The 144,179-nt window shown below is 33.6% G+C and overlaps 6 protein-coding genes and 1 non-coding gene across 7 annotated transcripts; 1 reads left to right on the plus strand and 6 right to left on the minus strand.

Moving 5' to 3' along the window:
- Positions 1–283: 283 nt before the first annotated feature.
- Positions 284–32,294, minus strand: LOC149908241 (chymotrypsin-like elastase family member 2A). Its single transcript, XM_090101675.1, has 6 exons — positions 31,949–32,294; positions 13,497–13,606; positions 13,109–13,215; positions 4,163–4,302; positions 3,130–3,839; positions 284–1,713 (listed from the first exon to the last, which is right to left on the minus strand). Exons 1-6 carry the CDS (start codon positions 32,043–32,045, stop codon positions 1,549–1,551), a joined length of 1,329 nt encoding a protein of 442 aa, XP_089957801.1. The 5' UTR covers positions 32,046–32,294; the 3' UTR covers positions 284–1,548.
- On the minus strand, positions 10,062–12,628 carry LOC149908242 (uncharacterized). Its single transcript, XM_090102167.1, has one exon. It carries the CDS (start codon positions 12,399–12,401, stop codon positions 10,062–10,064), a length of 2,340 nt encoding a protein of 779 aa, XP_089958293.1. The 5' UTR covers positions 12,402–12,628.
- A 1,796-nt stretch (positions 32,295–34,090) lies between the features above and the next one.
- On the plus strand, positions 34,091–82,898 carry Cad87A (cadherin 87A). Its single transcript, XM_090101676.1, has 36 exons — positions 34,091–34,422; positions 49,411–49,475; positions 50,679–50,797; positions 53,440–53,526; positions 54,189–54,320; positions 54,571–54,696; positions 55,185–55,319; positions 55,620–55,812; positions 56,446–56,558; positions 56,828–57,025; positions 57,670–57,822; positions 58,590–58,777; positions 60,658–60,820; positions 61,452–61,601; positions 63,494–63,652; positions 64,294–64,417; positions 64,897–65,088; positions 65,799–66,028; positions 66,526–66,679; positions 67,082–67,279; positions 67,662–67,901; positions 68,762–68,946; positions 69,323–69,509; positions 70,158–70,372; positions 71,196–71,393; positions 71,750–71,909; positions 72,245–72,380; positions 72,605–72,795; positions 73,668–73,844; positions 76,877–76,989; positions 77,386–77,546; positions 77,803–77,960; positions 78,720–78,825; positions 80,485–80,665; positions 81,216–81,326; positions 81,868–82,898. Exons 2-36 carry the CDS (start codon positions 49,421–49,423, stop codon positions 81,940–81,942), a joined length of 5,463 nt encoding a protein of 1,820 aa, XP_089957802.1. The 5' UTR covers positions 34,091–34,422; positions 49,411–49,420; the 3' UTR covers positions 81,943–82,898.
- A 614-nt stretch (positions 82,899–83,512) lies between these two features.
- On the minus strand, positions 83,513–86,221 carry LOC149908244 (uncharacterized). The gene is made up of 5 exons (XM_090102181.1): positions 86,140–86,221; positions 85,525–85,731; positions 84,434–84,574; positions 83,979–84,077; positions 83,513–83,755 (listed from the first exon to the last, which is right to left on the minus strand). The coding sequence occupies exons 1-5, from the start codon at positions 86,188–86,190 to the stop codon at positions 83,513–83,515; spliced, it is 741 nt and encodes a 246-aa protein (XP_089958307.1). The 5' UTR covers positions 86,191–86,221.
- A 4,348-nt stretch (positions 86,222–90,569) lies between these two features.
- Positions 90,570–118,321, minus strand: LOC149908245 (uncharacterized). Its single transcript, XM_090102240.1, has 5 exons — positions 118,238–118,321; positions 104,286–104,510; positions 92,513–92,653; positions 92,157–92,216; positions 90,570–91,105 (listed from the first exon to the last, which is right to left on the minus strand). The coding sequence occupies exons 1-5, from the start codon at positions 118,295–118,297 to the stop codon at positions 90,905–90,907; spliced, it is 687 nt and encodes a 228-aa protein (XP_089958366.1). The 5' UTR covers positions 118,298–118,321; the 3' UTR covers positions 90,570–90,904.
- LOC149908246 (U5 spliceosomal RNA) lies at positions 97,684–97,801 on the minus strand. Its single transcript, XR_016456774.1, has one exon. It is a non-coding gene; the product is annotated as a U5 spliceosomal RNA (small nuclear RNA).
- Positions 118,322–122,881: 4,560 nt separating the features above from the next.
- Positions 122,882–124,531, minus strand: LOC149908247 (uncharacterized). Its single transcript, XM_090101638.1, has 4 exons — positions 124,415–124,531; positions 124,031–124,152; positions 123,599–123,727; positions 122,882–123,094 (listed from the first exon to the last, which is right to left on the minus strand). Exons 1-4 carry the CDS (start codon positions 124,529–124,531, stop codon positions 122,899–122,901), a joined length of 564 nt encoding a protein of 187 aa, XP_089957764.1. The 3' UTR covers positions 122,882–122,898.
- Positions 124,532–144,179: the final 19,648 nt, after the last annotated feature.

The raw sequence follows: 144,179 nt of genomic DNA on the forward strand, positions 1-144,179 counted from the left end.
ATTTATATTAGTATAGTTATAAGTTGTACATATAGACTGAAGGATAAATAAAACATAATTATAAAAATATGCCTTTTATTTCACTTGAGTAACATTTAAGACTAGACATTATATTTACAAATGGTAATCAAACGTCAACTTACGCTAAAATAAATATGTAAAAAGTAATCAGTAAAAAAAAGTTTTACACTTCGATCTAGTTACGTAAATTAAGAATATGACAAACTAATTGAAAATAAAATATCTAAGGCTTTTCATATCCTGTATTTAATGATTATAAAAGTTACCATATTTCTTAAAAATATGATGTAGTTATTGCAACATAAAACATATTTTACCCTATATAATTTCTGTAATCAAGCTAATTTAATCAAGTAGAGTTTAATTTGTCTAGAAGCCTTAAAAAATCAGTAATATTACATTGTTCCACCAGTTTTGATAGAAAATAAATTAAAAATAAATACACCTTATTATTATGATTTCTATCGTAACCCACTTTAAATCCTACAGTAAATAAAAACCTAAAATAAATACCAAATTTAATAATACTAAAGGTATTTTAAACTAACGTGACTATGAATTATCAAAATCACTGGCACGGTGGTGAATATACACTAATAATAATTTTATTGAACTAAGTAAATAACTTATATATTAAATAAAATATTTAAATAATATTAGTCAACATAATATTAATTATTAAGGTATCTCATTCGGTAATGGGCCCTGTATGGGGCCTTTATTAATATAATAAATTCTCTATAAAATATTACAGAATTTGCTTACAAAAAATAAATTCTATTACAACATCAATATATGTACATCACATTACACAGGAGCAAAATGAATTATTTCCATTTTTCACAATGATATTTTAAGTAAAAGGGTGTAGAAAGTTACCAACACAACATTCACAGAGACGAAATGAAAATGACTCTGAATGAAACTGAAATAAAATGTGCCATAATATTTCTACTACACCTTTTTATATATAATATCATTGATTGTACAACAGTATTACTTCTATCATGCGCATTAATGCAATCGAACTGTGTTGTCTTTTCACAAAATATATCAAATCTATCACTGTTTTCTTTCATAATTTTTTTCACACAAACAGAATACCTGCTTAATCGACGTTATTTTTTTGTCCATTGTCTAATTTTTTCGCATTAGATGTTTAGGCAAAATTCTGTTAAATACGTATGCCATTAACGGTCTTTTCTAAATTTCATCGTACCATGGCTGTACTCCGACAGGCAAAAAACAAATTAGTGATATTTTATTGTAGTGAAAACTTCTTTAGCGGCGTTGAGCACTTTTTCTGTAATGGGTATAAAATCTTAAACTCGCGTCAGGACACGTGACCTGATCGAAAAAGCGTAAGACGGATACCATTCCAAAATATCAAACATGCTCAACGTTAATAATCAAGTTTTCACTTCTGCCGGCACTCCCGGAGTGCAACCCGTCTTTTTTTTTACTTTCTTTTTCTTTCTATACACAATCTGGCACGCTCTAGTCTTCCACTATTTTTATTGTTCTTCCCTAACTAGCATACACATGCGCATAAATCCACGGCACATAGTGTTCCACGTTAGTGTACACATCGGGCACTCCGCGTCGGGCGCAGCCCGAGCCGAAGGACGTGAGGCCCCGGAGCTCCCAGCGCCCGCGGGTGCTCCGGCACTGGAGCGGGCCTCCGCTGTCGCCCTGAAATTATTATTTTATTTAAATTGATGTGTATGTTATGTAAGAGTTCTTACAGACGAACGGCAACAAACGGCAACGGAAGGGCAGAGGCTACAGGCGACGGCTGAAGTAACCTCTGCCGTTCATAACTTGCCGTTTGTCTGTTAGTGCGTGTATTTATAAATTTAGAAATACTTTTTTACTGGTTGAGTACCATCGGTAACTAGTAACTACATTTGTTCGTTCGAAATTTCAACATAATATAATATAATAAATATCTTGCACATTCTAGATATGGTTTTTCTGTCTCTGCTTATATTCACATACTAGGAAATTATATTAGAAACTGTTAGATATTTTAACAAATTGTTATCTAGTTCTATTATAGCCAACTTATGCCAAATGCAAAAAAAAAGTTAAAAAAAGTTAAAAAGTTAAAAAGTTGTCCGACTTTTTCTATTAAAAAAGTCGGACATAAATATTTGCTCATATATTATTATTGTTTCATAATGACTAGCTGAAAATTATCTGTATAGTGCAAAAAATAATTATTTTTATTGTTTTAAATATCTAATTCTTTTTGCGATGTCATAGTCAGGCTCCACAGTTTAAATTATTATGATTCCAACTAACACACAAGTGAATTTAACCATCGCTAGAAATATCAAGTGAATTAAAATCGACCGCGCGATTTACAAAAATCCATTTATCAATCGCGATCAAATGATTGAAACACAAGCTATTGACAAGCGCGTGATTCAGATAAGATACATTCCGACTGTAGAAAGTCTTTTTGATATTTGGGAATCAATTAGGGGTCATGTAATTGCTAGATACATAGGTATGCAGTACCTATGTATCTAGCAATTACATGACCATTACAGACATTACAGACACATTCATTTGTATTTTATAGAAGTTGGGGAAGTTTTGTTGTATTTTATTTTTGCTTTCAGAAAATTTTGGATATGAATAAAAAGCATTTTTAATTTTACACATTTGATAAAGTTTTGTATCAATTCCTGCGATTAAGAAAATAATTTGCTTCAAAGCAAATGACATATGTATAAAAAATATAATAGAAGGGCTACTAAAAATTAAATTGGTCTATGTGTAAAATACATATTATAATTTAACTAGACAGTATCTCATTCGTGTATTGAGAATTTTACAATACCTAGCAAATATATACTTTTTATCAACTTTATTTCCGATTTAATTATCACATTTAAGATTATTATTAACAAATATAAAATGCCAATTACCAGTTACTTTGATAGATGTAAAATTAATAATTAAATATTTACACGGAATTTAAACGCGATTAAGTCCTTTTCGCACACTTAACAGCGAGCGTGGTCACGCGGGGGCTTATAAAATATATTAAATGCTTGCGTAAAATCAAACACAAGAAAATATAATGTAAAATGAACTCACCACACACGCTCCAGTAGTACCATCAGTGCTGCCAGCACAAAGATGTCCCTCATTGAGCGGCAAAGTCAATGAATATTTATCTCTACATAATGTTAAGGGCAATATTGGTACTTCTGCCTCTAAAAGAACATCAGTTAGAGTCCCGTTTGTCTGTTCCCTTCCCCACCCTGTTGTATAACATTCTTCTTTTTCATCTATTCCATTGTTATCATCTATAAATGGATCTATTTCTTCACCAAACATTAGTTTCTTATCACTTCGATCTATACTTCTTTCACTTGTTGCTATTTCATCATTTTCTTCGTTTTTTCCATTTCTGTAATTAGGCTCTCTATCGTCTATTTTAGCTTTAATTAGTTTTATCACACTATCTAACGTGGCACTGTCGTAAATGATATCTCTATTATCATCGCTTCGCTGTTCATCTGTCTTCCTTTCTGTTTGTTCGTTTGCGACTCTAACGTTGTATTTCATGTTTTTGTGTTTTTTGGAAAATGCGGAGAACACGTTTTTGGTTAAATTGTTGAGTTTTTCTAGGTATTTGTTTGCTGTATCAGGGTTGGGTCTGGGTTTAGGTTTTCGTTTCTCTGGCTTAGTGTAGCTTCGTTCCGTGTTGTGGTTGGTAACTGTGGGTTCGAAGGGAGGGAGGCAGATGGTGCGGATTCGACTCCCGGGACTGACATCTGCTGGTCTTGTTAGCTTCATTAATGCTGAAATGAGTTAAATTCAATTTACAAAAGAGACTTTGCTTAAAAATTTTACATGAAAAAATACTCTATTACTTGATAGAGTATTTAAGAAAATAAATTCATTGTTGTTCTTACTGATTTCTTTTTTCTTAAATTAAAATATAAATTCGATTATACTAGAGATAGTTAAGTTCATTGATCATGATTTTATAGCAATCTAAATTAGTTTGCTTGATAAATAAGAAGGTCCTTTAAAAAACTATAATAAAAACCAAGAGACCACTAACTTAATTAGAAGCAAGAAAACCTCCCTACGACACAATAACAAACAACTAAATCCTCACCAATATCATGCTGATAGTTATGAAAGCGGTGATGCAGCACGATCCTCTCGACAGGGAGGTAGGCTCCTCTCTGCTCAGCGCGGTCCCATTCCCCCAGCACTGCTGTCCAGAGCGCTGGCACTGGGAGGTTGAAGAGCTCGCTGAAATGGGAGTTTTTAATTTTTACACGCTTTATATTAGCTTCTTCTGTATTTTTTTTTTTTTTTATTTTTTTTTTTTTTTAATATACTTCGTTCCATTGAACGTTGGCATGTGGTAATTTTGTTAGAAGCAAAGACATAAGAAATAAAACTAAACTAACAGATGCTCTCCGCCAAGCTCTACATCTCAAATGGCAATGGGCGGGTCACATATCGAGATATACAGATAACAGATGGACATTACTGACAACTAAATGGGCAGGACCAACAGGAAAAAGGAAAAAAGGTAAACCAAGAAAGCGATGGGCTGATGATTTAATAGAAACGGTGGGCAAAAACTGGATGAAAATTTCACAGGATAGGATTACATGGAAGAGGAGAGAGGAGGCTTTTACCCAATAAGGGGTCCGTGGAAATAAGAAAAATAAAACTAACATTAGATACTAAAATAGATTAAGTTAAACTAACAACTAACAAAACATTTGAAATGTAAATTTTGATTTTTTCACGGAATAAATGAGCTTTATTATTATTATGTTTCTCATTTCCATAATACTCGGGTACCACCAGAAGGACAGTACCCGGATCTTTGGAAGGCTTACGTGGGGACACGGATCCAACACGCAGAGGCCCTTTCGAGAATTTTAATGTGTTGTGGGACACCAGCCGCAGCCTGCCCATGACTGCACTATAGAGATACAGCCCTGGGCAGTCCGCGGCCAATGTAGGACTATTGCAGAGTATGGAAATTTAATGATTGGGCTATGGCTTGGGATGCTAAATGGACTGGTACTGAGGACTATGGGAAACTATGGCACCTGCCTTTCTACTAAAAGAAAGTAAAAATATGTTGGCAGGTGGTGACTCGCCCTCGCACTGTATGGGCCCCCGAAATAAGTCGCTGCAATAGTGCGACAAGGGGGCAACATATTGTGAGCAGCTAAGGGTGGAGAGGCGTCCCTGGACTTTAAACTACGATCACGCGCTCCCTGAGGGTCCAGCATCACGTGCCCACTCGCCACTTACGCTTCGCATCCACCCTTCGAGCTAAAAGCTCTCGCGACTCCACTCTGACCGGCCGGTTAAGGCAAGCCAGAGGTGGGGGTCCTGTCCTCGTCAGGCTTCACTCCAACCGGCCGGTGAAGGCGAGCCGGAGATGAAGACAGGGGCCTCCCCCGGGAGCACTCGGTTCCCGCGGGGTCGCTACTCCCCGACACCCCGCCACAAGGTGTCCTGCGGGTTGACTGATTGCACGGGTGGAATATCTATTGTCAAGTAAACAATAGATATTCCAACCGTGGGCGATGGGGTCGTCACATTCCTACGCCCTTATTATTATTTTTATTTGCGTATTTATATCTCAGCATAAATGCTGGTAGCAGCCACATTTACGGGCGGAAACCAAGTAAATGCAGCATTTGTAATTTATGTATGTGTCTGTCTGTCAAGTATTGTCATTTTCTTCTATTTGGAGGAATCTCCTTACTATTCTGCATGTGTTAAGTATTACTGCTTTTTGTAGTTGAATAAATACGGTTTCTTCTAGATGAATTTGTTTTAGACTTTGTTTTAAATGTTTGGGAATAACACCGGTAGTAGAAAGAACTATTGGTACAATGTAAACTTTATCTTGTCTCCAAATTCGTACAACTTCTTCTTTTAGATCATTATATTTATTAATTTTTTCAGATATTGTTTTTTGTATATTATGCGTATTTGGAACTGCTATATCGATGAGGTAAGTTGTTTTATTTCTTTTGTCTTGTAAAGTTATATCCGGTCTGTTAAAATGAATTGTCCTATCTGTAAGTATGGCGCGGTCGTAATATAGTTTATAATGATCGTTTTCTAGGACAGTTTCTGGTGTGTATTTGTAGTATGGTGTGTTTGTGTTGTGTATGAGTTTGTATTTGATTGCAAGTTTTTGATGAATGATATTGCTTACCTGATTATGTCTGTGAGTGTAGTCTGTTTGTGTTAGTGTTGTGCATGCTCCCGTAATGTGCTGTATGGTTTCTGATTGAGTGTTGCATTTGCGGCATTTATCATTTGCTATTGTAGGGTCTTTGATGATATATTTTCGGTAATTTCTTGTGTTGATTATCTGGTCCTGAATTGCTATCATGAATCCTTCGGTTTCCGGGAAAAGATTACCTATTTTAAGCCATTTATTTGATGCTATTGTATCTATGTGTGGTTGTGCCAGGTCATGAGGGTGTCGCCCATGTAAGACTTTTTTTCGCCAATCTTCGATTTTTCGTTTAGTAGGATCTGCATCTATATTTGGTATATCTGTGTTTTCAATTAAGTTAAGTGGTGTGTATTTATGATCGTGTTGGAGAATGGTCTGGTGTATAATACTGGTGCGGGATTTAGATTGGAAAAATATTTTTAGTTTGGATATTTGTTTCTTCCAGAGATGTCGGATATCTATTAAGCCCCTGCCTCCATATTCTCTTTTGATAGTAAGCCTTTCTATTGCAGATTTAGGATGTAAGTTGTTATATTTTGTAAGTATCGTTCGCGTATTACGTTCTATTGTTTCTATATTAGTTTTACTCCACTTAATTATTCCAAATGAATATGTCAATATCGGTATTGCGTACGTGTTAATGGATTTTATTAAAGCCTTGCCTGAAAGTTGTGTTTTACACAGTAAACTTAATCTCTTTTTATATTCTGTAATTAAAGTCTTTTTAATAGTTGAGTGGTCTAGTCCTTTTAATTGCTTATATCCTAAATATTTATAGAGGTCAGTGGGTTCAATTGCTGCTATTGTTTCTCCGTTTTCAATTTCATAGTCTCCAGGGCGGACTTTACCTTTTATTATATGTAATGTCTTACACTTATCTAAACCGAATTCCATTTTAATATCTTTACTAAATCGAGCCGTAATATCTACAAGTTTTTTCATATCTCTGTCGGATTTTGCATAAAGTTTAATGTCGTCCATGTATATAAGATGCGATATAACAGTTTCTTCTACGTTTCGTTTGAAGTAATAACCAGCTTTAGAATTTTGTAGTAGATGTGATAACGGATTTAACCCTTAAAGTCGCAAGGTATATGATGTGAATAAAAACAAAAAATATGAGTTTAATTTGTTTATTACTTATAAAAAAGACATAGTTATGACAATAAAAAAAATTATAATATTGTATTTTTGGAAAAATCATATGTATAGAATACCATACAATGCTACTCCTAGTACAAACTGACTATTTTTGGCAATGTATAGTATACTAGACATTGTGCTTTTTATTGTTTCGAATGATAAGCCAAAAAACAGTTTCTATTTTTAACATAGCACAAATGTACTTTGCATTTTGTGCACATAGTACTGGCTTGACCAGTTTTACAGTATTTACACCGCTGATAACCGGTCAGCTGTGGCCAGTGATCAAATTTGTCATATCGTATTTGGTCACTAGGCCTCTCGGCTACCGGTTTCTTTATTTTATTTTTCTCCGATACAGATTCTACATTTCTTACAGCAACTTCTCTATCTCTCTTCAACAGTCCCATAAAAACTTCATACCTAAATTCTTTCAAATGGTCTTTCTTCCTCATGACATTCCCCATTTTGTCGTGTCTACGACGCAATAACCACCCGTTATTTATGCATATATCTAAAAGTTGGGAAAAGATGTTCATATACCAACGGTGGGATTTGATGCCAGTGCGATAGAGTGCTATCAACATATCCGCTAAATCGACTCCACCCATATGGCGGTTGTAGTGCTTTACTACTTGTGGACAGGTGACATCTACTCGAGTTTTAGACTCTTTACTGAACCTTTTGATTTTTACTAATGGGTGCGCATCTACGTAAGAGCTAACTAAAGTTACTTGTTTATTATCAAACCACTTTACTATACTGAGTTTGTTTTTGTTGCAAACTACTTGGCTGAATGCTCCTCTTCCTTTTTTTTTCAGGGTCTTATCTGTAAGTAATTTGCCAGTAGCATCTTTCAATCTATTCTGTCGTATGGTTCCCAAGCTAAATATTCCATAATTTTCTCTTAGCAAATATACCAACTCTAGTGATGTGAAATAGTTGTCAAAATATACAACACTTGCTTTATTTTTCAACGTTTTACAGAGCGCTACAACTATTTTACTTCCAACTCCTAATGATTCTTCCTCGTCTGTGAATTGTATGCCCCTAAAAGTATCATCCCCTGCATATAACATAAAATCGTATATAATGCCAGACACTCCAGCCCTCACGAGATTTTTGAATCCCCACTTACTGGGTTTGTTGGGATTATATTGCCGTCGACTGCCTGCTTTCTTTCCCTTATAGGGAATCACCATCTCATCAATGCTATATGAGTTCTCCTCTTCAACTGACAAACATTTATTTCTAATACTGTCGATTAAAGGGCGAAGTTTATAATATCTGTCTTGCAAATCAGCACTTGTATTATCAGTAAAATGAATGAACCTCCGTATCTGCTGGTACCGTTTCAGAGACATTACATCGGCAACTTTTGCGTAACGGAATGATGTTTTCCAATAATCTTTGTAGGACGGCATAACAACTATACCCATCATAATATTTATGGCAAAAAAATCCAATATTTCGTCGTTACTAACTTTGATAGATTTTCCTGCTTCTTGGACGCTGTATAAATTAGTATTATCTGTAATAGATGCAATCAGCTCCTTAGGAAAAAAGTTATAAAAATAATCGAGTGGTGACCAGTCGGATGGAACAACTTCCTGAAAAACCGGATTCTGAATTTCGGCAGTATGCTGGAATGGTACGTTTTTCCAGTGGAAAGCTAAATTTATTTTCTTTATAAACCGTTTTTTGGTTTTAAGAGTGATTGTAGGCGCTGCACGCTTTCTTTGTGCTCGAGTGACCAATGGACTGGATGTAGAAGGCAGTGTAGAATTATGCGTAGTTGGTTGAACAGATGGTAAAGATGGTAATGATGAGATAGACGGAAGAGCTTCATAATTACATTGGGAGGGACTTGGAAACACTTCATCAAGGACCGGCGTAAGAGGAGCTTGAAATTGATCTTGAACTAAAACGGAAGATTCTATCTCTCGTTCAATTTCGTTATCGGTAAAGTCTGTGTGATCAGAACTTTCCAAGATGTTGAGCCTCTCAAATGAAGTATCTAATGAAGGCGCAGGTGAGCTTTGCGGAGTTTTACATTCGTCGTCACTACTGGATCCATCGCTAGCATCTGACCCAGCATCTCTTGCGGGGACTAACGCTAAAATTCGTTTGGTCCTTTCATGGGAAGCAGTCTAAAACAAAGCAAAAATAGCAGTCATGCAAACCACAACCATAAACAATAAAACCGATATAAAATAAATAAAATACAGTGCGTATAATTTTTGATTTTACGTATAAATGTTCCTATAAATATAAAATACATTATCGTCTCTTCAGTAGCAATGTATATTATTCTATACATAACAAAAAAGTGTTAGATCAGTGCTATGGTAGCGATGTATAGTATACTATACGTATAAATAAAACGTTAAAAAAAAGTGCATAATACCGTACACAGCCCTTTATTTATGCAATAAACCTTTAGAATAACACTTTGACAAGCCATACTTTTCAACAAACACCCATAAATAGAGTTCAAAACATTTTTAATTTTTAAATCTTACCTTGGAAAAAACTGGCGGACGCATCTTGTCGGTTATTTTTCACCAATTATTCGAAATTGACATTGACAGCCGCAGTTTTTAGTTATTGACAGTTGAAGAAACGTTCAAAAATATCAAATTGCTCAAAAAACAGATTCTACAACCATAAATAAATCTAGTAGAATTTTTGAAAGTATGATGTATAGTATTATATACGAAGTGACTTTAAGGGTTAAGGCTAGGCAGAACCACATGGGACTCAAGGAATCACCTTGGTATATACCTTTTCTAATAAATATTTCTCTAGTGGAAATATTTATGTGATGTGTGTTGAGATGAAGTGTGGTCTTCCATTGTGTCATTATGTTCTGTAAGAAATCTACCAGTTTTGAATTTACTTTATATATTTTTAGTATTTGTATTAACCATGTGTGCGGAATACTGTCAAAAGCTTTTTTATAATCGATATATGTACAGTGTAAGTTTCTATTTTTTGTGGTTGCATGTTTATGAATTGTAGAATCTATAATAAGCTGTTCCTTACATCCCATGTGACCCCGCCTACAGCCCTTCTGCTCTTCTGCTATAATGTTGTAGCGTTCGATATGCGAATTAATTTTTACTGTAATAGCTGATGTCAATATTTTATAAATTGTTGGCAAGCAGGTGATAGGTCTGTACTGAGAAGGTAACGGGGAATATTCTGTTTTCGGGAGCATATATGTTATTCCAGTTGCAATAAATTCGGGTATATTCTGATGTCCTTTTATAATATCACTTAAATTTTTAGCTAATGATTTGTGCAAGACGATAAGTTTTTTATACCAGTAATTATGAATTTTATCTGCACCAGGTGACTTCCAATTGTGTAATCTAGCTGTTATGTTTCTAATTTCGGATTCAGTAATTTCGTCAAACTCCATTTCTTCTATTGAACTCCACTTTTCTGTTTCTTCAGTTATCCAATCAGCTTTGTCATTATGTTCCACTTGCTGCTCCCAAATACCCTCCCAAAAATCTTCTAACTGTTGTACTGTGGGTATATTTTGATTATCTTCTCTGTGTATACCTGTTTTCGGCTTCTGCAAGTTTCTATAAAATTGTTTTTCATTTGTTGCAAACATCTTATTGTCATTCTTTCTCTGTTGTGCTTTTTTATATCTTTTTAATCTATGAACTTTAAGTGCTAGCTTTTGTTTAAGAGTATCTAAGAATTCTTCTGGTTTTTTATTATTGTTTTCATGTCTGGTATGTGTGAGCCTTGTTTTAAATATAGCTTCTACTTTTTTAACTAATTTTTTGGACCTATTATTATTTATATATTGTGTAAGGCGGCCACAATCTGCTCTTAACTTTTCAATATCCTTTTCTAGTCTTATTTCCCAGGGAGGTTTCCTATAATTTTTTGATTTGGGGGCCTGGCGGTTACTGATAATTTTATAGTTTAGTTTCTCTGATATTACTAGAGCTGTACAATATATAATTGTATGGATATCTTTTAGTTGTAACTCATCATTAATGAACTGTCCCAGTATCTGGCTGTTAAATATTTTTACAAGTTGATCAAGTTGAGGACTATATCTTAGTTTAGGCAGTTTTGGTCTTACTGTTGGGTCTATTTCAGAATATTGCATTTGTACTTCTCTAAATTTGTCGTATAAATCTTGAACGAGTTCATTTTCTGTCATATTATTGTTATCTGTTTGAATTACGGTGTCGTTTTCTAATGTAAGTGATGTGCTTTCTGTTTGTGTAAATATATGTGAAGATTGTGTGGGTGATTGAGATAGCGAGTAAGTAGATAATATCATATTGTCCGTCGGGGTATATATTGGTGCGATCGGTTCATTAGTTTCTGTGTTTTGAATTTCTGTTTGTAGTTTTTCTTGTACTTCTTCTTTTAATCGGTTCAGCGTCTCTTGGTCCAGTAGTTTATTTCTTACTATAGTTCTCCTTTGATCAGAAATTCTTTGCTCTGACACGTTTATTTCTGGGTATTCTTGTGTGAAAAGTTCATGAAGTTGTTTCCTATATATAGTAAAATCTGTTTCTAATTTAGTTATATAGTAGTAAGTGCGCATGATAAATATGTTTACATCTTTGCTCCATCGCATGCGCACTCTTGGTTTTCCAGCTTTGGTGGACGCAGGTAAGAAGGCGTTAGCCTCCCGCGCAACATCCAAAGTCGGTGTGGGGGAACACGGATTTAAACTAGTAGTAGATGGCGACGACGATGCGGAAGGTGTGTATGATATTGTGCTTGGGCTATATGGTTCTTCTGGGGTATTCGTTCTGTCAGTCGGTGCGTCATTTTCGTCGTAGTGTTCGGCTGTAGTATTTTTATCGGTAGAAGCCCGCCTGCTCAGCTCCTCACCGCTGACGGTTCGCATGCTGAAACACCCAGCGTCAGCTCCAGGTGTGCCCCGGCGATCGCCCCCGGGCAGCGACCCTATACGTTTTCTTTTAGATAATCTAGTCTCCATATTAAATTCAAAAATCTCAAATGTTAAATGGGTAGTTGGGACCGTTGGTTGAGAAGGGTAATGCCGAGATGTTGTGGCTATTTTGAGTCTCACCTGTTTTTTTTTTTTTTTTTTTCTTTTCACAGGGTATAGTCAAGTTGGCAGTGACTATCAATTTAATGATCATGCCTTCCCGTAAGCCCCCCCACCACGACAAGGTGGTCCCGTGGGGGGGTTATTATTATTATTATTATATTAGCTTCACCTGTATGTTTGTAACCGACTTCTTTGGGCGCGATTTTGACCCACTTTAAACGGCCAGATTTCGTTCAAACTTTGTAGATTTATTGAGGACCGATGACAATACACTAATTTGATAAAATTTTCTATTTTTTAGTTCGGTTTTCTACAAAAAGCGTGTTTTTTACTTTTTTTAAACTATTATTATTAGATTTTAACCTTAAAATTAGAAGTTTATATCATAACCCTGAGAAATGTTATAGCCTCAGCTGTAACATTCATGCCGAGTCAGTAATCCCTTTCCCTGAGGTGATACAGATATAATATAATATTATTCGTCTTCACATATTGTTTTACCCAGTTATACCTCGCTTTTTAAGTTATAAGTATTTTCTGTTATTTAATGTACTGTATCATTTTTTGTAATATTTTATTATTTATTTATTTATTAGCAAAATTGGATATAAATAGAAATAATATTTAGTTACTTGTGAATGCAGTGTGCGGTAGTTAGCAGCCACAGAGGATGTATGAGCACTCCACCGCACCAGTGGCCGATCAGACCGTAGTTTGGGTGAAGCAGTTGGAGAGATACCTGGAATATCATATTTTAACTAAACCATATTTTAATTATTTATTGAGACGATTTTCATACTTGAATATATATTGTAATAGATAAGCAAATAGGTACTTAAGCATAAAGTTTTTCATCTAGGTATAGAAGCTTTATATAGAACGACCATTTCGCCATAATTGCTAACAATTACATAACACAAGCTCTATCTAAATAGAAAAACTTTGATATATTATGAATTAAATTCCAAGAAAATTGAATAGTCAATGATTTACAAAATAGGTAGGGTACAGAATACTGACCTGCCACGGCCATGCTCCTCTCTTGGATTCTCTTCCCTTAATGATCCTCAGCTGTCCTGCTGATCTCTCGCGAGGCTGCCTCGTATGCCTTCGGAGGGGAACGCCACATTCTGGAATTATAATCTTAATTTTAATAAATTATTTAAACCTGACTGTCATATTATTTACCTTCGTCTTTTAATAATATACCTATTTCAAACATTAACATTTTGCTTTTCATTTAAATTATTGTAAAAAGCTCTATTAAGGTAGGAATAGGTACTCAAAAATTCATATGTATTGTATATGCTTTATGGTGAACCGCTTGAATACTTATTGATTATGATCTAGATTTTGGATGTCTGTTTTAAAATAATAGTATTACAGATAATTTTTTGTTGACTTGAAATATGAGCCCTATACGTAGCTGTATCTATACTTAATATTGTAAAGCTGAAGAGTTTGTTTGTTTGAACGCGCTAATCTCAAGAACTACTGGCCCGATTTGTAAAATTCTTACGGTGTTAGAATTTAGATAGCACTAGTTAGATAGATAGGCTATATATCATCTCTAAGACCAACAGGAAAGGAGTACTGCGGGTTAAACCGCGGAGCACAGCTAGTGTATTATAAAGATAATAATCATTGTTAGTTATTACATAACGTAGTTAACAAGTCTAGATTAGCACTATCTGTTAAGCACTAAGACATCCGCAAACGTCACTCACTTTCCCTATGTTTGCATATGCAAGCATACGGAAATAGAGTATGTTCACGCGACGTCACGCTCCGTGATGATAGCTATCTGAGTATTTCCTGTATTATAATCATTTCCACGTGCTTTTCCGACAGTTTTCTTTATGTTTTAGTAGGTGACGCGCGACGGATGTTACGAATAAATTATATATATATATATGTTTTTATAAATAAGGGGACGGAACTACGTTAGTATAAATTATTAAGTACCTAGGTATGCTGTGACGGAAAGGTAACATGCTTGTATTTAAAATAAATAAATGCAATTATTATATAATTTATTAGTTTCATTTATAAATTGTGAGATATTTAAATTCACACCACTAATTACAATCAGTTTACCATAGACATAAAGTATATAATTTACTAGCTTTCCGCCCGCGGCATCGCCCGCTTTGTCTAAAACATAATAAATTATATACTAAAACCTTCCTCTTAAATCACTCTATCTATTAAAAAAAAACCGCATCAAAATCCGTTGCGTAGTTTTAAAGATTTAAGCATACAAAGGGACAGAGAAAGCGACTTTGTTTTATACTATGTATCTATGTATTTTATACTTTTCAAGTTATTTGTCCACTTAGTGAAGAGCTTGAATGAACAAAAGCTTATTAGTTTCTCTCTCTTATCTATTCTCAAAGATAACAAAGTTTTTCATTGCAATAATAAATCACGAAAACAATATTTCCTTTGTCTCATAAACTTCACCACTCTATTTACCTCATAAAAGCCACAATAGTCAACATTCCTTTCCCTGATTTATATAACCGATTGCGCAATTTGTAAGGAACATTTATCATCTAATTGATATTCCGAACGCCCTTAGTAAATAACTGTATAACTGTTACTGGTTTCACTTTTGCGCAAATATTTGCATCTACTCGGAGAATGTTCAATTTTTTATGTAATAGACTGGAGTAGTGCAATCTTATGATAAATATGAAGAGCTTTCAATAAACGAGAGAGGTTTATATACATATTTTTTGGTTGATATAAAAAATATACTACATACTTACATAGCAATATATTAGTAACATTTCTATTAGTGTCATGAATTTATTGAAACTTTTTTTACTACTAGGTTCATACTACATATACATAATACAAGTAAAGATTTAGATCATTACATCAACTAAGATTGTAATTTTATAGCACTGATAAATAATAATTATATGATTAAAATAAAGGATTACTACTACAGAAACTTCTTATTAGATAAAAAGATCGTTCGAAAACATACCTGCAAAACATCTTTTCAGAATCGATCCCATTTCTATACATTTAAGTGAAAACCATAGACATACCAATTACCTAGCTAAGCTAAAAGCTAGGCTAGCTTTTGTTAAAGGTTAAACACAAAGAGGACAAATGTATTAAGTAATAGTGTATTTGAATTATGTATGTGAATATGTTAATGTGTGCGTTGTATAACAACTGATGACATGTAATGAAAGTCAATGGTACAGGAAATAAGTACGCAATAATTGGTATCCGCTTTTCCGGGCTTCATCCGGTTTAACCGGGGCAAAAATAAGTAAAATATAGTCTATATTATTAAGTAATAATGTAGCTTTCTAATGGTGAAGGAATTTTTAATATCGATCGAATGTTTTTTGAGGTACAAACAAAATTATAGACAATAATTGCATGCTCTATACCTACCTACTTATAAGCATAATGATAAACAATTAAAATATTTTGACATGTCTCTGTATCATGTTTTTAGCAAATAAATACCTATTACCTATTTTATTTTATTTATTTTAAAAATAAATCCAATACTTATACATATTATTACTTTAGTTTTAGATGATTGACGTGTTTGTTCATATGACTACTTATTATCTATCAGCAACTGAAAATGTTTTAGCTGTTTATAGTAAACTAGGTTTCCGCCCGCGGCTTCGCCCACGCAGTCAAAGAAAAACCCGCATAGTTCCCGTTCCCGTGGGATTAGCGGGATTGCGTCATTTTCCCGGGATAAAAAGTAGCCTATGTCCTTTCTCGGGTATCAAAATATCTCCATACCAAATTTCATGATAGTTGGTTCAGTAGTTTAGGCGTGATTGAGTAACAGACAGCAGACAGAGTTACTTTCGCATTTATAATATTAGTATGGATACCTTACAATTCAAAATAAAGTTTATACCTATAATTATGCTATTTGCTTTGTAGAGCAGACGTAGGTACCTCTAGATACTTATCTGACTTGTAACAGCGTTAAAATATTGTTTGAGAATGAGGGTTATCGAAAATAATTGATTTCCACGGTACGATACGGCGCGTACGATTTTTGATGCTAAAATCTTGCTAAAATAATATTCATCAAAAACAGCCAAAGTCTCAATGAAATAGAAAACAATCTTGATATTTTTTGTCATTTATGTGAATTACGATAGGCTCTCGTAACTTTCTTCGTCGCAAAAAATATTACGTGATGCTATTGCTTACCGGATGACGGATCCGTCATTGACCACTCAATTTGAATTTTGGTTATTTAATATAGTTACTGCTTTGTGGTTAGAAATTAGTTGTAAATTAGGTGCTTAAAACTTAAAAGTAAGTAATCATTGTGACAGAATTTCCGGCATATACTTAATTATTGTTGTAACTGCGTTAAACTAAGAACTTTTTTTGTATAACTACATATTTATACAAAAAAATTGAATGATAGTATGGGACATGGGTGGATGTGTCCTGTTGTAACTATAGAAAATAAACTATTGAACGAATTTATGAGATATAATCAGACAGACAAAAAAATCATCTACACGAGATTAAGTAAAGGGAGAAAGCTCAGTTAAAATCTTGATTGTCATCGAAATAAGGGATATCTACATAATACGAATTTTATAACAGTCACCAGTAATTAGCCTAGGCAATCAATAACTACTCAACGTCTTTCTTTTGTCGTTCTTTAATTATATAAAAAAAGCTTTGATGTTTACCCAGTCATGTAATATAAGTTTACTTTTAATATACTCTTTTAGTTCTATTGAAATGAAATGAAATGAAATGAAATAATTTATTTGCAGGAATTGTGGTTAATACAAGGTTTTACAATAATATATTACAATAAAGTCCGCACAACTCGCCAGCAAACTGGCATGCAAATATTTATGTGTATTTAACTCACTAAAATACAATATATTTTTAGATTAATTTTAACATTTTACATTACAGTTATTATTATCATCTATCTTTAGTGTTTAAAAGCAAAGAACTCATTTATATTATAAAAGCAATGAGATTGCAGCCACTTTTTTAATTTAAGTTTAAACAATTGCATGGGCAATTCCTTAAATGCCATTGGGATTCCGTTATATATCTTCGCACTCATAACATGGCTGTTTTTGCTACATAAAGCAGTGCGACAAATTGGAAGTTGCAATCTGTGAGGATCCCTGGTTGGGTACTGACTATTTTGACAACTTTTAATGTACATATAGGGATGCTGTTTTACAAATATTCCAACCTCCAAGATGTATAAAGAAGTAAGTGTTAAAAGTCCGAGTCGCTTAAATAAGTCTCGACAACTTTCTAAGGGCCCTACTCCACATATTGCTCTGACACACCTTTTCTGAGCTATAAAGACTTTGTTTACGTTTGTAGAGTTGCCCCATAAAATAAGACCATACCGAAGCAACGATGAAACATAACCATGATATGCAATGATTGCCGCTCTCTCATCAATAATCTGTTTAATTCTTCTGAGGGCAAATACAAACTTATTTACACGGGTACAAACAGAATCCGTGTGAGCTTTCCAATTTAAGTGGTTGTCTAATGTGATACCTAAAAATACCGTTTCAGTAACTTCGTCAATACGTTGTCCATTATAAATTATGTCAAGGTTATGTCTAATGTTATGATAATTACAGAATTGCATTAGTTTTGTCTTTGTAATGTTAGGAGTTAAATTATTATATTTTAGCCATTCTGTTACATTTTTGATAGTCAAATAGATGTCTTCTTTGTAGGTAGTCAATTTGTTACGAGGTATGGTGATGGATACATCATCCGCGAACAGAGTACATTTATGTTCTGTAACGTTAGGAAGATCATTTATGTACAATAAGAACAGGAGAGGCCCGAGGATACTGCCTTGTGGCACTCCGTATTTATTATGTACGTATTGTGATCTTACCGACTTTTTTAACGAATTGTTGTCTATATACGATATCTCTACACATTGCATACGGTTAGTCAAGTATGAGGTCAGCCACTTGTGCGCTGGACCTCTTATTCCGTACAGAAAACATTTTCTGAGTAGAGATTCATGGTCTACACAGTCAAATGCACAGCTCATATCAAAGAAGACTACAGATACCTCATTACGCCTATCAATGTTGTCAATTATATTTTTAGTCAATGTGTGAGTTGCGAGTGTGGTCGATTTACCTTGTTGAAATCCATTCTGCTCTTGTTTAATGATATTAAATTTACTTATAAATCGATTTAACCTGCTATACATAATTTTTTCATAAATCTTTGCTATTATTGGTATAAGGGTAATTGGTCTATAATTGACTAATTCCTGTCGTTTGCCTTTTTTATGTATAGGTCTAATGATTGAATATTTGAGTCTATCAGGGAATATACCTTGTGTAAGAGATAGATTAAGCAGATGGACTAATACAGGACATATTACTTTTATACACATTTTAATAGTACATGTTGGTATATTGTCATATCCTACTGCTGCAGTATTATTCAAGGATTGTACAGCTTTATAGACATCGGATTCTATGCACGGAGATAAGAAAATAGACGATTCGTTAGACACAATACTATACTTAGCAGAACCAGAACCATTAGCGGAGTTATGTCTATTGAAAAACGTATTGAAAAACGTGTTTTTGAAACAATAGGAAAGTAGTATGGTATGGTACCTTTTTCAGGAGGCAACTCTTTTTTTACAGAAAACGTTTTTTGTCTTTTATAATGGCTTTTTTTGAAAGTTAAAAATGTTTTTGTATAGTAATACATGTCAATTTTATAGTTGAGAATTTTACAAAGTTCAAAATAGTACATTTTAGTTGTCCTATAAAAGGGTTTTAGATTTACAAAGTCACAGTTTTTAAAATTATTACATACATAAAATAACATCTCATTTAGCTTTTTTTCGCTTAGGTACAGATTATTAATTACACTTAACAAGATTACTTTTGCATTTTTAACATTTCTTAGGATAACTATGAGTTCTGACATTATTTCGAAGGGATTTTTGTCATGCTCGCCAATACATAAAATTAGGACATTATTGGGAGAATCTGGAAAATTGGAAACATTTTTCGTTATTTCAGGGGTTGAGGCATACGGTTTTGTAAACGAACTTATCGCATATTTTAGGTACTTTGTCTTTTCCCTGCTTTGTATCAATGCGGTTGATAAACCGATACATTGCTGTCCACCTAGGATTAGTATTTTGTTCTCATTTGTCGACTCATTCAGAGGTAAATTAATAATGCTTTTATTATCTGTATTATTTTTTAATTCAGCGCCATCTAGCGAGAGTACTGATGTGGAAGAGTTTGCCTTCGCGCCATCTTGTGTTGGATAGGGTGCTTCATTATTTATGAATTTATCTATCAATGGACACTTTGAATTTGTCGATTTTTCTTGTTGGCCATCTAGTGACGAGGAGCATGCGTTTTTCTTAGATGTTTTATGATTCGATGTTGAGGGTAGCGATATTTTTTCAAGTGAGGCTATGTAATCTTTGTTTTGTTTATAGTTTAAATTCAAGTCTGTGCAGCTATTACTAAGTTGCTCATCAAGAGTAGATTCATTTAAGTATTTACGCCGTTTTCTAACACTTGAAGTTTTTAATATGGTGGGCGTTGTGCAGATAGATTTATATTGTGATATTGTGATTTGTTGTGATGAGGTAAGTTTTTTTAGGGAGTTTATTTCTAAGTTTAACTCGTCAATTTCATTATGTGCAGCTTGTAGTTGATAACTTAATTTTCGGATTTCTTCTTTAAGTTCTTCTCTGTCATTTATTACAGTTGATAAGTCAGGTAGGCTTTTTGGCGAAATAGTGGAATGCAAGGACCTGAATGAAGAGTTTAAGGATGTATTCAGTGTTTGCGATTTATATTTCCGCAGAGTTACGAATTCTTCATCCATATTTAGATTTAGATAGATTTCATGTAATGACTCGTGCTATAATCAGTATTTAGTAGTGATAACCCTTATAGATATATACCAGCTGTTTTAGTATCTAGATGTCTCTGATGTCATGTAGGTAGTAATAACGCTGAGACCGTTATTATCGAGACAAGACTTAATTTAGGTATATATTTTTCCCTCTAGAATTTATTTTCTATGTTGAAAATTTGCATTTTTGTCAATTCCACTAGTTATTTGTTATTCATTTATCCTTGAAAGTTGTAGTTTGAATTTGGAGTTGTTGCTTGATTTCGAGAGTTTTAACAGTTACGGTTAAAGTAAATTTTAATTTGTCTTACTATATGGAATTTTTGCAGTATTTTAGGTAACTTACGGCACTTATTGTGAGCAGTGAAATAAAATCCATTTACACAATTGTTTTTTGTTGAATTCTTCTCAGTTCAAATCACTTTTCTTGAATTTGAGTGACTGACTTTTTGTTCGGTCATTTATTTTATTACTGGAATTTGTTTCACTTGGATAACACTTACACTTCTTTATTGTATCTAACTTAAGAATTTAGACTATATTTTACTTGAGTTTTATCAGTATTTTATTTTTAAATGTAAAAATACTACGGAGCGGATTTTGACGTAACGGTCAACGTCGTTTGTCATCAAATATTTGAATAACTACTTGGCAATTTTGTTTACTGTGTACAATTATGTAATAACTATTGCACAAGACGTAACTTTAAATATTCGTTCCCCATAAAATCTAAACCTAACCACAAAGATTACATCATTTCGACGTGATTTCGACCACACTGAACATTATGACGACCATTACTTCGGGTTATATAATTTTATTGACCATTATTAAGGCCGAATCGATTTGCGAAATTCTATTGTTATGGTTTATTTGAGATATTAAAACATTCAGTCTAATTCGGTTTAATACTAATAACGCGAAAGTTTGTAGGTATGGATGGGTGGATATTACTCTTCTACTTAAAAATTACTGGACGGATTTCGATGAAACTTTACAGGAACATATTTTTACAGTAGCTAAAAAATACTTGATTTGGGGGTTCGTCCGCGGGTAAAACGCGCGGTACAGCTAGTTCTTTATAAATAAATAAACAATTGAAAATAATATTGACTTATTTTACCAAATACCTGGTTTATGCAATTAAATATAATATTAATTGAATGTTATAATGAGTCACACTTTCGTTCCTAGATGCATTGTGCGAGACATATATTTTTCGGACGCTTACAAAAAGTTTTATACCAAGCTTTTCTATTTCAGATTTTTATTCAAGCACTAATTAATAACCTAGATCAGCTGTTTAGATAGTGTTGTACAATGCAAAATTTAATTTCACATTGATTGCTATCAATTCGACATATCATGACATCCAAATTGAGATGCTTGATAAGTAATATCTTGATTGATTGTTGTTTGATTGAGTTTTATCCTGTTCCTATACCTATCTAATACTAGCGGTCCGCCCCGGCTTCGCCCGTGGTACCTACATGTTTAAACTATCCTATCTCTCAAGTTGGATCGAACTGCACATGGTGTGCGAATTTTATTATAATCGGTTAAGTGGTTTAGGAGTCCATCGAGGACAAACATTGTGACACGAGATTTATATATTATGTATATATTAAGAAGATTAGATCCTATACGTATAGCTACATGTGGCTATATAGAGGTGGATTAAATTGTATATGTCGCCGTCTTCAACTTGAATCAGCTATTTGATTGAATGACTAGTGCGTTGCGAATGACTGCGACATACACTTCAATATTGTATAAGTAGGTATGTAAGAAAAATACGTTTTTATTTTGTCATCCTCTCTCTTTTTCCCACTGAAAGAACTCATACCTTCTTCAGGGGTTCAGACCAACATGCAAAATTTAAACTAGGTACTATTTTTTCAATATTTCGTTTCAATTGAGGGAGTTATCCACTGCGAAAAAATAAGATTCCTAATTAATTAGGATAAGTGCGGAAAATACGTTTCTTTCTGTATCTACCTAAGATATATCGAAGCTCATTTCAGTAAAATATTTTCTTATATAATACTAGCGGTCCGCCCCGGCTTCGCCCGTGGTACATATTTACGTTTTCTCTACATAAAAACCATCCTCGTACTTCAAGGAATATAATAAAAAAAGAATTATCGAAATCGGTTCAGCCGTTCTCGAGTTATGCGCTTACCAACACATTTTGCGATTCATTTTTATATATAAGAAGATATAAGAAATGCAATAATCTTTATCGATTCCACACATGTGGTAAACCGTAAAACAGTTTATATAGAGACTACATAATATGAGAATTAACTTCTCCGTCTCCCGTCTTAAATCATAACGCACACTCATAAGCCATAGAAACTTTAATAATAAACCACATGAAGCTTGTGTAACGCACACAAAAACTAATAGCACATAGCATATAATTATTTCCATATGCATTGAACGTTCTCACATCGGCTTGCGGTCACAAACCTCATCAAGATCGCATCAGCCGTTCCTAATGATTTCACTTTCTCTGATCTATTGTGCGGATAAATGGTGTTTTTTTTAGGTATTTATGGCTTTGAAGGACTCGTGGGAAATTGACATTGTCAAGTTGGTATTGTAAACGTAACAAAAGAGCCGTTTAAAGTGTACAAGATTTTGAGTTTTTAAATTATTTACCCATAGTTAATATTTTTTTCTTAGTTTATTTTATACTAGCTTGCTTTTATCCCGCGGTTTCACCCGCGTTGCTCCGCTCATATTGGTCTTAGCGTGATGATAATTAAGTATATAGCCTATAGCCTTCCTCGATAAATGGGCTGTCTTAACACCGAAATATTTTTTTAAATCGGACCAGCAGTTCCTGAGATTAGCGCGTTCAAACATACAAACAAACAAACTCTTCATCTTTATAATATTAGTATAGATAAATGTATTTATATATAGTATAGTACATATAATAGTAAAGTGCTCCGTAAATATTATATCTAGAGATTTTATAGAGCTAACTTATAAACATGAAAATTGACACGGAATTTTCTATCGAGAATGTGCGTAGTTGTACGAAATCATCGGCAAGAATTTAAAATACTTTAAACACAGTAAAATAAAAATATTAATCTCTTACAAGCTTTATCACGAAAGCTCATTACGTTAACCAATAAAAATTTCAAAAACACTTTCATTTTAAAACCTTCGCATATTTGAAAATAAGAGGTTAATAGTTATCCATACTGTCCACCAATAATTTAAAAGTAATAAAATTAAACTTTCATATCCGTACCGATGCAGATGGTATCACATTAATGAGAGCAATTAGCCGCCAGCTTCTGGTCCAGATTGCATCTCGTTATTTGTGCCATCTTTGATCTTATTGTCACTGATATTCGTAGGTAGACAGCTGGCGATAATTTTTGCTGTCTTTTTTGTTTTTGTTTTTGGTTTTAATTAATTTGGAATTGTAGTTTTAAATAATTTGGTTGGATTGTATTATATGAGTTTCTATTATTATTTATTTATGGTGTAATTACTTCAAACACAGATACTTAACATTAATGTAGGTAAGTAAAAATTAAAAGACTCGTTTATTTTTACCCGACTGCCAAAGAAGGAGGGTAATGTTTTTCGAGTGTATGTAAGTATGTATGTATGTCTTTTCCTTTGTGACCACCTGTAGCCTAAACGGCTTGATGGGTTTTGATGTATGAGGTATCGTTAGATTTGTCTTGATTACGGGAGTGTCATAGGATACATTTTATCCTAAAAGTCCCACGGGATAAAGACATAATAATATTTTTTTAGTGTGCAGTCGGGTATTTTGTTTTTTTAATAATAATTGTCTTGTTCATAATATCTACTTTAATTCAATTTTATAAAAATATGTTCGTATAAACTAATGAGATTTTTTATTGTTTTGTAAGTGATAGCTTAATCTAGTAACACAAGCACACACCATGCATTTATGTTATATTTTAATTACTTAATCCATACTTTTCAGGAAAGAAACACCGTAACTCTAAGTTGATTTACAAAATTTTCGAACTTATAAATGTTCATAATTATCAGGATAATTGACAAAAGAAACCACATACTATTCAACTAAGACTATTCATTTGTAGTACATACACAATGTTTCATAGCTGAAGAGCTATAGACATACTTCGGTCATACCGTTTTTCCTCTCATTAAGCCAGAAAGTAAAAGGAACCAAGTCGGAACTGAACGGGAAGTTTTCCAATAACATTACCATTTGTGAGTCATTCACTTGTCATAATTAGTTCTTAATGTGCTTTCCTTGGCGCGTGCGTTGTTAAGAATACATTAGAATTAATGGATATGTAATGCGCTGACGCGGAATGATGTCATAATGTTAACAGAATACTACTAATACTGTGAAAACAGAATTAGGTAATTAGGTATGGATTAGGAATTTTCTATGGGAATTTATCCTATTATAATATTATAAATGTGAAAGTTTGTATGGATGTATGGATGTATGGATGTATGGATGTATGGATGTTTGTTACTCTTTCACGTAAAAACTACTGAACCGATTACAATGAAATTTAGCACACATATAGAGGGTAACTTGGATTAACACATAGGATAGGTTTTATCCCGGAAATCCCACGGGAACGGGAACTATGCGGGTCTATCTTTGAAAATGCGGGCGAAGCCGCGGGCGGAAAGCTAGTTAGTGTTATAAACGGCCCTTTTTTTATACAGTGGTTTCACAAAAGTATGAGAAATTAAAGTCCTATACATGGACTAATAGAATCTATTAGTCCATGGTCCTATATGTATAACATACAACGGATGATGAATATTATTATGGAAATAAAAATAGGTATAATAATTATCTGCACAAATGTATCACCATATCACAAATAATTATATTAAGGTTCTTAAGCTTGAATCAAATAAAAATAGAAAATATTAAGCACATAGAGATGTTAAATTGTTAAATAAACTTTTAACAATTCATAGGAATTCAGTCACAATATATGAATCATCACCATCATCAGCCCATATACATAGGAGTGGGTTCCCACTGCTGGGACACGGGCCTCCTATGAGGGGAGGAATATATTATGTTTCATGAATCTTCATTTCCTTTCCGTATACGCAATAACTTGAATAAATTAACGTAGCGTAACTATTTAGTAATCTGTGATTAGTATCCCATATTACAATGCATCCAAAAGCACTTCACTCGTAAAGCACATCATTAAATTCCATCTTACGAACTGAATTGAGAACTTATTATGTACCAAAATCTATCCACAATCAATCTTCTAATCGTACTTCGTGCTTCATCTTTGCGTAATGTTAAGTCTTTCATAATGCACTTATTACTTCCATTATGGTGTATTGATTATCCCGATTGCATGGGGTCTGTGACGCAATGACGGTATGGTTGTGATGTAATGAACTGGTTGCGTAATGTTGCGGTTGCCTCCTGGACTATAATTGTATGGGAATGTTTGAATAACATTAGGAGTATGTGTTACGATGTAAAATCTTTTTCAGTAAATTCTGAGTAAGCATTATTTTATAATGTTATGTTGGCAATTTAAGATGCTCCAATAGAAACAATAGTTACCAAATACATACCTAAGATAGTAATATTGGTGTAGATGAACCACAAGTTAGCTTATTTGGGACGTAATTTGGCGCCAAAACTGTTATTTTAATTTTTGAAATAATATACCCTCTCTCAGACAATTTAAACAAACTTAACATCATCTGAAGATATAATCCATGCCCTTTACGCAACACAACATAGCTCTTATCATAATCGGATAAACACGTGACAATAGACGCAATCAAAATTATCCCGCACATTGTTCAACAATTGAAATCTGACAAATGAATAATATAATTGAATACAGAAGCTGTACGTTAATTTGCCGCATGGTTGCAACGTCCATCAGCCAGGCATCGAACCCGTGACCCTTGAGAGTGAAAGCTGAGAAACCGCCATCTAGAATTACCCAGTAGGTAATAAAATCGATATATTTCCGTGATTTGATCGCTTGTTATAAAACTATTTTCTAATAATTACGCAGTATTATTGTCTTATCGGTTTTGCATTGGGTAAAGCCCTGACCGGTGTGCACATGAAAGAATTACCTAAAAGAAGAAACTGCTATATACCTAGGTATAAGCTTTTTATTGGTTTCACCCCCGTGGCTACTGGCTCCACTCCTGTTAGTCGTAGCGTGATGATGGCCTATATAGCCTTCCTCGATAAATGGGCTATCTAACACCGAAAGAATTTTTCAAATCGGACCAGTAGTTCCTGAGATTAGCGCGTTCAAACAAACAAACAAACTCTTCAGCTTTATAATATTAGTATAGATAAGGATTTTATTAATTACAATGTAGAGCAAACAGACCAATCTGCCGATGTCGACTCAGCAGAGTCTTAATTAAGTTTTTATAACATATTGTTTACAATTGTTGTGTCTGATTATGGCTAATAAATAAATAAATAAATAATTACAATGTAAACTGATGCGATACTAACACTAGAACTTCGAGAATGTTTGTTTCCAAACTTTTATATACTTAAAACCTTAATAAGTATACAGAAATGTTGTGAAAGCCTTTACAATTGTCGAATAATTAACACTAAGCGGTTTTATCAGCTCGCTCTATGTTTATAGAGATCTATTTAATTCTCTTGTATAGGTACAAGAAACAAACCATGATGCATATTCCCATTGAGTTATGCCCCTTTTATCAATTACTTGTATTTCTTTGATCGCTTTTACTAGTCATTTGTTTTTAGTTTGATTAAATTAAGAAATACAATTACAAATTTTCAACATTTCCTTCCTTCACTATATCAATCATTTGGGTAGATAATGTTTTTTCATTACATTTTACCGATCTGCCAATTCAAGGAAATAACTTTTTTTATTTGAAAAATGTTTTTTGTTCATTATGACGTAAGGTAGTTAAAATCATTTTAAATCACCTCTTGGACTTTAATATTATTTCCGTTCGTCTTCACAAAACTAGAGGATATATACGTATACACTATACAGAGGATATATGTATAGCGGATACATCATTTTATTAGCTGTACCACAAAATAATAATAGAAACTATCGTTAGCTGTACTCAAAATGTCGATCATCGAAAAAAGGAAAAATAATGTTTGGTCCACAATACATAATATACATAACATTTTGCACATAATAAGCCACATAACATATAATAATAATGATGATATCTACATAAAAAATTGCAAAAAAACACAAAAATCTCATATAGTAAAAATATATTCCCGTTGCAACATCTGCTAGAGCACGCAATAACTTCCGCATCGACTGTCAACACGTGAAAGTGCATCTAATTCGATTTAACAATCGTCACTATCTTAGAAACTCGATAAATATCTGAAAACTGTAGACCTGCCGGTTGATAATTGCTGAATTCCGCTTGCTTCTGGCTAATTGTACTTTATCAATTTAATTCAAACATTTTTTAATTGCTTTTTTGCATAACTTAATATTATTATGTAGGTACGTAAAATACAATAGAAGTTAATTAAAAAAAAAGATAATCTAGCCTAAGGAAAAATAAATCAAAAAAATGTAACACGGGTGGCTTAGATAACCATCAAATACAAAATTTATAATCTTTTTTTTAACATAATCTCTATCATCAATATTTAATGAATTAACAACTACCATACTACTTGCTGCTATAAAAAAACATCCAATGAAATTAAGTAGGCTTTTATCAGATAATCAGTAAAAACGGATGTGCTCTAGTTATATTTACATAATAATTATGTTCTCAAACAATAACAGTATGACTCAAACATTAATTCTTTTCTCACGCATATTACATGTAATTTTTATATAATTATTATGCAATGAGTTTACGCTTACTGTATATCTTAACGCGAATAAGAGTTCAATTAGTGTTAAACATTACTCGAGCAAAATTAGATTAGTCTCACTTTCAAACTGAATTTAACGGCATACTTACCTTAATCTGTTTTAGTCTTATTTTAGTTAATTCTTAATTTATATAAATTTAATGTTTAGTTATTACCAAAGACATGCATTCTAATGAACCTTTACATATTTTTATACGATAAACTACACTTTTGTTGAGCTCATATTCACAACTAAGCTTTAGCCAAATCTAAACTAATATTATAAAGCTGAAGAGTTTGTTTGAACGCGCTAATCTCGGGAACTACTGTTCCGATTTGAAAAATTATTTCGGCGGTTAGATAGCCCATTTATCAAGGAAGGCTATATACATATTATTATGCTAAGACCAACAGGAGCGGAGCCACGCGGGTAAAACCTCGAAGCGCAGTTTGTAATAAGCTTTATTAAAAAAAAAGCACGCAATCATTTACTCTTACTACGAATCATACATTTCAATATATGAATCCATCGATAAAATTAATTGATGCTCACACAGATCTATTAATTTAGAGAAATTATAGATCCAAGTGGAATAAACCGGAACGAGAAATTCATCAATACTTCCATTGTGCTGTCACGTTGTATTGTAATTGGCCGAACGTTTTTTATAATTGTGTTTCTCGGTACATGATGTTTCGTAACTAAGTGTAACTTTTAATTAATTTCTGCTAATGTTATGTGGTGTATTGGTTGGAAGTTGTATAGGATATGGATTTTGGAAATACAGGATTTTATTACAGGATGAAGTTCTCTTTGGCTTATGGAAATAATATAGTTTGTTGTTGGTGAATTATGAGTCTAAGGAGGGAGAGGAAATTGGATGAAATTCTCTTTGGCTTCAATAAAATATATCTTTTACCATTTGATTGTCAATTAATTATAATATATTCAAGGCTGTGACGGTGTTATTATTCACAAGATAAGTACCCAATTTTGGGTACTACTGAAACATAGATTTAAGTTTATTTTTCTGTTAGATAGGATTATTGAAAGTTAACAAAAGATAGTGGTGGATTTTTTTTTAACACAGTACCTAATTCGGTCAAGCTTGTCATCCAAAATCGTCGTCGTTTTATAAATATACTATACTAGCAGTCCGCCCCGGCTTCGCCCGTGGTACATATTTACGTTTTCTCTACATAAAAACCATCCTCGTACTTCAAGGAATATAATAAAAAAAGAATTATCGAAATCGGTTCAGCCGTTCTCGAGTTATGCGCTTACCAACACATTTTGCGATTCATTTTTATATATAAGATTTATAAAACGACGACGATTTTTTATTTGTATAAGGATTACTTTTGTCTCCATAATTTATTATTAGTTAAATTAGGAAGTAAATAAAATATTTATGTGTAACTAAAGTTGTGTAAATAAATTTTGATATGTTATGTTGGAAATAGAAAATCGGTAACGTGTAAAAAAACGTTACTAAGTATGTGTATACCAAAATCATAACCTTTGTCGGGTTCATTTTCATCTATAATTTAATATATTATGTATTTATTTAAAATAATCCTTTATAAGAAAAGTTACATGATCACAATGCAATAAAATTTAAATTGTAAAGAAAGGAGAGAGTGTTTGGGATGAAACCAAGAATTATTCAATTGATGGCTGTTGTCCAATCAAGATTATCGCAAAAACATGTATAGCTTTTAAAATAAAACAATCTAAAGATAATTGAAAAATGGGTACTATATTATTACGAAAACGGCTACACCGCTTTTCATGAGATTTTCCGTAGCATTTTTTCAAATAAACAAACAATAATTTATAGTTATCGAAGATTGTATTTCTATGATTGCACGCCTCATAAGCGAAGCGTTGAGGTGGGTACTACTGTCACTTCGCGCAAAACATCTGATTTTTCAAACTTAAAATGTCTTTATGTATCATACATTGCACTTGTAAGATAATACATACACACACATATTAAGAAAAAACACTATTTTTAACGTTCATGATATTTTTGATGTCATTTTTGTTATTTAAACTAGTTAAAAAACAGTTTAAAAAAGTTCTGTCTTGGACGTCCGTGTGTCTGTATGTGCGGAGGATTTTCTTGTTAACACGATAGCGACCGAAATACTTTACTAATCGAGTCTTTTTTTTTCTCTTACGCTTGAGTATGCTCAGGAATAGAACCCTTTCATTTTTCAGGGTCTGATTCGATGTGGTTTAATTGTTATTAAATAAACAAAAATAATAATTAATAAATAATTATTAAAAAAAAATTATGAGGCGTGCACTTTTGGATTTTCCAAACTATTTTTATCTATTGTCGATAAACGCACAATTAAATGCTTACTTTGTTTCAATTCCCGAAAAATCTTCAATTTACTTTTGTTTTTAAGACACTTAGCACGCGTTATTAATAAATAGTACCTACGTATTAATGAATTAATACCAAAGAAATATTTGTTATCCTTAACATAAATTCTAGATACAATAATGCACTAAATCTAGTTCTGTTTTCTAAAACATCAAAGTGAACTCATTGAATTGGCCAAGATAATTGTCTATGCCTAGAGCTGTAGGGTGAAACCCCGTAATTTGTGTCCAACTTAACAAAATAAACGTTTTAAATCGATGTACCGCAGTTTTATCCTATACTAGCTTTCCGCCCGCGGCTTCGCCCGCGTTTTCAAAGAAAAGCCCCATAGTTCCCGTTCCTGTGGGATTTCCGGGATAAAACCTATCCTGTGTGTTAATCCAAGTTACCTTCTAGGTATATGTGTGCTAAATTTCATTGTAATCGGTTTAGTAGTATTTACGTGAAAGAGTAACAAACACACACACATCCTCACAAACTTTCGCATTTATAATATTAGTAAGATAAAACATTTGTTTCAATTTAAATTTCTAGATACATTTTGATTATATTTTTCATTAAGTTACAAATAAATATTTCATGAAATAAGGTGTCATATTATCTTTAAAATCAGTAAACAAAAAATATAAAACTTCGAAAAATTAACAGTTCTCTCTTGTCCTAATGGTTAGTACAATATGAATAATAGACCGTTCATTTGTCTTTTATAATCTTTTGTTCATATTTCTCGAAGAAAGTTACTTTATTCTCATTTAACCGATTTAGGAAACGACAGAGGTTCACAAATTAATAACTCATTTATTTTTTACGAATAGGTAGGTATCAGGTATGTAAGCTACAGAAATGCTTTCAAAGCTTATATTACATAGACGGTGAATCCTATGTGTTGATTATAAACAAGCACAATTTCCTGTCATTTCCTGTCTTCAAAATAGGTATTATTTTATAATTAGGTAAGTACGTAAGACGTATCACGTAATGTATGAAAATACTATACTGATTAGATGCTGAAAGAATTTTTGTTGGAAAGAGTTTTAAATGTATATTTTGCTAATTGCAATTTATTTGGTTTGTGTAACGATCGATAATAATTTTGAAAAATCGTAAATTAGAAATGTATTGAAATATTGGTAGATATAAATTTTAAATCGTGAGAAATAATTATTTAGTAGTAAGTATACAGTATCAATCTATGAAGTTAATAATACATTGAGTAAAAGAAAATATTTTGTTTTGTTACTTCCGCCCTGAAAATACTGTTGTAAATGTGAAAAACTCACCTCTTGGGCTGTAGCCATCACAACTTCGCAAAACATTGAATAGTATATAAAATATTATCACACTACCAACAACACTTGTATACCATTTCACTGCCATATTTACAACACAAAAATACTACAAGTTCATTATCACATTAATTTTTATAAAAGCAACATTACATCACGGACAAATTGACGATCACGTTTGCGCGGTAAAAGTGACATTGACGTTTTGGTTTTATTTGAAAATGGCGCGCGAAATTAAAAATAGAAAATGGAATCGGTTCGAACCATCCGTGGTTGACGGTATTCGAATTGGAAATGATAGGAAAAAAGGTGCGCGCGCGCATTTGTTATTATTGACTAAGTAGAGTATTTTTACTTTTTTCCGTAGGTAGTGCCCGGCGCCTATCCCCACTGGGGAAATATTGTGGTTGCGCTTAACAATGCAGGTGTGAACAACCATTTGTTCTGATGCTAATGACTTTGTATCGTCACACCATACATGATACTGCTAATGTAGTATCGTATGGAAATACAATGTAGATATTTTTGGTGATTTAAAATTAATTTACAGAGAATACGAATAAAGTTCATTGTAAATTGAAACATATTTTAGCAGGAATTTCATATTGTCTTTAAGTGTATTATTTGAATTTTATATTATTTAAAAAAGAAAATTATTACTGCAATAGTAAACAAATCTAAAGCACATGTTTGACCTCGGTTCGTTTTAAAGCAAATAAGATCATAGTTCAATAATTTATTAAGAAGTAAAATTAATACTTACATCGTTTTTTAATTATACATGTATATGTAGGCTCTGTAATTTACATAACAATCAAAATGTTGAGCACAACAGAGCTATTATAGAGAGTGAAATGAAGTCCGCAGGCGCGTGGCCATTTACTTGTGTAGTGGCAGTCGTTATCCGACTGTGGTCACAGCTGGGCACCTGTTTAACTATTAATTAATTTAATACTAGTCACTCGACAGTCGACACCCCTGCTTCGCATAGACTAGCCCCGGAAATATACAAAAAACACAGAGGTCAGAGTCCACCGAGGCCCACGGGCATTACAAAAAGTTTCAATATTTTATCCTGCCTTATTTTCAATCTTAGATCATTACTTAATTATCTAAGCACAATTTTGTTAGTGGATCTAAGTTTTCAATGATAAAAAAACAAACTCTTTATAAGCTAAACAGGTTGGTTGCTATAAAAATGGCTATATTTTATTGCAACTTTGCTGCAACGATGATATTTTTAGTCACGATTATTCAAACATATTAATATCACACTTGCATTCATAATAATTACTCGCAGTATTCCGCAGTAATCACACGTAATTATGTGCGAATCATTTGTGACAAACCGCTCATTAGCTAAAATAGGTAATTTATACTTGATCATAGCAATTTGATAATAGCTGTGTAATAAATTACATTGTACTTTTTAGGAATTAATTTTTTGTTTAACATACCTACTTAACTAACTCAAAGCTTAGTTACCTAATATTTTTAAATAGAACTTTATAATAAATGGCAAGTTATACTTAACTTGTATGTACATATTATAGTGTTATTTTATTATCTGTGGTTTAATCTCATATATTTTTTTTATTTTAGAACATTGAGCTATTATAACAAAATAGTATCTCAATGTTTTAGAAGGTAATAATTATTCAGATAATCAGATATTATGTATCTAGTTAAATAATTTAAAATATACGCATACTAACTACTTATGCAGATTCAACAAAATTTATATGTGCAAAATACTACATATAATTGAATTAAACTTAAATATTATATGTATTACAATTTTTAACCGACTTTCTTATAATAATAATATTTAAATCCAAGATTTTTAAAAGTGCAATATACTTATACAGCGACATCTAGTGATTTGATACAACTAAATAAAGTACAATAAGCGCCATCTTTTGCATTCTGTTTAAACTCCGCAAAATATCGATATTGGTGTCCTAGAAAATCGAAGTAGTTTACTTTCTAACCACAAGAGGCGCTACTGACGCAAACTCATGTGGGCAGGGCTCCGCATAGGGGCTCCGTCTCTTTTACGCAAGCGACAATCGCGTTTACACGAAAGAGATAGCAATATACGCATTTCAAGTTATTCAACTTAGTACAAATTGTAAACATGTCAGGATGTCAGTCGCGGGCACAATACCACGGTGGCAAGTAACAATTTTTTTGGGAAACAAGTTAAAAATCTAGTGACCGCGAGTTTTTACTTAAAAAAAGTGATAAAGTGCGTGTACTTTCCCGTTTAGTGGCCGATTTGTTCGTGTTTAGTGATTGTTTGTGTCAATTTGTATTCAGTGAAGCCGATGTCGGAATCTTGTAGCTAACGGTATTGAGTCGTGAAGTTTTGTCTGAAATTTAACATACCTACCTAGATGTTGCAGCCTCCTTTGCGACGAAATACCCGGATATATGCCATGCTACTTTAATTTGAACTTTTACAAACGGTAAGTGCTTTCAATACTTCAAAAGAAGTTTGTGCGAAGAAATAAAAAAAATGACTAAAAAGTAAAAACAAACGCTACCCATTAAAAGTACTTACAAACACCTTTTGTTTTAATTAAAAACTTCCGTTTGACTTGAGTTCATTATTTTAATAATATGTCAATGATCCCATTGTTAAGACCCCATAAGTTGAAATGCGAGCTTTTGTAATCTAATATTCGAGCCAAAAATGAAGGGTAATGCCAATAGTTTATTGTAGGTAGGTAGGTACCTACTCTTATTCTAAGGTTCCTATATGTATTATGGACCTACCTTCATTGTTCTAATTGTAAGAATAATAATTAGAACAATGTTTTTTAATTAGGTAGGAAATACCTAACATCTTGTCTATGAAATTTTCGTTCATAACGATAACGATTAACCTAGGTAATACCTATAACGTAAGTAGCTTAGGTAATTGGTAATCTAGATAGATAGGTACAGATAATTATTAGGTAATGCAACTGGATAGGTAGGTAGGTACTTCGAGCATGTCGGAGTTAGAACTTCTGATTCTCTATCTAAACCTTTTGACAAATTTTATTATGTACCTACCTAGGTAGGTTGTTTGTTTACGTGAAAGGTAGGTACATAGGTATAATCTAGTATCGATATACCTACCTACCTACCTATTGTACTTTTTAAACAACGAATAACATACCATTTAAAAAGTTGATTTTTAAGGTCGGATGTCCTAACTTTTAGGATGATTAATTGGGACAAAGGAAGAGATATGCATGACACGTTCCAATATTTAGCGACATCCTATTAATATTATAAATGTGAAAGTTTGTATGGATGTATGGATGTATGGATGTATGGATGTATGGATGTATGGATGTTTGTTACTCTTTCACGTAAAAACTACTGAACCGATTACAATGAAATTTAGCACACATATAGAGGGTAACTTGGATTAACACATAGGATAGGTTTTATCCCGGAAATCCCACGGGAACGGGAACTATGCGGGTTTTCCTTTGAAAACGCGGGCGAAGCCGCGGGCGGAAATCTAGTAATATAATAAAACATGTGTAAAAAATAGCGATATTTAATTGCAAAAACAATGAATTATTATTATAATTTTGAAATAGAGGGTGGAAAGCTTGCAGCTTTTTACGTGGGAGCAAACAGCTGGAGTTGCAGCCGTTGCATATAGCCAGTCTACCTAGTTGTATTTATAGACTCAAGTAGGGATATTACTTTTAAATGTAAGTACCTACTTAATGGTCTGCGCCAAAAGCAATATGTATCTTGAAAAGCTCTGCTCTGTAGCTTAAACGGCTACTTGAGAGGTCTTTCATTTATTTTTAGTTGAGAAAAGAGATTAGATATGTCAGAGCCTGTCTGCTTCACAGACCGATCTTTTAATTGATTCTATATAAAATAATTACAAGCTTGTTCTTAACAATTTTGTATTTATCACGCAATTGAAGAATAACTAAAAAGTTAGAAATCCTACCCAATCGTCGCATCTACAACTAATTATTTTAATTGATCTTGGTAACAAAGAGTTTATTGTCATTCAATAAAGTTGAGAACTAGGTACTTACTACCTACGAGGAAATACATTCGATGTGAAGGGAACGCAAAAGTATGCCTTTCTCAAATCATGCTATGCTATAAATGCGAAAGCTAACCGGTAAACAGTTTTGAATGAAATTCTTTAAAAAGGCGAAAAACAGAGCCTATTTCGTCTATGAAAATATAAACCGCCAGAGATAGGGCATGGGAATTTGTAAAACCTTCGGGCGATAGTGTGCGATAGCTAGCACGCGGAGAGCTAGTTCCCAAACATCGTATTGCTTTATCTTCCCACGTCATTATTGTTCAAATCTCTACCACAGTCTACAGCTATGTTATATGCGAATTGAAAAAGTGAAGTAACGGCGTACGGCCTTGTAGTAAAGGTCCGAGTCGACCGGTTTGTCGGTTTGTCACGCACGGTCCGGTCGTGAGTCGATATGAATCATAGCTTTCCTTCTATATTTTGTAGCTATAATTAAAGGCTTTGAAACGGATCTAGCTTTTAACCCAAAGGAATTGTTAAATTATTTAGTTAAATATGCAGATTATAGCTTTAAAGTTTAAACATAGCCGTAGCAGTGACACACTAGTAAAACTGGTACAAGTTAATACTAAAGTATCTATCCTTTGTTCTTGATAACATAAAAGGTTATATAGTTACGATTTATTACCAGAGAATTAATAAAAATTGTTAAAAAAAACCCAATGCATAGGTACATATAACAAAAAAATATGCTTCACATGATCTAAAATAACTACTTATATACAGTATGGAATACCTTTAATGAAAATTGCACTGATCATCCTAATTTTTCTGTTACAATTGCTTACCATGCAATGTAGAGCAATGTAAAAAAAATCAATTTCGGGGCAACCAATCATGAATGATCTAACATCTAATGCTTGCGTCGAGACTCGAATCTTGCACAACTTTTTAAAACAGTCACCTCAATTTTAGAGTGCCAAGGTAACGAGAACAGTTTTATATCTTAATATGGCTGAATGTAAAAAAAAATAAGTAAATCTATTTAAAAAAAAAATACAATTATCATGACGCGGAAATTAGAGTCTCGCTCGCTCACTTTCGGTACGGAACCCTAAAAACGAATCATAAAATGAATTTACACTTGAAATACGACCCTTCCTCTAAGTAATATGAATTCCAGATATCCAAAGCAATTCAAATATGTACTTATTTTTAGACCTGACTGCACTAACCTTTTAAAGGTTGCTCAATCAATTTTATGCAACTTATGACTAAAGTAGATATTCTTCGTATTGGAGATCGCTAGCGGATGTGTTAAGATTTAAATTTTTGTATTTCCTTGTTTCTTATTGCGGTCTAGATTATAATTTTTAATCTTATTCTGTAAAAGCTTATTTCGGTCTAAAAGATTGTTTTAAATTAACGACTTCCGTAATGCTTCCGTAACACAAATATAATTCTTTGACACCAAGTTTATCAACATTAGGAAAACATACTAGATTTTGTTTGTTTTGCTGTGTTTAATGTTTACATACCTGATTAAATTTAACGGTAAGTTACCGTTACCATATTGTGCTATAATAAAAATTGTAAAAATCTCATTTATAACTTAGTTTTAGCACGTCTTGTCCTTTAATAAACACGAACAGTTCGTGAAAATGAATTGGATGTTCGTTAATCTCATAGCTGATAAGGTCTAAATTAAATAAGCACACATGTAAAGTCTGGAACTCATTTCAACCATCCAGAAGAGGGTTATAGCTATTTATCAGTAAATTGTCCATTATAATATTTGTAGTTTGATTCTAACCTTACTGGATCTTCGATCTTCTAATTCACGTCAACACGTGGCGTCAAGGCGATTCGCATTCCTGCACAATATTTAACTATGAATATAGTTAGGTATACATTGCAGTTGCCAGTATTGAAATACAGGGTGTCTCAGCGCCGATTTTAAACTTTGAAAATTTGTATAAAAAAAACAAATGGTATTCATAATATTTTTACTGTAGTAAATTAAAGTGTATTAGTGCGGATTTTATGTACAGAATATTACACCGTCAAGATGTCTTCCATCATGGTGAATGCACTCTTCAAATCAGACACGCAAATTTGCCGAGACGCGCCGAAGGATGTCCGCTGAAATGGCTCTCACTTCTGTGGTTATTTTAGTCTTCAACTGCTCCAAATTTGTAAGAGGGGTATCAAAAACTCTTGCTTTGAGACAACCCCATAAAAAAAAGTCAGCGGGGGTTAAATCGGGAGATCTGGGTGGCCACAATATGTCTCCAGAGCGGCTTATGAATTTTCCCGGAAATGACGTATTTAGTGCGTCCCTAGCAGTGTTGGCTGTGGCCCCATCTTGCTGAAACCATACATCAGACTTGTCAATATCCTCTTCTTGCAGCTGAGGTACAAAAAAGTTACCGATGGTGGCTTAAAGAGGCAACATGATGTCTAAGTGAGCGTCTTGGATGTTCCGTGACCGCAGCGGCGACGCGGTCGATGTGTTCAATCGATCGCACAGGTCTATTTCATGGTCCAATTGAATGATTTAGTAAACATCCTGTCGCTCTAAACTTCTCTCCTCACGACTTAATTAATTGAGTACTCGGGGCATCACTCAAACGGTGGATTTCATAGCGACTACAAATTTACACCGTTTTTCACTCAACGAAAACGTATTGCATAAGTACGCTTCTACTGCGTACGCGCGGTGCGTACCAGACCACTGCGCCATGGCCACAAAAAAATCCGCACTCATCACCTATCGAACGCTACCACTCCCCTCCAGCTAATCCCGCAGGTTGCCGAGAAATTCGTGTTTAAAGTTTAAAATCGGCGCTGAGACACCCTATACTAACTAAATGACTTGAAACTGAATGAATAGACAGAGATATTAGCCCAGATCCGGTACCGTAGATTGATATCAAATATTTATTAATAATTGGCTGGTCTTCGTGACTTTATCTACATTATGAGATATAATTTCACCTATGTTGCCCTACAAGCTTGTTCCAGTGAAAGTTCAATGACAAAATCGTTTAATACTTTTCAATTATTATTATCAGCACAAACAGAAAGGCGAACAGACAAACGGTTTGTTGAAACTAAAGCATACGTAAATAGCAAAAAACTAGAGGAACATTATGGACTTACTTAAAATTTATTCGTAACTCTATGCCGATAAAATGCGGCAGATAAAAATGTATCTAAGATTCCCTATTGAACTATGTTTTTGAATTAAAATATGTTTTTGAACTTTTTTCAATTAGGTAGGTAGGTGTTATTTTATAGGCTATGCCTTTATGTTTTACGTAATCTTCCTCTGTTACTTGAACATGAACTGGGAACAACCAGGAAATATAATTTAGAAACCCGACACCATAGCAGTTGTATTGTTCTCAACAGTTGTAAGTTTCACTTTTATACGCTGACCAACAGACATGACTAATGGGAGAAAATATTATGAAAGACCACTGGAAATTACGTTTATATTATCATATTTTATAATTACAAACCGCTGCAGCTGCTAAGTTGTAACTGTGCCCTTGCAAATATGAAAATATAGTTTTACGAATATTTCGCTCATTGATGATAATTTTAAAATCCCTGATGGATGCATTTTATTATTTGCAAAATCTTTAAGTGAGTGCAGAGTATGCAGTTGAAAATGCGGGTCATTTTGTAGAATTATTTTGATATTGATTATTTTGATGATAATCTATACATATATCGAAAGTTCGTTCACATCTTATTTCTTCTGTAATTCGTTGCCTCGTCCGTATTTAATAATTACATCATTATATCCTGCGAGAAATATCTTCATTATATTCGTATAAAGCGCAAATTAGAATGCAGGAGAGAGTAGTTAGAGCTTGCAGATAAATTCCTATAAGTACAAATAATTTATTTTGCGTTTCGCTTCGGAGGTCACGTAAAGTTACGTTCAGAAATCGCTTCGTGTTCCGAATTTTATTCATATTCTATGTAACTAAAATAAAATACACTACCGAATAACTATTATAGTTTTATACCTCGATATTCTTATACACTATTGTTTCCATAATTCTGATCCACGCACCGTTAAAAAAACAAGTTACCTACCTATTTGCTTAAAGATACCATAAATAAAATATGAAAAGATGTTCTTTTATTGTTGTTTTATGCCATCATAAAATCTTGAATAAGCATTAAATCATATTCATGGTACTTTAGCATTGTAATGCTACAAATTTCGTTTAATTAAGGGTCCCAAACTTTCTCAGTAATTGATGATGATTTGCCCTAATGAATATGGAATAATTTACAACACACACATAAAGTAAATACCTTATAATTTAAACTTTAAGAATTATGTGCGAATAAATTAGCGAATTACCTAACGATAATTATGAATCACATTCTTTATGAGCGTTATGATGTTGTTATATCATAGAACGCAGCTGCAAGGAACAATTGTTAGAACAATGGGTAAAAACAATGAAAAAGAAAAAACACACTATAGGGGGTGAGACGTCAGAATTGGGTCATAATATAAACGAAAAATTTAGTACAGAAGACAAAAGATTATGAGAACAATTACTGCAGGGTCAAAAACTCCCGACTGAAAAAAAATGTATGAGAAAAAATGATAACTTAATTTTTAATTGTGAAGTTGAATATCGATTTGGAGCTCGAGTCGATAGGTTTTGAAGAAATAATCTGGCGCCAAATAACAGCCATTCAATTTTTATTACTTATAGGTAGTTAATACATATTTGGTTATGTCTTCTTAAATTAATTTGTTGTTGACTGTCTGAAGTAAAATTGTATTTTAAAAAGAAAGAGGATCTATGAACTTACTAAAAATTAAAATGGGTAAATTCGTGATTCAATCACATTTCTGCCAGCATTCAACATAACCTCGCTTTAAGCTTATATTTAATTTCAGAAAATATTGCATACAAATCCGCTTTACCTCTTTCTCATTACAATAATTATCTCACACAATAACAATACAGTCATTATCCTAAAACCCAACAGGACAGCAAATCCGCTCGCTTATTTGCATGCAAAATACAATTCTAAAGACCATGACATTTAATTCAAATTTGCATGAACATCGAGTCTTGAACTACGTAAAATTAAATGTATAAATACGTGCTGACTGCTGAGGTCAAAAGCCTATAGCAATATGTAGTTACAAGAGATATTCTACTAATATTATAACTTTAGTCTATGAATAAGTCTAAGAAATATGCCTGTACTTTGTAGGAATGAAGATATGAATTAAATTTAATGAAATGCGTAGGTACTATTTATGCTACTTGCATAATTATATTGAACTAGCCGCTCCGCGCGGTTTCACCCCCGTGGCTCCTCTCCTGTTAGTCGTAGCGTGATGGTATATAGCCTATAGCCTTCCTCGATAAGTGAGCTATCTAACACCGAAAGAATTTTTCAAATCGGAACAGTAGTTCCCGAGATTAGCGCGTTCAAACAAACAAACAAACACTCTTCAGCTTTATGATATTAGTATAGATTCAGTGATTCAGATACATTATTACGAATAACTTCTTATTCTTCTCCTATTGAACTTATGTAATTAATTAATGATTCTAATAACTAGTATATTTATTTAAAAAAAATAACTGGATGATAAAGTCAGAACTTCTTGTTCCCACAACAATATTATTCACAAGATTTTTGCTTCATGTCTTGGATGCTTTGCCATATAACAAACGACGACCTCAGATGTTTTTTTTAATTAGTATTTATAATATTTTCGCTATGTTTCACACGAAACTGAAGGTCGCGTCAAGTGACCCGATTCCCAGGTGGCCATTCTTCGTGGGCATATATTGCACAGAACAGTTGGCTAAGGAGATGAACAAGATCTGTGTGGTTGTAATTATAATAGTTGTTAACCGACTTTTAGAATGGAGGTTTTTTTTAACAAAGTATAAAGAGGGATTGTAGTTTGAAACGTATGTACCCATTGTAGCTATCTGTATGTTTGTATGTATGTTTATTAACATAATAACTAATATTACGATAAATATCTGTATGACTTTAAAACGATAAGAATTGGCGTCCAGAAAAAAATATTTTATATCATTTATCTGAGTCCTTTTAGGACGGCTCAAGTCCTAGGTTCCAATACAAATTACGATGTCATGTGAAGTCAATGTGACATGAATATTCCCATTGAAAACTTAAATTTTACATCAATACTGGAATTTCCTATTTGTCTTAGTTAACATCATTTATTTTTACTTGTCTAGTTTTCGACCATGGGCTTGAAATCGAAAATAAACTGAGACTTTAGAGTTACAACCAACGACGTCATAGTTAGGTACAACTATCGTATACTAAAATAAATCTATATATATATATGTATATGTAAAACTCAAAGGTGACTGATATAGTGATCTATCAACGCACAGCCCAAACCACTGGACGTATCGGGCTGAAATTTGGCATGCAGTTAGATGTTAGGACATAGGTATCCGCTAAGAAAGGATTTCCCGAAATTCTTGCGGAAACGGGGAAAAACGGGGATGCACGTACAAAATCGTGGGCGGAAGCTAGTTAAAACATACAATTCCATTACTTTTATCCATTTATAGCGACCTTTTTATGCTTTACAATATGTTGTCTACATGAAAACCTGTCAACAGTTACTAAGTAACTAGTATTTCTTGGTACATTGACATGATTGTAGTGTAATTTATTCCAAGATAGAAAAATGTCGTATTGAATTATGGTTTGAGAGCTGGCTTTATTTTTATGAATCTATTTCGAATTGAATGGGAACAGTCTAGCTTTTATATCTTGTGTGAGTGTGAATGAAATATAAGTATGACACCTAAACTTATGGTCCTTTCTCCTTTTGCAAATGCATCCCTTTCTGATAAGGTTTTTTTGTTTTATATTTGCTTTTTTAATGAAGCTATTATGCGTTTCTGTTCTGTATTCTATTTTGTTATACAAGACCTTTATATTTTCCATAATTTTTTTTTGTTGTATGTATTTAGTCAATTAACATGGTTAATCCCGGATAAATAGAACCAATCGCGTCAAGCTGTTTTACTTATATTCACATTATTTAACGTTAATAATTACATTACCTAGTCATTAGATTTAGTGAGATATAACGCAACCAGCTCTCTTACTATACTTCGGTAGCCGACTGCGAGATTCCTTACGCAATCGCGTAAAACATAGATTAGTTTTTATTCCTAGCCGGTAACGGAAAATCTTGTCTTCTCCATAGTTATGCTCCTGCAAGATATTTTCATTTTATGGTAAGAGGGGAAGCGAATGGCGCGAAATGACGGTGGCCTAGTAATTATAAACTTAATTTAGTAATTTGCAGTTGAATAGTGAATTAAAGTTGATTGTTAGTTAATAAAGTAGATAATTAAATAGGTGAGGATCAATTACGTCCGCTATTTTAATTTGTAATAAAAATTATGAGCTCTCTAGTAGCTGTACCTACTGTAGCTTTTTCAAGAAGACCTTTTGGATACGCATTTGTTAAGAATTAGATGTTTTTTGTGTTGGCATAATGTTTGTAGGTTCGGAGGATTCTGGTACAACAAAAATGAAACCGTACCTAATTTATTTCCATACAATATAATGAAAAAATACAACAGTTTACATAACATCAATTGCTTTTGAGAATCAATAGCGAACGTGATCTCGGGACAAATGAATCGTTTGATTATCACGTATTTTGAATATTTTTGTGACGTCATTCGCGTCTATACCTACAGATTATATGTTAAAACTAGCTTCCGCCCGCGACTCCGTCCGCGCGGAAAAATTAAGAAAAATTAAGATTTATTTTTTTTTCTACGTATTTTTCCGGGAAAAAAGTATCCTATTTTATGCCCAGGATAATAAGGTATAATTATACCAAGTTTCATCGAAATCGAACCGTTAGTTTGCACGTGATGCCTTCACATACAGACAGACAGACAGACAGACAAAATTTTTTTTAATCACATATTTGGGTTTGGTATTTTTCTTAATTTTCTCTATGAGAATTGAGAATGTCTTACCGTCGACATTCCTTTCTGTGCAGTGGGTAATTCGTAAATTTTGTTTTTATTGACAATGAAACGTTGAAATTGAAAGATAATAGTTAGCATAAAAAAGTATAAATTAATAAAGAAACGACAATATATTATTAATTATTTAAGGTGATTGTTTAAGATGAACCTACATTATGAATTGAAAAGTCTCAAAGAAACAAACAACCTTTTTTTGCACATAAAACGTAATCATAAGTGAATTATAAATTATACAAGCAACAGATTTGTAGCATTTTAAAGAAGTTAATTCAGAACATTATGCTTATGTTAATTTAATATTTAATTAATGTAAATGATCGGTTGAGTAATGTTACGCTAATGGTGTCTTACTTTATATGAGGTAATCCCACAGTAGTAATCCATCTAGTTTAAATTATCAATTTGACCTAATGCGATTTACGAAAAATATATTTAAAATATATTTAATATTTATTTCTCATAATTATGCACTACAAAAATACTTTTGCACTGTTTATAAAAAAAAAAAAAAAAAAAAAACATATTTCCACAAGTCGTAATATTTTTGTTTTAGGTATTTCTTTTCTTTAAATGCCTTTTATTAAGGCTTTATGTATTTAATAAAATATTAAATTAAAACCATTTTGATTGTACTTTTCAATTGTTGTTGTTGTATTGTTTAAAATAATAAATACATAATTTCAAACTACTTATTATATTACCTTAAAAATCAAAATCTTACAAGTAATAATAGTTATTTCAAAAACAAGCCACGTAACCTGCACTAAACCACGTTCAAGTAAAAGTAAATCAAAGTAACTGTAGAAGGTGTCTGGTTAAATTACACTAACTGTAACCAGTGATGCGGTTACGGCTACCGAGTTCCCATGGCAAGGCAAAAAACGGGATATCCTGGATAAGTTCCGTTGGAATAACTATGTAAAGAGTAAAGACTTGAAATAATTATAAGAAGCTTCATTTTCTTGATTTTTGAAATAAATGCACTCATTGTTCACTCACTCTTTAATAATAATTATATTTATAGGTACTTTTAGTAACTTTTCGAATTAATCACAAAAACTCAATGGGTTTTTATACTCTACATCATCTCGGGTACCAAGATTTTCTTGTAGGTATGAAAAATGAATGATACCTATAGATCTAGTTTCATTAATAACTAGCTGTGCACTGCGGTTTTACCCGCATTGCTCCGCTCTTGTTGGTCTTAACGTGATGAAAACGTGTATATAGCCTTCCTCGACAAAGAGGCTATCTCCGAACACCGAAAGAATTTTTCAAATCAATTAGTATCGATTTTATATGTCCTACGTGTAGTTTAATGTATCTCTGTTGCTTTTAATTCAATTCAAAGTAAATCACGTTTGTCTAGTGTCTTGAATAACATAACGCATACTACGCAGTTTAAGTCACATTATAAATTAAAATATGTTATGGAATTACTTTTTGTGCATATAGATAGCGTTAAAACTTAAAACTAGCATAAATTGTTGTCTTATTTTAAACACACTGAAAACTTTTTTTAAATACACAGAAAAAAAATAATTTATCGAAGCGTTGAGTTTTAAACACTAATACAAGTGAAAGAGTTTAGCCATTTGTATAATACTAGCTTACCGCCCGCGGCTTCGCCCGCTTTGTCTGAAACCTAATAAATTATATACTTATACCTTCCTCTTGAATCACTCGTTCTATTAAAAAAACCGCATCAAAATCCTTTTCGTAGTTTTAAAGATTTAAGCATACATAGGGACATAGGGACAGAGAAAGCGACTTTGTTTTATACTATGTACTATGTAGTGATATACTAAAACCTTAATCTTCTTGAATCACTTGTTCTATTAAAAAAAACCGCATCAAAATCCGTTTCGTAGTTTTAAAGATTTAAGCATACAAGGGACATAGGGATAGAGAAAGCGACTTTGTTTTATACTATGTAGTGACGTGATAGGTACTTACAAGTTACACCATAGGTATTACAGTTTAGGTGTTACTTAATAAGTGTTATAACAATGCCCTCAAATACGAATTTCTTAACACAGATAAAGAAATTGGTAACAAACAATACAGACGAACGATTTGCACAAACCTTTCGATTTTATTGTTCCCACAGATCTAGTTTATTGCATTTCTTGTTATGTATGAACTCGTTTGAAGAAATAACAAGATATTGCTTGCAAATGTGACATACAACGATGATGTTTTGTGTAACTAGTATAGATACTATCTTTCGCAAGGTCTAAATGTGTACTTAGATATGTGAGGATTAAGTAAACTAGAAAATAATTTGGAAAATCCAAAAGTGCACGCCTCATAATTTTTTTTAATAAATATTTATTAATTATTATTTTTGTTTATTTAATAACAATTAAACCACATCGAATCAGACCCTGAAAAATGAAAGGGTTCTATTCCTGAGCATACTCAAGCGTAAGAGAAAAAAAAAGACTCGATTAGTAAAGTATTTCGGTCGCTATCGTGTTAACAAGAAAAAGAATCCGCACATACAGACACACGGACGTCCAAGACAGAACTTTTTTAAACTGTTTTTTAACTAGTTTAGATAACAAAAATGACATCAAAAATATCATGAACGTTAAAAATAGTGTTTTTTCTTAATATGTGTGTGTATGTATTATCTTACAAGTGCAATGTATGATACATAAAAACATTTTAAGTTTGAAAAATCAGATGTTTTGCGCGAAGTGACAGTAGTACCCACCTCAACGCTTCGCTTATGAGGCGTGCAATAGAAATATGATTTATTTATTTTACTATTATTATAAAGGCTTTTCGTGACTTCATACTGGAATGCTTTATTTATAAGTGCGTATTGCCACATTGTGAAAACCATTATCAAATTGGTCAAGCCGTTTCTGATACAAATAAAATATTTAAACCATGTTATTCCGTAGTAGCTTTCTTATGATAAAATGTGTCGTGCAGTTTTAACAATAAATCATAAGAACGATACAAACAACAAATTAAATTTCTAGGTTCATAATATTAGTATTGTTTATCATAAAGCATTATTAACCGTCTCTTACTAATCAAAAACTTAAATTATTTAACTAACAGTTAGCACCAACATGACTCTAAATAAACCTAAACAAAAATCTATCCTATGTCAACTAAATTATCTTTTAAAAAGAGATGAGATTAACTATTAGCTAAATGCTCTCTTATACAAATAAAACGGATTTCCGTAGAAACTTCTTATCTGGAATATCAACAACAAAGGGTTGTAAAGGGCTTGGGAAATATCGAGTTATTTTCATATTTATTATTAAAATTATCTCAACTTTTTGTCGCAGAACTTAATGAGAAGCGAGTTTCAGACAAGACCTAACTTTTTTTATTTCAAATCGTATAGTACATACATTTGGTTAGAAGGCGCTACTAGTTTAGTATCTATGGTATTGTCGATACATAAATAAATAATAAAAGTATGGATAGATGTTTGTTCTTTCACGTAAAAACTACTGATCTGAAATTGTAATCACAATGAAATTTGGTGTGTAGTAGACGCAGAGTAGGACATAGCCGGGAACTATACGGGATTTTCTTTGAAAACGCGGACGAGCTGCGGGAGGAAATCTAGTAGATAATAAAACTAAGTAAGCATGCAATCAAAGCCGAGTACAGAAAGCTAGTCAAATATTATTTAATCACCATTTTCCATCTCGTGAGAGCGATAACTTTGACCAACTTTATGTCAATTATAAATTGCTAATTGTTCAATTGTGCAAACTATTCAATGATTTCACCAAGTATTGCCTTGCATGTTTTGTGTATAATTTCTACTAGTATCAATTGGAATGTGGAAGGTTGAGTTTTAGACAAAATAATTCTGTAATCTTTTTGGTTGGTAATCATACATCTGCATTCTAGGCTAGGTAGTACAGTGTGTTTCTTCAATGTTTGTCACAAACATTAGTTTTCAAGCTCTTTGAGATTAGTTTTAATAAAATGTCAAATATTACTTATAGAACTTAAAACGACATGAATACATCCCTTCACTACTAATATTATAAATGCGAAAGTAACTCTGTCTGTCTGTCTGTTACGATTTCCCGCTTAAACCTCTCAACCGATTGTGATGAAATTTGGCACAGACAATCTTTAGAGTTTAGACCCTGATACAGAACATAGGCTACCTTTTATTGCGAAAAAACACCACGCGGGCGAAGCTGCGGGCGGAAGCTAGTTATATATAAACATCTGTATGTGCATCTCAACCTAAATAATATACCTATGCAACATTAAGGTAACTTTGCATGCAATTTGTCATAATAAGGTTAATTACTCGGACCTTTGGGTCAATCATTACAAGGTCCCTATTAATAAATTACCATGAACCAAAGTCGTTAGCTGGCTAATGATATTAAATAATAATTATGTATATAAATTCTTGACCTCGCAAATATAAGGAGGGTCAGCAATGCAAGTAGTTGTTAGTATAATAACTTTATTCATTATACAGATTAAAATTGTTGTGTCGCAGCGTTTTTAATCCAACTCTTTCGAAACGGCTTGATCGATTGTGATGAAATTCTTTTGGTTATAAATACGGTAGGACTGACAATAGGTCCTAATATAAAGTAATCCGTAATACTCATATTTTTAGAGAAATATGTGATTTGTATGTTTGTTATGCATGATCCCGAAAATGGATAAACCATCTTGTAAAATTCTTTCACACATAGAAAGGTGCATTATTGTTGAGTGATATATAATTTGTAAATAAATAACATAATCAACTAGGAATGTTAGATCAATAATGACATTTATGCTGGCTCAATAATGATAGGTTTCCGGCCTATAGGTATGTATGGATCATAGACTTCTCATCTCAATTGATTTATAAATGGCGAAGATCATTGGATGTTATTCATGGTCATTCTGACGATGGCCTTTTGCAACGAGTGACAAATTCAATTAAAATTATTAATTAACTATATAAAAAATATGTCGGTAATCTATACTAATATTATAAAGCTGAAGAGTTTGTTTGTTTGATTGATTGAACGCGCTAATCTCGGGAACTACTGGTCCGGTTTAAAAAAATCTTTCGGTGTTAGAAAGCTCATTTATCGAGGAAGGCTATAGCCTATAGGCTATATATCATCACGCTACGACCGCAACAGGAGTGGAGCCACGGGGGTGAAACCGCGCGGAGCAGCTAGAATCTCCATAAAGTGTAGAAAACAACGAAATTTCCTACTTCGGGAACGAATAAATTTTAGATGTATATTGTAGGTACAATGTGTATGTTGGGTGCCTAGTGTAAGAATTCCTAATACAATACTCAAGAAATTAATTATAACGCGATATATATGAACTTTGAGAACAGTTTATTTATTTTGATTTCCTTGTTACAGATAATACGACATGGCGATAAGATGGCTTCCGATTGTGTTATGGGCAGCTATATTTTTTCGAACAGGTAACACTTTTTAAGCTATTACATGTTAACTAATAGTAGGTCGATATACATAGTTGTGTAGTGAGGATATACATATATATATTGAGTTTTTGTATGTTTTTAACGATCGATATGTAGGTAGGTTACCGACATGCTGATCTCTTGCAAAACCTCTCCGAGAGTTGGGGCTGAGGCTGTATAGAAATATTGAATCTTCATATTATTATATAATTTTTCGATGTTCAGTATTAAGTTGTATCTTTATTTTGTGTCATATATTTCTCATAACAAGTTTATCAGGTTTCATATAGGCTATATTCCTCTTAAAAATTGTAACAGCTATGTCAAAAATAGTACCTCTGAACTTTTCTTCGCTCCATACGAACCAGTTACATTAATTAACACAGGCGAGTGCGAACGTCAACAGTTAACACCTACACAATGTGTCCATTGTTAAAATTTGATGAATGTACCCGTAACGGAATCTTATATTGTATGTCGAATATTGTAGTTTTAAATTGGAGAATTATTTTGGGCAGAAAGTGTGGCTTTCTCAGCATTGTTTGCTCTTTGATGATTTAATACAATTAGGCTTGTGTATCCTGGTCTCGCTTATGTGAACGGAACTGCGAAATTATGTATCTTCTACATATTATGTTGGTGTGTTTAAGTACCTACCGTTGTGAATTTTAGCATAAATAAATATAATAATTTGAAGCTCTTTGTAGGAAAAAAATAAAATGTGATTACGAGCTACAAAACAGGGAGGTGATTTCTGGTGATTGATAGAACAGGATAATACCTACCTGTTTTTTTTACAATTTGTAATAATGAAGTTAAATTTATACTGAGTTGCGATCGTTCGTGTAGCTAACTAGACAAGTGATAACTGCGAACTTCAAACTTGCACTTGCAACATTTACAAATACAGACAAAAATGCTCATAAAATAAAAACTACTAGGCCTATCCGAATAAAATTTTTATGGGATCAATTCGACACCATCCCGCATCAAACAAAAAAAGAATCACGTAAATCGGTTCAGAAACCTCGGAGTAATCGGTGTACATACATAAAAAAAAATACCAGCCGAATTGATAACCTCCTCCTTTTTTTTGAAGTCGGTTAAAAATATACCTACCTAATGTCTCAGTGCTACAAGCCTTTAATTGTAATCATTTTCCCAGTATTTCTGTAATAATAAATACCTGTTTAACTATTCCAGGGTGTCCCAAAGGCCTGCCAGTGTTTGTGCAGGATATGGATAACCTGCCGCTATCAGAGAGCACGCCAGTCGGCGAAATGGTGTACACTTTGCTAGGAACCGACCCTGAGGGGTTACCGGTAAGTCGAGAATGTTTATAGAATGAAAAGTAGGGATGTAACGATACATGATTTTGCCGATACGATACCGATACCGATATTTGTAATAAAATATCGGCGATACCGATACCGATACCGATATCGATGGCTTGGTAGAAAAATAAATAGTGAATTATGCATAAAAGTTACCAACATTTAACAGAGACTTAACTGTAAATCGTATTCTTTTAAATAACAATGCCAAATAAAAAAAAAAGAAAACCATTTATTTTAGTATTATTATTTTACAAAGTCAGTTAAACTTTAAGTAATACACATACAATCAGTACCTAATAAAAGTTTACTATTGGTAGAGTTTTTTCAGAAAACAAAGTGCGCACGCGCGGGCGGCCTCCCGCATCGTTCATTGGGCGCGGTTTTTTGAATTGTTTGATATCGGTATCGGTTGTTTTATAATCGGCGATACCGATATATCGGCTTGCCGATTATATCGGCCGATATATCGGTATCGGTATCGGTATCGTTACATCCCTAATGAAAAGACTCTTTATTGTAATACATATAGATCAAGAGCCCACGACGGCCAGACTTTCCTTTCTTTCGGAAAGTTGAAAGTTTCTCTGTATATGTCTCCTATACAGATAAGAACGACCAGCGACTATCAAGTTTGGGTTGTGGTTACTTTGGCAGGAAACAGGTAGTAAAGGTGTATAAAATAGTACCTAACTTTCATTATAGTTTTAAAGCTAAATTTTATATATGTTACTTGGGGACCTATAAAAAGATATTACCTTAAGAGCCAGACAGTTTTCATGGTTCTTACATCTAGCCAGACACATTTAAAAAATAACTAACATATCATCAAATTCACATAACTACCTAAAAGCGTAACAAATATGAAATAACCCACTAAAAACATTAGTTAACTATAATTATTAAAAAAATAAAAGTATAATATATAAGTAATAAAGTTATTACTTATCTTTTACTTAGACTTATGTTGATGGAATTTCACGTATCCCGATGACTTTTTTATTGTGTCATCGAGATACGTGAAATTCCATCAACATAAGCCCCCGTAAAAGATAAGTAATAACTTTATTACTTATATATTATACTTTTATTTTTTTAATAATTATAGTTAACTAATGTTTTTAGTGGGTTATTTCATATTTGTTACGCTTTTAGGTAGTTATGTGAATTTGATGATATGTTAGTTATTTTTTAAATGTGTCTGGCTAGATGTAAGAACCATGAAAACTGTCTGGCTCTTAAGGTAATATCTTTTTATAGGTCCCCAAGTAACATATATAAAATTTAGCTTTTAAACTATAATGAAAGTGAGGTACAATTTTATACACCCTTACTACCTGTTTCCTGTCAAAGTAACCACAACCCAGACTTGATAATCGCTAGTCGTTCTTATCTGTATCGGAGATATATACAGAGAAACTTTCAATTTTCCGAAAGAAAGGAAAGTCTGGCCGTCGTGGGCTCTTATATTAATAGAAATATAGTTTGTTAAATGTTGAGATAGATACTTCTAATAGAGATGTACAAAGAGCGGCTTTATCGCTCGTCAGAGATTTCTTCTAAGCAACCAATTATCAAAGTAAGTTTTTAGAACTAACAGTTTTTATGAATTAAAAAGTGAAGTCCCCTAGTTGGGTAAGGGGCAGATGCATTATACATTTGTTTCACTGATCGATTTTCTTTAGGGACAAGTAGGTGATCAGCCTTCTGTGTCCTGCCAGACCGAGACATTTTTTTTTCTTCGTCTCCACCGGGAATCGAACCCAGGACCCCTCGGTGTTGCGCTCACGCGTCAACCACTTATCAAAATATTTTTTTATTTTTTTTTATTCGCGGTTTAGAAAAAAGCAAAGCTTCAAGCTCAAACCCAACTATGTATGGTTTCAATAAGACTTCTTGAACTAGTTTTGCACGCCTCATAAGCGAAGCGTTGAGGTGGGTACTACTGTCACTTCGCGCAAAACATCTGATTTTTCAAACTTAAAATGTCTTTATGTATCATACATTGCACTTGTAAGATAATACATACACACACATATTAAGAAAAAACACTATTTTTAACATTCATGATATTTTTGATGCCATTTTTGTTATTTAAACTAGTTAAAAAACAGTTTAAAAAAGTTCTGTCTTGGACGTCCGTGTGTCTGTATGTGCGGATCCTTTTTCTTGTTAACACGATAGCGACCGAAATACTTTACTAATCGAGTCTTTTTTTTTCTCTTACGCTTGAGTATGCTCAGGAATAGAACCCTTTCATTTTTCAGGGTCTGATTCGATGTGGTTTAATTGTTATTAAATAAACAAAAATAATAATTAATAAATATTTATTAAAAAAAAATTATGAGGCGTGCACTTTTGGATTTTCCAAATTATTTTTTATTATAAGTATCGTACAGTAATTAGTAAATACCTACGTAATTTATATTGTAACATACCTACGTCATAACGCACAGCTGACATGTGCCATTTACATTAGAATACACTGGAATACACTTACTTGGATGTTAACTGCTATTACTAATTCTATGTGAATTACTGACTAATGTATCCTTATTTATTTTATTCTTTGTTCTCACATTGTAAAAAAAACATTTTTAATAATAACTAAATTATACTTTTTTTTTCAGATTAAATATGGTCTAGTGGGAACAGACAAATTTTCTGTGAACACCAAAACTGGGGAGGTCACGCTTGTTCAACCGTTGGACAGAGAGGTATGTTATATTTCTGTTACACATTTATTCATTTTGTATGAAATAATAAGAAAGGCAAAGAAACAAATTAAAATTATATTATACTAGCGTCGAGCCTACACTAGAATATTTATAAATTTTATCTTTTTTACAACACATCAAACATTGTTATAGAAAGAGGTGACAAGTGACAATAGCGGTTATTAAAAATTGCATTGAATAAAAACATTAAACAATGAAATGCAATAATATCTACAAGTACCTACAATAATGTTTAATAATATTTAATATTATCAGTCCATATTCAATTGTCTTCGAAAGAATATTAAACACTGAATCAAGGTTTATGTTATTGTTGAAAGTTTAACTATAATTATAATGCATGTTTTGGTGTATGTACGTTTGTTTCTCAATCAATCCTGGCTGGCTAAACAGATCTTATTAAAAATTTTCACAGAGCATTCATTGTATGGATGATTTTTTCAAGTTTTTATAATTACATCAACAATTCTATAAATCATGTAATTGTTTCAAATAAGTTATTAATTACAGATTATTTGTACTTCATATCATTGAACCTTCCGCACTATAATATTATTTTTATTTTTTACCCACAAAAAAAATCAAATTAAGTATAAATCTTACAAACACAAAAACACTAATAATTTAATCTAATATTCCAGAAAGAAGACACAATAAAGTTCCTAGTGGTAATCGAGAGTCTGGACCCAGATGCTGCGATCAACCTGGTGCAGACTCAGCCCGTTACCGTCATCGTTCTAGATGAGAACGACAATCCGCCTATATTTAAAAATGTATGTATTTTTCTATAACATAACCTATAAAAATAATGACGATCGATACAAAGTGTATTTAAGAATTAATTTTTGAAAAGTAGAAAATCATTTATAAACAACGCTTTTGATGAAGACGAACAAGCAATTTCCATCAAAATATTTCATGGGCAATAAGAAACAATAATATTATAATATTTTAAATAAAAGAATACTTTAAGGTAACCATTGTGCCATATCAATAATTTTAAACATTACAATGTTTTTCCAGAGTCCCTATGAAGTAGATGTGCCTGAAGATGAGGCAATAGGCACAACAATACTACGGAATATAGAAGTTGAAGACAAAGATTCAGTTGGGGACAGTCTGGAAGTTGGATGTATTGTAAATGAACAGGTAGTTAAAAAAGTTAAATAATATAATGTGGAAGTATGAGGCCAGAGCTCTGCCTATCGAAGATGTCATGGTAACGTGACCGGGCACATAATCAAGCAGTTATTTATATAGAAATGTCCAAATAAGCGACGTTGCCAGACCGTCGCCAAGTGTGATATACTTCAATTTTATGTATGAATCTCACTTGGCAAATTGGCAGCGACGTTGCCATGCCGTCTTAATGAGACAGATCTCTTAGACATGTTCACATGGACTCACCATTGCACTCAGATTTATAATAGCTGATGTATACAGGGTATAATCGTTAAGTGTGCACAGGCGATATTATTCCGTAACTATTACAGATACCAAAAAACTTGAAACTGACATCGAAAGTAGGTACTATTTAAAAATTTAACGAGAATTATCCAAAAATTTTACATTAAACGATTACACCCGGTATAATCTACTACATACCTATATTTTCGTAAAAATGTGTTTTTTCTTAGTGGCCAGATGTCTGCGATTATTTCGAAGTAGTGAGCCTGGAATCGACAGCCAACAAATATACAGGCGCATTGGTATTACGAAAACAATTAGATTATAATGAGAAACAGTTCTATCAGTTCCAACTACAAGCCACGGTGAGTGTTTATGAGAAGAAAATGAAGTTTTTGAAATCATTATTTGCTGTTTTTCTAGATTCTATAATATGTTGTAAAAAAGTTTTATTAAGATGGGAGTGTATTAATGTATAAATCTGTGTACAATTATTTTTTCAATACTTTATTAATTACTTGGAATTTTACAATACGGAAAAATTGTGTTTTCTCTATGTAAAGAAATGTTTTTTAAGTATCAACTTAATTTAAAAATATAATGTTGGGTCAAAAATTCTCTAATTTGCTATATGTTCACTATTATTGATATCTTTATTCTTTCAGGATGGAACACTAAATTCCACAGCGCACGTTGAAATAAAAGTAGTTGACGTCCAAAATAGTCCTCCAATGTTCAGCGGATCTCTAAGTGGTAGTCTCTCTGAAGATGCAGCAGTTGGTAGTGTAGCGCTGGTCATCAAAGCCAGAGATGCGGATAGAGCACAGCCCAGGGATGTTCGACTTGAGCTGGTTACCAGTAAGTTGTAAAATTTAGGGAAAAAAGCATAAACATTAGGAGGAAGAACTTTCCTGGGTTGGTAGAAGGCTTGGGCAGGGAAAAAAGCATAAAAATTAGGAGCAAGAACTTTCCTGGGTTGGTAGAAGGCTTGGGCTTGTCTAGTTTGGTCTACTGGGCTATTAAAAAAGGTGTCGATGTTCGCAATTGCCTGCCAATATTCAGAATAGTTTTCAATGTTCAGCGGATCTCTAAGTGGCAGTCTCTCTGAAGATGCAGCAGTTGGTAGTGTAGCGCTGGTCATCAAAGCCAGAGATGCGGATAGAGCACAGCCCAGGGATGTTCGACTTGAGCTGGTTACCAGTAAGTTATGGGAACTGGGGTAAAGGCTTTTAGAAGTGGCGGGAAAAGTTTATTGGGTTAAGATGGATTAGATATACACAATTTGGTCTACTAGGTTGTTAGTACAGTCCACCCTATGTCTAATTTATATTTTGTCATCCGGGCAAATACTAAGTTAAAGAATTGGTATAGAAGTTGGCAGCTGTTCTGAAACACTTAGAAAAGGACTTTACAGGAACTAAGCAATCAATCACAGAAAGGTAAATAGTAGTCTGTCACTGTTACTATATTCGTCTTATTAACTTATTTCAGATCCTCTTGACTTCTTTTGGCTTGACAGCAAAACTGGAGAATTGAAAACAGCGAAGCCGTTAGACAGAGAAGCATTAGCTGATCCATCGTCACCACTAAATCTTACTGTTCGAGTGAGTATACAACAAAATATATATACAAATAATTTTAATTAAGTATTTTATTTTAATGTTTACAAAAAATTTAAAAACAGTTAAAATTTGTCATTAATATCTTACATATTCACATTATTTTCCAATGAACAATTATATTATATGTATATGTGCCATAAATTATGAAATCTTAACCTATTACACTAATTAGCTCTAATCTCAATCAATTTATAACATAAGACAACGTATTAACACAGACCTCCATTTCAACAATTTGCTATATCTTCCAGGCAAGTGAAATAGTAAATGGTGTGCCCATAATATCCAACCTGACATCCAGCTTAGCAACGGTCACCATAACAATCCGGGATGTGAACGATGAGCCTCCCCGCTTTAACAAGAGGGAGTACAGTGTGGAGATACCGGAAAGTTTGCCTATTGGTACTCCGCTACCGAATTTGGATATGGTAGTCACGGATACTGATGTGGTTAGTATAATAACATAGGTATTGAGTTTTTTGAGTAAAAAACTGAATTAAAGTGTATTAACCCATTCAGCCCCAAGCGGCCCGATCGGTCCCAGACACAATAGATTTTCTATTGTGTCTGTGGTTCCGGGGCCTGAGTTACTACAAGTAAAGTAATAAGTGTGCGATATACGCCTACTGTGAAATTTTTTGAAAAGGGATACAAAATTTTCGGTTTAAGTATTTAGAAATATAGTTGATAATGAAAATACACTGTTTTCGCAATAAGATTTCCAAATGTATTGTTTGATATGACCGTAAATATAGAATTCTCAAATTAAAACTCAAATATTTATTTATTCAATTAGATTTTTTATAGAAGCACTATTTAATCGTCATTACTCATTACATATTTTTAAAATTTACCACTGGAGAAATGGATAGGAATATGGCCTATTGGCCAGAAATGAGGGTAGTTTATTATACATGATTTCACCTATTATTGAACATACTCTGAAATGTTATATGAACTACATAATATTAACAAATAATGTTTCCTATTCAATTATTTTACAGTCATTATGTAGTAAATTCTACCATCTACTTATAAAAAAGTTAAAAGTTTTGCCTGTATTTACATAGTTAACAATAATTTTCATTTGCAGGGCCTGAACTCCGTATTTAGTCTCCGTCTATCAGACGAGCTTGGAGCATTCATAGTGGAACCGAGCACAGCCACGGGTAGCGCTACTGTAACACTAAGACTGAATTCTAGTCTGGATTATGAAGATCAAAACCAGAGGAAGTTTATTTTAGAGGTGGGTAGTTGAAGTTTTTATTATTTCATGATACTTTTTTTTTGTTTCGGTTTAAATACATTTTCGATATCTTTTAAAATGTTTTACTTATCGAATCGAATCTTTAGAATATTCACGAAAAAAAAATTCAATGAGAAAAAAACAAATATAACAACGTGTCTTTAGACATGTTTTTGCTTGTTATTGAATTATTGATGTAGCGACATCTATTTTCAAATGATTGTACGTTAATTTTCAAGTTGATATAAAAATACATAGAGGGTAGTTAGCACTATAAAAAGCAAGATTTATTCAAAAATATTATTACATTTAATACTATTGCCATTCAATGTTTCAATTTAATTCATGTTTAAAAAAAATTGCTTGTTTGTACGGCGAGTCCGACCTGCAATTAACGAAAGTACGAGTCGTACTCGCCATACTTTTTAAAATGAATTTTTAGCTATTTTATCCTATCGCGTGTATGTCGTATTATAATTTATAATAACATATTTGCTGTTATTCGTTTGCTGTTACGCTGTTTTATATTGAACATTTTGTTCATTTATTGCATCCCTGTTCTGTTTAAAGTATTTTTAAGCTATTGCATAGCTTCTATCGCGGGCCTTGAGCGCGGGGACCGAATTCAGAAATTCCGTAACGAAAAAACCTCACGCTCCCCACTCCGACGGGCGCGGAGGTGTGGCTTGAAGGCATAGCATGCAATAGCTTTACCGCGGCAGTTCCCGAGTGCCACGCGTCTTTTTATCTAATTTTTTTTAATCTAGGTGATAGCAGAAGAGCTGCACACGTCCCCTCGTCTCTCGTCCAAGGCCAGTGTCACCATATCGCTGTGGGACGTGAACGACAACGCGCCGCAGTTCGCGGAGCAGGCGCACGCGGGCAGTGTGCGGGAGGCGGCCGGCGCGGGCGCACGCGTGCTCGCGATACGCGCCGCCGATAGAGATACCGGACGGTGAGTGACACTGTATCCCTGTGGGACGGGAACGACAACGCGCCGCAGTTCGCGGAGCAGGCGCACGCGGGCAGTGTGCGGGAGGCGGCCGGCGCGGGCGCACGCGTGCTCGCGATACGCGCCGCCGATAGAGATACCGGACGGTGAGTGACACTGTATCCCTGTGGGACGGGAACGACAACGCGCCGCAGTTCGCGGAGCAGGCGCACGCGGGCAGTGTGCGGGAGGCGGCCGGCGCGGGCGCACGCGTGCTCGCGATACGCGCCGCCGATAGAGATACCGGACGGTGAGTGACACTGTATCCCTGTGGGACGGGAACGACAACGCGCCGCAGTTCGCGGAGCAGGCGCACGCGGGCAGTGTGCGGGAGGCGGCCGGCGCGGGCGCACGCGTGCTCGCGATACGCGCCGCCGATAGAGATACCGGACGGTGAGTGACACTGTATCCCTGTGGGACGGGAACGACAACGCGCCGCAGTTCGCGGAGCAGGCGCACGCGGGCAGTGTGCGGGAGGCGGCCGGCGCGGGCGCACGCGTGCTCGCGATACGCGCCGCCGATAGAGATACCGGACGGTGAGTGACACTGTATCCCTGTGGGACGGGAACGACAACGCGCCGCAGTTCGCGGAGCAGGCGCACGCGGGCAGTGTGCGGGAGGCGGCCGGCGCGGGCGCACGCGTGCTCGCGATACGCGCCGCCGATAGAGATACCGGACGGTGAGTGACACTGTATCCCTGTGGGACGGGAACGACAACGCGCCGCAGTTCGCGGAGCAGGCGCACGCGGGCAGTGTGCGGGAGGCGGCCGGCGCGGGCGCACGCGTGCTCGCGATACGCGCCGCCGATAGAGATACCGGACGGTGAGTGACACTGTATCCCTGTGGGACGGGAACGACAACGCGCCGCAGTTCGCGGAGCAGGCGCACGCGGGCAGTGTGCGGGAGGCGGCCGGCGCGGGCGCACGCGTGCTCGCGATACGCGCCGCCGATAGAGATACCGGACGGTGAGTGACACTGTATCCCTGTGGGACGGGAACGACAACGCGCCGCAGTTCGCGGAGCAGGCGCACGCGGGCAGTGTGCGGGAGGCGGCCGGCGCGGGCGCACGCGTGCTCGCGATACGCGCCGCCGATAGAGATACCGGACGGTGAGTGACACTGTATCCCTGTGGGACGGGAACGACAACGCGCCGCAGTTCGCGGAGCAGGCGCACGCGGGCAGTGTGCGGGAGGCGGCCGGCGCGGGCGCACGCGTGCTCGCGATACGCGCCGCCGATAGAGATACCGGACGGTGAGTGACACTGTATCCCTGTGGGACGGGAACGACAACGAGTTTATAGACCTACAGGATGAATTTTGACGTGACAACGTCTTATAATTCGATAGTGCCGGCTGCACGCACGAAAAAACATGACTCATGTGGCGTTACCTCGTTCTGAGGCGTTCCATGTAAGGCTTGAAGTGCAAGCGAGAGCGCGGAACGAGCGACAAATAAGCACAATCGGACGTTGTCACGTTCAACTATCGTCAGTAAACCGACTTTACAGACAACCAATTTTTTTAAATAGGTGTGGTTGGCAAAATCCGAAACTAAGAGCAATATCAAAAATCGCTAACGGAAGTCACGATGTTATACTAATGATATATCTAAATCACATCTATCTATCTCATCAAATTTTACAGAAATCAATATCAGTCAAGAATCGAACACATTGATAAAAAAAAACACCTTATTAATTAAATATACCAATCGTTAATATACCGTAGGTACAAATCCCGGAAAGTAATTACTTTTCTCTCTACATACGCTATATAATTACACCAATCGAAAATGTTTCCGAAAAGTACTTTACACTCTTCCTAATTTTAATATCTATCACACAGGTTCGGTACAGAAGGCATCGTTTACCAGCTGTCAGGCAATGGGGCAGATTTATTCCACGTTGACAATAGAAGTGGGGTGATCTCTGTTGCCCCTTGCCCCACGCCGGGTACGCCCCCGTGCTTGGACTATGAAACGAGGAAGGACTATTTCTTGCAATACAAGGTAAGGAAGAATATAAAACTTTAAATTTTATCAGTATTTTTGTATTTGAAATTCTTATCGTCTATGTTTATTTTAAGAATTCATAACCTCAAAAATTCTTTTTCTCTGTTATTTTTTAATAGAAAAATGAATTTGAAGTGTTATCCTTTATAAGTTACTGCATCATTATTTTACTGTGTTCAGAAAAAAATACTATACTAATAGTCAAATCTTATTTCACTTTTAGCACCATTTTATTAGCTTCTTCTATATGTATGTACTCTTTTATGCTCGATTTTGACCTACTTTAAACTGTCAGTTTTAATTCAAACTCTGTGCTCTTACAATAGTTTTCTAGATCATCTGTTCAAAACTTGACATTGGCAGAATCCGTCCTCACTGGGATCGGGAGTTGCCACTTGAAAAAAAGAAGAAGAATAATAATTTTCTAAAAATAAATAATAATAATAAATAAATAATATTTTACTTCCAGATATGTATCCATATTTGTGTTAGTATACATTAATCTTACAAACTATGTTAGTAATACGTATTATTGAATTAAATTCCATACAAATTAAATTCATACAATAAAAAAAAAGCTTGATAAGATATTATTTCTGAAAGTTATGAACGAAAAATATTATTTCAGGCGACAGACGACGACGGTTCTGGTCAAATGAGCGTAGTATCGCTACACATATCAGTGACGGACTCCAATGATAACCCGCCGGCTTTCTTAACACCAGTGTATCGAGCTTCTATAGATGAAGATGCGTTAAAGTTCGAGCCTGAGTTACAAGTTAGTAATAGCGATGTTTTATGCGTGTTAATTGCTGAGTACTGCCTTTTTATTTGGGTCAAAAGGAATGGTATGTATTTTTGAAGTGAAAACTTCTTTAGCGGCGTTGAGCACTTTTTCTGTAATGGGTATAAAATCTTAAACTCGCGTCAGGACACGTGACCTGATCGAAAAAGCGTAAGACGGATACCATTCCAAAATATCAAACATGCTCAACGTTAATAACACTGGTCTGCAAAAAAAAATTTTTTCGCGCTCCTTCTTATTTTTGCACAAGATTATTATAGAAGTGATACTTCTGAACAGAAATTAAGTTTTAAAAAATTTGTATCACGTCTAGATTTTTTGTGGTTTAATTTGAAATAAACCAATTTTTTGTTCTAAGAATACATCGTTATTATAATAATTAGGTTTAAATATTACAAATAATGTCAAAAAAACCATTAAAAACTATTAGAGAATATAATTACACATTATTTACATTGTTTCAATCAGTTGTTTTCTTTTCTTTTAATATTTTATGAGGATTTCGCGACGAATCGATCAAGTAAAATCAGCAAGCTTTGCTGCCCACTTATTATATATATTTTACTATATTTTCAGTTAGCTTTTCCGTATCTCCTCTCAAACTTCTGGTGAAATATTTCATAGTGATCACCAGATACTCTTTTTACAGCTTTAGTCTGCTTAATTTCATAATTTAAGTCTTATCTAAGCTCCTGCATTTGCAGTCTTTTAGAGACCACACTAAAGACTCGCGCTTTCAATGTTGCGTCGTTTAAAAATCCATAACACGTGATTCAATTTTGCTTTATGGTTGAAATTATACACCAATTTTCATCAATGTATCAACTATCAGTACAATATAAAAATTTTACCAAAATATTAGGATAAAATCATCAACCGTCACCTTAAAACTTTACTTTGAACTGAGCGCCGCGGAGTCATGATGAGAACTACGGAAGCCCATAAATTCTCTACAAATTAGTGTAAAAATAATGTCTTCAGTAGATTTCGTTCTAGTTTTATAAATTCAAGTCGTTTTTGTGATGAAAAATATCATATAGATCGAATAAAATAGCATTATTGCAAGAGAGACTACCAAACAATACAGAATTCTGAAATATTTAAAAACGACAATAAAAAAAAATTTAGATGTGATACAAAAAATATGAAAGCAGATCTAGATTCAGCGTGTTAAAATCTCCATGTTTATCATATTTTTATTCAAAGGAGGATTTCTTTGCAGACCAGTGTAATCAAGTTTTCACTTCTGCCGGCACTCCCCCAGTGCAACCCGTCTTTTTTCGAAAGTATAGTTTCGTGGGTAGAAGTTGGATTTATAGGAAGAATACCTTGCTTTATGTGATAATTGCCTTCATCTTTAAACTGGTAGGTATGGTGCCGGAATTTGTATTTCATAAATGTATAAGTATGCAAAAACACAATAGGTAGTAACTTGTAAGTTTATCTGATTAAGAATTTCGAAAGTATAATCCAAATTATAATAAAAACAACCTAAATGAATATTGAATTTCATTGAATGCTAACTGGCATAATATTGAATTGCCATAAACCTTTAGCATGTCACATGTTTTACTAAGACGGTTACCAGATACCATTACATGTGTATCTTAATACTATTATAAAGGCGAAAGTTTGTAAGTATGGATGTATGGATGTTTGTTACTTTTTCACGTAAAAACTACTGAACCGATTACAATGAAATTTAGCACACATATAGAGGGTAACTTGGATTAACACATAGGATTGGTTTTATCCCGGAAATCCCACGGGAACAGGAACTATGCGGGTTTTTCTTTGACTGCGCGGGCGAAGCCACGAGTGGAAAGCTAGTTTCTTATAAATATATTTTTATATTTCATCACCAGGTACAAGCCCGCGACCCAGACACGACGTCTGACATCCGATACTCCATCACAGACCCACCAGACCATCCATTCTGGATAGATCCTGTGTCTGGTCGTATCCTCGTCAGACCTAATGCTACAGTCACTGCGGAGGATAATAGGATCGTGCTGACTGTGCTTGTGAGTATAGTTCTATATGTTGGCGAAGTTGAAAAGTATCAGACATGACGTCTGACGTCTGCTACGCTATCACAGACCCACCAGACCATCCATTCTGGATAGATCCTGTGTCTGGTCGTATCCTCGTCAGACCTAATGCTACAGTCACTGCGGAGGATAATAGGATCGTGCTGACTGTGCTTGTGAGTATAGTTTTATATAGTTGACTGGAAAAATGACTACGTCTCTAATACAACGTCTGACATTCGCTACTTCATGACTGATTCGCCAGACCACTTGTTTGATAAGTATTTGAGTCAAACAGATTTAAGGGTCACAAACAAAGATTATCTGGAAATTAAAGACATTTAAACGCGATTTATTCATTATATTATTTTCCCGACGTTTACCCGATACCCGACTTTACCGGGAAAATAATATGATGAATAAATCGCGTTTAAAATCCGTTAAAAAGTCTTTAATTTCTAAATGTATAATATTCGCGTAAAATCAAACACTAGAAAGATTATCTGCTTTGGTTAGATTTGGGTATATCTATGCATGGTGCATAAAAAAACATTTTTACATAAAATTCATATCAACATAGTTATCTGCTTATATATTTTACAAATGATGTATTTATTATATTATTCTATGAATAGGCCACAGACGGAATATACAACGCGACGTGTAGAGTAGAGATAACAATTCGAGATGTGAACAATCACGCGCCGGCCTTCGACACGGATCGGTATGAAGCTGACATCGCGGAAAATGCTGTTATTGGTAAGATATCTATTTGATTCAATACACTAATAAAAGCTCATACATATTGACTTAAGACGTTTTAATCATAAAATTCTATATTATTTACTAGCATGGGCTATCTAACACCGAAAGAATTTTTCAAATCGGACCAGTAGTTTTCTGAGATTAGCGCGTTAAAACAAACAAACAAACTTCAGCTTTATAATATTAGTATAGATTACGAAGAGAACATAATATGCAGATTTAATTTCATATGAATTTTAATAGCTTTCGCAGGTTTTTTACATTCTGTACATTACAAAATTATCAATTGACGAAAAAACAAAATTTTCCCAATTTGGGAGCAGATTACGTGGTCCAAAACATGATTTTCACTTATAGTATCTCTAATTTGCCACACCATTCTGAGCATATTACATTAAAATTAATAATATTTCCTACATACTTCCCTTTCGCACTTATTTCTTTTACACAAAAAAAAAATATTTTTCCCTCAGGTACGGAAATAGCAGTGGTCCACGCAACGGATCTAGACAGCGGGGTGAACTCAGAAATCAAATACAACATACAGAAAGGCGCGTTAGATGCGTTCTCTATAGATAGTGTGTCTGGGGTCGTTAGTGTTGCGGCTAAATTGGACTATGACAAGCGAAACACGTATAGAATACAAGTTGTTGCTACTGATTCCGGTGAGTTAATCTTTATTTCTTACTAGCGGTCCGCCCCGGCTTCGCCCGTGGTACCTACATGTTTAAACTATCCTATCTCAAGTTGGATCGAACTGCACATGGTGTGCGAATTTTATTATAATCGGTTAAGTGGTTTGGGAGTCCATTGAGGACAAACATTGTGACACGAGATTTATATATATTAAGACTAGACCTATTTATAACGGAGAAATATTTGCGTTGGAGAGCATAATTTGCGTATTTAAAAAGCTGTCTTTGATATTAACGTCCTAAAGTGGCAGATGGGTAGATTTATTTCGTTTATTATAATTTTTCTTCACTCTTTTTTACAACAAAATTAAAATTGAAACATAGCATGCCTTCAAGCCACACCTCCGAGCCCTTCGGAGTGGGGAGCGTGAGGTTTTTTCGTTACGAAATTTCTCGATTCGGTCCCCGCGCTCAAGGCCCGCGGTAGAAGCTATGCAATAGCTTAAAAATAAAGTATTGAGCTTCGTGTCTATTGTCTATAGGCAGTAATTGTCTACGCCTTATTGTTATCGTTTTATTTGATATTCGTACAAATATTACGCAACCTTAATGCCAATTTTGAAATCACATTATATTTCAAGGATTTTTAAAAGACTAATAGCAAAACGAAGCCAATCTAAAGGCACTATTAATCAAGTCACTTATTACTACTACATTTAAATTATTTCCTTGTCACACAGGTATACCCAGCCTCACAGGCACAACCGAGCTAACAGTCCACGTGATCAACGTAAACGACAAACTCCCCAACTTCACGCCGCCCATCCAACGCGCGGAAGTTTCCGCCGACGCAGCACCCGGCACCATTGTGCATAACTTGATAGCTGTGGACCCGGATATTAGTGATAATGGGATGTTGGTCTTTGGGATGGAAGCAGGGGTTAAAGCGGTCGATAAGAATGGGAAAGAGGTGGGTTTTTATGGATAGAAAGATTTAAAGTGTTATTTTATAGTTAAGGGTGGTAAAGGATGGAAAAGTGTGATAAATGATATGAAATAGTGTTATGATGCTGTGTTGCAAACAGAATTTCTTGACTTGATTGGTAGTGACCCTAACTTCTAAGCCACTGGTCGTGGGTTCGATACCCACCCGGGGCAAATATTTGTGTGATGAACATAGATGTTTGCTCTGTGTCTGGGTGTTAATTAGCTATATAAGTATTTATTTCAATTATAAATGTATGTTTATCAGCCATCTGGTTGCCATAACACAAGCGTGTGTGAAAATTGTCCCGAAATATTTAAAATATTTATGTTATGTTGATGGTGCTGCAAAATACGAACGCTCCTAAACTGTAATATGCAATATTCTTGTAATATGCAATAGCTATAATATATAATAAGCTAATATCTAATATAGCTATAATAATAATAAGCTTGTAATCGTAATATGCAATAACCTTCCAGGTGACAAACGAAGGCACCCTGAGGTCCTGGTTCAAGGTGCTCTCTAACGGCAGCGTGGTGGTAGACCGGCAGCTCGATAGAGAACTGGCTGCTGTGGTCACTGTGCCTGTTGTTGTTACTGATGCGTCTGCGCCTAACTTGCAGAGGACTGAGGGTAGGAGTGAAAAAAGATTAATTGTTTTTCTGTTTTTAAGTAAAAATAAATTTGGAGTATCGTGCACGTGTAGCTATTTATTAATTATTTTAAATACTAAGAATTTATCAACTTAAGATTTTTTCAATTAAATTGGTATTTTTCATTGCGCGTATACAACTGTCAAACGTTGTTTTTTTTTGCGAAATTGCTCATGCCTTTCTCCTAAGATCCTTATAATATAATTATTATCTATTTATTTCTTTCTTTGCATAGTAATAAATACAACAAAAAGAATGAGTCCAGCTGTAATACTGTTACCAAAATAGGAATTCATTTTTATATAGAGCAGATTATGAGCTATGTGGTATGCGTTTTGGAAAAGTAATTTTCTTACATATTTTCTTGTTTTATAATTCACAGGCGAATTAATAATCAACATAGTAGACGTCAACCGTCATGCCCCCGTGTTCACACAGCCCTCATACTTGGAACGAGTGCCTGAAGAACAGCCAATTGGAACAATACTAGCGACTTATACAGCTACAGATAGTGAAACACCGATATCGGCGATAGTTATACACCCCCCAAGCCCGTACTTTGAGATCGATAATGTTACTGGTAAGTTTAGAGATTTTAGAATATTTGGACCATTTGGTCTTATATTTTTTCTTTGAGACTTCGTGCACAATTTCAAAATATTTGTTTTAATCGTCTAGAATGATGATTTAGGATTTTTGTTTTATAAAATGTTATTAGAAAGTAAAAGAAGTCCTAATATTAATGTGTAACAAGACTGTTTATGATATCCCAAATTTAATGTGAAAAAGACTTTTCAATATCCTGACCAATCTTAGCAGGAAAACATTCATCTTTTAATATCACCTATTATATGATTATTATTTCTAGAACAAAACACTTCAAAATCACCGTAATATAATCTAGTTAAATAATCTAAACATATTTTTAATCTAGATATTCAATAACTTGTAATTCCCAACAGGCATCGTAAAAATAATCAAACGAATCGACTACGAAACAACGCACTCTATAAACTTTACACTCATCGCAATGGATTCCGGTGTGCCCCAATTATCCACATCTGCTGGGGTATTTGTGCAAGTGGTCAATGTTAATGATGAAGAGCCTGTGTTCTTAAGGGAGCAGTATGAGGGTAGTTTGTATGAACATGCCCCTGTTGGTAGTTCTGTGCTTACTGTACATGCAGAGGATGGGGATGAGGGTAAGTTAATAATTCATGTTAACAAGTATCTAGTTAAAACATCTTAAGTTATCATCTTAGCTTGATGTCTTTATCTAGACGCGGTGCCTTAATGTTAATGGCTTTGCCACATAGAACCGATTTCTTATCAACTGTGATGAACAAAGAGCAACTATGGAAATTCTTGCCGGTACTTCTCCATAGATACTGCTGTCCAAATGGGTGGTAAATGTTAAAAAATGTTATGACGATTCAAAAGTGCTTTTATAAGAAGTCTAATTAAATAAATAAATATTTGAGTTTGAATTAGGTTTGAGTTTGAACTAGTGTCTAGTTAATGAATTGGGAAAGATTTTTTATCAACAAGTGTCCAGTTCAAACATCTTAGGATATCTGTTGTCTTTATCTAGTTGCGGTGCCTATGTTAAGCTTTCGTACAGAACGCATTCTTAGCGAGTTATGCGCTAACTTGATGCTGCTTTGTGTACTACGTAGTAAAATACTGGCAAACAGAGCAACGCGCGCTTATTACGCGTTCTGTCTGACAAAGCCAAATAGCACATAGACACACGCTAATAATACTTTCTATTTGACAAAAGCATGAAGAGTATCTAACACATGCCTTGCTACAAACTGATGTGACTTAGCAAAATTTTGAAATCATGTATTTTTGCATTCAAAAACAACAGATAAAATTATTTTATTGAACCTTAACTATTTTATGTCAAATGTTTGTACTACCAATTATACTATTGCAATGCAATAATTTCGTTTTTAATTTTACATAATAAATAACAAGCTTTAAATAATCTCTATACTCAAAAGAACCTCATGTCTCATAGATACGTATAAAATATAACTTTTCACAATCGCTTTTCCAGGAGAATACGGCGAAGTTCGCTACTCACTAACCGGTGATCAGTCCCCACTGTTCACCGTTGACCCATCATCAGGGGTGATCAGTGTGGCTGATAACATAGACCGGGAGACAGTAGCAGAAGTGAGGTTACGAGTGGTCGCCACTGATAAGGCGCCTGCGCATCTTAGTAAAAGCACTAGTGTGCCGGTAAGTTGTAATTAGAGAGATTTGTAATTGCTTTTGAATTTTAACTAAAATAACAGTAGTAAGTTGTGTTAAAATTTTTATTGATTATCAAATTGGTTGTGAAAGAAATTTTGCAAAAAAAATTCATTAGATATTGTCTGTCATGTGACAACCTTAATTTTGACTCAACGAATTAATGTTCATTACTTTAATCCACTTGCTAGTTTACTCCTAAACAACTTAACCGATTATAATAAAATTCGCACACCATGTGCAGTTCGATCCAACTTGATAGATAGGATAGTTTAAACATGTAGGTACCACGGGCGAAGCCGGGGCGGACCGCTAGTCATATTATATTATTGTATTAATCAAAATCAATACTATAACATTCCAGTTGCACATAAAAATCCTGGATATAAACGACAACCCGCCGATATTCAGTCAGAAAGTATACAAAAGTACGATCGCCGAGAACCTTCAGTTAAACCCACCGGCCGCCATCTTGCAAGTGTTGGCGGAAGACAAGGATGAAGGAATCAATGGAAAAGTGACATATAATATTACGGAGCAGAGTGTACCAGGTAAGAGAAATTAATAATTTATTTATATTATTAATTATTGTTGTTTAACTGAAAATCGTCTACGAGCATTCACAAAGTTTGAGACGCACAAAGAGACGGAGAAATTTTTTTTTTCTCATAGGTACTTTAATTAAACAATGAATTGCTGTAATTATTTGATTATGTTTAAATGGTCATCTCATGGTGGTATTTAGAACTATAATGATGTGACCTTCACGTTTTCTAGTTGAACATCAACGTCTAAAGTATCATAAATAACTTGCCTTTTCTAAATATTTCAATACCTACAAATTTATTGAAAATACTATAACAGAATATCCGTCCATATTTCCTCCCATTGCGACGACACTAACCTCCTATATTTGTTATATATTGTTAATTTACTCGTCACATTTATAACTAAATCATATTCATATCAATTATTTATCTACACTCATATTATAAGGATGAAGAATCTAATCTAATCTCTAATCTCGGGAACTACTGGTCCGATTTGAAAAATTCTTTCGGTGTTAGATAGCTCATTCATGGAGGAAGACTTCATATAGGCTATATATCATCTCGTTAAGACCAACAGGAGCGGAGCAATGCCGGTAAAACCGCGGGGAACAGCTAGTCCTCTATAATAATATTCCCCAAATTTTCCAGGCACATTCACAGTAGACCCATCTTCGGGTATAATCTACCCATCAAAACCCGTAATGGGCGACAGCACATACACTTTAACCGTAACCGCGTCTGACGGTGACGGTCACGGGTCCACGGATACAGCCCGCGTGGATATACACGTGGTTAGCGTGAACAGACATACACCCGTGTTTGTTGCCCCGACCTTGGAAACGAGGAGTGTGGAAATTCCTGTGGTAAGGGTTACATTTAGACACATAAAACTGAAGAAATAGAATAAATTCGATTGCTCTGGCGGGTCACGAGTGGCTGAGTTGGTCAGTCATGGTGCGAAAGGATGCGGGTTCGAGTCCCGCCTCGTGATCGAATTTTTTCTATTCTTTATAAATTTATATTTATAAAGCATTTGAATGCCATAAAACCAAAATATCAATTTCAAGGGTTACATTTTTAAGTTAGGTAGTTAGCAAGTAGGCTTAGTGGTTGCAGGATAGTTAGGGTAACATTTAAAAGCCCAGTTGTTGCAAGACAAAAGTTTTTGTACGAAAACCAGGTGTTTATAACTGATCTGTCAAATTTAGATAACTTTTGGTACTAAAGAAATGCACATAATTACGGCTTGCTATGTCCAATACAAAATAGATAAATGGTCAATTGGAAGTAACGAAAAGTTATGATATAAAAAAATGTGTGCGTGTACTTATTGTACACACGTAAGAAGTGAAACTTTTTATGACCTTATTTTTCAAAAAATAATTTACTATATCCAACTTTACAGAAATACGTCAATCTCGCGTGGTAGGGATAAAAACAAGATGGCGCGTAACGATAAAATGTTACACTAAATTTTTTTGCAACCCCGATAAAGAAGTTTCACTTCAATAATTATTTTTCTAATAACTTAAAACCTTACCAAAGAAAAAGTAAAAGCAGGAGCGATGTTGATAAATATTTTGATCCTGTAATAATAACATTTTTTTTATAATTTTAAAGTAAAAATCGTTTTAACTTCTTCATTTGTTTTTCCTAATTATAACTATTACCTTTTAAATTTTCCAGAATGCAGCACAAGCAGACTATCTAGTAACAACGATAAAAGCAATCGACGCGGATACAGGCGAAAATGGCCGTGTGTCGTACTACCTTAAGGTCGATAATCGTAACGTGCTTGAAACACAGGAGTTCAGTCTAGACCCTAATAGTGGTCAATTGAGGACTAAGACGTTTTTGGATCGGGAAATACAGCCAGAATATCAGGTAAGTTAGTTTTATATATTTAAAACAAACACCGTTAATATTAATTGTACTTGTTATTTATTTTTGACATAAAATAATTGACCCAAAGGTTTCTATTTTAGAAAATAACTGCTAACATAGGCAGTAAACGGAACGGAAAATATTTATTAATCAGTATCTAATGTTCAAAGATTTTGGTATCGGTCTTTTTTTTTACAGTTTCTCTTATTTTTAGATTTCTTTCACAATTTATTTGTATCAAACAAAATATGTTTTCTACGTTTATCAGTTGCCATTTTAACAATGAAATGTCCTTACCAACAAACATTTATGGCCTTATTTTCCATACAATATATTTCAATTAATTTCCCATCTAGTTAGTGATAGCAGCAGTAGACAACGGAACACCAGCCCAGTTTGAAAGCCTGCGTGTACTCACGATCATACTAATTGACAATGAAGACCACGCGCCGGTGTTTCAAGAGCCTGTGCATATGTTTACTGTGGCTGAAAATTTACCCAGTGGCATTATTATTGGTAAGTAACAACAGTTTAGGAAACAGGAAGATAAGCGGAAAAAAAGTATTTGGCACTCAGGAGAAGTGCGGTTTTTTACTGCTACTTTGGCATCCTAGCAACGGAAATTCTAATTATATAAATTATTCCCTATTTATTTAACAAATAAGTTGGGAATAAAAACAAAGATAACATTGTGAAGACCAAAATACCAAATAGAGCTAACGTATTACATGTTTCTAATGTCAAAACAAATGTAAAATTTATTTAATTTGGCCATGAACGAACGTTTAAATACAAGATACCTACATTATTTTTATGGAAAAATTGAAAATATAATTGTTATTTGTTCACAGGCTCAGTAAAAGCAATAGACAAGGATTCAGGTGAAAATGGTAGAATATTCTACCACGTGCTAGAAGGTAACCAAGATGGCGCCTTCACGTTGGATCGAACGCAAGGGATCATCAGAGCGAACGTCAGTTTTGATAGGTAAGTAAAATATTTATTCTTATTTTTTAATGTTTTGTTGCATATAGTATATCATTATAGTAACTGTAAAATATACTTTTCTCCATTGTCCGATAATTCGTCCATATTTTTAATATAAAAATGTCCAAATTTTATTTTAAACCGAACATTGCAGGGTTAATAACCTTGCCTTTTTGAACGCATTAATAAATTAACTATTAAATAATAATAAACTGCATTTACAGAGAAAACCGCGACGAATACTCCATGACAATATACGCAAGCAACAACCCGATACTAGAGCACGCGGCGGCCATTTTGAATTCGATAGACAACACTACAGATAGCCAAGATGGCAGCTTCACTGTTGTGAAGGTTAAGATATTAGATGAGAATGATAATGCGCCGAAATTCGAACAGAAGCTTTATTATGCGGGTGAGAAAGTTCAGATTGAATTATCTTAATGTTTTTTTCACGAGTGTGCTCACGTATTTTAAGTATTTGATTTAACCCTGAGCCCCGAGCGGCCCGATCTGACCACGACACAATAGATTTTCTATTGTGTCTGTGATTCCGGGGGCTGAGTTATTAAAGATTCACTGTGTTGCGTCAATATTGTCGAAATTTCTTTTACAGAGTAGACATTTCTTTTCATATCCTACTTCAAAGTATTATGTTTATGAGAGATAATCGTTTGGCCATTATAGTCATTGGCTTTTTTGTGTGTGTGTACATATTATTCGGATAAAAATATAAAATAATTTGGAAAATCCAAAAGTGCACGCCTCATAATTTTTTTTTAATAAATATTTATTAATTATTATTTTTGTTTATTTAATAACAATTAAACCACATTGAATCAGACCCTGAAAAATGAAAGGGTTCTATTCCTGAGCATACTCAAGCGTAAGAGAAAAAAAAAAGACTCGATTAGTAAAGTATTTCGGTCGCTATCGTGTTAACAAGAAAAAGGATCCGCACATACAGACACACGGACGTCCAAGACAGAACTTTTTTAAACTGTTTTTTAACTAGTTTAAATAACAAAAATGACATCAAAAATATCATGAACGTTAAAAATAGTGTTTTTTCTTAATATGTGTGTGTATGTATTATCTTACAAGTGCAATGTATGATACATAAAGACATTTTAAGTTTGAAAAATCAGATGTTTTGCGCGAAGTGACAGTAGTACCCACCTCAACGCTTCGCTTATGAGGCGTGCAAAAAATGGTACAACATGAGACAACAAGGCATGTTCAACCAAATAAAACCCATTTTTAAATACATCCCTCTTTTTTAATCAGGTGTAAAGCACACAGCACGAATCAACGAGCCCATAGCCACAGTACTGGCCATAGACCCAGACCTGGGGTCCAACGGCACGCTACTCTACGCGATAGCGGCCTCCAACCTGTACAAGTTCGGGGCGCAGGCCTCCAGCGGCAGTGTCGTGCCTTCGCCCTTCAACATCACGCAGGATGGTGAGGGTAGTTTTAAGTATACTAAATTGGGCCAATGGCTACTGAAATTGTATTTAAAAATATGTCCTTAAACAAAAAAAAAAGACGTGTGGCACTCGGGGACTGCCGCGGTAAAGCTATTTCATGTTCAAGACACACCTCCGTGTCCATTGGAGTGGGGAGCGTGAGGTTTTTCGTTACGCAATTTCTGGATTCGGTCCCCGCGCTCAAGGCTCGCGATAGAAGCTATGCAATAGCTTAAAAACTTTGTACAAGTATAATAAGTAATATAACCCAGGATTGACTTGGAAAAAAATGGCAAAAGCATTCGCATTGTTTCTCATATCGAATAAAATAATAATGAACACTTTTACTGGTAAGAATTCCCTATGAAAACTTCTGCGACTTCCAGAATTGTTAGACTTCTTCCTCTAGAAAATATTGATGGCAGGATTGTAATCCTGTCATCTTAATCTTTACCATGTAGCAGAAGCATACATTACATAACACTACATTTTTTTTAATTTATTTATTTAACAATATATTAATTCTTAGATGATATAATTTACATTGATGCAATCATAAACTCATTCAAGTTTTTCTGTGCACCATAAGCCCACAAACCTTTACATATGTTTTAATACTTATTGTTAGTTCTTAATCCTAATGAGGGTACTTAGAAAATTTTTAGTGACGAGCGACATCGGTAATCTTGCTAAGAAGCTTAAGACTAATATTCTCACACCATTTTATCCTTCCTACTACTGGTTTTAACTTTTAAGTTCCCCCATTAGTCCATTGAATGAGTCCCTCCAAGGGGGGTCTAGAGTGCGTGAGTTAGTAACGTAAGATGTTTCTTCGGAAACATGTTAAGAGTCCCTAGGTAATAAATATACTAAAACCCCGGGACACTAGGAGGAGCCCCGGAGTGGGGGGAGGGGAGGAACGGGTCCATTTTTTCATTTTTCGCTTAAATCTCAAAAACGGTACATGTTAGAGAAAAACTTTCAAGGAAAAGTTGAAAGGCCATAAAATTATCTACAAGTTGTACCTAAATCATTTTTTCCTATATCCTACCGTTTCTGAGTTATACGCAGTAAAACATGATTTTGGCTCAAACAATTTCCACATCAATCGATCAAAAAATATTTCTTTCTTCCAAAAAACTCAAATGTGCAACTTGTGACCGGTACTGATAGATTGCTCTTAATTAGGTCTATAATTGGTAAAATAAACACATTCCTCCATGGAAGCCTTTAGGAGGAATCGATTGTCAAAATATTATATTAGGGCAGTTTGAGTTACTGAACTTGATCTTTTTATTTTTTTCTTCCAAAAAACTCAAAAGTGCAACTTGTGACCGGTACAGATAGATTGCTCATAATTAGGTCTATAATTCCTAAAAATACCAGATTCCACCACGGAGGCGTTTACGGGGAATTGAATTTTATCAGGGTAGTTACGATACATGAACTTTTTATTTTTTTTCTTCCAAAAAAACTCAAAAGTGCAACTTGTGACCGGTAAAGATAGATTGCTCATAATTAGGTCTATAATTGATAAAAATACCAGATTCCACCATGGAGGCGTATACGGGGAATTGAATTTTATTAGGGTAGTTAGTTAAAAAGTTCAAGTATCGTAACTACCCTAATAAAATTCAATACCTCCTAAACGCCTCCATGGTGGAATCTGGTTTTTTTATCAATGATAGACCTAATTATGAGCAATCTATCGGTACCGGTCACAAGTTGCACTTTTGAGTTTTTTTGGAAGAAAAAAAATAAAAAGTTCAAGTATCGTAACTACCCTAATAAAATTAAATTCCCCGTAAACGCCTCCGTGGTGGTATCTAGTATTTTTATCAATGATAGACCTTATTATGAGCAATCTATCTGTACCGGTCACAAGTTGCACTTTTGAGTTTTTTGGAAGAAAAAAATAAAAAGATCAAATTCAGTAACTCACACTACCCTAATATAATATTTTGACAATCGATTCCTCCTAAAGGCTTCCATGGAGGAATGTGTTTATTTTACCAATTATAGACCTAATTAAGAGCAATCTATCAGTACCGGTCACAAGTTGCACTTTTGAGTTTTTTGGAAGAAAAAAATAAAAAGATCAAGTTCAGTAACTCAAACTACCCTAATATAATATTTTGACAATCGATTCCTCCTAAAGGCTTCCATGGAGGAATGTGTTTATTTTACCAATTATAGACCTAATTAAGAGCAATCTATCAGTACCGGTCACAAGTTGCACTTTTGAGTTTTTTTGGAGAAAAAAAAATAAAAAGTTCAAGTATCGTAACTACCCTAATAAAATTCAATTCCCCGTAAACGCCTCCGTGGTGGAATCTGGTATTTTGATCAATGATAGACCCAATTATGAGCAATCTATCTGTACCGGTCACAAGTTGCACTTTTGAGTTTTTTGGAAGAAAAAAATAAAAAGATCAAGTTCAGTAACTCAAACTACCCTAATATAATATTTTGACAATCGATTCCTCCTAAAGGCTTCCATGGAGGAATGTGTTTATTTTACCAATTATAGACCTAATTAAGAGCAATCTATCAGTACCGGTCACAAGTTGCACATTTGAGTTTTTTGGAAGAAAGAAATATTTTTTGATCGATTGATGTGGAAATTGTTTGAGCCAAAATCATGTTTTACTGCGTATAACTCAGAAACGGTAGGATATAGGAAAAAATGATTTAGGTACAACTTGTAGATAATTTTATGGCCTTTCAACTTTTCCTTGAAAGTTTTTCTCTAACACGTACCGGTTTTGAGATTTAAGTGAAAAATGAAAAAATGGACCCATTTCCCCCCTCCCCCCACTCCGGGGCTCCTCCTAGTGGCCCGGGGTTTTAGTATGTTTATTACCTAGGGACTCTTGACATGTTTTCGAAGAAACATCTTACGTTACTAACTCACGCACTCTAGAACTTTTTATTCAATGGACTACATACCAATTTACAGTGAAATCAGTTCAGCAGTTGTAATTAATATGCCTATTAAAGATTTTCCTAAAGAAATATTTTCCCCAGGTATACTAGTAACGGCGACATTCATGTCGGAATACAACCAGGATCGCTTCGTGCTGGACATTATCGCGCAAGAGGAGGCACCTCCACATCGACAGGCGAAGGCTCAGGTTTATGTAAGTACTAGCTTTCCTAGTAGCCCCCTACTAGCCCGACTTCGCCCGCATTTTTGACGTGACAACGTCTTATAATTCGATAGAGCCGGTTGATGTGTTATTCTGATGTATAAGCTATATTGTGGTAAAGTTTCATTCAAATCCATTCAGTAGTTTTTACGTGAAAGAGTAACAAACATCCATACATCCATACTTACAAACTTTCGCCTTTATAATAGTAGTAGGATTATTCGCGTGATTTGAATGAACGCTCGTGGACTCATTTTCTGTATGTTATATGTTACATTGTTACAATGTTAAAACACGCATTTATGTGTTATTCTATATTTTGCGTGGTAGCATGTTATTCGTTTAGGATAATTAATTGTGTAACAACAATTTGTCATCACTTTATAGGTGTGGATAATCGACCGCAGTGCACTACTACGCCTGGTTGTGTCGCACGGGTGCGGCGGGCCGCTGGAAGGCGCGGCCCGGCGGCTGGGCGGCGCGGCGCACGCGCTGCTCGTGGCGGGCCGCCGCCTGCCGCTCGTGCAGGCCCGCCGGCAGGCCGACTGGTGAGATACCATAACAATCATAATAAAAAAGACGGGTTGCACTGGGGGAGTGCCGGCAGAAGTGAAAACTTGATTATTAACGTTGAGCATGTTTGATATTTTAGAATGGTATCCGTCTTATAATACGCTTTTTCGATCAGGCCACGTGTCCTGACGCGAATTTAAGATTTTATACCCATAACCCATTACAGAAAAAGTGCTCAACGCCGCTAAAGAAGTTTTCACTTCAATAAGTTCTAATTAAATGTCTGTTCAGGTGTGAGATCCACCTGCACGCAGTAGACCCGTCTACTTGGCAAGTGCTCCCAGTAGACCGGGTGCTGGAGAACATCGACTCGAAGTACGACGAGCTGAAGGACGTGTACCAGGAGTATGGGGTTGAAACCCTGGTCGCTGCGAGTGCTGCTTCTAAAGGTAAATATATGACACTAGCTGTTCCCCGCGGTTTCACCCGCATTGCTCCGCTCCTGTTGGTCTTAGCGTGATGATATATAGCCTATAGCCTTCCTCGATAAATGGGCTATCTAACACCGAAAGAATTATTCAAATCGGACCAGTAGTTTCTGAGATTAGCGCGTTCAAACAAACAAACATACAAACAAACAAACTCTTCAGCTTTATAATATAAGTATAGATTACCATAAATACCACCCAAAACATTAAACAAATATAAATATTATACTTTTTGTATTAAATCCCATACAAATAGAAGTTTTAAGATAGCGATTGAAAGGAAAAATACCAAAAAATTTGGAATACTAAATTTAAAGAACTATCTGTGAATATTTACCCGCAGACTAAACTTCGTGCAAAAATTCTCATACTCTATTTTAGCTGTTAAAATAACTCAGGCCCCGGAACCACAGATACAATAGAAAATCTATTGTGTCGTGGACCGATCGGGCCACTTGAGGCTCAATGGGTTAAAATAATATTAAGTTGATATTTGAAAGAAGTAGCTTATGTTTGTTCCTGGGTCTTTATTTTTGGACGTAGATTTTGGTGCTCTAGTGCAGCCGTGAAAGCGTAACATATTTGTTATATTAATATGGACCATCAGGACATAAATCCCTTCTTTTAGACACTTCTTTTCTCACTATACCAATAACTATGTAACTCAAAATAGGAAACATAATTTTGGTAATAATAAAATTATTTTTGTTTTTGTTTCAGTACCGGACAGTTTCGACCCCGCTCTGGCGACATTAATAGCGTTATTAATAGTGCTCTTCACAGGAATTGTTACATTTGTAGTGGTGTGTGCGTGCCTCAAACACTGGTGAGTCAATCAAATAAATATAACCTCTTTTTTTAAGTCGGTTAATCATAACTACCTAAACTGACAGACAATTAAATTGAAAATACGCACAACTTTAATGTTATTTAACTTAAGTACGTGCAAAAAGGAATAGTCTACACTAATATTATAAAGAGGAAAACTTTGTTTGTTTGATTGTAATGAATAGGCTCACTGGACCGATTTTGAAAATTCTTTCACCATTCGAAAGCTACGTTATCCACGAGTAATATAGGCTATATTATATCATCATGCTAAGACCAACAGGAGCGGAGTAATGCGGGTGAAACCGCGCGATACAGCTAGTTATTAATAAACATATTTCTTGAGCAGAGGCGACTCGTGACAAAATTTTATGGGTGTTCACTTTAAATAAAACACTGAAAATACATGGTGTAAAGCAGTACATTTATCAATAAAATTACTTATAAAGGAAATACATACGTCTTTCTTTCTGGTGTGCAAAAATATCTATAACTTAAAGCGACAAGACATTCGTAAATGTCTGTTGTTGCTTTCATCACAACCACACAACCACGGTGTTTTCACATAATATTGTTCGGATTTAAACACACGCGTATTTGTTTTCGTTTTTGTCGTAGTACATTTTTGCGTAAGGTCAAGTTCAGGCCGTGGCAGTCCCTTAGCTTTCAATTCAAGCCGAATTTGTAACGTTTTAACACACTTTTTAATGAACGCCACATTATAATTGTTCATTTTCACACTCACAAGTAATACTGATAACTACAGACTATTTCAACACGTATCTTATGATTTTTAATTAGAAAATTCCCGAATTTGCATTCGCGCGCGTGCATTGAAGTTGACTCGAGAGTCGAGTGTTTGTTTATTATATAGAGAGTGGCAACATCGCTGTCCTGTGTACGGGCGCCCAGGCGCGGCGGTAAAAACGAACCGGCAACGTTTGCGGGAGCGGCGCTCCGAATTTTGCTATTTTTCCATAGAAAATCTTCTGTTTCACGCGCGCAGGGCACTGGCAAACCCTCTCTTTCACTCCTATTGGATTTCGTATTAGGAAATGTACTAAATCTTTTTTCATTGGAGCGCAATCGTGAGCGCTCCGCTTCGCGCGTTACATAATACAGTAGGTATTATACAGGTGTATGGGATGATGGAATGATGGATATATTCATTGGTATTAACAGTAGTTTTAAAGATTACGATTGATTTTAAATAGTAATAATTAATGTTAATAATGAAATTAAGGAGTATGATTTTATTATAATTATTTATGGGAGTTCACTGCACCAGCGCTCCTTAGGGCGAGCCGCCTCTGTTCTTGAGGGACCCTACTTTTAACACCTAATGTATTCATTACTTTTGCCAAGTATTTTTTAGGCTTTTAAAGCATACAATTAATTAACCCTTTACCATTCCATATGTATTTAAATATTTTCAACTACCAACAATTTCCTAATTATATAATACTAGCTTACCGCCCGCGGCTTCGCCCGCTTTGTCTAAAATCTAACAAATTACATATATACAAACCTTGCTCTTGAATCACTTTATCTATTAACCGCATTAAAATCCGTCGCGTAGTTTTAAAGATTTATGCATACAAAGGGACATAGGGACAGAGAAAGCGACTTTGTTTTATACTTGTGATTATATTTCCAGGGTAATCCCCCCACCATCGCTCCAATCAAGCAAAGGCGACAGTCTTGCCCGACGTCGTATTCTCGAAGAACTCAGTACTACAGAGAACCCATTGTGGTTAGAAGCCAAGTTACGGCCGTATGAGGAACAAGAATTGACCATGAATGTGTTCGCTGACCAGCAAGAAGTGCAGGAACAGCCTGTAAGTATAACTATTGAGCAAAAATAGAAAATGGAAAAAATCTAGAAGAAGTTGGTTAGATTGCCGCGCTTCGCCGTTATAATACATGTAGATTCTAAAGTACTGCGGTGATCTCTCTAGAACTTTGCATGAAGTTTAAGCATAATATAAGCCATTTATTTAATGATCTTAAAAAAATTTAAAAATACGCAAAGTTTGTAAAAAATGACAAAGAAAAATATTTTATTTTTCTAAGGAATTTAAATATAAATTCGAAATTCGAAATATGAGGATAAAAAGTTTATTTAATGGGTTATATTATTCAGTACGTACGTAGTCCCCCATACGTCGAGCTTATTGACATCTTCAAAGACCTGTATTTTGAAAACTAAGCTTCTAAATGCAAAAACATTTCGTATACATACCGAGGATATATACAGGTGTAACATATTAAAATATAACCGAAATCTGAAACCTGACCCTGAAATCTGTCCGCTTCGCGTGAAATGCCCCATATACATTACAAGATTTAAAATAACTTGTCGAAATAAACGTGTTCCTTAATCTGCAGACGGTAGACAACACATACGCGACGATATCGTGCGGGGTGGAGCGGCTCGGCGACTACGCGACGCTCGGCCGGCACTCGCCCGACGCGCACGAGGCCGCTATGGGCTTCCAGGTATACTGCTATTTATTATATCCATATTAATTCAGGTTTTATAGCTTTAGCACAGATAATACAATACTGTACTGCTTTAGAATTTATTCTGTTCTTATCTGTCAGTTAAAATGTAAGTAGGTTTAAGTGTCAAATAGACTATCAGTGACAGTATTTTATATCAAATTCGCGCATTTTATTTATTTATTTATAATTAAAATAAAACGGTATTATACCAATTACATAAATTGGGTTTGCTTGTTATTTTAAACTAGCTGTTTTCCACGTTTTTTTTTTGTCTTAGGTCAAATCGGACCAGTAGTTCCTGAAACTAGCGCGTTCAAACAAACAAACTCTTCAGCTTTATACTATTAATTTTAAACAAAGTTATAAGTATAGACCGTACATTTTTTCGAGCATTTCAATATGTTTTGGATTTAAAGTTGTCTCATTTATATAAATCCAATATTGGATAGAAAATGATTCATCAAAAAAAATTTTAAATATTATTCTTGATAAAAAAAATCCGGCGTAAAAACATCTGTTTTTTTTTTATTTCCAGGGTAGCACATTCAAACCCCCAACAGCGGACACCCCGGAGCCCCCGCCGCGCCCCGCGGGGTTGGGACCCCTATAAATTAATTACACCTAGATATTCAAGTAGATAAATGTATCGACATACGGTTTTACAAAATGTTTATAATATTGAGAAACAAATTGATAGTAGAAAAAACGAAAAAATACGTCGTTATTTTAAATCATAAAAATCTTTTCAAGTTTCTTTACAATTTAAAATAGAAGAAAATTAAATATTTTAAGAACTTAAAATTATTAGACATTTTGTAAAACCATATTTTATACGTATTGTAATACGACAAACGAGTCATTAGCTTTGAGATGAAAATATCTCGATAAGTTTTGATATGTAAATATACTTAAATAAAATGCATGCATGTTGGCGACGTATTATTTAAATTGTTCATAGAAATGCTCAAAAATACATATATACAAATGGAATATTATGTAAAAAAATCCTGTTTTGCATAAAATAAAAATAGATTTTTTTTAATATTGCCAAGTGTGATATATCAGATTAATCATAGTACATATTGCAATATATTTTGTCATACATTTCTATTTGCGTTTGAAACTAAAATGTGTCATGAAAAATATACCGGCCGAATTAAGAACCTTGTTTTAAGTCGGTTGATACTCCTATAGAATACTCAACTCAGAATAGGTATCATTGGTAATAATTTAAATATTACATATATAGATATTATTACAATAAAATTTATTTCCTTAATTCTATTTTAAAAACTATACATTTTAAAATGCTCCTTACTTCCTTGTTTCTACTAAATTCTGATCTTTAAAGTTACCAGTAATACGTCGTCAACGTTCATTAATTGTATAAATACTCCTATAGTATGTATTTGTATATTTAGTTTAATATTATAGATAATTTTTGTATTCATTTTTACATATAAATATTTTTTTACGCGTTTCTAACAGAAGACTTAATAATTTTGTGATATTTTTTACAGAATCTCAAAATCTTAGCCATGATGTATTTTAAATTATTTTTTTTACTTATTAGTTATTAAAGTTTACGGTATTATTTAATGAAATCGATTTTTTTAATGACATATTTAATATATTTTTTAAATTTTTTTTTTCAATTATACATATATTTTCGAATATTTGCGTGTGGTGTGTCAATATCGAATTATTTTTCAATGTGTAAACTTTTCTGATTATTTACATATTTACATAAATTGCCATAAAATTGTATTAATATAATAAATTCAACGACCAATACGATTTAAGATAATAAAAATTAAGGACCAATGAAATTAACTTAATAATATGGTCCATGAATTTCAAAATCAAAATATTGTACAAAGTAATAGAATATATTTTTAGATAAGATTGAGTAAAATAAGTATTTTTTGTACATATTTTATACGTACATTTACAACGAAGTATTTGATACCACTTTGATATTAATGAATAAATGATGATTTTTCTATTTGTGTTGTTTTATTTTTAAAAAGCTTTATTGATTTTTTTTTCCTATTTTTTTAATTAATTATGGTTTTGAAATACGTAATTTTCATTTCATAAATAAATATTTTAATTTTCATCATTCTGAATTGAGCAGTTCCATCGGTAAATATAACACATATATACCACATACCATATCTTCAAAAGAAGGAAAAGCAATAAAACACATTATATTTTGAACTATTTTTATTCTTCATATCATAACATATATTCAAGTTACCCATAATACTTCTAACTGTATTTAGATATTGAGATAAACACGATTTCAAACACTCTTCCAAACTGAACGAAGCATACACCATTTTAAGGTAAAGATCGCCCATCGCTTTATGTTTCAAATTGATTAGCCTCTGAAAAGCTATATCAAAGTTGTCTCGCTGCATCTAGAAAAAGAAATTAAGAAATCTACTAAGTATACAGTATTTTATTTTCATTACCTACACTTATTAAAAGATAAGATGCTTACCTAGTTAAAATATTAAGTTTTAATGGTAATTACTAATTTTATTCAATTATTGCTTTTTATTTTTAATTTCTGCTAATCTGACACTAGATGTACATATTTAAATAAAAACTGGCTTTTACTCATTATGAAATGTAACTTACATATTCAACTAAACACAATCCAACAGCCTCTTCATTCCCTGGATTATCCTGATGACACTGATTGGCCAGATATCTGTAGCTTTTCCGCCATTTTTTTATCTAAAAAATATTATGCAATTCAAATTCAACCATCTCTGAAATTACCTACAATGAGTCTGATGTTAAAATGTATGTAGCATCGAATGAGGACATTTTTTTTCCTATTTTGTAAATCACATCCAATCCCTTTACAAGATTTTAAACAGCTGCATAAAAATCTTTTGTCAATCGCCGCTATGGTTTCCAATGAATTGTTCTATTTTTGTTAACTTTAATACCTTGTACTCCATATAAACAAATCATAACCACTACTCTTACCATTAGTTATGTTCCTCATAAATACTTATCAAAAATTTTAATTAATTATCCTATAAAATATCCAAAACAATATTTAATGAACTAAATATGTCCCCCACCTCCTTGGCAACTTGATGAACAGCTCTCCTCTCAGTATTATCAGCAACACTGGCCACTTTGAGACATTCCTTTTCACTCTCATAGTACGTACTCTCCGATTTCTTTATTTCCTTCTCGTGTAGGGATAGGCAATCGAGCCACTGATAAAATAATTACAGAGTAGGTCTTAGGACAGATTTAATGAAAAAAAATTGAAAAGGAATAATTTATAAAACATTGCTTATGTATATGTTACGGCTAAAGGTAGGTGAGAACATAAACTTAAGATTAGCCGGCTAAACTTAGGTTTATTTTCGACGAGGTGTTAATGTTAGTTTGTTCTATCTTTAGCCGGCTAAACTTAAGTGTAACCGCAGGCCCGTGGCTAAAAATGTCGGGGTGGGTAGATTTGGTTACTATAATACATGTAAGGAACAGGGCGAGTGTTTTCTGGCACTTCGCCGGCTGCTGCCGCAGCACGCTCGCTGCGCTCGCTCGGCTCGTGCGGGTCTTAAGAGTTCTAACCTAACCTAACCTAGCCACCAGCTTTCTGCCCTGAGTCGGGGTGGGTAGATTTGGTTACTATAATACATGTAAGGAACAGGGCGAGTGTTTTCTGGCACTGTGCGGGCCCCTTAAGCCCTCCACCGGCCCGGCGCTAACCAAATCTACCCACCCCGACATTTTTAGCCACGGGCCTATGGTTACACTTAAGTTTAGCCGGCTAAAGATAGAACAAACTAACATTAACACCTCGTCGAAAATAAACCTAAGTTTAGCCGGCTAATCTTAAGTTTATGTTCTCACCTACCTTTAGCCGTGACATATATATCAATAGATCATAGATTTGTTAAAATGTTTCGTTATCAGTTTTATAGGAATAACTGGTTCCTGCTCTATCTTATATATTATGGTCATTGCAGGGCTGAAGGTACCAAATTACACTGCGAAATTACATCAACATGTATTCTTGCGTAAAAGAATAACAAACACCTAGGTATCTATCCATGCATGCTTTCGCACATTTGGTATGTGCGAACAGCGAAAGTATGCATGGGGCTTGTATACTAACTTACATGCTACTGTTCCAAAAATAATTATAGTAACATACATTCTGGCTAACCGCATTAGTGTTAAAACTGTGTTCCTTATGTCTGGTCATGTCCAGTCTATAATGTGACGTCACATTGACCAGGAACACTTGATTTTCCATGGCCCAGCTCTTCAGAAGAACTTTGTCACTCTTGTCGAGGTCGTGGGATGATTTTATATATTGTTCGTATTTGAGTAATGTTTCCGACATGGTTGCTGGTGCAATCTGAGAATTTGAATTGGCAACATTTCAGTGTTTCGTAAAATTATTTGTTTATAACTATGGAAGAACTAGTTAACTCAAGGGTTAGTCTGGCGACAAATATCTATCATCAATATGTCATCAATTCATCAAATCCGTTCAATGGTTTTCGCGCGAAATGGCAATTTGAAACTTTTGCGTAACTAATGCGTTTTTAATATCAGTAGGATATTTTTTCTTTATTTTATTATAGTTTTAAAATAACCAACTGTGAAATGATAAATAAAGATGATGTTAGAAACATATGGTGGTTTTATTTTTGCATCCTTCCCTTATCCCTATTATAACTTAACAAATAAGTTTAATCAGACTGTATATAAGTAGGTATCTCTGGTACTTATAAGAAAGATAATATTTTTTAATAAACCTTACCTTACAATGCACATTAGTAAGAAATAAGAAAATGAAATAAACACGACACATTATATCTAAATCGCATCAGTGCAAGTACTAGATTAGTGCTGATGTCAAGTTCTAAGAGTCAAGGGACATAGATAAGGGAATATACTAGCTTTGAACCCGGGATGCTGTTTTTATATTGAAATCGTTGAACTGGTAATTTTTCTATAAGTTTTTTTATATAAGTTTCATATTATGGATATCTTTATCTACTCCAAAAATCTACTCTTATTATTATCGAGTGTGCAGTGTGATTAACATATTTTGCAAAAATAAAATAAAGTCCATCGAATTATGGATTCATTCTTAACAATGAGCAATAGAAAAATCTTCCTAGTACCTGGCACAGGCAACAATTAGACAAATAAATTTATTTTTACTCTAGATAGTTAGGTGAATTGAACTAAACCGTTTATGATAAAATTTGAAAATTCATGTCAATATAGGCACTGAAAATTCTGTTAAATTGTACATGGTAGTGGTACGATTAATTTATGTATTTAACTACAATTACTTTGAAAAATTAAAGAAAAAAAAAGTGTGTGCGTGTAACCTTTACGCGCGATTGAAGTAAAACTTCTTTGGCGTTGACGACATATATCACTGAAATGATTAAATATTAACTTAAATAAATAAATATTATATTATAATTTAATTATATTTATTATTTAAAATAGTGTAATGTTACTCTCATTTACAAGGTTATATAATTCTTCCTGTTGTGTTATTAGGCGAGAATTTGAAAGTCTTTCAAATTCACACTGTAAATCAACTATTCCCCCTGGACGCTTTCTTCCATGATAAAATTTGTTGTCATCGGTGTTTGAGACAATGAACAATCCATTTATATCAGTTACTCGTGATAATGCTACATATAACAGCTGCTGACTGTGACTTTTATTGTATTCATAAACGATTTGATCAAAAGTACCACCTTGAGACTTATGTATTGTAAGCGCACAAGCAGATACTAATGGAAAGTGATTTCTCTTTGCAAATATTGTCTTATTTCTATTCATTGGTACAGATGACGATCTTCGTAAAATTGGGACTGCTGTTCTACTAATGTTTAGAGTTTGAATATGATGGGCAGCTTTTTTCCTAATTTTCTCTCCTATCTTACCAGGCAACTCAAGCCATAAGCGTATGATGTTATCACTGTCATCACGTTCAATATACACTAACTTTCCAACACAACCGTTGGCTAAGCCATCAGATACATCAATATTGGTTGTAATAATGTAAAATTTGTTAAGAACTAATATGATTTCATAAGGCGATCCTCCTGTATCAATAACTGACATTTTATGAAATTGTTGGCGTACATATGCTTCTTGTTCAACTGAATGACAACCTATATACATATCTGTTGCTATGGATACTACTTTGTCTTCAGCAATATTTAAAATAGATTGATTATAATCCGCAACATGTTTATTTTTATTTTTAATTTACTTATTTTAAAAGTAATAAATAAACAAGTATATTTAGAGATTTTCAAAAAATTTTGCAATTTAAAATAATGTTTTTAAAACTGTTGAATTTTTCATTCACTTTGCTATTCACAATTGATCCGTTTGAAAATTTGAAAATAAATAATCCTAATTGATTATGATATTTGCCACTAGCTGGCGTATAAGTCAAGAAGCGTGTAGTATATGACATATACTTACAACCAATCAGAATTATTATTTTTAAATGGCGGAAACTACGCAGACTATAGTAAGCGTTACTTCCGTCAGAAAATAAATCTGAGTTACTCCCTAGTCGCGCCTAAAGAAGTTTTACTTCAATAAAAATAGCGGGAAAGGTTTATAAATAAAAAATCAGTATTCTCCGTTAAGACTTTATTACAAAAATATTCATCAAATTAACAACAAACATAAGCAATAGTTGTACTCTCGATATAACATATTTTGTTATTTTACAATAATTTAATAAATTACGACTATCACAGTGAGACTAAGTACAGATTATTCTAAGCTATGTCTAATTTATAACTAGAGTGATCGTTTGCATAATTTTGATAGAAATTACCAACATAGGTAATTTTTATAGGCATAAAATAGTGTTGTCAGAGAAATAGGATACAGTGAGGTTTTCATTACGTAACAACTATAAACATATTAATAAAGGCATAGATTATATTCCATATAGTTAGTTAAGTATATACTTATAGACAATCAAAAAACAATGAGATAGGTATATAATTTTAATTATTAGGTATTAATTCAAAAGTTTCTTTAGTAAAAAAATATTGTTTTTAAACAGTTTTATCAAACGATCACCAGTGTGTCCTAATCTTACGTTTAAATGTGATTGAAAATACGTATTTTTTATTGTTTAAGAAATATTTTAAAAGGCTACGAATTCAAAACCTATGCCATTATTGGGAAGAAAAACGATATTACTCAAAAGTAGAACTAACTAAAGTTTTAAAAGATTGTTTTTTTATTAAATTGTACCTATCCAGTAACCACTTATTAATTAAAATACGTATTTCCAATCAGGTACAACTTAACCTACTAACAAAAATTGTTAAAAAATAAACATTTATAACTTAGGTTATTGGAGTATGTTTGAGTAAGTTTAAAGTTAAATTTTAAATGTTTGTACATAATAACAATTAATACTTTTCTAAAGAATTATACATCAAGCAAGTATTATAAAAGAAACATAAGAAATTCAAAATGAATGATTGAACAAAACGATTTAAAGTAAACGGATTATTTAAAATTGATTATCCTTAGATTTAAAATGTTTTTGAAAAGTCAGTCAATTTAAAATAAAAAAAATTAAGTGGTTAAACAAAGATTAGGTAGGTATCTACCTAGTTGATACGTGAATAAAGTCGTGTAATATTCGTTCTGATATTATACATATTATTTAGTTAACTAATTACAAAAATCTTCCTTATACAGGGTGTCCCACTCAGCTCTACTTAAAACTATGAGTTCCATGAAACATAATACAGCATACCTATTCAGGACACCCTGTTTATAATGTATTGTACTTATATACCAAATAATTAAGTCACCTATGGCACAAAATATACAGGGTTACTTGTAAAACACCAGCAACCTCTCAGGACAAGATAGCTAACTAACATCATAAGTAACAACATTTGTTCTACGACTTTTGGCATAACGCAATACATTATTTTTAAATTATTTTTTTAAAGTTTTTATTGTACTCTCCTAACATTTGTAAGTCTATGTTCTATTCACTATCGAAAGGACGACACGACGCCTCCTTTCCCCTCTCGTTCGCTTCTTGTTTACGTAATTTTTGGGATGCGCGTAGAGTTTATAATATTCAAACGGAAAATTACTTAAATGAATATTTTATATTTATTTTAGTATGAAAATAAAATCTAACAAATTATAAAAAGTCGTAGAACAAATGTTGTTACTTATGATGTTAGCTATCTTATCCTGCGAGGTTGCTGGTGTTTTACAAGTAACTCTGTATATTATTAAGTAAGCAACATACAATAAGTAGGTTAAATACAGTTTTCACACTTTTGTACGGGAATTATTAATTACTTATTTCAATAAATTATCTAACTAATATAATTCTAAGGGTCGTTCGAATATTTTTACAATCGTTTATCGACAGCTCGTTTATTCATATACAATTGAATATTATAAATATACCTAGGTATTTTTATTTTTTATGGCATACATTATGTATAGTTTCAGTAATGCATTTTATATGAAATAAAGTAATTATATTAAATACACTTAATATATTGTTTTAGGTACATATAATATATTTATACTTTATAGTTATATTACTTCGAATAAAGAGTCTCATTTTGATTACGTACCATCAATTACTATATAAAATATACTTACTACTTACTCATTGTAGTAATAATGAAATATTCGTAGGTACACTTTTATATTTATCTATAATTTCAATACCAATTAGGAACTTTCAGTAAAATCTTATCTTAATTTGAACACAAGCCAATAACAATAATTTTAAATTTATAAAGAATAATACACACAAACATAATATGTTGATGATAAAAAAAGTTTTATATTGCTTGCAAAACTAAACATTCTGTATAACGTAGTATGCATGGCATTTAATGTGAGATAAACAATATTAATTCAAAGAGAAATAACTCATATTATTTCTATTTCCGAATTTATTTCTCTCAATATTCTTCACAAACTATTTTTACAATAACTCATATCATATGGCAAAAATCTAAACTAATGTTAAATTTAAAGCACTCGCATAACCAATCGACACGTAAACGAGATCTAAATGTATATTTTGTAATTTTCTTAAGCCGCATTCACACATTCGTGCGAACAGCGAAGCGAACAACGAACATGAAATATATGTTATGACGATGCAAAAGTGCTTCTGAAGTGAATTCTGATCATAGAAAAATCGTGGGAAAGTGTCAAAATTAAACATTGAATATTTTTTTTAAATAATACTTGCGGCGCGATTTACAAAATTTGAATGTTTGTCTGTATGTATGTCTGGGCCAAATTCAAAAACTACATGGATTTACTTCCAATTTTGCTTAAATATTACTAACAGGTCGGGTCAAAATGTATACACGCTAAAATCTACGGTAGGAATGCGGGTAAAACCGCGGGGCACAGCTAGTTGCATAAATAAACGTTTGTACTCATGTCACTTCGCTTCACTATTCGCACGAAAGTGTAAATTCGACATAACATTATAATATGTATATATTTTAATTTTATTTAAGCTAGCTACGTCTTACACAAGACTGTAACGTATTGATTGCGTCCTGTGCCCGCAAGGTGGCGCGTTTTCTGAAATGATTGAGTTTACGATGCGCGTGCACAAGTAGATCCTTGTAGGATCTACGTGAGTGCTGTATGTCGTCGCGCACGCGGTGGATCTCGGTTAGAGCGAGACGCCGCCATCGGGTTATACGGGGTGTTGTCTGGAAATTATTATTTTATTTTTTAATTAAAATGTGCTATGGTTGTGATGTTAGAATTTGTGTTATGGTCAAGCATCCGCCCTGGATTGGCGTGAAAGGATACGGGTTCGAGTCCCACCTCGTGATCGAATTTTTTCTATTTTTTTATAAATTTATATTTGTGTTATGTGTTAGGCTTTTTTGAAGTGAAACTTCTTTAGGTGCGTTGAGAGTAAAATTTAACTCATCACGTCATTTCAATACCATCAGATCGGAAACCGAATCGGAATAAGCCGACGATTTTTGTATCTTTGAATCTTGTCAAAGAAGTTTCACTTCTGACACGTGTGCTCGACACACACGCTGTTTTTTATTAAAATGTTGTGTTGTGAGGATTTAAGTTATGTGTGAGGTGATTTTAATGTCATAATTTGTTATAGATTATCGAAAGTAATGGTAGCAAAAAAATTGATAAAGACCTTTGTCTTTTGGGACTTGATTACCGCTGATGAATTTAATTCTAAGTTGGTTAATGAAAGACAGGTGTACTTTTTTACGTAAATATCGTTCCTTTTTTGACCTGTATTCTGTTTTAATATGAAATATTACAATTTGGATGCTTGTGGGCAATTCCGACTGCCAATTGCCAACAATAAAACGCCGTTACACATTCCAATCCTCAAAAGTAATCGATTAATTCGACGAGTTTAAAAAACCGATTCCGAGTTACGAAACATCAAAATTAATTTGCAAAAAGACCAAAGCGAACATTTGCAATGAATAACGTCAGTAGTATAATTTACTAGTGCAATGATCTTGATTTATATTTAGCTTATTAATTGCGATGTAGACGGACATAATGTTTTCAAAAGATAGTGATGCAATATGTATTCTGAGTTCTCACCTTGGTCATTGACGAGTGCATAATATTTATAATAAGTATGTACTATTATGATGTTAGCAAATATTAACGATTTATGAATATTGGTGGGGTTCATTTAATTAATAGATTATGGGGAACTACTATTGTGATTGATTGGGAAAAAATAGGTAATAAAGTAGGTATACTTACTTCACATGGCGTGCCACATGTTTTGATGATTTTGTCACACTTTTTTATGTATTCTTCACTCTGGAAAAGAACGAGATACTTAATTGATTAATTTCATAAATACTTGGCCCTTTTAGTGTCTTGCATTTTTCTCAAAAAAAAAAAAACTTATTATTTGGCAAGAAAAATGACATGTGAATTGTGTTACATAAGTAAGGACGTCAATCAGAAAGCCGTGGTGTTGTTAAATAGTAAAACCACCATGATCAGTACTATGGATTTATCAATATCTCCTCTAAAATAAGCTTTTCTCTATCAAGACATGTCGTGGCTGAAAAATCAGCATATAATTTATTAAAGTATGAGTTATAACGTACCTTATTAAGATGCATCCGGAACACAATCATGTGTCCCAAGAAGAACTTGTGGTGGTTCTCCCCACTGAAGGTCGCCGCTCGGTGCGCGTCGAACTCTATCTTCTTTAGCTTTCTCTCGAACTCTGCTCTGCATGATGGCGGCTGAAAATGATGAGTTTTTAGTTAATAACAGATTGTGCTTTATTTGCTTTTTAAGACACGAGTTTTGGTACCAAATTAAAGTTATGTTTATCGTTGATTGAAGTATTAGTTGACAATTAATAATTATACTACACATTATTATTCGAAGTGTTTCTAGGTGTTATCGATATTTCGTAAGCTATAGCTTATTTTTAAATATAAGTGAAGCCTATAGGCAGTATGTAGTAAAATTTGATGTAAGTATTTGTCAATCTCAATGCATGAATAGCTGAACAATAATTGATATACAGCAAATAGATAGTCTATAAATGTATATAAATCACAACAAAATGAAGTTTCAATCGATTCTCATACAAAACAATGCTGAGGTGGATTAATCTGTCCAAACGAAGCCATTACTCGTTACTAGTGAATGAAAAATTTCGAAAGGTTAAGAATGTGGAATATTTACTCAACGTCTACAAAATTTACGTGTAATTTTTTATTTCACTCATAAGTTAATTTAACACCGGGAGGTTATGAAAACAACTGAAAATAGTCCGAGTTTCCGTCCGCACGTAATGATGTCCGTCAAATATAAAATAAATTGTTTTTCACAGCGATCGATAAAATATAGGGCCATGAATGATCTCATCGATCTTGCTTGGGGCTATTGAAACAGCGATTTAAAACTAAATTATACCTACAAGGAAGAAGCTTGAACGTGTAAAAATAAAGTATATGTTTTGATCACCCTGTATTTTGCAATTATTGTTTCGTGTGTACACTGACAATCTTTTTAATTAAATGTTATGAGTAGGTATGTAATGCTTCCCCCCCATCAGTTCCAAGCCTTGTCGTGGCCGGGGGGGCTCAGTAGCTCGGAGTGCACTGTGTACTCTGGGTGAAGCTAATTGGACGCGGAGGGGCTGAACGGCCGGTCTGTCGTCTGACGACTCGATTGGCTCGACGGCCAGGGATCCATATAGCTGGCTGGCTGGCTTGAAGGCCGGCTGGCCGAGCTGGCTGGAACCGGCTGGTCACACCGGCTGCCTCGCAGGCTGGCTGAAACCGGCTGCTCCACCGGTTGGCTGGCCGGCTGCCTTGGGCGGCGGCTGGCTGGCTTGTTGTCACCGGCTGGTTGTCCGGCTGGCTGGCTGGCTGGCTGGATGGCCGGCTAGCTAGCTAGGGTCCTCCGGGGGGCCAGGTTTGGCTCAGGTGCCGTTGCGGTGCGGCGATGGATGGCGGCCAGCGGTCGCGGCCTGGCGATTTGGCTGGGAAAAAATGAGGTTGGAAGGTCGATCGGGGCTCGTTTGGGACTCGTTCCGACTGACTGGCAGGGGGCCGCGCTTTTGCGGCGGCGGATGGCGGCCAGAGGCCGCGCGTGTTGTGTTTGTTGGTAGTCTGACTACCAACAAAGCAGGGGGCGGGATCCCGACACGTCACTTTGGTGACATGCGGTGACTCCTGTAGGTGGGTGTGGGGCGGCGGCTGTCCTGTGACAGCCGTCTGCCAACTCGTAATCCGGTCCGTGGGGCCGGACCGAGGGCCGCCACCTCTGGTGTGAGGTGGGGGCTGCGAGGGAAACCTCTATAAAAGTGCGCCGGAGGGTCCTTCGACGCGTGAAACACGTTTCGTAGGGCCTTTCGGCGCGCGCCCTCCGGCCGGTCGGTGCTGGGGTCGGGGGTTTGGGGAACGCCGATGATGGAACGGGGAACAATCCATCGTCGGCGAGTGGGTGGCGTGAGCTCGTGTTCCAGCTTGCGCCGCCTCGTGGTGGGTAATTTGGTGGAGGGCCTGGAAACAGGCAATTCGCGGAGGGCCTGGAAACGGGCAACTGCTGGGCGGGACATGCGGAAGATTGCGATAGTGTCCCCGCATCCCGTCTAAAGCAGCGCGTTGGTACACAGTGGGGTTTTAGTCGGTAGGAATCCGACATAACCCACGGCTCCTTCCCCGGGAGCCGTGGGTATCTTAGGTAAGATTTCCCCACTTAAAAAAAAAAAAAAAAAAAAAAAAAAAAAAAAAAGGTATGTAATGCTTTTGTTTTTGTTATTATTATTTAACTCATTATTCTTTTGAAGAACATATTATTACAATATAATAAATGTAGTCTTTCATTTAAACTGTATTAAAGAATTAACATTGCGAAAGACATGCAGTCTTAAATAAAACCTAATATAAAATACAGACGAACAATTTGATAAAAAATAATTTTCTATAATTAATTATGTGCGATATTTTAATAGAGCTTGTATCGCCCGAGTAATGGCCACAACAATATGTCTGTCACTATCACTGTCAAGGTTTGCGCAGCGGATTACACAATGCTATTAGACCGGGAGATACTGACACAAAATTTCGAGTCATTTGTAATAGGATGGCGGTTCTACAGGGTTCTTAGTACGCAATGACAAAAAGAAAAATGATAGTGTGAACGCTGGTACCGGCGGCTTAGTCGCGTGGGCGTTAGTCGAACTCGTCGGAAAATAGCGAAAGTCAAACGATTTGTAACAGTATGGCACTTATTTTTCCTGGAAGTTTGAGGATCAAAGAATATAAATACAAAATTTCAAAGATCTAGGTGTTGGAAATCTTCACTTATATAAATTAATACTAAATTAATTTTTCAAGTATGACAGCACTTTTTCCCCCTACTAGAAGTATGGCAAATATAATAATGGTCACATTTTATCAAATACTCTCCAAAAATCCAAATGCAATACTGGTACAAAAAGTTTGGCGAAATAAATTTTTTTTGCAGATTTTCGGCGGTATGGCGACCATTTGGAATCGTCCGAAAAGTATGGCATAGCGATTTTCGTAAATGGCTGCACGACGATGGTTACCTGTGCAAAAGTTAGCCTGGTACAAATGGTTGAATAATTGTTTTATTTAAATCAACATATTCGCGTCGGTATGGCGGGCTGTAAGTCACACCGGAAAAGTATGGCATGACACTACCGCCTACTTCTTTTTTATGGGCTATCGGTAAATACTAAAATTTTTGTGTTACAAATCGTTTGACTTTCGCTATTTTTCCGACGAGTTCGGCTAACGCCCACGCGACTAAACCACCGATACCAGCGATCACACCATCATTTTTCTTTTTATCATTGCGTACTAAGACCCCTGTAGAACCGCCATCCTGTTACAAATGACTCGAAATTTTGTGTCAGTATCTCCCGGTCTATATTGGATATTGGATAACATCTATATTTTAAATCACAATATGTTTAAACGGATTTAAATCACGGTCATTTTGTTGCACTACCTAGTTATTTATAGGTTAAAAAAAACGCATCACTCTTCTTTTTACTGTCCAGAACCTACATGAATTTAAAAATACATGATTTTCAATTTCATTTATGACAAAACTGTAATGAATTCTATTTAAGAATTAAACAAAAATCTACGGTGCAGAAATATTACATAGTTTCATAAACAGTCTTCAAATTTAATGCCTAGCCAAATAACTTAAAAATGCAATTTTTCGAGCTGTTATAAAATAGGTATTAAATAATAATCCCATCAATGATTTATTATATCGAAATGTCATCAATCATTGAGTGAACAATAACAACTTAGTAACGAATGCTTTCAATATAGAATTAGGGCATTAACAAGCTGTCATTACAATAATTCACAAATACGAATCGCATGTTTATTATCACAAGCAATAGTCTCTCACAAGTTTTAAATCCCCATAAAATGTTTCTCGGGAAGTCGTTAAAATAACAATCGTTACATAAAATGCAACCTTGCAATACTTGCTGAAACTGTAACAACCTTCATGCTTGACGGTACGCAAATATTTATAATATTGCACTCATGTTTCTAATGTATTCTTCACGTTTATGTGATGCGTCTATTTACTAGTTTAATTTCAGAGGCTTTCGGAAAGAAGCAGTTTTATTAATATGATAGTAAGTAGGCTGTAGAGAATAATAAAAGAAAATGTATGTCACCTGAATGAAAGTTTCAAAAAATTTTGTATGGGGTTATGAAAAGATGAAGGACGCCACTAAATATTTTAATAAATAATATTTTGCAGTGAATAAACAAAACCAATTTTAAAACTTTTTTTGTTTTGTCGACAGATAAACATAAAATATTTTTTGTTAGAAATGATATCCGATTTTTTTTTATTTCACGACATTACCGTATTTTATTTTAACCGCGTAAATAAATTTAATGCAACCTAATAAAATTTTAGCACATTATTAAAGTTTATTCGAGTAAACTACAGAAGACTATTGTCGAGTTATTCAGGGTCGTGTAATAAAATGTGGATATATATGTCATATGATGCTAATGAGCTACAGAAGTACCATGAACTGATGGCAAGTCAAGGCGAGATATTATTGTATTCATTAATAAAATATATACTTAATTTTATAATTATGAGTGCATTGCAATTTGCAATATGCAGATTTTTTACGAATGCATTGAAATTAATAATAATAGACATACATACATAGTTGGCGTATAGATAGTTGGCGTATATATCAGATAAAATGAATAAACCATACTAATATTATAAACGTTAGTTTCTAGGTATGGATGGGTGGATGTCTTTGGGGCCGTTCAAGTATTACGTGAGCATATTTCTTTCCATTTTTTACCCCCCCGCCCCCCTTGTCATCAAAAGTAAGCAAAGCACTTACCCCCTCCCCCTATGCTTACGTAAACATTTTTAGTAATAAATGTTTTTTATATTGTTATTTTAAATAACTAACGATGACGTAATCATCATCTAGACCCCCCCAACCCCCATGTCATCCAAAATAAGCAAAACAGAGACCCCCCCACCCCCCCTTGGTGCTTACGTAATACTTGAACGGCCCCTTTCATGTAAAAACTACTGGACGGATTAAGATGAAACTTAACTTTGGGAGCAAATAAATGTTTATTAGTAGATTTTACATTTTCAGTTCTTAAATCTTAAGATTTAAGATAATAAATATACTACATAAATAAAACATTGCATTTAGCATTTCATTACATTTCTTATGTTTTGTAAATTTGTAGTTTTAAGTTTAAGTTTATTAACCCTTGGTTAGACCAAGGGTGTCAAAAATAGAGATAGACTCATTTGAGTGTTCCCCTCCACGGAAATCTTTAGTAAAAGGCGAAAGATTTATACGTTTTGAAGGGAAACCAGAGTAACGAAAATTTCTTGTTCCCGAGTTTAAGTATAGGAGAGAAAAAAATAATAATAGCGCGATTTAAAATCAAGCGCTAGACAGTAGCGCCATCTATGGTAAGAATATGTCCCTATAAACTAGTCACATGCTCCGAGCATTGATTACAGTATAGTAGGATTCGATTATAAACATTTACTATGTATTTTAAACTTAATTTTTTACACCGGTTTCTTTTATTGGATTTAAAGACCAACTTACTGAAAAAAAAAATCCATGTCAAAAATTATTTTCATAAAACCTCTTGATATTTTATAATAGTTTATAGCGTTTCGTTTCATTATTTAATTGCACGCCTCATAAGCGAAGCGTTGAGGTGGGTACTACTGTCACTTCGCGCAAAACATCTGATTTTTCAAACTTAAAATGTCTTTATGTATCATACATTGCACTTGTAAGATAATACATACACACACATATTAAGAAAAAACACTATTTTTAACGTTCATGATATTTTTGATGTCATTTTTGTTATTTAAACTAGTTAAAAAACAGTTTAAAAAAGTTCTGTCTTGGACGTCCGTGTGTCTGTATGTGCGGATCCTTTTTCTTGTTAACACGATAGCGACCGAAATACTTTACTAATCTAGTCTTTTTTTTTCTCTTACGCTTGAGTATGCTCAGGAATAGAACCCTTTCATTTTTCAGGGTCTGATTCGATGTGGTTTAATTGTTATTAAATAAACAAAAATAATAATTAATAAATATTTATTAAAAAAAAATTATGAGGCGTGCACTTTTGGATTTTCCAAATTATTTTTAATATATTGTAATTCAGAGTATCTGGTGAAAATTTAACGAATTAGGATTATCATTCATTCAAATTATAACTATTAACATTTTAACCATTTAGTTTTAAATAGCTATCCATTAGTAATTGAGATATTTTGATTAAAACATTAAACAAGACGAAAGCCTTGAATGTTCACAATTTAAGCCAAATGTTATCCCCGTGATATCAAATTTTGGCAACGCCTGCGCTTGCGTCTGCGTAAATAGTAATTATTGAATAATTATAAATAACTTCACTATTAGGTTATTTTGGAATTATATTTTTTAATCTATATAAAGGTTTACGCATCTATATTATCGGATATGATATTGTCATTTGATAATAAATAAAATATAGTCATATTATTATCGTTTAAAGTTTAAACGTTAACGTTAATATTCTTTTAATATACCTACATATTTATACGTAATGGATATCTCTTCTGCCACTCTTCAGTCTATTCTATTGCTGCTGTGGGGTGAAGATAAGGTGGTGAGGTAGCTTTTCTAGTATTAAACCTTTTACGAATTATTATCCTTACATTTTTTTAATGCAAAAATGTCCGTATTTCTTGTGTGTTGCCTTGCCACAAAATATCTTAACTGATTTTTGTTCAAAATTTAATAGAATGAGACTCTTTAATAGGTCACTCTTACACAATACTACACAGTCAAACAAACATGAATCATATTCTAAAACCACTATCTCTTAAACTCATCTATTACATCGGAAATGCACAAATCCCGACCACGCAACCATTTGCAGGCTCCAATAAATAACCTGAGAGGATTATCTTAAGTACTAATAGCATAGATGTAGTTCAGGCATGTGCAATGCGTGCCACTTGGAAACATCTGGGTGTATTCTGCTCATATAGTACTGCGTGCTGAATTATGGGAACAATGTGAATTAGATACCAAAAGTATGAAAATTTTGGTATATTTATTAGTAGGCACTCGTTTCGATGTGACAGGTATGACCCGGAAATGGAATAAACATAAAATGTACCTAACTCAGAAGTAATGTAGGTTTTTGCTGATGAAAGAATTAGCTAAATCGGTCGAGTTCCTGATCCCGTTCGTAATTCGTTTTAAACTCACCATTTTTAAGTCTAAATGTTAGTGTAGCAATGGAACTTTAAACAGCTACTCTATATTGTAAATGCGAAAGTGTGCGAGCATAGATTTCGCAAAAAATTAATTGTAAACATTAATTAATGAGTCGCAGCTATAGATATAGTTTACAAAAGGTCATAATATGCACGTGTCTACGTATGTCACGAGTCTATTAGAATAAGGGCCGATTTTTCAATCGCGAGATAAACAGTCTAATAACTACCCCTCGAATAGATTTATTCAATTATTTATCTAACTCATAACGGCTCGCCTATTTTTCAATCGTGATTTATTTGATAAATAACTATCTGACCAAATATTTCCATATTGGCAGCTCTGCTCTCGGAGTGGCGAAAAAATATTAAATTAGTCAGGTTAGAGCGGGATAGAGTCAACTCTTGCAATTTGTCAACAACCGTCATTATGACTCACGTCAGGAGTGCATTTTAGTTTGTCTTGTATTGCTCTTGTCTTCTATGATTGTTGATTGTTGTATTGATTCGAGTAAAGAGTTTGGTTAAATTTGTGTTTCAATTTATATATTTTACGATAGAAACGACATACTTAAAGGCAGCGTTCGGCAAATTTTCAATGGCATGGTCATCAGTACTATCAAAAACATCAATTTCTATATGATTTTAATTGATAATAATTATATAGAAAGAGGTTTAATGGTTAATAATTCTACGCTCTATGTTATGACATACGAAAATATCCCAAATTTGACGCGTCAGTTGTCAACTCAAACGCCTAACCGTCGAATAGCGCGCTATCTGGCCGTTGGAGCGGCAAATAGATTTATTTCTCAAATAACGTAGTTATTCGATAGATAAGGCTTATTCGTCTATTGAAAAATTGAATATTTTGTTAACTGAAGAATAAAGCCTATCTAGCTGTTTATCTGGGCATTGAAAAATCGGCCCTAAGAGCTGATTTTTCAATCCTTGGTTAAAACTTATTCATCGAATAACGTATTAAACTACCATTTCAAAAATGTATTCTAATTGTCCGTATTTGACAGTTTATAGGTGACATTTTAATATGTTCGTGTAATACTTTATTGGACGGATAAATTTTAACCAAGGATTGAAAAATCGGCCCTAATGCAATTAATTAAATTTATTTAACGTAACTAAATTTGACCACAGATAAAGTTGGTTTGACGCATGCATTGCTTATTTTAAATTAGAAAAAGTTTGACAATAAAATGGATACGGAACTTATATGTAGGTATTAATCGGTCTGTTTTCCAATACATACATTAAAATGTATGGACTATTCAATTTTTCATCCGGAAATAATAAATGCCGTAGTACCTATACAAACAATACGCTGACTCAAGTCATATGATGTATTACCTAATATCAATTTGGTAACAATATATTTCTAGACCAGGCTACAGAAATTGAGAGTATTTAAAATCGATTAGTCATTTGATAGGAAAAGTTGGCTTATTGTTGACTGTCTATAAATAAATTGTAACACGAGTATTGTCTTGATATTTTAATTTGGCTCGCAGTGGATGGGAAATGCACTTTTGTCTATATAGGTATTTTAGATGTTCAACTTGCAGTATAAAATATCCCACCAAAAACATTTTCATGTAAAATGTTGCCAAGACGAGCCCATATGACTCGCACTGTCAAAAAGTTATCAGATCTCATGTAGAGCCAAGCTTCTAACACTACACGCCCTAACTCTACAAGGCCTAACTTCACAAACTCTACACGTTAGTCAAAATATGTGGCTTGGCCATTTCGCTACATTCACATCGGCGTAAGGTGAAAAATTAATTCACTGTTCATTACTTTTGTGTTATACGATAGTTCTTGTAGTAACGAACGGCCAAGCCACATATTTTGACTAAGGTGTAGAGTTTGTGAAGTTAGGCCTTGTAGAGTTAGGGCGTGTAGTGTTAGAAGCTTGGCTCTACATGAGATCTGATAACTTTTTGACAGTGCGAGTCATATGGGCTCGTCTTGGCAACATTTTACATGAAAATGTTTTTGGTGGGATTTCATTTCTTTTTGTAGGTTGTTTGTAACAATTTTTTTTTTAACAAGGAGTACCTATACATATATATATCTAGGGGAACCAAGTTTTAGATTATTAGATTAGACCTCTAGCGTCATCAAAATTTAATTTAAAATTACAGGTCTCATACAAACTCCCATCCCCTAGTTTAAGGGGTTGGGGGATGAAAGTTACAAGTTTTATAATTTTTTTGTTGTTTGTGTGCTAATACTAGCTTACATACAAAATTTCAGCTTTCTAGGACATTAGGAAATACCTTAAGAATTTTGATGATCATCAGTGAGTCAGTGACGAAATTAGCGTTTTTTAGATATAAATAAAATCTGAAGTATAAAAGCTAATGTAATTAAAACTTAATATGTTCAATAAGTCCGCTATTGACAATATATCCCGAAAATTTTGTTGATCTAGCATAATCCAAACCCAAGTTATGAGGGTTCAAAAAAACGTCGAAGCGCTTCGAGAAAAGGTAGGTAGTGCCCGTGCGCTTCGCTTGGCTTGTCTTGGCGGGGGCACTACCGTGCCCCCAGATACTAATCTGTTTTAGTCAAATAAGATCGTTTAATTGTATTAGAAGAAAATTAATAGATATACGATACTGAAATAGTAGCATATGTTCTTTCTCAGGGTCTAAAGATTGTCTGTGCCAAATTTCATCAAAATCGGTTGAGAGGTTTATGCGGGAAAGCGTAACAGACAGACAGACAGAGTTACTTCCGCATTTATAATATTATAGAAGGGCAGGAATGGGATTACATCTGACAGTAGGTAACCTGAATTAAAATTTACTAATACATTGTTACCTTAGAAGATAATTGATTTTAGAGTTATACTCGTTTATAGGTTATTTACTACTTGCTCTCCATTAATTGCAAAGTACTTTAAGATTTAAATGATATACATACGAGTACTAAATTTATCCTACTTTCGCTTATGGCTGGTTCACACTTTGATTAGTGCGAGTGCAGGTGATGAGTGCGAGTGCAGGTGTGTAGTGCGAGTAGTGTCCAATTGACTGCGAGTGCAGGTGATTAGTGCGAGTGCAGGTGTGTAGTGCGAGTAGTGTCCAATTGACTGCGAGTGCAGGTGATTAGTGCGAGTGCAGGCACGCTGCGAGTGAGGGGGAAGGGAGGGCGCGCGGGACGTGGCTACTCGCAGTCCACTCGCAAAAAAATAGAACACGCTTCTATTCACTTTACTACACAGCCTACTAAACACTCGCACTAAACAGTCGCTGTCCACACGTAGTACTACTCATCACCTGCACTCGCACTAATCAAAGTGTGAACCAGCCATTAGGTTCGTGACTTAGCTGTTAGGACTTTCTATGTCACATAAGCACTGGGATTATAATTATTGCTACAGTTATCTTCTATGGAGAATTGTTTAACATTTCAAATATATGTACATACGTATTAATTTTAATACATAACAATAAAGGTAATCGCAGACTTGTATTTTAAAGTTTTTCATAACATATATTACAAACATGTATGTATATAGTTAGTAACTATATTATGTATAAAGTAAAATTATAATTTTAATTTAGAATAAAACGCGATTTATTGACTAGGTAATTATCTAATGAATTATTTATTAATTATTACCTACCTCAATAATTATTTAATCTTACATCTGAGAGTGAATGTGGCATTTTACTATTGCACTTATTCATTTATTTCTATCTCATGCTTATTACCATATCAAAATAAAACACATCCTGAATATAAATAAGCAAACACATATGCTAATAATAGTCTCAATAATTTCGGAATGCATGCCGGTACATGATACATATGCCGATGCATGCACTTTGCATACTGAGACCGCATTCCAATGTATGAGATTTATTGTCTATGGATAATATATTGCATATCGATATCTATGGTTTCTAGAGTTATTAAGAGGGAGTGGGTATTGTTGGTCTTCCAAGATCTTTGTACGAGAAACAGCAATAAAAAGAAGAACGATTTGTATTTTTGTATGTAACGAATCGAATAACTTAATAACTTCTGTACTGATTTTAAATTAGTGACATCATTAGAAAAGTATTTCTTTATCGAGTTACATAGCTTATTTTGTATCTCAGGTGAAACGGGTGAAATAGGGTAAGCAGCTTAACCCACTAATAGTTTTAACGCGAATGCTTGCAATGCAAAAACAGCTGATCACATCTGCTTGAAACTTGGTACAGAGCACATTATAGTCTGGATTGGCACATGGCAAATTTTTAACAGGGCACCACGCGAGTGTAGCCGCTTGTTCGAGCTAGTCACTAGGCACATTGTATAAATAAAAAAAAAAAAAAAAAAACAAAGTCGCTTCTCAGTCTGTCTATGTAGGTATGCGTACATATTTTAAACTACGGAATGGATTTTGATGCAATTTTTTTTAATGTAAGTATAGAGTGATTTTCGAGGTAGGTTTTATCATCTTAACTGTGGGCGGTATGCTTGAAGCGGGCGAAGCCGCGAGCAGAATCTAGTAGGACTCATACATATTATGTATATTATGTATATTTTACTCACCGCATTCTCCAAAACGCTCCTGTCCATTCCTTTAACAGTTTCCTCAGTCAACTTCGATATATTCTTAATAAAATTCTTCAGATCGGACCCGGCTTGTGCCGTGTACTCTGTGTATAGGAGGAGGGCATCTGCCTTAGCGGAGTGTAGCTCGTCGATCACCTCTGGGGTGAACCGCCTTTCGATCAGGTTCTCTGGGGTCACGTCCACCCATATTGACGCGTCTGACTGTAAACATATTTCGGTTTAAAAACACGCAAACTTATGAAATTAAACTTATTTAAGGTACTTAGGTATAATATGTCACCTATGCTAATGTGACATATTATATTAATGTGTTAAGTGTTCAAAGTTTGACGTATTTTTCTGTAAAGGCTTCTAAAAAAACTGCCTTTTTTAAAGAAATGCAATAAGTTAGCTATAAAATGAAATGTTACATATCGTATTAAAAGATCACTAAGGAGTTATTGATTGAGTCATTGATATTTAATAATCTAATTTATTGTAATAACATTCATAGAAGTATTAATTATTATGGTCGAGTAATATAAACGATGCTGCGAATAAAATTATTAAGTATGTCCGTATAATGTAATCAACACTGATTTTAATAAAATAAAAATGATGTTTAAAATAACAAATGCATTATTTAATTTAACATTTTATCTTACCTTGAAAATAGAATAGGCCGATCATTAAAAAGTTCGCGAAAAGTCAGTTATTTAAAAAGTTAGCACTAAAGCGGCCTTCGGTACGCAAATTCCCACGTCATTAGCAAATAAAAATATCGTTTACGACATAATTAACAGTAAACGCTTGATGAGAAAAGCATATGCGTTCTTTTTGTTGTTTCCTCTTTTTTTTCTGTGACGTGCCAGTTTCAAACGTCATTGTTTCAGCGCGCAGCTTTCGCGCCTATATTTAATTATTTTATAATTAGAAATTGATATAAAATTTGATTAAATCGAAACTTCATAACACAAATTAACTAGGCTTTGAATATAAAAAATTAGAATTTATATTTTTGCTGCACAATGTCTTAAGTCTCGAAAAAAAAGCAAATCATTTGAAAAACGAATGCGGCAATTTTTTTTTCTTTCATTTTCTTTTTTTCTCTAGGTTTCTAATCAGCCAGTTATCTAGTTTTATTTTAAGCCTTGCCTACACGGCTGCTTAACTAGGAATAGGAATGCAACCTAACTTGTTTATTTTTAATATGACGTATTTTTGCGGTCGCCGTACAGTCTACATGTATATGATCATATTACGCATATCTATGATAGTATCTAATCAAGTTTATGAGCATGCAGGAATACGACAAATGCAAAAAAGTACCTAGAAATTGTTTCAAGAGCATTGATTATAAATTATAATAGTTTATTATAATTACCTATGTTTGTCTTTACATTTTTTTCGTCAGTCAAAATATGAGAATACCTAAAGTCTGACTTTACGCAACTGAAATATGGATTTACCAGTTTGTGAGTTTGAATCCCCATTTACTATAAAAGTATTTTTTTATTTAAGACATTGATTGATTTGATTTTCTTCGAAATTATTGAACTCGGGGCTTTTACGTTTCTATATTTTTTATATTGTATCTACACCCAAACATGTCAAAATATGTATGCCTAATTACCTACTACAGTAGCACCTCTATAAGTCGAATATCAAGGGAGACGCCAAAAAATTCGAGTTATAGAGTTTTCAACTTATGGAGGATTTCGACTTAGGCGGATTTTGATTCGACATAAAGAGTTTGAGGTTTATTCTTATCAATTTTGAGTTACAGAGGTAAAATAAATTAAAATTCAACTTGCAGAGGTCACAAACATGTTTTTATTTATTATAAATCAACATTATTTCAAATCATTTTAAAATAAAAAATATGGCATTAAAAAAGTCAGTATTTTTTTGCTTTAGATAATTTGGTTGTTCTCTAGCATTTTATAATCTATAAAGAGCAGAAAATTCTTCTTTTTCAAAGATACTGGTTTGCTTTATAAAATTTCGTAAGGTATTCAATACGGTTCTTGCCTCTTTGATGGAAACCCATGGAGCGCATGTACTATTCACGTCTTCTATGTCATCTTAATCATTAGTATCGGTTTTCTGAGCTACTGAATCGATAATTTCGTCATCAGATACTTAACGCAAACACGTGTTTCGTGAGTCATAAATTAATTATCGTATACTCCTAAAATGTTTTCTAAGAAACAATAGTGTACTGGTTGTAAAATAAAACGTTGCTATGTTCGAGATACAGAGGTCAAATTTGATTTTTCGAGTTATAGAGTGAAAATATGTACCAAAATGGCTTGGAGGGACTCGGTGATTATTTCGACTAACAGAGGGACAAAATTTCAAGTAATAGAGGTTTTCGGGTTTGAAGGGAAGGGAACAAGACATTTTTTCGAGATTTGGAGGTTTTTGACTTATCGAGGTTCGACTTAACGAGGTGCTACTGTATTACCAACATACTAGGTGGATAGTTATTGATGGGTACTTACATTCATTAACCCCCTTGACCTCAAATTATTCAATTTTGATAAGGCTATGATTGACAAATGCCTACAATAAATTAATAAGATAAACTCAGAGGGCTGATTATAAGTGTTATCTATTCCTGTACATTTCTAGAATATCGTACCGCGTACAAATATTAAATTCGCGAAAGGTTTTAATAATTTACATTTATGTAAAACCAACTGATCGGATTTGTTTGAAATTTGGTACAGGTATAGATAAAAGTCTGAATAAGCACAGAGGCAGTTAGTTGTATTTCATAAGTACGAAAATATTAACTTTATCTTTTATATTTTCGGTTTATAATAAAGACTGAACTCTTGAAATTGATATTTATCGTTTTATGGCATTCAAATGCTTTATAAATATAAATTTATAAAGAATAGAAAAAATTCAATCGACTCTTTATAGTCTATGTTCACATTATTTCGTTTCGATTTATTATTAATTTTATAGTTAGGTTCAGGGTCAGTATCCAAGTAACATCTTCATAATGTTGCTATAATCTATGCATCGATTTTGGCGGGAAATAATTGACTACTTGTCATTAATTTTCAATACTTATTACAAAACAATTTAATCGCAAATGCAATAATATAGAAAAGTAACTGCACATTGGAGTAATCAAATGGAATTATATTTATATTAGCGGCCATATTTTATTTTGAATATATACCTAGGTAATATAAACTTTATGTTTCCTTGGTGACATCATATGAATGTTCCGACATAGTTTATGTGTTTCTGCCGTCCGTCGATAAATTCTAAATCTACTTTGATATTTAGGAATATGTTATAATCTCTAAGTGCATAATATAAATATTATGTACTAGCTTTCCGCCTGCGGCTTCGCCCGCGTTTTCAAAGAAAAAACCGGCCAAGTGCGAGTCGGGCTCGCGCACAAAGGGTTCCGTAGCAGCAAATATAATAAATTACAGTTAAATCAACCTATCTCAAAAACTATAAGAGATACTTTGATCAAACCAAAAATCGTTGAAAGAGTTAATTAGCATGCATCACCTCTATTTTTTTTAGAATTTTATACCCCGTAGTTATAAAAATAGAGGGGGGGGGACATACTTTTTACGACTTTGAGAGCTGATATCTCAAAAACCGTTCACTTTAAGAAAAATGTTTTTTAGAAAACTTTATATCATTTTAAAAGACCTTTCCATTGATACCCCACACGGGTATGTACATCGAAAAAAAAAATTTCATCCCTCAGTTACATGTATGGGGGGCCCCACCCCCAATTCTTTTTTTTACTATTTAGTGTCATATTTTTGTAGCGGTTCATACAACACATATTCCCATCAAATTTCATCACTGTAGTACTTATAGTTTCCGAGTAAATCGGCTGTGACAGACGGACAGACGGACAGACGGACAGACGGACATGACGAAACTATAAGGGTTCCGTTTTTGCCATTTTGGCTACGGAACCCTAAAAACCCGCATAGTTCCCGTTCCCGTGGGATTTCCGGGATAAAACCTAGCCTATGTTACTCGTGGATAATGTAGCTTTCGAATGGTGAAAGAAATTTTTAAAATCGGTCCAGTAGTTTATGAGCCTATTCATTACAATCAAACAAACAAACAAACAAAGTTTTCCTCTTTATAATATTAGTGTAGATGTAGATGTAGATATGCAATTGTAACTTTTTTAGAAGCACCTACCACATCAGGGTATTTTCTCAGCTTCCTCTAGAGCGTGTTATAGTCTGTGGTAGAGTCCAGAGACTTTATTTTCATTTTATATCAATAAAAAAATGGGACCTACAGAAACTACTAGGTACGATACGAACTATTACGATAAAATCTAGAACGAGTTTCTCATGAGCATAAAATTATCATTAGGTACTTTAAATTACATTCTTAGTTTATGTAAATAAAATATAGTCTAAGATCCCACCGCAGGATCAGTGCGTTCATCGGTTTTTTGCTGAAAACCGAATTTTTATGTATATTTATAATTAGGAGAATATATATCGACTAGGTTACCAGTCAAAATTTGGCCGCAAGTATGTTTAATTAAAATTTTTCTAATCGGTTTTTGGGAAAAAAATTCGTTCACTTGTTTTTTGAATAAAATGTAGTCTACATCACGTCAAATGATATAAAAATTCTAAAAAATCACGGTTGCCGCTTTTCACCTGGCCGCAACATCTTGGCAGCCTGGTGCCATGGGCGTAGCTAGCCATGGGCACAGGGTGGGGCAAAAAAAAACCGGCCAAGTGCGAGTCGGAGTCGCGCACCGAGGGCTCCGAATAAACCTACTTTTTATTATGTTGTAACTCTAAAATGTATGTTTTAGCAATTTTTCCTTTATCTGTGCTATAAGACATTGCTTTTAACCAAATTTCAAGACTCTGTGTTCACGGGAAGTAGGTACAATGTAGGTTTTGATTCCCTTGCGAATGTCGAAATTTGCGATAATTTGCAGCTTAAAATGGCTGTATCTTTTGATTGCGTTGGCTTATAAGTTTGATTTTTTCACAGCTTTAAGAGACCGTAGACTTGAGTATTCGATATAAATTTCAGTTTGATAACTCTACGCGTTCCTGAGAAAAAGTGTGTTGACAGACAAACCGACAGGCAGACTTTGTTGTGCGTCTGTCTGTCTAAAAATACCTTTTTTTTTTCAAGAACACGTGGCGGTATCAAGCTGAAATAATAATGAATAAATCAAAACAAACAAAAGATACCTACAGCCGTTTATGTTGCAAATTTCATCCCTATATTATATAGTAATTTATCTGTCTAATACAATAATATGATTCCTTTTTACCATAAAATATAGGTCTATGTAAATAGAAAAATGAACCATTTTAAATAACTCAGTTAATAAAGCAAAACCTTGCACTTCCGATTTCATGTTTGTTTTAGGTTAATGGTCACTTATTGACCATAAAAACACAAAATGCAGACAGATCCAGAACCAGGTGGAGCTTTGCTCGCAATCTTATAGTTTTTGACCGATATCTCGAAAACTATCCACTTTAGGGCAAAAGTTGCTTAGAATTTTTTTGTAGAAAGTAAAATTTCGCATATTTTATACCATGTAAAATTTTTTGTACGACTTAAGTACTATTTCGTATTTACGGTTTATGGCCTATTTGATGAACCGGTTGATGATTGATCGTTAAAATATTGGATTAATGAATAAAATGTATGTATGTACATTGTACATAGTTTTTAGGTCACTTTATTCTCTACAAGTTTTGTTTGAAATTTTTTTTCTAGTGCCCATATTTTTTGAGTTGTTCCACGTATAATGTAGCAATGCCGAGGCTCGGCGGGTGACGTGGCAGGCCAAAAGCTTTTTTACGGATGTAATAAAAACGAAGAAGAAATTTCCAATGCAAGTGGATTTTCACCGTTTCCAAAACGGCAAAATTTTTGATTTTTTTTTACTTATAGATAATTTTTAACACATTTTTTTAAATTCCTTCCTTTATTTTATTCTTGCATCCGAATATAAAATAACTACTCAATATTATTTATAATATATACGAAACATATACGTACGAAATATATACGAAACATACATAGGTACCTTGAAATTTACTATTTATCGCCAAACGTTAAATAACTCAAAAAGGATTAGAAAAAAAGTTTCAAATAAAGTAATCTTAATAAATGGATAATGCATATGTATAATATATTAATGCCTTTGCATTTCATTGATAAATCCAATATTTAAAGAGTTACTTGCCAAAGATGATTAACCGGCTCATTAAATAGGCCATAAATCGTAAACGGAAAGTTTTACATAAAGTTTACAAAGTATAAAAGGTGTAAAATTTTACAACCTACAAAAAATTTCCAATATTTTTTGCCTTAAAATGGATAGTTTCCGAGATATCGGCCAAAAACTTTTATGTAAGACTAGTTTCCGCCCGCGACTCCGTCCACGCGGATGTCGGTCTTCGCGTGGATGGTTTATTTCTCCATTTTGAGTAACTGTGACAGTAACATCTTATAAATATCTATTGGACTCAAATACGGCTAGGCCTATATTAATACCCAACGTGTGTTCGCTGTTCTACAGAACAACGTCTATGGATAAAACTGAAAAATTAAGATTATTTTTTTTCTTCGTATTTTTTCAGGATAAAAAGTATCCTATTTTACGCCCAGGATAATAAGGTATAATTATACCAAGTTTCATCGAAATCGAACCGTTAGTTTTCACGTGATGTCTTCACATACAGACAGACAGACAGACAGACAGACAAAACTTTTTTTAATCACATATTTGGGTTTGGTATCGATCCAGTAACACCCCCTGCTATTTATTTTTTCAATATTTTCAATGTACAGAATTGACCCTTCTACAGATTTATTATATGTATAGATTGCGAGCGTAGCTCCACCTGGATCTGTCAGCATTTTGTGCTTTTATGGTCAGTAACTTATCCTAAAACAAAAGTGAAATTGGATGGGAAATTTAGTGCGAATTTGGCTAAATAAAAACAGCTTTGAATGGGGTAACAGTACTACACTAATTTTTCTGGCACCAAAAGTGGTTTAAATCATGTAACATAGAAGCGCAAGCTTTTTGTTTAGATCGCATTTTTTTTTGTGTCGACTGACAACTTTCGAGTGAGAATTTTTTAACGGATAATATTAAGTTTTGTAGTCAGTACCTAGATAATTACGTTTTTTAGATTTGGTTAGGTACCTTCCAGATCAGAGCCAGGGTGGGGCAAGTGCCCCACCCTGCCCCACCGTGGCTACGCCCATGCCTGGTGCAAACAGGTATGATTTCGATTTATTTTTACGTTCATAACGCACATTTATGAATCATATATCAAATTAAAGCTAATTTTTTTCTATTTATTATCATATATGGTTGCCTAATTAAATCCGGCCGCAAATAGGGTTGCCACTTGCCGGCTGTTAAAGATGTTGAATATTTAAGGTTGAGTGTAAACATGCTTGCGGCCAAATTTTGACTGGCAACCTAGTCAATATATATTCTCCTAATTATAAATACATATAGTTACATAAAAATTCGGTTTTCAGCAAAAAACCGATGAACGCACTGATCCTGCAGCCGGATCTCCAGTCCTTTATATCAGTTTTTAAGCAGCAATAGTTAGAAATTGATTATTTTTGATATCTACTAATATTTTCGATTCTTAGGCAGCATAGGTAACTTGTATGAAGCATCAGATTGTGTTACAAACTTAATGATTTTTAGCAAAGAAGCAAGAAAATTAACGAAATAAACTGTATTAAGTAAAGTAAATATGCTTATAATGAACTAAATGCACACCTGAAAAATTTCGTCGAAGAATTTAAAATATTTCAAGGTGAGGTCAAAGGTACATATTACATAAAAATTATCATCACAATGTGGATCAAGATCACCGTGCGAGATAACTCTGTTTATTCAGCATGTTTGTTCATACCTATGTAACCAAACACCAAGCTATTGTGTTACGGCAATATGTTATGTATTACTTTGTGATAGAGGCTATTCTCGTATACTTGTTTACTGATAGGTTTCAGGCACGGAATGTATGAAGGTATGTATTTTTATTTAGGTGATAAATTATTAAATTATTTAACAGGTAACTAACTGATTGTAATCATATATAGTAGCAGTAATCATTGGTTTAACAACTCTAACTGAAAAAAATAAACAATTTAGTAATACTTAGGCAATTACTTAGGTCTTAGATATTAAATTATGTAGGTGGTACTTATGTATTTTTTTTTGCTAAATAAGTAGGACTAGGAACCTACCTTTCTTGTACTTCTCTCTGTGGTGCACAATAAAGTGTTTTTGTTTGTTTGTTTGTTTACCTACCTATATAACATTATTTAATATTTTAGTCGGTATCTTCAACGAAATATAGGCCTATGTTTTACTTATTTCAAGCGTCACTGAAACTTTCATATTGATCAGAGTCAAGTGGTTTTCTCTATTTACTTATGACTCCACACAATAAAGATTTTACCCGATATAATTATTATTATCATATTAAATTCCTTTGAAAGATATATTTATTAGAAATTAGAATCTATGACGACGACTTGAATACAATATTATTAAGCACAGATAAACAATTTATAAATACAACCATTTCATACAAGGTATGCAATAGGCTCAGCAGGTAAATTATTTTTACTAGCTGGTCTAAGGTCCCGTTAGTTTTGGACCTAGGCAGGGTCGGGACCTAGGCTCGATGTTTCTTCGTGATTTATGAATGGAATAATGGATATTTAATTTTATATGGCTTTAGTATTTATTGTTAGCTATTTTAGACAGGAAGGTAAGATTAAGTATGGGTAAATATAAACTTGAAACTAGTTGATATGAAACCTTCGTGAAACAGAAGGCATAATTTTTTTAAATAGGCAAGCATGATATTTTTTTTAACAAAAAATATTTTTCCCACATCATGAAAAACTTATAAGTTCATCTGGAAAAAAGCAGCAGCTAAAAATGCATGTAAGTACCAGCAAACAAAATAATTAAAATATTTTTAAACCTACAGATACAATCATTAATTCATCAATGTCTCTTCTAATATGGCAAAGAAAAAAGATTTGTTTGTTTGCGAAGGATTTACTCGAAAACCACTTAACTTATTATAAAAATTCTTCTACTAATAGAAAGCTACATTATTCATGATTATCATAGGCTATAATTTTCTCATTTTTTTCATTCCAGTTCAATCCATTTACAGTTAAAACGAGCGGTTAACAAAAATAATTGACTTGTCCAAACATTACCTAGGTTTACAGATCATAACATTGACTTATTCCTCAATAAATAGATTAGCGACGGTTTATTTAAATACGCCATACGTCATATGCATTGTGACGTGACCTTGCACATTGCAGACAGCGTCATAGTATATTTATAGCTTGCAGTATTTATAGGTATTGGGTATTTTATTGGTATTATATAATCGAGTCCGGTTTGTGATGTGTTGATAATTTTGTTTATGTGCATGTGTGTTTATTGTTGGTGAAGTAATTTTTAGGTTGAAAGTGCCAGATTGTCTGTCTGTTCGTCATAGGGCACTGGAACTTGCTGTTTGTGACTTTCTAGGGGCAATACTTATGTTTTTAGAATTAATTAGGATTTAGGATATTAGAATACAAAAGATTAGTTAAAAAAAAGTGAGAATACAAAGTACCTATCCATTAGCTGCCTATGGCTTGAATTTATTTAAGTAAGTACGTTTAAAAAATATTTAATTACCTATACTTAACCAATATGATTTACTCATAATTTTCATAATTTTTTTCTGTCCCAAAATAACGGGATAATATTATCTTATCTTAATCTTATCTTGTGTATGTAAATCTCGTGTCACAATGTTTGTCCTCAATGGACTCCTAAACCACTTAACCGATTATAATAAAATTCGCACACCATGTGCAGTTCGCTCCAACTTGAGGCTTATTACACTACCCGATATGAAGGGCCCTGCATCTAGGGTGGGCGTGTTCCCTAGTTAGTGTGGCGCTTATTACACTTCTCTGCGAATTGGGCCCTAACTCAGTTTATACGCGAATGTCTAGAGAGATAAACGTATTGTTGCATTTTACATTATGCCGCCGTCAGTATCGAAACTTCAAAAAGTTGCTGTAGCAGTGGCAACCGTTGACGCAATAACAAATATTAAAAAAAGAAGAGAAAGATCTGGGTGAAAGAGTATTTGCGGTTACGTGAAAAGCTTTCAAATATGCAAATACTAAGCGTGCTTGAACCGGGAGTTTTAATGAATTAATTAGAGTAGGTGCAGAACAATTTGAATACTTGTTGAGTTTTAAAACAATTAAATAAACAATTGATTTAAAAAATTTATTTATTTGTTAACATGGCGGTGTGATCACAAACATTTGGAACTTCCCTTTTAAGTTATATAAACCTGTAGTAGGGAAGTTTGGTGACACCTTACATACAAAAGCAGCCACTCCACGCAACAGTCGCGCGGCAACTGAGCTCCCTAACCGCCCTAAACGTTATTACATCACCCAATCTGCAGGGCGCTTAGGGAGCTAGGCAGATCGGGCAGACCCGATCGCCCTAAATCGGGACACTAACTCCCTAAGTCTTATTACACCACTCTTAGTTAGGGTTAGGGTCCCTAAAAATTGGGTGGTCTAATAAGCCTTGTAAGGTAGAGATTGTCTAATCTAAAAATGAACGCCCCTCCACTAAACTTAATTGTTTCAATGTGTGAGGACAAATAATTATTGAACCACTTTATATGTGTGCGCGCGGCGATTCTACTGCAAACTTTGACTCTCTCGCGCACTGATTTGTCAACTAATCGGGCGATCAGTTCAGGTGCCTAGCATTGTATGGCGGGGAGAGCGCGCTATGTACGGAATGACACGTCCGTTCTGTCGTGCATCGCGTCATTTATGCACTAGTTGGTCAACTGGTGCTGTCGTTCGGGCATGGACTGGACTGGAGGACTGAACGACCAATGAGGCAGACCAATTTGTGTGTATTGCGTCTATACACGTACTTTGAATGTGAGCGTAAACACAGTGGAGGGGCGTTCATTTTTAGATTAGACAATCTCTACCACGGGCGAAGCCGGGACCGCTAGTAGTATTATAATCATTTAGCTAAAACCCATTACGATGAATGTGATAAACAGACAGACAGTCGACACAGCACAACATTGTCTCACGGTCCATTCGACTCTGCGGGTCAGGTGTCTCTAGCTTTCATTGAAACCTGGGTTCTGTATAATATTTATTGTTTTTTTTTTGTGACGCAAATGAAGAGTTTTTTTGTTTAAACGCGCTAATCTCAGGATCTACGGGTCTGATTTGAAAAATTCTTTCGGTGTTAGAAAGCTCATTTATTGAGGCTATAGGTACGTATATATCATCACGCTAAGACCAACAGGAGCGGAGCAGTGCGGGTAAAACCACGGGGCACAGCTAGATACAGATAATTTCAGTGATGAAGAGACAGTGTCATAGTGATATAGGTAACTACCTTAAAATAATACAGACAAGCAAAAAAATCTGATGTATGAATAGCACATGTAAGTTATTTAGAAAAATTAATATAATTAGGTAAGTAATTTTATATTAGTTAATTTGTTTTGTTTTACAAAATAGCCACGAAAATTCATAATTGATAGACATATCAATATTAATAGATTTTCAAAGATTTTAATCTTATCTTTTGCCACAATAAATAAATGTCTATGTTATTCAAAACCATTTGATTTTATCACTTTAGATTGTAGACCACACTCAAAAGACTGAGATTTATTTTGTCCGTATGTTTATTACGCCTGTACAGCTAAATTTATTTGGATTCATTTAAGTGTATGGATAGGTTTTTTTCACGCAAAAATTGCTGCGTCGATTTTGAATAAATTTAATATTTAAGTAAGTAGATCGATAGTGGTCAATAATATTATACTTATTAGTTATTTTAGACAGTAACACGCGAAATAATTAACCTAGGCCCAAGGTTAGTATGTTAAACATTTTTGTGCCCTTCACAAATGCTATAATTTATTAAACATTGTAGTTATTTATTTTAATTGTAAATATGAAAATTACTCACTGATAACAATTACTCACGGCTTATCAAAAGAATTTCATTATTTACGAAACAACCAACTGAGTAAATAGTAGTTCACTGTACGAAATATACATATTTTGTAACACATAGGTACAGCAAGGCAAATAATTATAAAAATATTATATGTATTGTAATAAAAAAATATGTATGTACGTATAGGTAGGTACCTATGTAGCAAAGCAGGTTACAAGGAATAAATAACTACATAACAAATTATATAACAACTAGCTGTGCCCCGCGGTTTTACCCGCAGTGCTCAGCTCTTGGTCTAAGCGTGATGATATAATATTATGGTCTATAGACCTCGATAAATGGGCTAGGTAATAGGTATTTAACACCGAAATCATTTTTCATATCGGACCAGTAGTTCCTGGCTTCTTGAGATTAGCGCGTTCAAACAAACAAACTCTTCACCTTCATAATATTACTAAAAAAATTAGGAATAGATTAATTTTTCTACGTCGGATGATCCATTATTATTATTTACAAATAAAATACCAAAATGCAAGTCTGTCAAAGAAAACATCGATTTGTATAAAAATTATAAGATATTTTTAACCCGACGAAGCCGGAAGAAGTTGATAGTTATTTATAATTTATATTTATTAATTATTTATATAATTAATATAAAGTTACATGAAGCTATACTTTATCTACGTGTAATTTAATATCTATGTATTTCATTACCACACACATCGTAACTTAACGCTAAGCTATCTTAAGTATTAGCACAGACTAATAATAATATACTAATAATAATTATTAATTATTCACTATAAGATCGCATGTAACACTTATTTTTAACCCTGTATTTGGGTACAAGAGACACCTGTCCTTGTAGGACAAATAGATTAAAAAATTTTACGGGCGAAACGTTTTTCAGCTTTCTAAGATCTAAAATTATTTTAGTCATATAATATAATTTTTATAATTAGTAATTTACACAAACAAATTTCTTACCTACTAAGTACCTATTTATGTATTATAAAAATTTGAATAATTTCTCCAATAATAATTATTAAATTTTATTGTGAAGTAATAGAATCAAAACAGACAACTTACTAAGGCTTACGAATAAAAAGCAGACATAGTTACGAGATAAAAAAAATTAAAGTTAGATTGTGGAAATCGTAGACACGGAAATAAATTTTAATCTAACACTATTGCTTATGTGAGATTAAAATCTAATCAAAAATAGAACGGTATTCTAATGGCTATAATTAAACAATTACCGATTTTGAATTGCCATACTTGCATAATGATGATTTAAAATAAATTTAAATAAATAAAAACATTTTGCATATAGATAGTTAGATATAGATAGGTCTATGTGGATTCGAAATTTTATCTCAAATAGATACCTAGTTACAGGTACTTATAAGATAATTGGCATTTAAAAAGTTGCTTTCAATAAATATTACCAAATGTTCCTTCTGTCGCATGAAACAAGTTTAGAATATAAGGTAAAACGATTAAAGAAAAACTAACCAATATAACCCTGTTAGAAACGTTATCGAATACCAATAAATTTCAACACGTTTGCATCCATAGATTAAAAATTGCATTTGATTGCTATAAGTAATTAGTTATTCTCGATAAATATATTTTTTATTTAATTACTATGATATTTGTACTTCGCGGCGTTTTTTGTTCTTTTTCTCCTGTGGTAATAAGTTTAAACTATTTGACAGTTGTTTATTTTTAAATTAATCAACGAACTTCCACAGATAAAAATTGTATTATTTAATTAAGTAATATAGATAACAAACCAAACATTCCGTATACGCAATACTATTTTCACGTGCTAAATATTTGTATTATTTTATGCTAAAATATTTTGACAAACCTCAGCACTCGCGTTCGATAGCACCGCGTAAATCACTAGAAACACAAAATGGACGGCCATTCTTCGCGCGCGTTACACCAAACTGAGGAATGAAGACTACGTTTTGAATTCAACACTAATCTCGGTGCATCTAGATAAACATGTGTTATAGGGTTGCCAATTGCTTATTTTTTAATGTCGGAAATTGTAGGTGTCATTGCAAACATGATATGTCATTACGGCTGTATCTCTGTCCAAGATATATGTATCTTCCTCCAGGCATTATTATGCCTGTATTGGCGTACTTGCCTAAGCCTATTTGTATTTGTTTTTAGGGTTCCGCACGCGCAGCCAAAGGGTAAAAACAAGACACTATTACTTCGCTGTTTGTCTGTCACTAGGATATTTCTCATAAACCGTGATTGATAGAAAGTTTAGATTTTCAGAGATGATGTATTATCATCGAATAAGAAAAAGTCGAATTTGGTATGCAACAGTCATAAATTGTATGGGACCAATTATTTTTTTATTGATTGCTCTTTAGTTTATTTGTACGGAACCCTTTGTTGCGAATCCGATACACACTTGACCGATTTTTTTCAAATAGAGGAGCATTCCAACATTTCCAACGCGACCGACTATATAATATAGGCTTTTCCCTTAGAGTACATAATATATTACAGTGTGCTTAATTTCCCGTCCGCGTCCTAGTGTATTAATTCCATATTGTTATACCGACTACCTATTATATAAAGAGTTTCATACCCTATTTCTTTCTTCTTCTTTATAATATAACATAGCTTTAGATTTTTTTTTCTCTGAGGTCCTTTATTTCTTTGCCTAAGTTAGGCAAGAAAAAAACAATTAAGTAACTAAGTAAGTAGGTACACAATTATTCGCGTATTTATTATAAAAATAAATATTTCTAGAATCTCACAGTTAATACGATGCTAGTAGAATTTATGTCAAAACGGGAACTAACATTTATTACCTTTCCCCTATGGGAAAGCTTGTTGTTACACATGTTTCATGTTGAATATTCAAATTTCATATTATTATTAGATATAATAAGAGATAAATGCAAAATATGGTAATATTAAAATTATACTTACCAGAGAACTTATTAATAGCCTGAAAAAAAACAACACTAGATAATAATATCTTTTTTCTAAAGACATTGTTAGTATTTGGTATCTACTACGATTGTTTCTTTATACATTGTAAATTGTAATATTCATTATCTTAATTTTATCAAGGTAAATCCAATGAAAAAAAAAGTATTGAATCTGTTCAAAAGTTCTTTCTGTAAGTTGTAAAACAGGACTTTCATATTATTTGTATACTGTTATTACTTGATAGCTACATCTAAACTACAGGCCTATTCTAATACATATTGTCTTCCCATAATTAAATGCGAAAGGCTATTAATAACACAGAAGTCCATTCATGAAGATCCCTGGTATTACGTCAAGGGTTTAAAATACCAATGATTTCTCAAAACCAGTTTGTTATTTAGTATTTAGTACGTGTCGGTATGTGGACAAAATAATTCGGGACTACAAGGAATTCACGTAGGAGAGAGTTTTGTAAACACTGCAGTGTGCACATTTCTCTGATGATCTAAGTTCATGATTCAAGAGTTACAAAGTACTGCATTTATAGGAATTTGTAAGTTTATCGCGGTAAGGAGAAACAGTGCAATATGTTCATGTTGGAGAGACTGTATTAATTTTATTGACTTAACTTAATTAAAAGTAGGTAGGCAGATTAATTCATTTGTTGCAATGCAATTTAATCACATGCTGACAAATTATATTGCTCTTTTTTTAATCTAAATAGGTAGGTACGTATTGTTTACTCTAAAATAAAAAATAAGGACCTATAATGATTAGCGATAGAAATAAAAATCGTAGGTATATATAATAGGTATGTTATCTTCTTCTTCTTTATATATAAAAATGAATCGCAAAATGTGTTGGTAAGCGCATAACTCGAGAACGGCTGAACCGATTTCGATAATTCTTTTTTTATTATATTCCTTGATGTACGAGGATGGTTCTTATGTAGAGAAAACGTAATTATGTACCACGGGCGAAGCCGGGGCGGACCGCTAGTATTATATAGATAATATGTAAAGTATTGAAAATAATAATTCTTGATCCAATTAGGTATTTTCAATAAAAGTTTTATGTGTGTATATTACAGACTTAATAAATCTGACACTATGAAAAGTCTTACATACTCAACTAACCTGCATTTAAAATGAGAATTTTCACGTTAAATATCTTTAAGATGAATAACCAATGAGAATGCATCACCAATAGCTAACAGTGATGCAAATGATAACACTATCACATTCTAGGCCATACGTGTTAGGAAAACGGATATTCTAAGGAATTTAGGATGACTAACTAATCTATATTGTCATCGTAAATGGAAATAAGTGTGAGTCGAGAATAGTCACTAACTACTTCATTGTTAAAAAGTTGTTTGGTAGGTATCTATCTTAATTCAATAGGTAAGAGTATCAATGTTTTAATATTTTAAGTTAATAGATGGAGATAATAAAAAATGTATTTTTTTAAGCTATTGCATAGCTTCTATCGCGGGCCTTGAGCGCGGGGACCGAATCGAGAAATTCCGTAACGAAAAACCTCACGCTCCCCACTCCGACGGGCTCGGAGGTGTGGCTTGAAGGCATAGCATGCAATAGCTTTACCGCAGCAGTCCCCGAGTGCTACACATCTTTTTTTTTCATCTTTATAATCAAGGGCTGATAGGTAGTAAGCAGATACAAGAAAATGAGTTTTTTTTAGATTTCAATAGTAGATCGGAGACATGAAGGAGACAGTTTCAAAGAAAGAGGAGGCAATTTTCTGTTTCCCCCGGAGTTGCCGGCTTGTGGAAATAGGTACCTATATTTTTTAATCTTACCCATCATCCCATGGCTACGTTTGCATGATACCTATGTAAATAAAATATCTAACACTAGCTGCTCCGCGCGGTTTCACCCCCGTGGCTCCACCCCCGTTGGTCGTAGCGTGATGATATATTATAGCCTATAACCTTCCTCGATAAATGGGCTATTACACCGAAAGAATTTTTCAAATCGGACCAGTAGTTCCCGAGATCAGCGCGTTCAAACAAACAAACTCTTCAGCTTTATAATACCTATTAGTATAGATTAGAGCACAGTTCATCCATCCTAACAAATTTAATGAAAAGCATAGTAATAAATTAATAGTTATATACCTACCTAGTAGAAATATGATAGGATATAATTACTTACCTACGCACTCCACTAATGCGGAAGTTTACACTAAGCATAGCATTACTATGGCTATGAGCACAATAATTATAAACAAAATTCTCTACAATCAACACTTAGAAAAGCTTATAAAGAATGAATTGTTTTCGGTTGTTTAATTGTTTTGTTATACTCAAATACATTGTAACTATTGTTATTAGTTACTAGCGGTCCGCCCCGGCTTCGCCCGTGGTACATGTTTACGTTTTCTCTACATAAGAACCATCCTCGTACTTCAAGGAATATAATAAAAAAATAATTATCGAAATCGGTTCAGCCGTTCTCGAGTTATGCGCTTACCAACACATTTTGCGATTCATTTTTATATACATATAAGATAAGATAATACCTATACTGGGAACTAAACTTTATTTTGCGGCTCTATATTTGCTTACACTCTTACAGGTAGATATTGTTATTGAAAAACACTTCTTTTTATATTGAACTAGTATTCCGCCCGCGGCTTCGCCCGCAAATACTTAAACCTCTCTCTCGAATCACTCTATCTATTAAAAATCCGCATCAGAATACGTCGCGCAGTTTTAAAGTTTTAAGCATACAAAAGGACATAGGGACACCGGACAGAGAAAGCGACTTTGTTTTAAATACTGCCTAGGTATGTAGTGATTCAATGCTTCCAAGATGAACTTATGCAAATACAATGCATGCGGATAACAACTATTTATTTAGGTACTTACCTATTACCTAATTATTGTTATAAAAACCTTAAATAATACAAAATCACAAAAACTACGGAATCAAGTACCTATTCCTATAATATTATCTCGAAAGCGATATCAAACTAGGTACTTATTAAAAATAGCTGCGCATAAATCACCAATCAATTATATTTAAATAGGTACTTCTGTTAATCTATTATCTACCCACTTGAGAACAAACGAGTCCCTTATTAGTTTGTGTAAGTGCTTGGGTTAATTTGTTTTATTTATACTTTACTGGGTAGTGGATACGGGTTCTCAGTTACAATGTTATAATGTAGTTATTTAAAGCCTGGTAGAGAACTGAGAAATGCTCTTTCTTGGGAGCTCTTCCTTGAATAACATAAACTTATTCTAAACTTAGCAGGCTTTATCGTTGGTACCTACCTACAATAATTAATATTACTTATGGAAAATAACTTAGATCATGCTTTCAGCAATAGCAGCTTTCAAATTAATTATAAGTAGGGACATATTTGAAAATTCTCGCCTAATTAATCAAATAAGAATCAAATAGATAAAATGTGAATAGCACAGCGAAATATTAACACGTTATTCGAATAGGTACCTACTTAGTTAGCCAAAAGAAAAAATCAGCAGATTTCAAAAACTGTAATTCACTATAATTATGCTATAATATAATTTATAACGTACATTTATCCAATAAGAGACGCTTGGTACATCGAAAGGATCAGAAAGCCAACAGCATATACCACTAAAATGATGTCCATGGCCGTTGCAAAGATTTCCCTTGAGGCTTGGTTGCGAGCTAACCTTTGGATGTGGCATCTCACTCGGCTACAAGCTCGTCCAACTTGCACTACGAGTAACTCTGCTGTGTTTAATATTGCACTGTAAACGGAATAAGTAATAAACAATAAACAGTAAACTATCGAAAATTAATAACAGTGGATCTGAAAAAAGTGTAAAATAGCTGGTAAGAAAATAAATTTTGAAATTTGAATTCCGTGTTCTTCGTTCAAAAATGATTTTTTTTTTTGGTAATTTGAAGTTATTTTCTGAGTGTTTTATTTTTATTTTGTATTATTAATTTAATTTAATGTATAATAGACATTTATAGTTTAACAATAAATTAATAATTATTTAATTTTATCTAAAATTTATAATTCACCACGGATTCTTACGATTTATAAAAGCGCCATCTAGTATGTATTAATACGCACTACATTTTATTCAAGCGCCATCTATACAACAACACAAAATTTACGGTAGCTGAACACACAACGGATTCATATAATGTTTTCAAAATAAGATAACAGATGGCGCTGTAATCAAACTGTTTCAAGTTTTCACTTCAAATCGATAGATGGCAGTAAACTATATTTTCATACAAACCTCGGCGTGCATCTCCAATAGGAATTATTTGCGCTGAATAACGGGAGAAGCAAGGCAGCAATGTACCAGAAGCTTGAACTTAGCCTGGAATCCCGGGATGTGAGAGTTGATCTTTGTATGACAGGCGGCCTGTATAGAAGGAAAAGGATAAGTAGGTAAGGTAAGTAATCAATAATTGTAAACTTTTTGTGATTGGAATGAATGGGAATAATTTATTTTTATCACTGATAGTGTAGATGAGTGTGATTCAAAAATTAACAGGTAAATAACATCACACAAAAATCGCAAATGCTCAATTTACTCGATTTGGCGAAAAAAATAGTATTTTCTTTTATCATGAATAGCTATACTCGTATTCCGTATAAAGTATAAGCAGAACTCGAATATATTTATAAATACTTAGAGTATTTATTACAATAGTATTAATACAACCTGCGGTTTTGAATCCCATTCACATTAGAATCTGCTGAGCCCCTGATCCACCGGTCAACCTCTCTACTGAGGTGACTGTCGTCACGTGCCAAAACATATGATGAAGAATTTGTGACCATGCTCTGGAAAAGCTTTTCCTTTCAATTCGTTGTGGTAAAAGAAATCTGTTGAACTACTTAATATCTACTTTGAAGAGGATAGAATTGATTTGTTTGCAATAGATAAACCAATTTTTTAACCGATCTCAATAATTATTCTTTCTCCAGCAGAAGGCACAGGCTATATTTTTATGATGAGGAAGAGTGACCTGTATGCTTCGTTATTCCTATCAATAAAAGCTAAGGTAATAGTTCATTCCATAATATTGGTTTAAAAATGTCTGACCTCTGATTCCTGCAATGTTTGCCGGGTGTCCAAATCATTTGGGTTATTGTATGAACGCCGTTCAATTATAGAACGGTCTAAAGAATTTTCTAAATACTCTTTTGCGATATCGGCCATTTTGTAGTAGGAAGTCGTAACTGTGTGATAAAAGTAGCTTCAAATAAATATTTAAAATTACTAAAAGCATGTACATTGCAGATTGCTTAGAGAGCACTTTTACAAAGTCACCAAATGTGATAACACAAGTTCAATACCCACCTCGCTCAATAGATTTATTATTATGTTCGTAACTTTTTATCCTAAAATATTAGGTATCCGTAACAATTAGGTACTAGCTCTTTACTCTACATACCTATTTATGTATTTGTTGTTCCCTAACTCATGCCAAAGTAGAATGGCAAGGTTAGGAAATGATTATTTCTGAAGATTTACATTATTGCGGGAATATTTGAAATACGGTTTTTTGAAGAAATTATAAATCCAATGTGACGGCATGTCAAGCTAATGTTGTTTATGAATAAGAATATATATTTTACATAGAGGTTATATATATAAATAAATAAGTGAAAAATTATATTAGCTTAGGAAAAAAATTTTTTGCATCGATTGAGCTTATATTTTTTAGACACGATAATAATTATTATACTCGTATAAACGTATTGCACTTGTAAAACTCGTATATCAATTTTAATTATGATTAACAATGCAATCACGGATGCAATAATATATACCATAGTTGCAAAAATCATTACTTTGACCACGTGTAGAGCCAAATTATTAATTTCTCCGACCACATTGAACAACAGTCACACTTGACCGATTCTAATTAAATTATACACATGTCTACACCTATAATTAATTTGTTTAATTCAGTAGCGCGTGAATTTAAAATACTTTTTTATCTATGCCTATGTCATTGTGTGGTCTGTGCGGGGCTATTGGCGCGCTCGCAGGAGACCTTTGTTCGAATTGACGTCCATTTGAATTTAGAATTTCAGACTTCCCGCCGTTTCTTTATTCGCGGGTTCACAGATAAAAAATTCTTTTTATTGTCATTTGATATAGAAACTTTTTGCGGCCTCTTTGAAATTGGTAAATTAGTTAATTTGAAAACAAGGAATTATTCAAAATGGTGCGGCAAAAAATGGAGAAGATTAATGATTGTGGCTTTCAATGACATCGTAATACAAAATATTGTAGGGATGGAACTAGAAATAGAGATTAGGTATTCCCTGAGACTTGGGATCAAAATTTGTAACATTTTCTACAAGTGTATAGTATAGGTATGTGTTTAAATCGTTTAACTTATTTCTTATTATTATATTATTTCAAATGAATAAAAATAAACGTTTTCGCATTGAACTATAAAAATAAACAACCAAAATTGCAAAAAATCTCAGCATTTCGGCGTAATTTTGTATGATCACTTCAATAAAATATAATGATAATTTTCACACAATGACTGCAATGCTACTGTTGATGACTTAATCTGGATATCCTGTTATGTTGATCACAGGCAATCTAGATTATAGTAATGACACCTCGTTTGGGATTTAAAATTGGTGGGAAAGGGTAATAATGAAAACCTTGAATATTTTGTGGTTTAGAAATTAGTTTGAGCTCTTATGCCGGGTCCAGACTGGTGAAACGTAACATGCAATATAACATGCAATGAAAGAATTCACCGTCCACATTGCTGCAATGTATCATGAAAGGTAACACACTTTGTAACAATTTCTCATAGTTTGGACGTCTTGCGCGCGCGAATTGTGCATTACACGCGCATGCTACGAGCATTACAAGCCGCGCGCGGAGCGATCCGAAATTTGTCGGTTTTTCGACGAACACAAAGGGGAGTTCGAGGAACACGAATACGGGAGGTTCGTAGTGAATGCGCGTTATGAGCGCGCTATGCGTCCACACCAGCAGCGAACATGCAATGAAAGGCAGAATGTTACATTGCATGTTACGTTTCACCAGTCTGGACCCGGCATTATTTCGAATATTTTATTCAGAATATTATGTCACTTATTTTTTCGAATACTTTTTTTCGATATTGATCTTTTTTGACATGATTTTAAAAGATCAACTATGGAGCTTCTTGCCGGTACTTCTGTATAGATATTGCTTTCCGGATCGGTGGTAAATGTTAAAAATATGTTAGGACGATTCAAAAGTGCTTCTAGAAGAAGACTAATTGAATAAATAAATGTTTGAGTTTGTTAATTAATAAGTAATTAATATACGAAGCTATCAATATTCAATAGGATAACCTCTATTAAAAGCATATCTACTAATGTTTTCGAAAAAATGTTTTTGGATGCACATTCCCAATCAATTATTGATTGGGCGTGCAAAATCGAAAGTTCATGGAAAGCATTGCGAATCGATCAATATTTTTTCGACTTGCAACACTTTTTTGTTAAATTGTTAGCCGCCACTGGCCACACCGCGGGACACCGCTACCGTGAAGGCGGGAGTTTGCAATTTTTTTTCCATTTTGATATAGGTTACAAATAATATCACGAGAGACAAGCTGTCATGATGGAATTTAATTTTTTTGCAAGTTTCCGCGAACTTTCTAATTTTTGTACTCGATCTATTGTTTTTTTTTCAATTTCGATAAATTTATTAGTTGAATTATAAAACTAGAATAACATAATATTTTAACGATTTCTTAATAAAAGAGAGATTCTAAGATACCAAAATCGTCGCCTGAATCCATGACGTGACGATATTACCATGACGTAACCCTGAAATTTTACTTGATTATAGAAAACTGATAATTGGATTGTTCACTACACCACCACCCCATTTATAGGTAACTGTAGACCCTTACATGATTATTCTACTAGTCTGAATTTTTATATTTAAATTTCTATTTGACTTTCTTTAACTTTTAATTAAACAAAAACACCAGCAAATCTCAACTCACTTGTTTATTTGATGTGTATAAAAAATAAATCGGCCATATGTTGACCGAATAGTATCAACCCTTTATTTACCGGCGCGATCGTTTAGACCCCTATTATAATATTTAATGCTAAACAAACAAGGGATTTTTCTAAATGACTTCATTGTTGGTCCACTAATCGACTAAATGGGAACATTAAATGGCGGTGTGCTTTAACCGGGACTGGAACTGGAAATGTGTTTTAAGTTTCAAGGATTGCTATGGACTGGACCGATTTACTTCAAGTGTAGACAATGACAACACCAAGGCAGATAAATTTTGCGATCGATTTTAGATGAAAGGTACATCTTTACTAACTACGAATATTTATATTTATTATTTACACTAGCTGTTGCCCGCGACTTCGTCCGCGATTCGGTCGTTTTTCGTCATTCGTCGTTTAAAAAAATACGTGTCACTTTATTTTTGAATGTTCTTAATTGTCTCTTATAAAATTTAACTACATTAAAATTGAATACTCTGATAAGAAAATCTTAAAATCATCGAAAATCATAGACATCGAATATCTGAGGAAAACATGAATGAATGTGATTTAAATTCTACATTTCTTAGTAATTAAAATAATAATCTAAATTAAATGTAGATTAACAGTTTGAGCGCACCATTATAGAATATGTACCTAAGTAATAAATTACGTTAGTTTACATAGTAACTTTACTAAAAACACGATGACTTTCTTTCGCGCTCGGTACCACAAACTAAACATGTTTGTGGTACGTGGCCCGCGTCACTTTACCCCCCACGAGTTCCCCTCCGTTGCTATGCGAAAATACATTCGTCGCCCTACTGTAGGAAAAATTGTAATACTGTGGCCTGGGCGTTATAACACGCTCAGGGAATTCCTGAGTGCTGATAGACTTCCGTCTATCGGCATTTATACCAATTTTATATTAATATCACCATCTTGAGGAAAAGCTTCTAATGTCGATTTAAAACGCATATATACGGATTAACCTGATGAATTAACATGTTCTAAAATTGTGAAATGAGTTCAGTTTTAAATTCGAGAAATATTGATTTCTTGTATTCGATTATTCGTCGTAGTCGAATACAAAATATATTTAAAGAAACTTAGGTTGGCCTTCAGGCAAAAGGGATCCTATCAAATGATAAACTTGACCTTGTATCTTAAAAGTAAGAATGATAGGAGCATCTGATAATTGTTGAGCACCAAAGGATCATTTAAAACGCAATACTATAAGAGCTAATATTGTCTAAGAACTGTTTAGATTGCACATGTTCCTCTAAAACTTAAAAGTAGTGATTTCAAAGGTTCCGGCGTATCTTCAAACGAAAGCCGACTCCTTACTCCACTTTAAAGCATTACAAAAAGAACATACTACGTTAATATCGCCTATACAGAAGATGATCTGTAATCAATTGTGAGGTTATAAGCAAACCCACTTTTATATTATTTTGTCGGACCACACCACCGAATTTGTAGATTGATCTTCTATGTTTACCTCTAAGTCATTAAGACTATGTCGAAATCTGTCTGCAGTAAGACGGGCCTCTCGCTATTCGTCCGTTTAAAGAGACCAATAGTTTCAATTCTTAATCTTTCATTAAACAAACTTATTAATCGTTCTTGTCTCAAATAATGGTTAATATTCGCGTCCCTACTCTAGTTTATGCTCATGTTCATCTTCGAGAGATCGAATAATATTATGGTGCACCCTATTATTTGTCAAACGGTCTTCATATTGAGTAAAAGTTTCAGAATTCTCGAGATAAAATATGGATCGTGATCAGCTGTGAGACGTAATTCCCTCTCAGTGAGGGTTTCGGTCTCACGGGATAGTACAATATGCCATTTGCGATCAGCTGTGAGACGTTATATATACCCTCTCAGTGAAGGTTTCGGTCTCACAGGATAGTACATGCCGTTCGTGGTCAGCTGTGAGCCGCAATTCTCGTTGTGAAGCGGTTTCAGGTTCGGCATAACACATGTTGTTTTCGGTCAATAGTAAGCCTCTTATCTCTAAAGATCCTTGAGAACTCTTATTTCTCATTTTCTTAACTTTGCTCGAATTTCGATATATAAAGATTTTTTAGGTGGCACTGATGCGGGTGAATAAAAATTAAGTTAAAACGGACTAAGAGTGTTATAATCTCAATCATCATCATCAATACATATAATAAAATTGTGGAAAAGTGATGTCTGTACAATTAAAATATGTAGAAAAAAATTAGCAGGTGTTATTATTATCGAGAAATCGAGAGAAACCATTTTTTTCTCTTAAAAGCTCCCTCCTCCCACTTCCCGAACTCCGATTGACCGTAATTTATTTTTCCTTACATTTTTATCATATCCTTTTCTAATGGGTTTCATCCTACTGCGATTTTTTTTTGTTTCAAAAATTATCTACCCTGGTGTATAGGTAAATTTTCCACATAAAATGTCCTTTAAATTATGTCGTATTATATTTTTAACCCCCGACGCAAAAAGACTGGTGTTACCTATGTGTTTGACCGCTATGTATTTCTGTGTGTGTGTGTGTGTCTGTCTATGGCACCGTAGCTGGCTAACAGGTAAACCGAATTAGATGCGGTTTTTTTTGTTAGGCAGAATATTTTCCGACGCTGGTTCTTAGATAAAGTGTATCAAAATTGGTTCATCCACTTATTATACCTACATAGGGGTAAAAGTGGGAATGAAAAAAATGAAAGTTATAATTTATTTTTAAAGATCGTCGGGAAGTTTATGAAATTATTTATTCCTTTTCTATACACTTTTCTTCGTCTAAACGGTTTAGTTACGTGCTCTCTCTCTATTCAGCCTTTAGTTACGTGCGTGAGTCAGGAAAGATCTAATTTGGATTTGTTTCTGGATTTGATAAAAACTGAGTATCGATTAAGCTGATCAGTGGCTACTGGCTACACCATAGATTGTTAAAAACATCCGTTTAAGAAAGGAAGGAAATAGAATTTGCTCCTCTCCCCCCCCCTGGTTCCTAAAAAATAATATGACATAATTTAAAATAAATTTTACGTAGAATTAGTTAGGCATTTCTTTTTTGATTTTCGATATTATATACTAATCATAATTTTTAATTACAATATGTAGTAACTATTTGGTATAGGTTAGGCATTTCATTTCTTGATTTTCTTTAATAATTTGGTACGTAAGTTTTTTAGCTCAGTTTAGTAAGAAATTTTAATAACAATTCTTTTAATTATTTATGGTAGTACAACAGTACAGTATGGTTGTGCGTATTTACTCAATAATTGTATGTTAAGTAGTAATTCAGCATGGGCGTAGCCACGGTGGGGCTGGGTGGGGCGCTTACCCTGGCTTTGATCTGGTAGGTACTAATTGTGAAGGGGAGTGGGCGTGGGCGTGGGATTGGGACTGAACGTGGCATATGGCGTGGGAGTGCGAGTGGGCGCGGGAGTGGGAGCATGAAAATAAAAATGATTATTTATTGCTGCCCCACCCTGAGCCCATGGTCATAGGTCCCATAGTCACTATTCGACGCGAACGAAGTCGCGGGGACAGCTAGTAGACAAATATAATCAGAAAGCTTTGAACTCCTAAGCTCAACCATAAAAGATAGACATTTATGATGTCGGGAGATATTTTTTATATAATATGGAGATTTCTTTCATACTTGATTTCTGTGTAGCTTTAACCATTAAGATACACGCATTAAGAACGCACACGCGACGAAAGCTTAAAAATGGAGTTGCTGCTCTGCTCACGAATATGAAAAATAATTGTACCAAGTTTCGTTTAAATCCGTCGAGTAGTTTTTGTTTCTATAACGGTTATACAGACAGACAGACGGACAAACATTTTTGACGTCGATGTCGATCTCTAATCACCTCGTGATAGTTATTTAGGAAATATATTTCATGTGCAGAATTGAACTCTACAGATTTAATATAAGTAGGTATACATATATTTAGATTCCAATTTCCATGTAACGTTAAATTCGACTATACAATAACTAACAGACAACGCAGGTTACTCTCGTTTCCGTAAGTTGAGGCGGCTACATATTCGGTCCTAATAACATGACTTTTTGTGAACGAAACGACAGCGCGGTTTAATTCGATGGCAACACCATCAGAAAAAAGGAAATATTTTTAACTTTGAAAAAATATTATGATTTACACTATTAATACTATTTTAACATTAACACAAAATATAAGACTGTGAGTGTGTAAAAATAAATCCAGCTAGTTTCACATCACACTTATGTTTATAATTAGGTATACGACATGAAAATATATTAATTACCAAGCAATAATCATACAGATAAATACTAAACAAAAGTATTAACAGTCAAAGTATATTTTTACTAACAACATGTAAATGATGAAGGAATAATAATTATCAACGAACCAACCTTTTTGTATTAGAGTCCCGCCTCGTGATCGAATTATTAAAACACGAAGATTTTTAAAAATGTAACCAATCAACACAATCAATATTAATAATGGTGTCTAGTTTGACTTAAAATAATATACATCTACCCTCACTTTTAAAAATGTAGTATATTCACACGAATTATATAAGCGCACCTTATAGGGAAGGGAAGATTTATTATGGGTTAAAGAGTTAAATAAATAAATAACATAATTATATTTAAATTATTAATTTTTAACATTGTGTTCAGTAGTGTTAACATGTAAATTGATTTGATTTTTACGAAATCTCATAGATGGCGCTGAATCAAATTTGTCTTTATAGTACTAAGATTCATTAAACAGTTTCTCTGCCCAAATTACGTAAATGACGTAGTTTTTATAGTGTAAAGCTAGATAATAGCATGGCTTACTCAAAAACAACATTTAAACATGAGTCTTTAGATTGTACGCTGTCGTAGTACACGGAATACGTAAGAAAAGTAAAGGTTCACAGCTCCTCCCCCGGAGGTGATAGCATGATAATATGTTTAAAAAAACCTCACACGACCTGTTAGTAATATTCATGCAAAATTTGAAGTCAATCTATGCAGTACTTTTCGAGATTAGCTCGGACAAACATACAGACAAACAGACAAACAGACAAACAGACAAACAGACAAACAGACAAAAATTCTAAAAACTATATTTTTGGCTTCTATATCGATTATAGATCATGGATTATGTATTCTTTTAAAAAAATATTCAATGTACAGTTTTGACTTTCCTACGATTTTATTATATGTATAGATTATGTACAGTGCATTGGGAGAATTTCGGATGTCCCCACATCGGATGTGGAGTAATGTCGGAAAATTGTGAATACCACTCCCGAGCATCCTTTTATTGTGAGTATCGAGATGGTATGTATTGTTATTGTTAAAGGTAAATAACATACTTAAACAAAATACTTAATTGATAGCCATATATTTAAAAAAACATCAAATAATTATATAAATATTAGAAAGGTTAGACAGGCTATAGTTACTTCGCGCTCCAATTTATGTAAATTGTGTCGTTTAACCCTTTGAAGGCTTCTCGGCACTTTTGACCCTTATTATATTTTCGGAGAAATGTCGTAAACAGTATTTGGAGTTTACCTTACATTTATTTAAGACTAATGAAGGGATGAAAGTTAGTTATGATTAAATATTATTTTGTATTAATTGGCATGAGTTTTAGAGGGTTTTATCTGCCTTTAAGATAATAACAAGGCTTTTTAATTAATCAAAATGAAAATCAAGAAAAAGGTCATAATATGTAGGTGTGTATTACTTTTCTAAATATTTATAAAAAGAGCCTTTGAGTAGGTAGATAATTAGGAATAAAATTCTTATTCCCAAAGTATGAAATTAACACACAGCTAGCGGTCGTTATTATGAAATATATGAATGATTTTAAGATCAAACATGTATTTTTTCATACTGTATTTACTGTTATCTTCTCGTATTCAAATTTCAAACAATGCATAGCATTCTTTAATTTAAGAAAATACCTTACCATTATCAACTTGCATGTTCCTAATCAAATTGCTGTAATTTTAGCAACGGAAAATGTTCCTTTCCCAATACTTTCTACTTTCATCCCTTTCTTACTTTAATCTCGAATATCCAACCCCTTTCTTGTTCCAGCTTTCCCGTTCAGATTATCGTTTATTGTAATAATCCATATGTTATTTACAATATCCTGTTTAAATTCAAATTTAAACTTGAAATTCGCGTAAAGCCTACCCTCCCTTCCGGAGCACGTGGCTACAATTCTTTGCGTTTCAAAAAAATATATAAATAAATATAACTAATGAATGTTCTGTCTCTTTTTTGCAAGTGTGATACGTGGATGAGTGAGGGAGATGGTGACCACGCCAGTTGGTATGGCGTCTGCCATCACCATATGTTATTGAGGTTTCAAAATTACCCCTTGGTACGATTCTACCTTTTCTGCTCTATTCATTTGAATGACACGATCTTTTGTAATGTTGATTGGTAGTTTGATTTCTGTTAGTCTTCAAATTATGTTGGTAGTAGGTACCTACTCTATCTAGTACCCACTGATTGTCGTTACCTATAAACTTCCTTCTTGAAGTTGGATTCAATGACGGTGACAACTTTTGTCCGCGATAGAAGTGATGCTTTGAGGGACTCTCTCTACTTGCTTTTTATCAAGGAATCTAAGTAACCTATTCATTAGGTAAAGCATCAGCTATTTGCTAAATAAACCCTCAAGGACCCAGTAATTTTGGTCATCAATGAAACAGTCAAATATTTTTAACGTTTGTTTATCGAAAATCCTGCTAGTACCTAGAAGTTGTTTTTAGCTATTTTTCAGTCTTGATACAGTCATCTCTTAAATATTCAAGTCTTATTGAAACAATTGTTAGATTTAACGCATATTTTCACTTAAAGTTCACACATTTCAATAGAAGAAATGCCTAAGACATAGTGACATAAAGCCGTTTGTGAGAGAACTGCCAAGATCGGTTAACAGTACATAATGTAAACCTTATATTTTTCCTAGCTCTTAAGTCTTTCAACCAATCTAAAGGCTATACAGTTTACTTTCACTAATACCCCTTGAAAAAAGCATATGCGTTTAGTGTATACTTATTAACAAACAAAAACATCGCTCCCTCAGGTGCTCGGTTGTCAAAGAGATGCGCACGCGCCATATGTCGTCCCCTAAGTTACGTTTTTTTAACGCTATTCGTATGATCTATTTAAAAGTTTTTTTGTAGTGTCTAATAATTTTTATTTTATAGCAAATAAAATATGTATATATAATATGTAAATGAGTATGTACCTAAGTGTTAAAGTAAGAATAAATGAAAAGTGAGACTTCAACTATTTGATATACTGAAAATTACATAGGTACTGTTTTCAAAAGTTAAAAAATAGGACCCAGCTACAAATACACAAAGTTCCTAAATTAAATGAATATAGTAATACTTAGAACACTTGTATTTTGCAATAAAACAATGTTAAGTAATTTTTAACACCAAAAAACTTTTATGACGGTCAAAACATTTCACAGCAGCTAATCTTTTGCCCTCAAGCCAAAACAATAAAACAGTTGAGCGACAAAGCGTTTTTTTGCCAAATTTTTACGGCGTATTAAAGCAAATTAGTCACAAAAAGTGATATTTATTAGTTTCCTAAACAATAAATAGTACGAAGGATCTATATGTAACTACTGTGTGATGTCGTTAAGATAGTGAGCGGATGCTTCTAGCTGTATTTTGCGATTGAATTCAGGATGTTTGATCTATTTTTATAATATAGATAGCAAAGGTATTTCTGTGATTGTTGCGAATTACCATCTAATTTCCCATATTAGTCCGTTTTCTTATGGGCATGCTTGTATGGAAAGGTATACATTTTTGAGTAAAGCAATGCCATTTGGTACGAATGTTGTACTCGTCCACCTAAGCCCAAATCGCCCGGTAGCCAGTCATTACTCCCCTGCAGGAGGGAGGGAGGGGGGGTTAAAAAACAGAGCGCCCGGCGCTCGGAAAAAAAATTCTGGCGGTTAAATTTGGACCTTTGAGTCGAGTTTGGTGTCGTTATCAGGTAACTAGATGATGCCCGATTCATTCTCCATACCAGATTTTTAGGCTTCCATAGCAAAATATGTCACAATCCTTAAAATAATAAACTTTTAGTAGTGACAAAATCCAAACAAACCAGTATAGTTTTATATTTTTGTATCAAACTTGGTTTATAAAAAATATTTTCTGAAAGGCCGTTTAATGCAGATTATAAAAACATTAACATGTAACATATATTCTATCATTTTAAATGTAAAAAAAATTATACAAAGTACAGAAACGTACGACAGCGCAGCGTAGGGGACGGACGGCTAAGAGACCCGAAAAAGAAGCAATACTAACAAAAAAAACAGCCAAGTGCGAGTCTGACTCACAAATCGTATGTTTCGTACTTATTTGTCACATACCATGTTAACTGGTCTGGTAGGACCTGGATATCTGATACTCACAAACTTTCGTCTTTATAATATTAGTGTGATTTTTAATCATCTTTAAATTATAAATGACGTCAGGTAACCTTATTAAAAATAAAGATATATAATAATAGAACGTTTTTATAGTAATAATAATGACAACCACCTCCACAATTACATAATTTGGTACATTTGAGCTGGCGTTTAAAACACTTCAATCTGGAACTGCAAGATTTCACGCACCGACATCTTATTAATTCAAAGCTTTTCTTTTCTTTTTATTTCAGACGGTCAAGGAATATTCAGATATTTTTTAGGCCCCCAAATATACACAGCCTGTAAAACTGCCCTTAATGTGTGTTGTTCAAGGGTAGATTCTATGGGTGGCAAATTTTCGATTTCCCTTCTTTTTATGTTAAAAATTGTTTGCGACCCTCATTTACTATCATAGCGTTGTATGATTTGAAAAACAAACATGTACTTATAATACTTATAAAAAATATAAGTTCTGGATAAGAATATCTTTAAAATATCGTGACTGTCCTTACCTATCATGCATTGTAATCACAAACTTTTCAATTTCACTGTCTGCATATTTCGTATGACATTCGTTTATATGCCTTCCATGTCTCAAATGCACGTGTACCCATAGTTATTTTAGACCTTCTAGCTTTAGAACACATGATATTCTGTACTAGCTATTTGTGTCGACTGTTCTTAACATTATTTTGGCTACTATATCACTATATCGTGTGTACCAAAGCTAGAAGGTCTAAAAGACTATGTATAAAAATGATGACACAGGATGAAATCATCAATACCTGCATGTAACACTGCTAGCTTCATGTTTAATTAATAATGGACTTATTAGTAGTTACATATTACTATGTAATGTGTTATGTAGTTTCATACAGGCTGAAATCAGTCTCATCATCATCTTTGTAAAATTAAATTGTACCTTAATATTGATATAATTTAAAAGAGCAAATAAAAAGTTTCTTGCTGGTTCGTCTCCATACATACTGCTTTCCGAATCGGTGATAAATGTTAAAAAAATGTTATGAGTTACGACGATTCAAAATTGCTTTTACAAGAACTTTAATTAAATAAATAAATGTTTAAGTTTGACTTTAGACTATTAATTTCTTGACAAATAATACTTAAGAAATGGTTTTCTTGTAACAGGTCCACAAAGAACACACGTTTTGCCCTTATTCCATTCTTTTACCAGATATTCCCCAAACTCCTATTTAAGGCAAGAAGCAAATAAAACTGCATTTCAGACATGGAAGGCATATCCTAAAGCCACACGAGGCCGAGGGTTTGAAGCACTTTACAGTGGCAAATATGCACACAGTGAAATTGAAAAGTTTGTGATTACAATGCATGATAGGTAAGGACAGTCACGATATTTTAAAGATATTCTTATCCAGAACTTATATTTTTTATAAGTATTATAAGTACATGTTTGTTTTTCAAATTATACAACGCTATGATAGTAAATGAGGGTCGCAAACAATTTTTAACATAAAAAGAAGGGAAATCGAAAATTTGCCACCCATAGAATCTACCCTTAAACAACACACCTTAAGGGCAGTTTTACAGGCTGTGTATATTTGGGGGCCTAAAAAATATCTGAATATTCCTTGTCCATCTGAAATAAAAAGAAAAGAAAAGCTTTGAATTAATAAGATGTCGGTGCGTGAAATCTTGCAGTTCCAGATTGAAGTGTTTTAAACGCCAGCTCAAATGTACCAAATTATGTAATTGTGGAGGTGGTTGTCATTATTATTACTACAAAAACGTTCTATTATTATATATCTTTATTTTTAATAAGGTTACCTGACGTCATTTATAATTTAAAGATGATTAAAAATCACACTAATATTATAAAGACGAAAGTTTGTGAGTATCAGATATCCAGGTCCTACCAGACCAGTTAACATGGTATGTGACAAATAAGTACGAAACATACGATTTGTGAGTCAGACTCGCACTTGGCTGTTTTTTTTGTTAGTATTGCTTCTTTTTCGGGTCTCTTAGCCGTCCGTCCCCTACGCTGCGCTGTCGTACGTTTCTGTACTTTGTATAATTTTTTTTACATTTAAAATGATAGAATATATGTTACATGTTAATGTTTTTGTAATCTGCATTAAACGGCCTTTCAGAAAATATTTTTTATAAACCAAGTTTGATACAAAAATATAAAACTATACTGGTTTGTTTGGATTTTGTCACTACTAAAAGTTTATTATTTTAAGGATTGTGACATATTTTGCTATGGAAGCCTAAAAATCTGGTATGGAGAATGAATCGGGCATCATCTAGTTACCTGATAACGACACCAAACTCGACTCAAATGTCCAAATTTAGCCGCCAGAATTTTTTTTCCGAGCGCCGGGCGCTCTGTTCTTTAACCCCCCCTCCCTCCCTCCTGCAGGGGAGTAATGACTGGCTACCGGGCGATTTGGGCTTAGGTGGACGAGTACAACATTCGTACCAAATGGCATTGCTTTACTCAAAAATGTATACCTTTTCCCATAAGAAAACGGACTATATCATTAAAAACACGTAAGTAACATATTATGTGTTTATTTTTTACCTTGGCTCAACACAAGCAAAGTCGGAATATGCACACATCTAGTTACATGCATGGTCTGTGTTCAGTTGAATACAGTCTATTAATTAGCTTTTCAGATATTTTATAATATTTATTTACTCTGTTTGTGTTCTTTTCCAGTTTTTCAATCATTTTTATGCAGATTCTTCTTTCTGCACTTATTTCATTTTTTTAACGATCGGAAATGATACGAAAATTTATTTCATTATTCACAGATACAAGATGCACGCAGCATAATATATCAAAATTCTACTCATTTTGATAAGTTCTACTTCCATATTGTTTATATTTTTTAAATCTATTGACCACCGTATAATTGTCTCTCCTCAAACTATATGGCTTTAGACTTCCGTTTTTATTATCACATTATCTCTTCGGAGAAGTGTTTAAAGAAACAATTAAAACAATACAAAACGAAAGCTTAACTTATCTATGCTACAATAACTTTACACCTTAGGGCGTTAATAAGTTATGTATATGCTATCTTACTTTAAAACGACTTATCTTGAAAATAGGTGCAAACAAAAAACGTTTTTAATTTCATAGGATCAAGACTTAAACCCCTTTGTCCTTGAGACCTCGCTGGCGCTACGACGAGTGCGACGTAAAATGTACTTAATATCAAAGAGTTAAAGTTCAAATTCTTTTAAATTTTTTATTCAAAGCAATGCGTCTATTGTAGCGTAAAATAGGGTTGTCTGTTTGTTCACATTATCGTCGCGTGGACACAATAAATTCAGTTTTATTGCTCTACTTGAGTGACCGAATATCGATGGGCAGCTTTGACTTCTTAATTTGACAATAGACTGTCTGGGAAACTTAATTAATGACGTGTCTTATCGAAGACAATAATTGAAAGGTAAAATATCGATTTGTTTGTTATCATTGCTAATAATTGCTAAAGAAGAAAGAAAAAATATTTTATGAAAGAAAAAGTTGATATCTGTCAAAAAAAATTAAAAAACATTAAAAAACGTTCATTATAATTCATAAAATATAATATTATTAGATTTTGCTTATTTTTATCACGTGGCATTTCTACGCCAACTGTGGAAACTACCGCAAAAATAGTTTCCACAGCTATTTGCAAAATTGCAACGTTTCAAGGTACATTGATTCAAATGGTATGAAAACAATCGGCCATTCTGAATATCAGTTTTAATATCACTTAGTATCTTAATTGCTCCGAGCTTAGTATGGTTTGAGACACGTTAATATGCTTCTATAGCTATTTTAAATTGCTAACAAACGTATCGTTGCATTTTTTGATTGATTGACAGATTGACGTAATATCAATGGCTAATAGTATATAATATCACACGCGGTAAGCTTCAATACAGCCTATTAATTATCTCTTTAGCCACGCTAAAATGTAAGTGAAGCTGAGAAACTAACTCTATCACAAAAATGGACTTTAAGTTTTGGGACTAAAGTTGAAAATCGTAAAAACCTCAAAATGGCATTAACGCACTTTTACATTGGGTGTATTTCAGTTGCAACAAATAATGGATAGTCATCGATTAATCTATTGATATTTCTACCTAAATATAGTATAATTACTGGTTCTACACGCAAGTGGCTATTAAGAGGTTGCAAAACATCAAAATATTTTTTAAATACCTTTGTAGTGGGGCGTATGGATTTATTTCAATATTAAATGTAATGGGTGGGTTTATAATTATGGGTATTAAATCTTTGGTGATTAAGTTGGAAGAGGATTTGGTTCATTAGTGATTTCTAGATTTATTCGGTTCGTGAGTGGGCTTCTTTATGATTGCTATGAGCATCCGTAAAAGCATTAACATTGGAATCGTATTAAATAAATAAATAAATAAATCGTTTATTTGCAAGTAAACATGGTATACACAGGTGTTAAGAATAAGATACATTATTTCAGCATGTTTAGCCGTTATTCAACGGCATGCATATTAATATTAATATATTTTCTGAAATAGTTCGTTCTAATAGAAAACTTACTTGTGGTTTGCAATTAAGTATCACTAGTCATAGATGAAATTAAATATCTTAATATAAACATTATTTTAAAATGTTATAGGTCTCTCTACATAATATCAAATATGTATTACCTATTCCCTGCTATTTGTAGTATGGACGTGTATCTATAAATAAATAATCCAGTTTTATTCTTATCCGCAAATATATTTAAAAGGGAGATACTTAGAGACAATAAAAATACAGTAATAGAGCAATTCAAAATCAAGGGTTGACAGTGAATATCGAAAAAATCATATTTTTAATTTACGGCCTTCTCAACCCCGCGTCCACCCAAAACTGCTGGACCCAATCGATTAAGTTTTTGCTACACGCACTTCTAAATAAAATCATAAATTTGAACATGGCGGTAGGTAGCAAAAAACCGTGCATTATGGTATGCTCCGGGCGTGGCATGGTCAATTTATGACTATATCGTATGGCCCAGTTTTGACCATAAGTGCTTTAGTCATTGTTAACGTTCCCATATTTTTATGAATTTAAGTGATATACGGTGATATTGAATTGTGTTTTATGGGGAATACCTCTTTTATATTTGCTTCATTTAGTTTACATGTAATGCTTTTCTGTTGCGTACAAACATTGTTCTTTCAATTATTCAAGTTTGTAGTATATTTTTTATAGACAGCAAACACTAAAAGGGAGCGAAGCTATTTTTTTATGTGTTAAAAAATCCTTAGTATTAATTAGTTATTTATTTACGTAACAATGTGAAGATTTAATACAAAATAGAAAATTAAAATCTTAGTACAAATACTCAAAAATAATTTACGAATCAACATGGATATAAATTAAAAGAATTTCTTGCTATTAAATATTAATACTACTGACAAACAATTTATGAAAATGTAGGTCGAGATCTGTTAAAAAGGCTAGCTTTTTTAACACTTATTTCTTTTCTTTTTCAGCAACTGAAACCGGCCTCGTGATGTAAGGGCGATTCCTGACAAATGACATATGTCAAAATGGCATCTATTTACCATTGGTCAATCTCCCAATCAATTTGCGAAGCAGGATGTCATGATGAAGGGTAGCATCAGAAGGTCCCAAATTATCGGGTATTACATTCTATTAGAGGCTTGCAAAAAAGGCTTGTCATCAAAGAGCGATCATCTACTTAGGAGCGACTATCAATTTGGCTAATGTGATATAATCTACTGGGTTGTTGCGGTTAAATTAAAAGTCGCCGCAAAGTTTTGTAACTAGATGGCACAGGGCAATAAAAAGTACTTACCTATGTAAGATAAAAAAAATCATGGTTAAATCTAGAAGTTATAGTAGATATTAAATTTCATTAATAATTAAGGTTTTTTTAGTAGCTTTTGCTTACAAACGAACGTACCTACGCCTTTTCTTGAAATTTTGAAATGACGTTTAATATTGAGACTTAATTTTAAAAGCATTATAAAACAATTATATTGTAGGTAGCACGAACAAAAATACTTTATACACGTTAAAAAATAACATAAAATATGAATTTTTCAGACACTACCAAAACCAAAAGCTTTTTCAGTCAAAAAGCTCTATTATTTTGATTAACTTTTAACATAATAGATACAGGTAAGTTATCACTTATTAGCAAATGGCCACATTCTCTTAACAAGAGGAAATGACACAAACATTGATTTAATTTACAAGATAAATCATTGTATTCACAAAACTATGTCTACCATTATGTCAAATTATGAGCACAATAACAAGGTATAATTTTCACATTTGCGGCCAGTTCCTTGCGAATAATTGAATTAGATGCGGTTGATTTGTTACCTGTGGTTTTACTACGGATTAGTGAAGAAAAAAACACGACAAACAGAATAAGGTAGTTGTACTTAACATGTCCAATGTTTGGCAATTATTATCCGCTGAGATTGATAATTTAATGAGAGATGAATGAAATGAAAAGATAGTCGAAAATCAATGCGTAACTAAAAATGTATGCTAAAAATATATAATTTTGTGCTTTCTATACTATTAATATTCTAGAGGAAAAGCTCTTTTAAACAAGAAGCTTAAATTCATTAAAAAATATTGCTTTTATATTGAATTTAACGACTGATCGAAGTTTTATGTTTCCCTAGTTAGCGTTATAGTTATTTTCAGCTTCTTAAAATGTAAATCACAAAGTATAGGATAGGACAAGGTTCCGTTATATTCGTAAGTGTCTTCCAAGCCTTGCCTTAAGCCATAATAGATAGAGTTATTAGCCCTGCACGGCCAATAATAAAATTAGCTTCATGCCTTTTCTATAATTTGCTTCACATTAGCTGTGTGATATATTTTGTTACGCAAAATAAAAACGGTGATATTAAAGAAGTAATATTTTTTTTAAGATTTCGAGGTAAGTAATAATGTTATGCATTGGAAGTTATGTTCAAGGTTGCGTCATGGCAATACCGTCACGTTATGGAGTAAAGCGACGATTTTGGTATCTTTGCATCTTGCAAAAGAAGTTACACTTCTGACACTCGGCACACACTTTTCTAGTGTATTATATTCTAGTATGTATATGTGTGTTATAATCATATCATCAAAATGTAATTTAAAAGTGAACTTAAAACTATTAAAACAAAAAAAATCACAAAATGATACAACTCTCTTCCATTTTTAAATATCAATGTCACAACACATCCGTTTCGGATCACTTTATAAATAAATCGTCGCAACCGACGACGCCGGGGTACCGAGCTAGTTACAATAATTCCGGTGTCCAGCCCATTGAGCTGTGCAAAATGACCGTTGTGGAAGTACAGAGATGTGATCAAGCTTCCTGATTTGAATAGTCTTGATACTTGAAATAAACTCATACCTTGCTACTAATCGTTACTTAACATGAAAGAGTGGAATGGAAATTATTTTGATTGTATACAAAGATGTAACATGAAGTCGTATGATAAAAGAATAAGTAAGGTTAAAGAGAAAAAGCGCCTCTTTCGCTAGATAACTACAGCTATTACAGCTATTACAAATGCGAAAGATTGTGGGAATGTAGGTAAGTGTCTCTTTTCTATGTTTGTAAATTCGCTGAAAGCTGTTTTTTACATTTAATGCTTACAGTGCCTTACCTATTGATATTTATTTTTGTTCACATAAAATATTAATTATTATTTTGATCAAGTATCAAGTCATGCTAGTCACAGTATATATTGACATTATTGGCTATTAAGCGGAAGTGCGATATCTTACAAATTCTGCTAACTTCCGCCGTGAAACCTTTTTGGGGAGTTATAGGAAGCAGTAATTTTGTACGCTCTTTTGAAATTCATCCGTTTCGGGGAAACGTTAGGTTTAATTAGAATTTAACGCGACGGAAATTCAATAATGGCTCTTTATTTCTATGGTGAAGTAATAAGTAGATACTTTATTTTAAAATGGAATGAAAATTCAGGTTATTAAAATATACGAGAAAGTATACAGAATTATATCTATACGTACCAACAAGGTAAAAATAATTTGGAAAATCCAAAAGTGCACGCCTCATAATTTTTTTTTAATAATTATTTATTAATTAGTATTTTTGTTAATTTAATAACAATTAAACCACATCGAATCAGACCCTGAAAAATGAAAGGGTTCTATTCCTGAGCATACTCAAGCGTAAGAGAAAAAAAAAAGACTCGATTAATAAAGTATTTCGGTCGCTATCGTGTTAACAAGAAAATCTTCCGCACATACAGACACACGGACGTCCAAGACAGAACTTTTTTAAACTGTTTTTTAACTACCTAGTTTAAATAACAAAAATGACATCAAAAATATCATGAATGTTAAAAATAGTGTTTTTTCTTAATATGTGT

The sequence above is a fragment of the Colias eurytheme genome, chromosome 5 (assembly GCF_061535395.1).
Source record: "Colias eurytheme isolate Ceu_HAF_F1 chromosome 5, ilColEury1 Martin Lab GWU primary, whole genome shotgun sequence".
NCBI classification, from domain to species: Eukaryota; Metazoa; Arthropoda; class Insecta; order Lepidoptera; family Pieridae; genus Colias; species Colias eurytheme.

Bases quoted from the DNA above. Each gene is read 5' to 3' on its own strand.
- LOC149908245 (XM_090102240.1), bottom strand. From the start codon at position 118,297: ATGGCCGTCCATTTTGTGTTTCTAGTGATTTACGCGGTGCTATCGAAC. The intron at 92,654-104,285 runs GTGAGTAAAATA...CATCATTTTCAG, and splicing joins GGAGCGTTTTGGAGAATGCG to CCGCCATCATGCAGAGCAGA. The intron at 91,106-92,156 runs GTAAGTATACCT...AATAATTTCCAG, and splicing joins CATGTGGCACGCCATGTGAA to ACAACACCCCGTATAACCCG.
- LOC149908244 (XM_090102181.1), bottom strand. From the start codon at position 86,190: ATGTGTCGTGTTTATTTCATTTTCTTATTTCTTACTAATGTGCATTGT. The intron at 85,732-86,139 runs GTAAGGTTTATT...TCAAATTCTCAG, and splicing joins TTACTAATGTGCATTGTAAG to ATTGCACCAGCAACCATGTC. The intron at 84,078-84,433 runs GTGGGGGACATA...AATATTTTTTAG, and splicing joins TTCATCAAGTTGCCAAGGAG to ATAAAAAAATGGCGGAAAAG.
- LOC149908242 (XM_090102167.1), bottom strand. From the start codon at position 12,401: ATGGAGACTAGATTATCTAAAAGAAAACGTATAGGGTCGCTGCCCGGG.
- Cad87A (XM_090101676.1), top strand. From the start codon at position 49,421: ATGGCGATAAGATGGCTTCCGATTGTGTTATGGGCAGCTATATTTTTT. The intron at 64,418-64,896 runs GTAAGATATCTA...TTTTTCCCTCAG, and splicing joins CGCGGAAAATGCTGTTATTG to GTACGGAAATAGCAGTGGTC. The intron at 66,680-67,081 runs GTAGGAGTGAAA...TATAATTCACAG, and splicing joins TAACTTGCAGAGGACTGAGG to GCGAATTAATAATCAACATA.
- LOC149908247 (XM_090101638.1), bottom strand. From the start codon at position 124,531: ATGGCCGATATCGCAAAAGAGTATTTAGAAAATTCTTTAGACCGTTCT. The intron at 124,153-124,414 runs GTCAGACATTTT...AAGCTTTTCCAG, and splicing joins AAACATTGCAGGAATCAGAG to AGCATGGTCACAAATTCTTC. The intron at 123,095-123,598 runs GTTTGTATGAAA...TTCCGTTTACAG, and splicing joins TATTGGAGATGCACGCCGAG to TGCAATATTAAACACAGCAG.
- LOC149908241 (XM_090101675.1), bottom strand. From the start codon at position 32,045: ATGGCAGTGAAATGGTATACAAGTGTTGTTGGTAGTGTGATAATATTT. The intron at 3,840-4,162 runs GTGAGGATTTAG...AACTCATTTCAG, and splicing joins TAACTATCAGCATGATATTG to CATTAATGAAGCTAACAAGA. The intron at 1,714-3,129 runs GTGAGTTCATTT...TAATAATTTCAG, and splicing joins GTACTACTGGAGCGTGTGTG to GGCGACAGCGGAGGCCCGCT.